Source organism: Natator depressus, chromosome 6, assembly GCF_965152275.1.
Source record: "Natator depressus isolate rNatDep1 chromosome 6, rNatDep2.hap1, whole genome shotgun sequence".
Lineage (NCBI taxonomy): Eukaryota > Metazoa > Chordata > Testudines > Cheloniidae > Natator > Natator depressus.
This window is the reverse complement of record NC_134239.1, coordinates 22,082,271-22,215,510: the sequence shown is the minus strand read 5'-3', so window position 1 is coordinate 22,215,510 and position 133,240 is coordinate 22,082,271. Positions and strand designations below refer to the sequence as shown.

Here is a 133,240-nt window from a genome sequence, read left to right as displayed (position 1 = left end):
ATGCGATACCCTCAACTCCTATTCTGTGGACACAGAGGATCTACCATGGCTGTTGAAGGGCTGATGGCACCAAGCAGAACACTTGAGAAGACCAGTTTAGTAACTGTTCTGCTTATAGGTGACTATTTTCAGGGTTCATTAAATCTCTGGTTGGAAGAAAGGGAAATGAAATACTTGGCTGGACATGAGGGACTTTTTTTTTAAGTGTTTACTGGGCAAGATTTTGAGGGCATCGGGGTATATATTACTGCACCATTGGGAAGTTTGTGTATTCTCATGCTTCGGAAGTGGCACCTCCTCAGGCTCTCATCCTGGAAACTCTTCCACACGTCCTAATCTTTAGGCCTGGTTTACATCTAAAACTTAAGTCAAACTAACTACATCTCTCAGGAGTGTGAAAATTTTTTCACACCCCTGAGCAACACAGTTAAGTTGACCTAAGCCCCCATATAGACACCGCTAGGCTGACTGAACAATTCATCTGTTGACCTAGCTACCACCTCTTGAGGGGGTAGATTTACTACAGCAACAGAAAACACCCCTTCCGTTGCTGTAGCAAGTGCATACGTACAGGGTGCAGCAGCACAGCTTGTAGACATGGCCTGAGTCCCATGAGAAGTCCCATTGATTTACATATAGTTAGAGCTTAAATAGCCGACTTTACAAAGAATGGGACATATTCCTGTCTCCATCTGTCTGGTGGGGAGAGAGTAGTTGTCAAAGTTTATATAATGAGTCAGTAGCAGAGGTGGGACTAGAACCCAGGTCTCCATACTGCAGGTAGAACTTTTCTTATGTTCCGGGAGAGGGATTCCTTTGGAAACCAAAAAGTCCCTTCAAATTTTCCAATGTTCCTCCTCTTCTTCAAAGGCCAGGGGAGACCCTTAAATGATGGTACAAGACACTCCCTTCCCATCATGGGCAGACAAAGCTTACCCTGAAACTGTGCGTCTGTTACTGGGCTATTCTGATGTATCTTTTGGCAAAATAGGAAGAGAGGACGTGTGAATTGTGCTTTGGGGTCCTTGGAGAGAAGGTGCCAACCCTGCATGCTGAGCTCTTTTTGGAAAATCTGGGCACTTATTTTGGTGTCTGAATGGGAACTGAACTCTTTGAGAAATCTGGCCCAAACCAGTTGGAGAACACTTCAATCTCTTTGCTCACTCGATTACAGACCTAAAAGTTGCAATTCTTCGACAAAAAACTTCAAAAACAGACTCCAACAAGAGACTGCTGAATTGGAATTAATTTGCAAACTGGATACAATTTACTTAGGCTTGAATAGAGACTGGGAGTGGATGGGTCATTACACAGAGTAAAACTATCTCCCCATGTTTATTCCATCCCCCACCATTCTTCAGACGTTCTTGTCAGCTGCTGGAAATGGCCAACCTTGATTATCACTACAAAAGGTCCTCCCCCCCCGGCTCCCCTCCCCCGCTCTCCTGCTGGTAATATCTCACCTTAAGTGATCACTGTCATTACAGTGTGTGTGGTAACACCCATTGTTTCATGTTCTCTATGTATATAAATCTCCCCACTGTATTTTCCACTGAATGCATCTGATGAAGTGAGCTGTAGCTCACGAAAGCTTATGCTCAAATAAATTTGTTAGTCTCTAAGGTGCCACAAGTAGTCCTTTTCTTTTTATGTGTAAACTATGATTACTTTAAAAGAAGTGTCTCTGTGCCTTTTCTACCAAGTCTTTCATTTCAGCTATGCAATAACACACTATTTTAAGATTGTGCCTCCAGCTGAAGCGTTGGTCAGTTCATACTGGCGTCTTACCCAAACCATGTATAATGAGGGCCAAGTGTTGACACAAATTCCATGATACCACACACCTTTCTTGTAGTCAGGAAATAGATGAGCAAAGAATTTGTGCCAATTCACAAGTCTGGTAGTAACAGCCTTATCTCCTGGGGGTCCAATCTTGTCTCACAGTGTTTTCCTGCCCTGCATGTTATGGAGCGGACTTGATTTTCGGCTTTCTACCTTGCATATGCGTAGTACTACCTGGAGAGGAAACGCCCCTGCTGAGTTCTCACCAGTGGAATGTTTCAGGAGGCTGGACTGATAGAGATCTATTTTACTGAGTGACAGTTTTCGTTTTAGAAGCCCAGCTTTAGCAGAAGAATATCCTCTTTCACCACCAATACAAATAGTGATACATACCTCGTGTATGTATATAAGACACAAATGATTCCTTTATTTTCCTAAAAAATGCTTCATAAACCCTGTATGTATTACAACACCATTAAAATGAAGCCACCCCTAGGGTCGAGGGCAAGAGGCAGATAATAACCACCAAATATAACAGGGAGGGGAAGGCTTAGCCAGCTCACTGGAAAGCTCCTCTACTCTTTTATGAAAAGCATGTTGGGATCTTTAATCTCGCCTAGAAAGCGAATAGGACCTCCTGGTTTACGTAAAAGAATAAATGGACACAAATCAGACGTCAAGAATTTGTGCTGGAAATGGCCCACCTTGATTATCATGCACATTGTAGGGAGGGTGGTCACTTTGGATAAGCTATTACCAGCAGGAGAGTGAGTTTGTGTGTGTGGTTTTTAGAGGGGGGTGGGGGGGTGAGAAAACCTGGATTTGTGCTGGAAATGGCCCACCTTGATTATCATACACATTGTAAAGAGAGTGGTCACTTTGGATGGGCTATTACCAGCAGGAGAGTGAGTTTGTGGGGGGGGGGGGGCGGAGGGTGAGAAAACCTGGATTTGTGCTGGAAATGGCCCAACTTGATGATCACTTTAGATAAGCTATTACCAGCAGGAGAGTGGGGTGGGAGGAGGTATTGTTTCATGGTCTCTGTGTATATAATGTCTTCTGCAGTTTCCACAGTATGCATCCGATGAAGTGAGCTGGAGCTCACGAAAGCTCATGCTCAAATAAATTGGTTAGTCTCTAAGGTGCCACAAGTCCTCCTTTTCTTTTTGCGAATACAGACTAACACGGCTGTTACTCGGAAACACGTCAAGAATTATAACATTCAAAAACCAGTTGGAGAACACTTCAATCCCTTTGGTCACTCGATTACAGACCTAAAAGTTGCAATTCTTCAACAACAAAAACTTCAAAAACAGACTCCAACGAGAGACTGCTGAATTGGAATTAATTTGCAAACTGGATACAATTAACTTAGGTTTGAATAAAGACTGGGAGTGGATGGGTCATTACACAAAGTAAAACTATTTCCCCATGTTTATTCCCCCCCTTCACCCACCACTGTTCCTTAGACATTCTTGTCAACTGCTGGAAATGGCCCACCTTGATTATCCCTGCAAAAGGTTCCCCCGCTCTCCTGCTGGTAATATCTCACCTTAAGTGATCATTCTCTTGTTACAGTGTGTATGGTAACACCCATTGTTTCATGTTCTCTATGTATATAAATCTCCCCACTGTATTTTCCACTGAATGCATCCGGTGAAGTGAACTGTAGCTCACGAAAGCTTATGCTCAAATAAATTTGTTAGTCTCTAAGGTGCCACAAGTCCTCCTTTTCTTTTTGCGCATACAGACTAACACGGCTGCTACGCTGAAACCTGGTTTAAGATTTTACACACAAGGTCCTTTCTCAGTATCCTGTATTATGTACCTTTGACGTACTTCAGAGTGATTAATGGCTCAGTTGACTTTCCCAGGATGCACACCTGTAGTTTCAGGGATTCTAGGGACAACACACCTTAAGTTTAATGCACTAAAATATCCCATTCTGGCTGCCTATGCTACACATAAATTATGGAGATAGCCACATGGTCCATTGTGAAATGCTATATCCTATGGCTGTAGTTCTCAGCCAGGGGTCTGGGGCCCCCATGAGGGCTGTGAGCAGGTTTCAGGGGGTCCGCCAAACAGGGCTGGCATTAGACTTGCTGAGGTCCAGGGCAGAAACCTGAAGCCCCACTTCATGGGGCTGAAGCCTGGAGCCCCAAGGCTTGCCACCCCGGGGCTGAAGCTGAATCCTGAGCAACTTAGCTTCATGGGGCCACCTGTGGCATGGGGCTCCAGGCAGATGTCCCACTTGCTACCCCCTAACACTGGTCCTGGCTTTTATATGAAGAAAAACAACTGCTGTGGCACAAGTGGGTCGTGGAGTTTTTATAGCATGTTGGGGGGACCTCAGAAAAAGTTTGGGAACCCCTGTCCTATGGGAAAAGGTACACGGCTTTAGGCTATCAGTATAGACTCCTGAAAGTGCCACTGCCCTGGTAAGTAATGAGTGGTTAGCCTCAAGGAAAAGGAAAGGGATAGAAAACTGGAAGGGCAAGGAGCGACTTAGAGGATTAGGAAGTAGTCAAGGGCCTGATCTAACCTCAGTTGAAGTCAGTGGGAATCTTTCCACGATTTCAGTGGGCTTTGGATTGGGCCCTAATGCCAGAGCTGGAAATAGTCAGCACATTGTGTATCAGCAAAGTCAAGACTGTGGCAGCTTTGACTGCCCACCCAATGGTATAAACCAAAAAATGATCACTAAGCATGGAGGAGAGTTTGGGGCTGGAGGGGCAGGCAGTTCATGCCTGCATGAAATGAAATGAGCTCCTGCTAAGCATGAAGGGGGAAGAGGGTAATGTGAACCCGTATCAGATAATTGTATAGAAAAGGTAGAGAGGGTGAATTGCAGTGGCCATTCTCTTATTACAAGGGGACATTCAATTAAACGAAAGGCACCAAATTTAAATTGAATAAAAGAGAGGCTTTTCCATACAATCAACAGTTAACTTGTGGAACTGACTGCCACAAACCATTGAGGCCAAGTTCTTGGTGAGACTCAAAAAGGGATTAAAGACTTATAGGGCTAACCAGAACATCCAGAGCTAGAATAGTAAATATTTAAAAAACAAACGAGTTTGGGCAGGGATAGAAATCCTCCTGCTTTATGGCAGAAGCCATCCCTGAACTATTAGCGCTTAGAAGGGAACAGTCCCACTTGGGGCAGGTTATCCCATAACTCCTGAGTACAGGGTTTCCTGCACCTTCCTCTGAAGTAACTGGTGCTGTCTACTGTCAAAGCATGTCTGCACTGGAAAGTAAAGGTGTGTTTGTAGTGTAGGTAGGCATACCCATGCTGGCTTTAATCTAGCGAGCTTGGCTACTTGATGGCAGCATGGGTTTTAGCATAGGCTAGCAACCAGGGCCCTGGCAGGCTTCTTAGGTTGCTAGCCCATGCTGTAGCCCGAGCTGCTGCATTTTCGCTACTATTGTTACCCCTGCTAGCTAGTTTAACAGGGTTTTGGACTAGATTGGCCCTGGTCTGATCTGGTATGGCAATTCCTATGTTCCTACAAATAAAGTTTACTAAATTCCCACAGGCAGATTAAACACACACACACATTCTCCCTAAACACAAATCTTGCTTTGTTGTGGATAAAGCAGCTGATGAGTTCTTGAGGAATGCGGAGCTTTGTTTGTATTTCAGTTTTCAGTTTTGTTATTGCTTGCAAATGAAGGCAGCCCATGAAACAATAAGGCCCGAAATATCTCTCCAAAATATCTCTCAGTGCTAAACCCCTGGAGGCTAACTTGCTTCTAGGTATTGGTTGTTTCATGCTGGCAGCAAACACCCCAAGATGGCTCGACAACAAAGGCCTTTTCCCTGCAGCATAAACAACACCCAACACTCGATCTAAGCGTTTTAAAATACGCGTTCCTCTTCATTTTTAGAGGCAGTTTTCACCACACTTGCTCAGCCTGTTTCAGAAGGGCTGGCCCTTATAATTATACACGCCAGCAGGTTTGTACATTTGCAAATATTATCAGTGGCTTGATTATGCCATGCCCAGGCTCCAAACAGTGAGACCAGATCTCAGAGGGTGTTACTGCTTAGAAAGATGTTCTGAGGTGAAGGGCCTGATCCTCAATAGTCATTTAGATGAGTGCAAAGAGGTTATAAAATGCCAGCATGTCAGAATGGTAGCGTTTTACACCCAGTTTGCATTGGTGTAAATGAGACAGCGCAAGGGCAGTGGAGAATCAAGGCCTAGGAGTATGTAGGAAGGCATAGACTACAGTGGCCTACACTGTAGGATACAGTCTTCTTCCTTATGCTGATTTCCTTGATGAGGCGGAATCATGGCATGTGACTGGCTGCCTGAATCAGGAAAGGAGTTTAACTACCACTGTGGACTGCTTTGTTGTAAAACAGCAAAGTAACTGGGAACGTCCTGACTCTTCAAGGGCTAAACAGAAGCAGAGCCATATCTATGAGTGCTACAGTGACACAGCTGCGGTGCTGTAGTCCTGGCACTGTAGCTCCCGTAATGTAGACGCTTCCTGTGCTGAAAGATGGTGGTTTTCCATCACTGTAGGACAGTAATCTACCTCCCTGAGTGGCTGTAATTAGGTTGGCAGATGAATTCTCCCATTGACCTACCCATGTCTACACAGGGGGTTAGCTTGGCTTAGCTACAGCACTCAGGGATTTTTCACACCCAAGAACTATAGCTATGTCGACCTAACTTTTAAATGTAGACCAAGCCTGTTACTGGGTTTTCTGCAACCAAAATAAAGGTATAAAGCAAAGCTCGTGAGCCCAGTCCAGAGAAGAGATCTAAAGTATAGCTCCCTGTAGCCGGGGGCCAGAGAATCAGAGACACCCATCTGTGCTCTCCTGGTTCTCCACTCATCTCTAGCCTTCTCCTTAGAGTTCATTCTTCCCTAATTCTCAGTCAGACTCTGGTCTCAACTCCTTACAGCATGTCCGCCATGTATTGTGCTAGAGGGGGTGTGACCCAAGGACTCATTGCCAACTGGCAGAGGGCACAGGAATACAAAGGGGCACAGGGATCCCATGGGTTCATCAAAAGGGGCCATGTAAGGTCTCTACTGAAAGCTTGTGTTACACCGGTCATCATAATCATTGCACAGAAAATATGTGAGGAGCTAAATGGGTATATACAAAAATTAAGTTCTCTAGGTCTGTAGTTAAAAGCAGGTTACTCAAATGTAGTTTGTCTTGAGACAAACTTCTCTCAGCAGGGCATGGGAGACACTTATCTCCATGATGGACCAGTGTGAATTGTATATCATACAGTAGGAGTCTATTAGAATACTAAAAATGCTAATGAAGAGCTGGTGGAGACTTCAGAAGGAAATTAAACAGGAAGAGGTAAACGGCAGGTGAAAAGACCCTAGTTTAAGGTGAACATCAAAGGTCTGTTCTGGTATATTTGGCAGTGCAGAGAGACACCCTGGCATCCTTCAGCTAGGAAGTAACCTGACAGTGGGTTTGCTTTATGAAAAAGAGATCTCAGCTAGGCTTGGCTGAAAACACTGGGAAGAAGTTTGGGAGAAGGAATCTGCTTCAGACAGGTTAGTTTTAGTCTCTAGAATGAGTGGTATGATTTTGTTTTATATGTAACCATTTGTTCCCATCTCTCACTTTGGTTTTTATTTGAATCTCTATTCTTTCTTAAACAAACTTCCTTTTGTTTTATAATTGAATTTGAGTGCTATGCATAGTGGTATAAGGTAAAGTGGTGAACTGTAGTACGCTGTTCCTTTGGGAACAGAGGATGTGGGATTTCTGAGGGTATCCCGTGATCAGGGGCTGGAGACCACACGGACACTTTGAAGGGACCTGGGGGCTGAAGTGCATCTCTTGTCAACCTCCAAAGTGAAGACAGGGTTGTGTAGTCCAAGGGAGAGTGCCTGAGTGGCTGACAGGCTGGTTGTGGAAGGGAGCTAACACCCAGCTAGCACAGGTTAGACTCCATCATGCTGGAGGCAGGTGGTAACAAGGTGACTCTCAGCCCTGGGTATCCTGAGAAGCGCCACTGGGGGGTATAAAATGAATTCCCTCAGCTGGAACAGCCCAGCTACCCTGTAAATCCCTGCACGCAGGGAAGGCAACTGTTCTTCCTCTAGGTGGAGAGGGCCAATCCCCTCCCTGCCAACATCTGAATGGGGTTTATATAACCTTTGGATCTTTTCCTCTTTCCTTAACACTGCCCTTGGTCATTGCTGCATCCTCCTCCTTTGTGGCACTGAAACATCAGAGAGAAACCAGCTAACAGATGACCTCAAGAGACTAACAGCTCTGACTAATGCCAGGCACAGTGCAGGTACAGAGTAAGCTTTCCCACCCAGCTCTGCTCGTGCACCTACTATATAACCTACACCAGTCAGTTCCTAGACTCCTCCTGAGCAGACACTGCCAATTGTATGGTGATTTTGTGACATGAAGAGAGATCCACTAGGGATTAGGGGCCTGATCCAAAGCCCCTTGGTGCCAATGGGAAGACTCCCATTGACTTCCAGGGGGCTTTGGATTAGGTCCTATTTTGAAACCACCAGCCGCATTTGAAATGTTGACCTAAACAAGAAGATGTGAACTTTGAACTCCAACATTGAACACTAGTGAATTAAACCATTGTCTCCCCCAGTCCCTAAGATCAGTCCCTTTTAAAGGTGCCTTGCAAAGGGGAAAACAGTTGGGCTTGCACACTCCTTTCTACCAAGTAGAAACCTTTTTTAAAAAACCCTTTCAGCTCCATAAAGAATATGAAAATAGCACAAGTGCCATTTCATCCTTTACAGGGCACCTTTAAATCAGCAGAAATAAAGTCAAATATAGGAACCCCACCAGCCTTTTTCCTATATTTTTCTCCACTGACTCAAAGAAAGGACTTGCAGAGTCTGAGACCTTGTCTGTCAGTATTATTTTTAACTGCAAATAAAAGATATTAATCAAAACTTGGCTCCATCTAGTGAAAGACAGTATTGACTTGTCCACCACCGTTTCTGTTTAACAGGATATTCCTGTTTTGCTGTTGCTGGGATACTAGAGGAAATCCAAAATATTCTCTCTCACAATATAACTCTACTTCGTGCTGTACAGCCAGTACAATGTACCAAATAAAGTTAACAAATTTCTGTCCCAAAGAGTTTAGTCTATGGCCCTGATCCTGAAAGAAGCTCCACACAGAGGCAGTGATCTGCTTGGACAGAGCTTGTTGCAGGATTGAGTTTAACTATAGGAACGAGCACAGTAACAATGGCAAACAGAGAGATGAGTGTGAGCATTATGGCTTGCTGGCTTCATGGAACCCATGAATTTTCTGAAGTGTGAGAGGGAGAGTGCTTGGCACACGCTAACCAGGAGATTGTTCAAAGCATAGGGGTGGCATACAAGAGGGCATAAAAGCATAACTACTTAACATTCCATGGATGGTATAAATCCTCTAGTTCAGTGGCTCTCAAAGCCGGTCCGCCGCTTGTTCAGGGAAAGCCCCTGGTGGGCCGGACTGGTTTGTTTACCTGCAGCGTCTGCATGTTTGGCCGATTGCGGCTCCCACTGGCCGTGGTTCGCCGCTCCAGGCCAATGGGGGCCGCGGGAAGCGGCGCGGGCCAAGGGACATGCTGGCCGCCCTTCCCACAGCCCCCATTGGCCTGGAGTGGCGAACCACGGCCAGTGGGAGCCGCAATTGGCTGAACCAGTGGACGCGGCAGGTAAACAAACCAGTCCGGCCCGCCAGGGGCTTTCCCTGAACAAGAGGCAGACCGGCTTTGAGAACCACTGCTCTAGTTCATATTTGTCATCCAGAAACCCTGGTAATTTCACGGTCCTCTGGTACCAAAACTTTGCCCTGCCCATATGCAATTGAGGAGAAGCCTGGCTCTCAGCACTTCTGTTTAAACATGCTCAAGCAATAACACACAATTTATGGAGAGAATGTCCCCCCCTTGCTCTAGGCATCCACGATTTCAGGGTACAAATGAGTGAATGAGATCAGGTAAAAGATGAGCTGTGACGACTGCCTAATCATGAACATGGGCAGTGGATTGAGGCTGCACTAGCAAGACAGCAGAAAAGAGGCTGTCGGACTTTTAACTCTGTGGTCACTAGCCTCCCACTTCTACAATCTCATTTCTTCTTTCTCCACCTACTGCCAGTATAATCAGTGAGATCAGCCTCTGACCCAGAGAGTTGGGTGTGCCAAGCTAATATTATTAATAGTGCAGTAGGGCTCAGATTCCTCTCTGGAACATTAGATCCTGCTCTGATTATTTGATGCTGCTTGAGAGTTTAGGGCTTGCCTACAAGGATAGTCACACTGGCTTAACTAACGGTGTGAATTTAAATCAGTTTAGTTAAACTCCCATGTAGTCACTTATTTTGATTTAAGAATGGCTTCAATTCGCCTTAAGTACATTAGGAACAAGTTGAAGCTAAGCCAAAAATGTACCCACTCTAACCAAAATATGAGTGTCGACAAGGGGATTGCTCCAGTTTAACTTCACCCGTGTGAGGGCAGGTCAACAAGGCCTTAGATGACTTCTTGGGTTATTAGTTTTCTTAAGTGTTACACTAGTTTCTTTCAGAGAGAATTTCAAAATGACTGACAGTCTGTACAGAGAATAATGCACACAGGCGACAATGTATCACAGAACATTGTGCTACAGATGTAGACCCCATCTACATCTATGGTGAAAAAGGTTGCAAAGAGCATGGAACACCAGGAGACATTGGATGGGTACTTTATCTGCACCAGAGGGCACATGACTTCAGGCATTAATTGTGGGACTCAAGACAACACTTGGAAACAAGAGAACAAGTGTATTTAAATTATTAATGAAGTTAGACATTTGTTACCTCTAGCTGGACTAGTCTAATGTGCTCTATTTGCAGCTACCCTTTCAGATCACCAGTGCCATGTAAAAGAAGGACGCGAATATAGGAACTCAGAGTTAACTATAAGGCGTGCTATCCCTGTCTGCTCTAATATAGACAATCAAGTAACTGTGGTTTTGTTTACATCGTTTTTCCTTTGGATTCTGTTAAGGGCCCCTGCATTTCTACCTTTGCCTGAGATGGGTATATCTAAATACCAGGAAATGAACTTTCATTTATTTGCACACATACAATAAATCAAGGTATAAATATGCATGGTATGCTTTCGTGATATGCTTTCATCATGCATAGGATGAGTGAAGCAGTATTATATGTTGTGCATTTTGCTTTATTAACAGAAAATGTATGTCAGGGCAGATTCCATTATGCCAGGCAAATTTAGAAGAACAAAAGGATTGCCATTTGACTTATGCAGATTAAGCATGAAAGCATTCAGTCACTCATTTTATCTGCTGCCTCTTAGGACGCACTTCCATAATTCTCTCATTGACTTTGGGGTGAAATCCTGACCCTACTGAAATCAATGGGAAATTTTGCCATTGGCTTTAACAGGGCCAGGATTTCATCCCCAGGAGATCTGCCTGCAGAAATGCAGATTTTGATGTTAGTTACACTGTAGGTATAATGTGGCTCTGAAGCAGATGTTAACTAGCTCATGGACAATTTCCCTAATTTAAGATTGATCCTTTGGTGGCACAGTGCTGCCACATGGGCTTTTACATCACTGCCCCCCTGCTGCCATCAGAGCAGGGAAAAGGGTGTGTGGCTGAGCCACTACCAGGCAACACCAGTCCCTGGCTGCATTTTCAGCCCCCTGAAGTCATTGCAGCCTGGTGTAAATTAAAGCAGACCTCAGGATAAACTGGCCTGCACACAGAAGCAGCAAAATCAAAGGAGTTCTTTCCACACACTCTGCCTAACCCCCCCAGCTTGAGCTCTGTGCGCTTAGCCATACCCCAGAATCTGGTCCAAAATATTTTGCACTTGCAAACAGAATTAGGGTATAATGAATTCTTTATTTTTTTTTAAAAAATGATACAAAAATAAAACATATGAATATGAAGACTATAATTATATACAAAAAAACCAATGATTACACTGTTACAAAAATCCATGGTCATCTGCAAATCTTAGCTTGCATTTAGTCAAACAGATTTTAAAATAGTGATTTAACAGAACAGGAAAGGAAAGTTATAAAGATAGGTACATCATATAGAGACTATAAAAACCTTACACAACATTAAAGCTGATCTTTCAAAAGGAAAAATCAAGGCCTAATTCTTATTTATAAAAAGGCCATTCAACACTACTCAGGTAGTACAAAGGGGATGTAACATTCATTCCCATTTTAAAGCCCCATCCTTTACATTGCAAAGCAGAGATGTGGCCTCAGTGGAAATGAGGAGTGGTCGGATCTGTAGTTCCCACAACAGCTATAACTCAGCTCCCTTTTGCATAGAGGAGACCTGATTCAGCTCTCTCACACACTGGTATCAATCAGAGTAACTCCACTGAAGTCAGTGGAATTACGAAGGTGTAAAAGGCACAAGTGAGATCAGAATAAGGACAACAGGACAAAATTCTGCCCTCAAATACTACCCTGTTACCTTGGTAGTGCAGAACTGAGCCCACAGTATTTTCTTTTAATGTGGATAGGGCCTGGTTGACCTTTGCATTACTCCAGTTTTATGCCAGTGTGATTGCATTAAAATCAATGGTATTGTACCAACATACAACTAGAGTAATATCTTGGTTTATATTTGTTCTGATTTGGATACAAATATCTGATTCAGAATTTTGATTAAATACACATGTACCTCGTTAGGCACAGCAGGTCAGCACATGGACCTAATGCAGGAATACACTTGAATATGTGTGTAACTTTGAGCCCAGAAGCACTCCCAGTGACTGCAGTGGAATTACTCAGACTTAAAGCGGAGCATGTACTTAAGTGTTTTCCTGAAGCAGGGACATTGCCACTAAATGAACTACTTAGTCAAACTACTTATTGGAACAGAACTACTGTACAGGATATTTTAGCTGGTCATTCATGGGGGTCTGTGCCGGAATAGGGCTATATTAAACCTTGTAATATAAGGATGAGGTTCCCCTCAATATTTTACACTGGAGAAAGTGAAACCAAATACCTTTACTGTTTAAAGATGCATGTTGTCCCTTTACTGAAGAAATGTTGGAAGCAGATGTACCTTACAACTCTGAGCAGCAGAGATTTAGCTGACAAATGCAGCAATAGCTATGATCTGTAGTAGTCCCTCAAGCCCGTACGTAAAAAGAAGAATAGCATTAATAATGACATCTGCTTTCAGCACATAAGTCTCCCACAGCAGGAAGTAGACAGACAACATTATGCTGCCAACAGTAATCATGAGACTGATGCCTAGTGGAATCTCTTCTTCTGTCAGGTTACCCTTTGTACCTTGAGGAAACAAAAGGGTTACATGAATCTTTGACTGTTTACAGGGACAATGTCTTGGGCCCCAACTCAGGAGAGCAGCCCTGTTCAGTAAGGGCACTTAAACACATGCTTAACTGTAAGTACATGCTTAAGACTCTTTTTGAAGTCTATAGGACTTAAGTACATGCTTAAAGTCAAGCACATGCTTAAGTGCTTTCCTGAATCAAGGCCTCTGTCTGTAAGTTTAAGAACAAATCCCAAGACAGATAAGCACAGTCATTTCAACACTGACCAGGATGGTAGTTTGGATAAAAGACAATCTACTGGTACTCTAAGACTTGGTCTACACTATAGACTTCTATCAGTATAACTACATTGCTGAGGGGTGTGGAAAATCCATGCAGCACATGTGCACAAGCCCTAAGCACAACTCCTACATTATTTTCCCCAGATTAATAGATTTTAAAGTTAGATGTGATCATTACGATCATCTAGTCTGGCTTGTTGCTTGAAAGGCCATCAAATTTCACATAGTTCCTGCACTGAGCCTGACAACTTGTTGACTAGAACAGAGGTTCTCAAACGGTGGTCCACAGCCACGAGCTCCTTTCAGGTGGTCCGCGGATAGTTCCCTCTAAGGTGCGTGTTTGGGCGGCCGCACATGAGAGAATGAAGGGCCACCCACTGTGTGGCTCCACTAATTAGGTGCCTGGACCCTGGAGAAGACGCACATGTAAGGTGAGGTGGAGGCCTTGGGGCGAATAGAAAGTAGGTGGGAGAGGGCAGTGGGGTGAGAAGAGGGGGTGGGGGGAATTTGGGACGTGCAGGACTGCGGTGGCCAGAGAAAGAGGCAACTTTCCCCAGCTCCAAGGCTGCGGCTGCTGGGGAGTGATGGCCCTTCTTCCCAGCCTCAGCCATGTGGCTGCTATGGTGGAGGAGACACCCCCCCTTCCCAGCCCCAGTTTTGGAGCTGCTGCGGCAGGGGAGAGAGGGCCCATCCATCGCATTAGAAAGGTAAGACTACTGATATTAAAATATGAGTTGTGTGCTTTTATTTGTAGAACAAAAAAGTGTATTATTATTAAGTTTTTTTTATAGAGAGAGCTTTTATGCAAAGCGCTTTACAATAGTTAGCTAACGGTACAAACAACACTTGGAAAGATCATTAAGTGGTCCGCCAAGACCCTCAGCAATTTTCAAGTGGTCCGCGAAAAAAAAAGTTTGAGAACCACTGGACTAGATTATATCTTTTATAAAGAGATCAAATATAATTTTAATATTTCAAGTAATGGAAAATCTACCACATCTCTTGTCATCTGTTCTAACTGTAAAGTGTCTTTGTTAAAATTTTGTACCTTATGTCCAAGCCAGTTTTAGGGTCAATAGTTTTGTGATTCATTTTTTAATTGCCTGAGACTTGGAACTTATTTTTCAATTTATAAAATGTTTTCATCAAACAGGCTCTGAGCACATATGCAGAGAATTTACTTTTAGACACATTTTAACTATAAACTGAAGACAATAGGCTAAATTCATCCCTGATGTAACCTAGCTGAATTCAGCAGAAGCCCATGGTGTATGCTGGTATAAATGTCTCAAGAACACCTGGCATATAAAAAAATTAATCCCTACCCCCAACAAACAAACCCCTTCTAACTGACTCGTAATGCCTATGGTGGGAGTTGGAACCGAGGCTTATATGGCCCTTATGCCACTCTAGCCCATTAACTCAATGCAAAGGGGCCAGAGTCAAGGTGAGCGTCCCTCCTGCCCCATACCCTGCCCTCCAAGTGTAGTGCTGGAAGAAATGAGGGCTGCAAGAAGGAGGGGTGTGGAACAATTGTGGCAGCTCAGGTTGCTCAAGGAAGTCTTCTGTACTGGATAATCCCCGTGGGCTATTTCCAGCCACTTGACCACTTTTATGCTGCTGGAGCAGTGTAAATGAGCCCTTCAGCAGAATCAGGGCTTCTGTGTTTTGAGCTTTATTCTCTCCCACAACATACATACTTATAAATAGCACAGCAATACTCCAGTGTTACATTTCCAGCAGTTCTTGTTATCTGTGAATCTGTCCCTTTTTAGTGGTACTTAAAAATTATATTTAACCAATATATAACTACAATCATTTGCCCTTCTGGCAATACAGATCAATCAATTAATGTTCAACAACATACATGTTTTAACAGTCTGTAAAATAATTAGTTACGCTGCTAAATCAGCAAGTTTTGACATCCACATTCATAACATGATTAATGTGTAAAGACTATGAGGCAAACATTCCATCTTAAAGTGCACAATGATATTTAAGATCAACATACCCAAGTATAATCGGATTGCTTCTAGAGTGGCCATAATGAACAGCAGTGCAAGATCAAGACCCAAGTAATTATCTGGATAACTGAAAACTTGACCTGTTGAATAACAAAGTGTAAACAAACCAAAACCACTAAGTACATCAAGTCATCACAATATAACACGCACACATCTGAGTTTTGTGTTTAGAATATGTATAAAGTAACTTACTTTTATAAATAATCATTAGAAGAGTTGCCAAGAAATAAAAGATGTAATAAAATCCATTTAAATAGAACAGTATCTGTAAGGGAACAGATGACAGCTGACAAATGTTATTAAGGATCTGTAACAGTAATGCAGTCAAGATATATTTTATAAATTATCAGTCACAGCATATTAACCTCAAAATGTTACTATCCCTTATTTTCCATAGCAATCTATGCATGTACATGTTTATATTGGCACTTAAGATACCAAGGTGATTGATATCTTGGAAATACCTAAAATCAAATTTTAAGATTCCAAATAGTATGAATGTAGGACAATAGCTTTTTGGTTTCTTGTCAGTTTTAATACTTAGTTGTTAACAGGGCCCTCATTAGCATAGTATCTGAGCACCTCACAATCTTTAGGGTATTATCCTCACAACACCCCGGCGAACCCTATTATTCCTAATTTTACAGATGAGGAACTGATGCACTAGGCAAATAGTGAGTTGCACAAGGTTGCGCAGGAAGTTTGTGGTAGAGCAGGATCTTGAATCCAGGTCTCTTAAATCCTTGGCTAATGCCCTAACTTCTGGATCAGCCTTTCTCACCAAATTTCCAGTTAGATCAATATTATAAGAGTGTGTATGTTGGGGAAAGAGTCTTCTAGCCAGCAGCCATTTATTTAATTTGTATTTCCTTGGTAGTCTGTTTCATGTTTATTATGCATTGTTTAAAGGGGGGGAAACGACAGGAGCCAAATGTGATACACATTTCAAATGCTGACAGCGCCTTCAGTAAAATATAGGAGCCAAAATCATGGAGCTGCACCCATTTCAACCAACAGAGAATTTGGCATGGACTTCTAGTGGCCATTTCGTTCTACTGTCCCCCAGGTTTAAGATGATATTAAGTTTACATACGGATTATTTTAGCGTTAGTGCCCACCCAGTTTGGATGAGAATACCTACAAGTCATGGGAGTAGTCCAGTTCCCAAGCATGTTAATTTTAATAAGGCAGAACTTGGTTTTCCTGTTTTTCTGGTTGAAGGAAGGTGGAGCAAAAATGCTGGAGAAATTCCAGTAGCAGAAGTCTTTGAAGAATAAGGTGTCTGTCTCTTTTCTTAGGAGGTTACCACAGGGGGCGGGGAGAGGAGGAAGGGAGGGCGGAGCACCAGGAAAGAGAGACAAAGGGTATGTCTACACTACGGAATAAGGTCGAATTTATAGAAGTCGGTTTTTTAGAAATCTGTTTTATATATTCGAGTGTGTGTGTCCCCACAGAAGTGCATTAACTCGGCGGAGTGCTTCCACAGTACCGAGGCTAGAGTCGACTTCCGGAGCATTGCACTGTGGGTAGCTATCCCACAGTTCCCGCAGTCTCCGCTGCCCATTGGAATTCTGGGTTGAGATCCCAATGCCTGATGGGGCTGAAACATTGTCGCGGGTGGTTCTGGGTACATATCGTCAGTCCCCCCCTTCCCTCCCTCCCTCCGTGAAAGCAAGGGCAGACAATCGTTTCACGCCTTTTTTCCTGAGTTACCTGTGCGGACGCCATACCACCGCAAGCATGGAGCCCGCTCAGGTAACCGTCACCGTATGTCTCCTGGGTGCTGGCAGACGCGGCACGGCATTGCTACACAGTAGCAGCAACCCATTGCCTTGTGGCAGCAGACGGTACAATACGACTGGTAGCCGTCCTCGTCATGTCCGAGGTACTCCTGGTCGCCTGTGTGAGGTCGATCAGGAGCGCCTGGGCAGACATGGGCGCAGGGACTAAATTTTTAGTGACTTGACCAGGTCATTCTCTTTAGTCCGGCAGTCAGTCCTATTGAACCGTCTTATGGTGAGCAGGCAGGCAATATGTCATTCTGCACCGTCTGCTGCCAGCCAAAGATGTAAAAGATAGATGGAGTGGATCAAAACAAGAAATAGACCAGATTTGTTTTGTACTCATTTGCCTTCTCCCCTGTCTAGGGGACTCATTCCTCTAGGTCACACTGCAGTCACGCACAGAGAAGGTGCAGCGAGGTAGATCTAGCCATGTATCAATCAGAGGCCAGGCTAACCTCCTTGTTCCAATAAGAACAATAACTTAGGTGCACCATTTCTTATTGGAACCCTCTGTGAAGTCAACCCTGTAAGCCGTGTCCTCAGTCGCCCCTCCCTGCGTCAGAGCAACGGCAAACAATCGTGCATCTGAGTTGAGAGTGCTGTCCAGAGCAGCCCAATGGAGCACTCTGATTGGGCTAAAACATTGTCGCGGGTGGTTCTGGGTACATATTGTCCGGCCCCCGTTCCCTCCCTCCCTCTGTGAAGGCAAGGGCAGACAATCATTTCGCGCCTTTTTTCCTGAGTTACCTGTGCGGACGCCATACCACCGCAAGCATGGAGCCCGCTCAGGTAACCGTCACCGTATGTCTCCTGGGTGCTGGCAGACGCGGTACGGCATTGCTACACAGTAGCAGCAACCCATTGCCTTCTGGCAGCAGACGGTGCAGTATGACTGATAGCCGTCCTCGTCATGTCCGAGGTGCTCCTGGCCACGTCGGCTGGGAGCGCCTGGGCAGACATGGGCGCAGGGACTAAATTTTTGGTGACTTGACCAGGTCATTCTCTTTAGTCCTGCAGTCAGTCGTATTGAACCGTCTAATGGTGAGCAGGCAGGCAATACGGATTGCTAGCAGTCGTATTGTACCATCTTCTGCCGGGCAGGCAAGAGATGACGATGGCTAGCAATCGTACTGTGCCATCTTCTGCCAGGCAGGCAAGAGATGAGGATGGCTAGCAGTCGTACTGTACCATCTTCTGCTGAGCAGCCATGAGATGTGGATGGCTTGCAGTCCTTCTGCACCGTCTGCTGCCAGCCAAAGATGTAAAAGATAGATGGAGTGGATCAAAACAAGAAATAGACCAGATTTGTTTTGTACTCATTTGCCTCCTCCCCTGTCTAGGGGACTCATTCCTCTAGGTCACACTGCAGTCACTCACAGAGAAGGTGCTGCGAGGTAGATCTAGCCATGTATCAATCAGAGGCCAGGCTAACCTCCTTGTTCCAATAAGAACAATAACTTAGGTGCACCATTTCTTATTGGAACCCTCCGTGAAGTCCTGCCTGAACTACTCCTTGATGTAAAGCCACCCCCTTTGTGGATTTTAGCCTCCTGAAGCCAACCCTGTAAGCCGTGTCATCAGTCGCCCCTCCCTCCGTCAGAGCAACGGCAGACAATCATTCCGCGCCTTTTTTCTGTGCGGACGCCATACCAAGGCAAGCATGGAGTCCGCTCAGCTCACTTTGGCAATTAGGAGCACATTAAACACCACACGCATTATCCAGCAGTATATGCAGCACCAGAACCTGGCAAAGCGCTACCGGACGAGGAGGCGACGTCAGCGCGGTCACGTGAGTGATCAGGACATGGACACAGATTTCTCTGAAAGCATGGGCCCTGCCAATGCATGCATCATGGTGCTAATGGGGCAGGTTCATGCTGTGGAACGCCGATTCTGGGCTCGGGAAACAAGTACAGACTGGTGGCACCGCATAGTGTTGCAGGTCTGGGACGATTCCCAGTGGCTGCGAAACTTTCGCATGCGTAAGGGCACTTTCATGGAACTTTGTGACTTGCTTTCCCCTGCCCTGAAGCGCATGAATACCAAGATGAGAGCAGCCCTCACAGTTGAGAAGCGAGTGGCGATAGCCCTGTGGAAGCTTGCAACGCCAGACAGCTACCGGTCAGTTGGGAATCAATTTGGAGTGGGCAAATCTACTGTGGGGGCTGCTGTGATGCAAGTAGCCCACGCAATCAAAGATCTGCTGATATCAAGGGTAGTGACCCTGGGAAATGTGCAGGTCATAGTGGATGGCTTTGCTGCAGTGGGATTCCCTAACTGTGGTGGGGCCATAGACGGAACCCATATCCCTATCTTGGCACCGGAGCACCAAGCCGGCGAGTACATAAACCGCAAGGGGTACTTTTCAATAGTGCTGCAAGCTCTGGTGGATCACAAGGGACGTTTCACCAACATCAACGTGGGATGGCCGGGAAAGGTACATGACGCTCGCATCTTCAGGAACTCTGGTCTGTTTCAAAAGCTTCAAGAAGGGACTTTATTCCCAGACCAGAAAATAACTGTTGGTGATGTTGAAATGCCTATATGTATCCTTGGGGACCCAGCCTACCCCTTAATGCCATGGCTCATGAAGCCGTACACAGGCAGCCTGGACAGCAGTCAGGAGCTGTTCAACTACAGGCTGAGCAAGTGCAGAATGGTGGTAGAATGTGCATTTGGACGTTTAAAGGCGCGCTGGCGCAGTTTACTGACTCGCTTAGACCTCAGCGAAACCAATATTCCCACTGTTATTACTGCTTGCTGTGTGCTCCACAATATCTGTGAGAGTAAGGGGGAGACGTTTATGGCGGGGTGGGAGGTTGAGGCAAATCGCCTGGCTGCTGGTTACGCGCAGCCAGACACCAGGGTGGTTAGAAGAGCACAGGAGGGTGCGGTACGCATCAGAGAGGCTTTGAAAACCAGTTTCAGGACTGGCCAGGCTACGGTGTGAAAGTTCTGTTTGTTTCTCCTTGATGAAACCCCCCGCCCCTTGGTTCACTCTACTTCCTTGTAAGCTAACCACCCTCCCCTCCTCCCTTTGATCACCTCTTGCAGAGGCAATAAAGTCATTGTTGCTTCACATTCATGCATTCTTTATTCATTCATCACACAAATAGGGGGATGACTACCAAGGTAGCCCAGGAGGGGTGGTGGAGGAGGGAAGGAAAATGCCACACAGCACTTTAAAAGTTTACAACTTTAAAATTTATTGAATGACAGCCTTCATTTTTTTGGGCAATCCTCTGTGGTGGAGTGGCTGGTTGGCCGGTGGCCACCCCACCGCGTTCTTGGGCGTCTGGGTGTGGAGGCTATGGAACTTGGGGAGGAGGGCGGTTGGTTACACAGGGGCTATAGTGGCAGTCTGTGCTCCAGCTGCCTTTGCTGCAGCTCAACCATACACTGGAGCATACTGGTTTGGTCCTCCAGCAGCCTCAGCATTGAATCCTGCCTCCTCTCATCACGCTGCCGCCACATTCGAGCTTTAGCCCTCTCTTCAGCCCGCCATTTACTCTCTTCAGCCCGCCACTTACTCTCTTCAGCTCGCCACCTCTCCTCCTGGTCATTTTGTGCTTTCCTGCAGTCTGACATTATTTGCCTCCACGCATTCGTCTGTGCTCTGTCAGTGTGGGAGGACAGCATGAGCTCGGAGAACATTTCATCTCGAGTGCGGTTTTTTTTCTTTCTAATCTTCACTAGCCTCTGGGAAGGAGAAGATCCCTGTGATCATTGAAACACATGCAGCTGGTGGAGAAAAGAAAAGGGACAGCGGTATTTAAAAAGACACATTTTATAAAACACTGGCTACACTCTTTCAGGGTAAACCTTGCTGTTAACATTACATACATAGCACATGTGTTTTCGTTACAAGGTCGCATTTTGCCTCCCCCCACCGCGTGGCTACCCCCTCAACCCTCCCCCCTCCCTGTGGCTAACAGCGGGGAACATTTCTGTTCAGCCGCAGGCAAACAGCCCAGCAGGAATGGGCTCCTCTGAGTGTCCCCTGAAGAAAAGCACCCTATTTCAACCAGGTGACCATGGATTATATCTCACTCTCCTGAGGATAACACACGAACGGATGTTGCTTGAACGCCAGCAAACATACACTGCAATGCTTTGTTGTACAATGATTCCCGAGTACGTGTTACTGGCCTGGAGTGGTAAAGTGTCCTACCATGAAGGACGCAATAAGTCTGCCCTCCCCAGAAACCTTTTGCAAAGGCTTTGGGAGTATATCCAGGAGAGCCGCGAATGCCAGGGCAAAGTAATCCTTTCACATGCTTGCTTTTAAACCATGTATAGTATTTTAAAAGGTACACTCACCGGAGGTCCCTTCTCCGCCTGCCGGGTCCAGGAGGCAGCCTTGGGTGGGTTCAGGGGGTACTGGCTCCAGGTCCAGGGTGAGAAACAGTTCCTGGCTACAACCTCGTCATCATCATCATCTTCTTCGTCCCCAAAACCTGCTTCCGTATTGCCTCCATCTCCATTGAAGGAGTCAAACAACACGGCTGGGGTAGTGATGGCTGAACCCCCTAAAATGGCATGCAGCTCATCATAGAAGCGGCATGTTTGGGGCTCTGACCCGGAGCGGCCGTTCGCCTCTCTGGTTTTCTGGTAGGCTTGCCTCAGCTCCTTCAGTTTCACGCGGCACTGCTTCAGGTCCCTGTTATGGCCTCTGTCCTTCATGCCCTGGGAGATCTTGACAAAGGTTTTGGCATTTCGAAAACTGGAACGGAGTTCTGATAGCACGGATTCCTCTCCCCATACAGCGATCAGATCCCGTACCTCCCGTTTGGTCCATGCTGGAGCTCTTTTGCGATTCTGAGACTCCATCATGGTCACCTCTGCTGATGAGCTCTGCATGGTCACCTGCAGCTTGCCACGCTGGCCAAACAGGAAATGAGATTCAAAAGTTCGCGGTTCTTTTCCTGTCTACCTGGCCAGTGCATCTGAGTTGAGAGTGCTGTCCAGAGCGGTCAAAATGGAGCACTCTGGGATAGCTCCCGGAGGCCAATACCGTCGAATTGTGTCCACAGTACCCCAAACTCGACCCGGCAAGGCCGATTTAAGCGCTAATCCACTTGTCAGGGGTGGAGTAAGGAAATCGATTTTAAGAGCCCTTTAAGTCGAAATAAAGGGCTTCATCGTGTGGACGGGTGCAGGTTTACATAGATTTAATGCTGCTAAATTCGACCTAAAGTCCTAGTGTAGACCAGGGCAAAGAGTGTGCTACAATGCTCTTTTGGCACCCCTTGTCAGCTATGTAATGTCAAGTCTCAGGGGTATGTGATGCATGGATTTCATGTAGCTCAGTCTACAATTTTTTAGATTGTTAGTACAGACCAACCAGTCACTCCTTCCTTCTCCTCTAATCTCCCTCATACACCTCGAAAGACCATGGATCTATGGTGACTGTTTTTTGTTTCAATTCTCTTTCAATTACTCATCTACACATCACTGACTTAGGGTATGTCTTCATTCAGGTGAACAGCCCCTGGCTTAACCTACCCTGGATGTGAGCAGCCACTTTGCAAAACCATACCTGAGTTACTGGGTCCACGCTGATTCATGTTTTGCTAGGACTTCTAGGGGCATATCCCTTGGTTCTTAGCATTGCTGTAAGCTGACCCACTCTATGATTCTTTCCCAGTGAACTGTAGGAGAATGTGTCTGTGCTTTTCAACACATGGGGGAGAGGGAATTTTGGGAAAGCATCGGAGGAGTCGGACTATTGGCATTTGACTGGTTTAGCCTGCGCTCTGATTGCGAAGTGGGTGGGTTACCAGTACGAGTGAAAGCAGAACTTGACCATCAACCTATAGCACCAGACCAGCCAGCTAGCCCAGGCTGAAAGCATAAGTATTTTCATGCAAGAGGGCTTCGTATGTGTATGGGTGCTGGGGTAGCAGCAATACCCAAGTAGGAGCCTGGGATAACTCTGCTGTGAAGACATACCTTTAGAAGCTATCACCTACCAATAGTAGCTCAAACGGATGGTGTTGATGGTTGATGCCACACAAAAAAGGATACCAGTGAAAACTACGCTAATATAAACATTGTGCAAACTTATTAGACACTGATCTTGCAGGTCATCCCCAAGTGCAAGGGATGGGATGTCCAAAAGGATACAACTGATGAAGTTCTTCCTGCCATCGGAGGGAAAAATAACGAATAATTAGGAGAAAATCAGCCTACATTTTCGCTACGAACAATGTTGCAAAATGCACACATTTTTCCACATCAGCTATTTCAGATTTAGAAAATAACTTGTTTTAGGATCCATTAACCCTAAAGTCATTCTGTGAAACCTTCATGGAGAGAACCCACCTTCTCTGGTGTGTACATCTCTTTGAAAACTCTTTGAAGCGCTATATAGATACTAAATATTATTGTGTATCCGTACCTTCAAAGCACTCATTATGAATCACCTGATGACATTTCCCTGTTTCTGAACTGTACAAGAACCAGAGAAGCATGCAGGGGAATCAGAATATGTCATTTGTTGTTAAATTACAACCAAAGGTTGATTAAGTCAAAACCATGGCCCCAACCACCACAATGTTGCCCCTTTCCCCATCTCAAATGATACTTCCTTCTAACCACGCTCCCCTTACAACCAATCATTGAAAGTCCAGATAAATCCTTAACACACTGCAATTAAAAAAAAAGAAATGTATGAGCCAAGCAATAATTTTTCTGAAAGTGTCTAATCTAACTTCCCTGTAAAACACAAATTTAAGTTTTCTTGAAGTGTGGCAGTATTGACCTAATGAAAGCTCACTTGGCCATTGTTATCCCTTTTAGCACTCCATAGGTACATACAGAATTGAGAATTTCTTGTATTAGCCCTATTTTTCAGAAGGCAAAACTAAGGCACTTTGTGACTAAGGCACTCATCCTGCAAAGATTTATGCCTCTGCTGCTTAATTTTACACATTGACTACTTACAACATGTGAAGTTAAGCTGATGTGGAAGTCTTTGCAGGATTGGGGCCTAAGGACTGGGCTACATGCAAATTTTGTATTGATATAACTATGTCAGTTAAGGGTGTGATTTCTTACCAAAATAGTTATACCAGAATAACCTCTAGTGTGGATAGCTTACTCCCCTTCCCAACAGGAAAAAGGGCTTGTCTACACTTGAAACTTGTTTCATCTTAAGGTAGAGTGCAATAACTCCATGTGTGGATACCCTTATTCTGGAATAGCGATAGCTCTTATTCTGGAATTCCATCTGAAAACAAGCCTAAGATACACCATATGACGCATGACCAGAAAGGGTTAAGCAGCTTGCAGGATAATTGACCCAGATTCAACCCTTAGGGACATACTGGTAGATAATGTTTGTGTTTTTGTGAGTTTACATATATATTGTTAGAGGTTAACAATGTAATCGAGCAGTCCCTGTCTATGCTGTATTCTGTTAATTCTTTAATTCAGATATCAAAAGGAAATATCATTTAAATGAACTGTAAATATAGTGATATCACTGTATTATTATTTATCTCTCTTTGAAATGTACAGCAAATTACCTGTGAATGGTGGAAAACAGGCAATTGTCTTATGTTAATCCACGTAGCTAATTACCAGTGATGCTTAGGAAATAGGTCTACTTCAAAGTCTCCATGATTACCTATTGTTCCCCTAAGGACTCTGAGCAGTCAAAAGAAGGCCTGGTACTATATAAAAATGTCTTGGGTCCTGATCCTTTTTATCTCAGATCTGCTTGATGCTTCATGCAGGAAAAGCTTAAGTCCTAAGACTGAGATCTCGAGAGTCCCATCTGGATCACCCTGAATATGGACATAGAACTATAGCCTTGGACTAATTCTGAAAAATTACAACTACAAAAGCTCACCATCTCTACTAGGAATCTGATCTCAGAACTGTACTCATGTCTGTATGTATATTGATCTTTTAACCAATAGTCTCTGTCTTTTCTTTTTTAATACATTTTAGTTTAGTTAATACAAATTGGCTGTAAGCATGTATTTGGGTAAGATCTGAAATATTCATTAACCTGGGAGATAATGTGTCCGATCCTTTGGGATTGGTAGAACTTTTTTATATGATGAATAAACTTTTCAGTAATCCTCATCATATTTGACTTGGGTGTCTGGGTGGAGGCCTAAGGCTGGGTTACTTTAAGGAAACTGTGTTGTTGGCTTCTGAGTAACCATAAAGTATTATAGAAGCGGTTTTGTGCTGGCTTGGTAAATCTAAGTATTGGAATACTCACTAGCTTTGGGGATTGTTTGCCCTATTTTTTGCAGTTCACCCCAATTGAGTAACCTCAGTGTGGCTCTCCTGGGACTCTGGTCACACATCTGTATAACTGACTCCATGTTACAGGGGTTATACCACTTTAATTATACTGGGCTAGATAAAGCAGTACAATTTTTGTGTATAGACAAGCCTTTAGGGAATTGCCCAAAGATCACACAGTGAGTCAGTGAAAGAGCTGGATTTAGAACCCAGAGCCCTGATTCCCAGTTCCCTGCTCTAACCACAAAACCGTATGCCACTGTCATTAGCCCACAAGTAGGCATTAACCATATTCCTACATTTGTACCAAGGACAAATTATATAATATCTAATAACCCTACTTAGCATCTATAGAATCTCAGTACATTTCACCAACATTAATTGCTTATGCCTTACAACACACATTTGTGAGATAGGTATTGTAATTATATAGTAATTAGTAATCTAGTAATAACATATCCACTCAATTATGAGAGTTGAAATCTAATTTTCAATTATTCTAAATTAGTTTAGACTGCCAAGTGCAAGATCACTTTGCTTTCAACGGCCTATAACGATGCTTAAATATGGGCCAACTCTATGTTTGGTGTAACTCCAGTGAAGACAATGGGTTTATACCAGGGATGAATCTGGCGCACTAACTCCAGTTTTCAAGAAAGGATACAAACATGGTGCAAATCTTACATTCATATATGGGAGTGGGCTCTTAGGAGCATGGTTATCTATCTGCCACATTGTCCTGAGGGCCTATCTGCACGTACATATGCTTGAGCTGCATGTGCGTCTTAAGAAAACAGTTTTGAAATTTGTGCTTTTAGTGCTGGATTGTGCAGATACTCCATGAGCAGAATCCCACTGACTTTATTGGGAGTTTGATACACTGAACAAATGCAGAACTAGGTCCATAAAGTCTGTTCCAAACAAGTGAGTTTTTTAAATGTAGCCCCTGCCAAATTTTCTTAAACACTGTGCGCATGCATATTTGAAGGCAGAATTTGGCCCGTTTTCTATAAATCTGTTTCAGGATTCAGCATTTCTGATGCCAAAAATGTGTTACAGATGGTGCAGGTAGCAATCCCTATAACTAGGTTTGCCCAATGCTTCCCATTATAAGATCCTGTTTTCACTTACTTATATCTTTGCCCAACTTAAACCATTCAGGTTGAAATTTTCCATGCCAGGCATCTACCTCAAACTGATTTTTTTTTTTTTTTTTTTGAAACTTTCAGCTAAAATGGTTCAGTCATTTTGGAGAATGAGAGCATGAAAAATTTCATGTTGCCCATGTTAATGAACGAGCTGTAAGATTATCATATTTTAAGAAGCTTTCACACCTCCTTGCTTTGGATTGGAACTGGACATTTGACCGGGGGTCACCTGCTGTCTGGAATGTGCCTTTTGTTGTTGCTGTGAAAAACACCCAAGTAGGACCAAGTTATGAGTCACTGAAAAATCTCAGTTCACATAGGCAGCTGAGATTTCTTAGACGTTGGCTACTAAATTATCCACAGATTTTGTTTGTATTGCACATGCTCCAGCCCATGGCAGCTGCTATGTATGATTGGACTGCACGCGCGCCATCCCCACAGAATGACTGAGCACACTCTGGGAAGCTGTGGCACTACCATAAGAAAAAATAGTATGTGATCATGTAATTAAATACTGTATCATAATGCATATGCACAAGGGAGCTGAATTAAGGTTGCACGACCATCCTTAAATCTGGCATTTCCCAACTTCTGAGTGCTTGACTTTGCAATCTTATTAAAAGAACATAGTTAGGCTTTTTTAATGAAGTATTTATAACAGTGAGAGAATAGCCGGATCTTAGCACACAATGGTAAAAATGCCTGAGGCCTGTCTACTAGCAGCTTAGCACTCATCCAGCTGCACCGTTGTTAGCAGCTGCTAAAATACAGATCCTACTTTGCTAGTATAGAAGTACGCCATGAGAAGAGGAGTCAGGAGTCCTGGGTTCTATTTCTAGCTAACTTATCAACTTGTTATGTGACTTTGGACAAGCCACTTACTGTCTCTGGGTCAAATTCTGCTCTCAGTTACATCAGTCTAAATCGAGGGAAACTCTACTTATTTCATAAGAGTCCTTCTGGATTTAAACTGATACACAGCAATATCTGGTCCTTTGTACTTGTTTTCACATATGTAAAATGGAGATAATTTACCTATGTCACAAAGGTATTTAGAGGTTTCATTCATTAGTGTTTGTCAAGTGCTTTGAAATACTCAGCAGGAAGGTGCTAAAATAAGTATAAAATATTGTTATTAATAATAAAATGAAGGTTGCCCTACTCAGCAAAGGTCAGTTGGGAGGCTGGGTGTTACTGTTTACATTTCTTTTATTCATATTAAATTAAAATAATGAAAAACAACATAATACTGATTAACTTACTCTAAAAGTAGCCAGGAATGCTGTAATAAGTCAAGGAGAGTTTTGCCAAATACAAAATGTATGCCATGGGACAAAATTTTACTGACCAATAGTTAATAATGCATTCATCACAGCTAGTTCACTTGTGCAGCATTTCTCTCCCTTGCTTTACCTCAATTTATGTTATAAGAGTATCCCACACGGAGAACAAATTAAACAGAATATCCATGCTGTGTTATGCATTTTGCCAGAAGAACTCATACAAAGAAAGCATGACAAGTTAGTCAGGATACGGACAATTCAGTTATGCTTAGTGGAGCAGATTCCTCACTAGAGCAGCAGACCTGAACTGAAATGGGGGGAGGGGCATAGTATGGTTCATGACAATTTTCAAGATGTTGATCCAATTTTGGGTGAGAACATTTTTCAGTGTCTCAAAAAATTTCCTGGTACAAGAAAACTATTTCCTGCCCAGCTGTGGTTATTAGCAAGAAGCAAGGCCCTCTGTGTGCAAGTGGTGAAGGGTTGTAGCTTGCACAGATTTCAACAGGTCAGAGGGGGGACACCAGGCAGTCCCTACCCTGAGGTGGGAGGCTGCACACAGCTGAAAGGCAGACATTGGAAGCGCTTGTGCCCTCCAGTCGCTCCACACATGTAGCTCTAGGGAGCAGCATGAGTCGGGGGAGGCAAAGCCAACCTATCCCCCTTCGCTGAGGATTGGGATGCAGCAGTGCAGAGCATGGAGCCTCTGGCTCCAGTGTAGCTGAGTTCAGCAAGTAAAAGTTGGAAGCAGGCAGGCAAGGGGCACAACAAAAGTTCCCTGGCTTGGGGAAGGGAGTCCACACCACTCCAGGTCTCTCCTGGAGAAAGGGGAAGAGGTCCTGGTTTCTCAGGCGGGGGGGAAAGAGGTCAGGGCAACGTGAAGGAGGGGAACCCCATACACACATGAGCCCCTCCTGGGCCCCCCCTCAAAAAAATTCTGGTTGTATCCTTGCAGCCATCTGGTGCTTGCTCACAACAGGAGTGTGCACTGGGGACGGGTGAGAATGAACCAGGGGAACCCCTGTCCCTCCATCTCTTCCAGACACCAGCTAACCCCTGCCTCTTCCAGATACTCACCACCCACTGTCTGTCCCCTTAGACACCCACCACCTCTCTCCATAGGTGGCAAGTTACATGGGCCCGTGGTGCCCATGCTCCACCAATATGTAGGAACGTGGGCCCGGCTCCACCAATGTTTGGGCTTACAACGCTTTGGGGGGGCCCATGCTTCAGGGGCATGTGGGGTCCAGGGTGGGCTAGGGGGTTCGTGGGGGGGCCTGGTGCTGGCAGCAGTGAGTGACCTGGCCCCAGCCTGCCCCCACTCCACCCCTTCCCCCAAACCCCCGCCCCGTCTCTTTCCGGCTTCCGCCCCCTCCCCCAAGCGATGGCAGGAGCTGGCGGAGCAGAGCTGGGGCTGGGTTGTTTGCTGCTGCCTTTACCAGGCCCCCCACTAACACCCCAGGCCGCCCTGGACCCCACGTCCCCCTGAAGTGTGGGGCCCCCCAAAGCACAGGCTGCCCCAGTCCATCCTACAGATGGGACAGCTCTTCCTGGACCCCATATCCCACCAAAGCATGGGGCCCCCCAAAGTGCAGGGCCCAGGGCGGTTGCCACAGTCTGTCCTATGGACGGGATGGCTCTGCTTGGACCCGTTCTGGGCAGCACCAAAATTTATACAAACCTGCCGTCCCTGCCTCTCTCCTTAGTCCCCTGAGCTCCCTAGAAACCCACCTCCCCCTAGACATACAACAGCCCTCTCCTTCCTGCCCGGCATCCTTCGCCCAGACACCCAGCTCCCTGAACCCCCCAGACACTGATCCCGCAGACACCCTTCGCCTCGGAGTCCCCTCGCCCAGCGCCCACCGGCTCCCCTCAGGCACTGACCGCCCCGGAGCCGCCCCCTTTCCCGATGGCGGGCCGTAGGCTAGGCTGGCTCGGAGGCCGAAGCGCAGAAGAGAGCGAGAGGGGGGCCTGGCGCCGGCGAGGCTGCTCCGTGAGCGTGGGAGCGAGCTGGGCGAAGGGAGGCCAGGCCTCCCTCAGGCTGTCCCGCCCCAAAGGGAGATCGGAGTGCCCTGCATCGCCCCCGCCCGACCCTGGGGCTAACTCCGGAATCGCTTCACATTCCCTTCGCGTGTGAACGCTCGCCGCGGCACTAACCCCGGCCGCCTGCGGGTGCCGCGCGCGCCGGCGGGAGTTGATTCTCGCGGCGACTTAACCAGGGCCGTGCAGTAACCATGGCAACGCGGCAACAGAGAGACTGGGCCCATCATCCCGGCAGGGGCAACCCCCCGCACCCCGTCTGGCTGGGAACCGTCACCCGGCCCCGCTCTGAGCCCACTCCCTGCCCCATCGGCCGCGGAGCTCGCGGTAACGATGGCAACGCGTCCGCTCACCTCTCCTAACAGCAGCCATGTCCGCCTCCCCCCCCCTTCGCCACCCCTCAGTCCTCCAGCATCCCGTCATCCCGTGCGCCGCTCAGGCTTCGGGCGCCTTCGGCCATTGCCGCTTATTCCGGCGTGCGGTGAGGGCGGAGAGGAGCCCGCCCCTTCCCCTTCAGCCTCGCCGCCTTCGGGCCGCCTCGGAGCCCTTCGGCGCGCTCGGCCGGGTTCGTTCTGCTTCGGGCTGACTCGGGCGCCGGCCGTTCGGCTCCCCGGCCCGCCCGGCCGTTCGGGTGAGATCGGAGGGGGCTGGGCTCGGCTCCTCGCTGCCATGGGGACGAGCTGGGAGGACTCGGGCGGGCTCGACTCTCATCGGCCCTAGTCCCCGATCGCCTCGGGCAGGTTCGGGTCCCTCCCCCCGCCCGGCTGGGCTGGCTCTTCGGGCGACGCTCCGGGGTCTCGGAGGGGTTCGGCTCCCCGGATCGGTCCGCATTCGGGTCACGCGGGAGGGGCAAGGGGATTCAGTCGAGCTCGGATCCTCGACTAATTCGCCTGGAGTGGCACTCGGGCGAGCTCGGAGGGACTCGGAGCCATTCGGGCAGGCTCGGAGCCGACTCGGGACAGTTCGGCTACTCGCTCTCGGCAGCGTTCGGCTACTTTCGGAGGGACTCGGGATCGCTCGGGGAAACTCGGAGCATTCTGGGGTAGCGCCGCGCTGCGCCCCGCCCGGGGAATCTGAGAATCGGGCTCGTGTGAGATCGGAGAGGGCTCGAGCCCGCTCGGGCCGGGCTCGGCTCCTCTCGGCCCCCGGCTACCGCCGCCTCGGATGGAGGACTCGGACTCGGCGGCGAAGCAGCTGGGCTTGGCCGAGGCGGCGGCGGTAGCTGCGGCGGCGGTGGCCGCAGCAGTGGCCGCGGAAGGATCCGAGCACCAGCGGGCGGAGGCGGCGGGCTTGGAGGCGGAGCCCGAGGAGGAGGAGGCAGCCGCGCAGGTGACGGCGGTGACCGTGATGGCGGCGGATGCCGAACACATCGCGATGGGAGCCGAGTCCCTGCCGAGCGCGGACGATGCCGCCGCCTTCGCAGGTCAGAGCGCGGCGCATGCGCAGAGAGCTCCGCCCGGGCGTGCGCTGCCCCCGGGCCGGCTCTTGTAACGGGCGAATGCGCGCGGGAGAGCCGAGCCCCGGGGTCCGCGTTGGGCACCCGGCGAGAGCCGAGCGGAGATGGGCCGCTACTCGAGGTCGGCAGCCCTGCACCCGCGTCCCCGGGCCAGCTCCCGGCAGGTCCCAGCGCTGGGGCCTGGGTTCCTCCGCAGAGAGCGAGCTCGGGGCGAACACGGCTCCGCCCGAGGGAGGGGGCCGCCTCGGTTCAGCTGCGCTGCTGGGTTTGGCTTGCTGCTGTCCGCCGCTCTCTCCCGTCCCGTCTGTCCCAGGGTGCGCGGTACCCGTGCGGTCAGCCCCCCCTCCCCCCCGTGCCTCTCCTCAGTGCCGCAAGTCCTGGGCTCGCCGCCCCCAGCTGAGATACACGGTTATCTTGGTTTTACAGCTGGGGAGGCAGAGCGGTGAAGTAACTTATCCCAGGCCACGCAGCCAATCCCTAGTACATTCAGAACGAGAAGTAAATAGTGTCTGACTCTCCCGACCTTTTGCTAAGGTTGCCAGTTTTGGTTGGATTTATACTTGGAGGTTTCATCACATGACACAGACTCCAGGATAATCCTGGAGAATTGGCAACCCTACCTTTTGCTCAGTACTTCAGCCCACACTGCCTGTCTTCACAAAACACTGAGGAGTCCAGTGGCACCTTAAAAACTTACAGATTTATTTGGGCATAAGCTTTCGTGGGTAAAAAAACACTTTTTCAGATGCGACGGCAACGTACTGCCTTCACAAGTATACCGTACGCTGTTTTCCGCCTTGAGCAAGAGGCTTCTTTCTGCACATCAGATCTTGACTTTGACCTTCTGCTCACGGTGTGTGCAAAGATCTCTCATGGGGAGTTTTGTCTCCCCCCAGATAAATGCAGAATATTGGAGACGAGATCTGTCATGCAGCCGGGAGCAGAGACTTTAGCCCATAATCAAAATTGAATTCTATCAAGCCTAATTTTTTTTAATAATTTCAATGGTTAATATCAATGTTTTATTTTTTATTTTTATCTATTCAAATTTTCATAGTTGTGGGAAATTAAGGGAGGGATCAGACAGTAACTGTTTAATGACAATAGACATTGAGATTCAAAAAGTAAAGCTTTACAACTATTAACACAAACATTGTGAACCATCACGTCAAACTGTACAAAATAAATATAATTAAACTGTAATAAGTTGTCAAGCAGCATATTTCTTACTTTGCCTATTTGTAAATTACAGTTGTTATGATGAAAATGTTTTTATCAGTTTGTGTGTGAAAAGTAAAATCTGTGTTTACCGATAAAAATCGAATACATCCAAGGTTACCCATAACTAGCTGTCCATCTTGTTGCACGTCTATCTGGGTGGGTTTTTTTCATGCCTTTCCATTCCCAGAACACAGAAATCCTTTTTTTGTGTGTATGCTATAAAATGTGGCAGCAGGATTCAACCTAAGTATTCTGTATGTGCTCTGAACAGCTGTTACTTTACAAATTTTGTATGTAGTATAGTTGTAGCAATGTTTGTCCCAGGATATTAGAGAGACAGGACCTGAAGAAGAGCTCTGTGTGGCTTGAAAGCTTGTCTTTCTCACCAACAGAAGTTGGTCCAATAAAAGACATTACCTCACCCACCTTGTGTCTCTACTTTACAAGTGTGTCAGACTCAGAGGACTTGTAGGATCTTAATTTGTGAAGCCCCACATATTTGGCATACAACACCCATCTTGGATTCCCTTAGTTACAGGAGGGAACCCTTATGCCTACTCCAAGAAGCTGAGTTTCATATACCTTGTAATTTATGCATAAACAGAAGTTGATATAAACCACGAGCATCTATTAGCTTATACCAAATTTTCTTTAAAAGCAAATTTTTATAGATAGCAGCAGGAGAGACACAATCTGGCAAACTTTCCATAACTAAATATGCTGTCAAACTTTATGCAAAATATAATTTTAAAAATTGGATACATTCTAGCTGTGCTAGCTGGCTCTGTCATGATATTATTGAAGTGGTAACAATTAATATATAGACCGAGGCAGGCAGCAATTCTGAGGTTTTCTCTTCCTTTTATCTTTAGGATTGTAAGTCAATCCCCTTTTACAGTTCTCATGCACACTGAAGCAGCTTCATTTTTCCTCCTAGTTAATCATATGCTGTTAAATACTGTCTCAGCCTCAAGAGCGTTCAAATGATAAGCCCAAGCCAGTTTTGACGATGGATAGCAATAATCAGAATGACGTTTATTTCTAGTATAGATTCTTTGAAAAGATTTCCAGATGTAACACCAGAAGTGAAGTTGGGAACGTCCTCTGTGGATGATCTTCTTCTCAAAGGGGTGGGTGGGAGGACCTGGAAAAAAAATTGGAAATAATATAGGAAAAAAAGGAATACAATTGTATTTTCCCCCCCTTTTAGCTTTAATGAGGTTCTGTGGATACAGCAGTATATTAAGTTCACTTCTGTTTTATGTTGTAGAAGTGACAACAGTAACAGTAGCCAATGTGGGTGCCTCTGCAGACAATGTCTTTACCACATCTGTGGCAAATGCTGCATCTATATCTGGACACGTGCTGGTAAGTTAAGGTTTTTTTTATTTTATTTTTTTTCCTTTAGAAAGTTGTGGGCCCTATGTTGATAATCTCAGGATATGTAATATCTGCGGATGCGTACAACTCTGATGTTTAGTCTGTGTTAAGATCAAAGGAGGATTCTTCATTTCAACATGCAGGAATTTAGCAACATAACCAGCAATAAAGTTAAGAGTTACACAACTAGCTCACTCTGAATATGTCCCCCCATGTAGCGCTGGTGACCTGAAGCATGTGGCCTTGGATTCACTGTTCTGAGGCCAGAATTTGGTTGACTTGAAAGCACACGCACACATCTAGCTACTCCCATACAGTTTAGAGTTGTAGGGGGTCCAGAGATAAGAATCTGAGAGGCATAAAAATAACCAAGGTTTTAATTATATTAATTAAAACTCTTTATTTCTTTTGTAGTCTGGCAGAACAGCCCTTCAAATTGGGGACAGCTTGAATACAGAAAAAGCCACTCTGATAGTGGTTCACACAGATGGCAGCATTGTAGAAACCACAGGGCTAAAGGGGCCCTCTGCACCTCTCACACCAGGTATAACACAATCCTGCTCTGTTTTCTAAGTGTCACTCAGCCGGGATAGCCCTATATCTCCTATTCCTATATTTGGAACTAGAAACTGTCATGTGTAACTCTTTGAAACCATGTTATAAGCATTGACTGTCACCTCTTGAAATTCTGTTGGTAGATCCAAGAGCAAAGTACTTCTTGGGAGTAGAGGAAGACTATTTTCTCCCCATTTTTTCTATAAGAAATCTATTTCTTTCACTCAATCCTTGAGTTTGCTTTCGCAAGCACACTCAGGAAAATCTTGCCTTTTTTCTTTATTATTCTCATGTTCACTTGTCTCTGCATTCCACCCAGGAAGATGAATTTTTCATTGTAACTATTGATATTGGAAAAGGATGGCAACATTGATAAGTTCCGTCTCCTAGTTCTGGACTCATTTATATTTTAAACTTTGCAAATGGTCATGATTCTACCAAGACCTTTTGTTGACATTTGAATGTCAAGATAGCACCGTTTCTTTGTTTCTAAAGATTATTTCTTAATTCAGGTGTGTGCACTGGCAGCTGCATTGCAGTCTCCTTTCTGTGCACAAGGTGGCGCAACAGCTCTTTAACATTGAAAGTCACATTTGCTAGAAACAAGATATGGAAAATACCTAATACATCCATCCTCCCATAGCCATTGCAGTTTTAAATGACTCAAATAAGAACAGTCATACTGGATCAGACCAATGGTCCATCTAGCCCATTATCCTATCTTCCAACAGTGGCCAATGCCAGGTGTTTCAGAAGGAATGGAACAGAACAGGTAATCATCAAGTGATCCATCTGCTGTTGCCCATTCCCAGCTTCTGGCAAACAGAGGCTAGGGACTCCATCCCTGCCCATCCTGGCTACTAGCCGTTGATGGACCTATTCTCCATGAATTTGTCTAGTTCTTTTTTGAACCCTGTTAGTGTCTTGGCCTTCACAACATCCTCTGGAAAGGAGTTCCTCAGGTTGACTGTGTGTTGTATGAAGTAATGGGAGTTTCATCATTTTCCCAGGAGACTATTTCACTGTCCATTTGAACTCACGGTTAAGATACATTTCCTAATGCACACATACAAAATGGGAAATGATTGCCTAGGAAATAGTACTGGTGAAAGGGATCTGGGGGTCACAGTGGATCACAAGCTAAATATGAGTCAACAGTGTAACGCTGTTCAAAAACAGCAAACGTCATTCTAGGATGTATCAGCAGGAATGTTGTAAGCAAGACACATGAAGAAATTCTTCCACTCTACTCTGTGCTGATTAGGCCTCAGCTGGAGTATTGTGTCCAGTTCTGGGTGTCACATTTCAGAAAGGAACAAACTGGGGAAAGTCCAGAGGAGAGCAACAAAATAATTAAAGGTCTAGAAAACATGATCTATGAGGGAAGATTGAAAAAATTGGGTTTGTTTAATCTGGAAAAGAAGACCAATGCGGGACATAACAGTTTTCAAACACATAAAAGGTTGTTACAAGGGGGAGAGAGAAAAATTGTTCTCCTTAACCTCTGAAGAAGAAGAAGAACAAGAAGCTTAAATTGCAGCAAGGGAAGTTTAAGTTGGACATTAGGAAAAACTTTCTAGCTGTCAGGGTACTTAAGCACTGGAACAAATTGCCTAGGGAGGTTGTGGAATCTCTGGCATTGGAGGTTTTTAAGAACAGATTAGACAAACACCTGCCAGGAATGGTTTAGTTATTAAGTAGTCCTGTCTTGAGTGCAGGAGACTGGACTAGATAACCTGGTGAGGCTCCTTCCAGTGCTACACTTCTGTGATTCTACGATTTAGTCTCCTTTATTTTCTTTTATAACATTATACCTAACCAGGGCTCCTAGAAGCACTCTAAATAATCTCATTGGTCTGAAAGATGCTGTTAACAGACTCTAAATTAAATTATATGTCATTTAGTATGTTTCTCTGCTCATTATGGACAGTCAGAGCTGTCTGAGTTAATTGCATTACAGTCTGGATATCACAGATATTAAAAATCCAAAGCTATGTTCGTGGGCATTTAGTATGTTTCGTCTTCCTTTTCTTAATCCAAAGGTTCTCAGTCTCCTCCCACTCCTTTAACACCTGGTCAAGAAAAAAATGGCACGAAGTATAACTGGGACCCATCAGTGTATGACAGCGAACTCCCTGTGCGATGCCGGAATATCAGCGGAATCCTGTATAAAAACAGGCTTGGTTCAGGTAAAAAGGCCCTTCCTGCCTTCCACAAGAGAGGGATGGCGACTCGTACATCTTTGTTCTGTGCTTGTTTTAATTGTGCTGCTCTTAAAAACCGGTTATGAAGGGAAGGGAGAATTTCCAAGCCAGTCTTCTCCTTTTGGATATTGCTCTCCTTGGGTGCTTTGGCCTCTTGCTACCCCGCTCTGTTCCTTTGAAGAGTAGGAAGCCTGACTCCCACCCGGATTCTTTGGTTGTGTCAGAAGCTCTCCTATTCTTTGTTGCGTCTGCTGAATCTTGCCACAGCCACAAGCAGCACAGAGGCACTGGAGCTATCTGCCTGCAGATTCAGGCATCCATGGTTGCCCTTTTGTTCACATATGGAAGCTTTTCTTCACAACCATAAAGGCTAGAAACTTAAAAATAAAAGTAAAGTAGAGCATTACTTCTGGAGAAGTCGATGCCATTTGCCTGGGAAAGCTTTGTACATGCCACAGAGGAGTGCGTTCCTCCAGCACGGATCTAGGTGCTAATGAGACTAGGATGTGGAGCAGTCTAAGCCAGGGGTCTCAAACACACGGCCTGTGGGGTTATTTTCTGTGGCCTGCCAGCTCCCCACAGCACCCCCGGCCCCCAGCATTTACCTAGAGCGGCTCTGCCCCGGCACGCACCGGGGGCAGGGCAGGCTCCCTGCCTGCCCGTCCTGCCCCCGCGCTGCTCCGGGAAGCGGCCAGGACCTGGGGGAGGTGGGGCACAGGAGTCTGTGTGTTGCCCTGGCTGCGCCGCCACGTACCTCCCCCGAAGCTCCCATTGGCTGCGGTTCCCTGTTCCTGGCCAATGGGAGCTTTGGGGGAGGTACCTGGAGGAGCGGCCAGGGCAACACACAGACCCCTGTGCCCCCACCTCCCACAGGTCCCGGCCGCTTCCCGGAGCGGCATGGGGGCGGGGCAGGGCGGGCAGGCAGGCAGGGAGCCTGCCCTGCCCCCGGTGCGTGTCGGGCCAGACCCGCCCCCCTGAACTCCTCTTGCAGCTGAACCCCCTGCCCTGAGGCCCCTCCTGCACCCCACGCCCCTCCTGCACCCCCTGGGGGCAGGGAGGGGGCGGAGTTGGAGTGGGGATTTCAGGGAAGGGGTTGGAATGGGGGCAGGGGCAGGGCCCCAGAGAAGGGGTGGAGTGGGGGCGGGGCCAGGGAAGCGTGGGGGGGGGTCAGTGGTGCGGCCCTCGGGCCAATGTACTCGTCCTCATGTGGCCCTCGTAGTCATTTGAGTTTGAGGCCCCTGGTCTAAGCATACACAAATGAACAGGAGGTGGTAAGCACTGGTTAATACAACCAAGGTCTTAAATGAGTACAATTATTTTAATAGGGTGGGAACTACTAGACTAGTGTGCCAGATATTTGCATGCTATGGATTAACTGCTTCATCACCTGATGGTTTCAGTGCTTACATCTTCAGAAAAGTGAAAAAGTTATTCTTAGCCACTAGATGCCTTCTCTTGCTTTGTTTTAGGAGGCCGAGGTCGATGTATTAAGCAAGGGGAGAACTGGTACAGCCCCACTGAGTTTGAAGCCATGGCAGGAAGAGCCAGTAGCAAAGATTGGAAAAGAAGCATCCGCTATGCTGGGAGGCCACTGCAGTGCCTTATTCATGTAAGATCAAGCCTGTGCTTGTCTCTGCTCCGGGGGAAGGGAGGGCAGTGTCTGACTCTCCAACGTCCTGGCTAAATGCTTGTGTTCTGTCAGAGGGATGAGGGGGAGAGAGAACACACTGACCTAGTCACAGGAGTATTAAAGAGAAATCATGTTACAACAGGGCACTTCATTAACAGTGATTTGGTTTTGCTGAGAACCAAGGGGTAGAACCCTGGCCAGGTTCTCAAGTTAAGTCAGTCCAAATGTTTGTTAAGCTCAAAAAGGGTTATAGCTTTATTCCAGTTAGAAGCTACCATGGGATAAGTTCCAGCACTGAACTCCATGTGGCAGAAATGGGGAACTGATAGCCTTAAAGGCTCCCCACCTGCATTACATCCTTCTAATTCTATAATCGGACCTCTCTTACTGTTGTTTGGCTGGGAACAAGTGGTTCCCTTGCTTCTTATTAGGTTACTCCAGATATTTTACATCCCATAGTGTTAGAAGGGAGGCCCATTCTTTATGGGGCATTACTATTAAACAGACAATTGGGCAGAGATCCTTTATACTATTCTAAACACATTCACCTGCTCTTTGTCTTTGCTTTTGGAGTTCTTCTTCCCTTGGTATATTCCCCACCATTCCCGTTGTTTCTGAAGAGTTGTCCTTTTTACTGCTACCCAGGGTCTTCAGGGAGTGGACAGATTCTCAGGAGAGGCCTGAATCATTTGCTAGAGTATGTTCATGCTTTGGGTGGTTTGTGACTCTTTTAATGCTGTCCTGGTAACTTCCCAATTTCAGGATGGGATTTTAAATCCTCATGCTGCCTCATGCACTTGTGCTGCCTGCTGTGATGACATGACCTTGGTGAGTTGCAAGTTTACAGCCACTAATTTGAAAACTTTCAGTGTTGGCTTTATGGTCTAATGATAATCAGTTAGGCTGTCACATGGCCATCAGAGTTTGTCATGAGCAACCTGAGACAGGAAGGGGTTGGGAGTGTTGTGGATGCAGTGTGCTTTGTTCATGACTAGAGTTAGAAAAGGGGTAATGAACTCCCTCTGTTTGACGTTCAGAGCTGCTCCTTAGATAATGATGGTAAGATGCCAAGTCTGGGCCCTTTTAGCTGGAGCAGACATTTTGTGTGAGTGAGTAACATAATGAGGGTAGGAAGGTAGAGATTTTGTTGGTTTGGGGATATGCTCTTTGCTGAGACTGGTGATACCTTAGCCTTCAATTTTGACCATCTTTAGTGCTGACCATGGAGTGACACCACCAGCTGTACTGAAAGGGTTGAGATCAGTAATACCTTAAATATTGTGCATCTTAACTGTTCTCTTTGGCCTGGAGAGAAGAAGCAAATATCTCTGCTGTAGTCTTAATTGGCATTTTGACAAAATGCAGCAGCAGGAGAACCCAATGGTTTGTTCGCTCTGTCTTCCTCAGGAAGAGCTGCTACATATAAAAGAAAAAAGAAAAGGAGTACTTGTGGCACCTTAGAGAAGGTGCCACAAGTACTCCTTTTCTTTTTTCTTTTTACGAATACAGACTAACACGGCTGTTACTCTGAAACCTACATATAAAAGAGTATGCTCCCAGCTGTGTCTGAAGAGTTAGAGCAAACATGATCAAGCTGAAAAAGGACAAAAAGTCTTAATAAGAAAGCTCATAATAATTGCTCATTTCTCTTTCTCTCAGAGTGGCCCAGTACGATTGTTTGTCCCTTATAAAAGGCGAAAAAAAGAAAACGAATTGCCTACAACTCCAGTGAAAAAGGATTCTCCCAAAAACATCACGCTGCTTCCTGCTACAGCTGCTACCACTTGTAAGTTCCCTTCTGGAATAAACCTGCCGGCTCTTTATTAGAGGAGCATTGTCATGATAGATCATATTTTGTCTTTTTTGCTTGATTTCCATATTAATTACATCCTAGAGAATCCAAATGGGAAGGCTTTAATAAATTTGATTGTTAGTTTAGCTTTGGTATGTCCTTTTGATTGGACAGTGAAACTAGACGGGTCTGACTAGTCCGTTTCATTTCTTAGTTCTCGTGTATGAGCACAGTGTTGCAATAGTTGAGTTGTAAACTCAATAGAAAAATGTTCAGCTCTGTTTCTAGGAAAATATTTTTTTAAGAATCTTGAAAACCTTTTGTTTGCTAAAACTTGGGTTGTATTTTTTTTCTTGCTGCTCGGGAAACCTAGATTTCCATCCCCATCCTTGTCTTTTGGTCCAGTGGGCCATCAAAAGCTTTGGAGCCCTGGCCTTGTTCTGTAGAGGTTTAGAGGTAGATTTTTCCAGAACTAGGTGCCTAACACCTGTTGTTTTGACTTTCACTTTCCGAGAGCAGGCAGGTTCTGTATATTCAGCCTCACGCTGTTTCTTGAGACATACTAAAAGAATCTAAGCTGCTGGAATGGTCTCTGATTTGGAAGTTTTTAGTGAGAGCTGCTATATGGGCTATCTTCACCTTCAAACAGGTTTCTCAGAATATATTAAGCTTGACTCCTATCTAGATACCATGTAATATTTCTGTATTTTGTTTCTCACTGTTTTTGATTACCTAGATACTTGTGTGAAAACAAAAGTTCACTTTTATAAACAGTCTGCTTCCATTTCCTGTTACCTTCAATGATGTCATAGTTCAGTGTATGCGACTTTCCAGTCTCTTCCTGGTAGTGAAGTCTCAGGATTTGGATTGCAACTATACTGAATGAATTGGGCAGGAAGGGAAATACCTGTATTGCCTGAAAGAAAATTTTTGTTAGCCAAGAAAAATATTTAACTGTCAACAATACTGAGAAAGAAAATGTAGAAAATAGAAGTATATGGCAATTAAGTTAACATTTGTTTGAAATGTAAAGCAGTTCGATTTTAAGGGAAGAGGTCCAGAATTTGGGTCGACTTGGTTTCTTGCAGAATCCTGCAGACTTCAGTCTCATGATCAAAGCCTTGTGCTCAGGGGGTTCCAAAATTGTTTTTTGTTGATCAGTTTTGTTTTAAAAACACAACTGAACACAGGTTCTCTGGCTCTCTAACATGCTCAAATCAGCTTCTGAAATAAAGATGAACCTATTTGACTGTTGCTAGGAGTAGCCACCATCTTGTAACAGGTCCTTGCAAGATTGAGTATCTGCAGCCATTTCTCAAGCTTGGTATTGGTGTTTTTTGTGAAAAGGTCTATCTGAACATATAATAGGCGCAGGAGTGAGCCCAAGATGGCAGGTGTGATTCCTTTCCTTGGGCTTGATTAGGGGAGTTAAAAAAGATAGGGTTGTTTTAAGATCTTTCTAAATACCCTAGTCCACTGTCTTTGGAATTTTGGTATGGAAGGATTTTGTGGCTTTAGCGTTGTTCATTGTCTCAGAGTGGTGTGGGTCACCTTTTAAGGGAAATAAGGCGGTAATAGTCCAAAGAACCAAACCATAGTGGAAGTATATTGAGGTGACTCTAGTTTCTCAGACCAGTAATAGCTGCTCTCACTGAAGTTTCCATGAATTAGAAATCTGCCTTGTTGGATTTCCTAGCCCTGTTGCTTTATTTTCCGTTGGCTACTGTGTTGTGGCATCACTTGTGTAGTGATTTGAAATTGTTGTAATGCAATAGGAATAAAACTGTGCAGGACTGATCTGGGTCCCACGCTTCAGAGACTAAAATGAGCCATAACTCTGGGAAGCTGATGTGTGCACAATGAATTCAGAAGCCAAAATGAGATTTTTGTTTCCATTTACCATTCTGTGCGATGGAGGTGTTATCCAAATATTGATAACACAGGTCAATTACTGATCTGTGAATTCTGTGACTTAGGATGATTCAGAACAGGGAGATCAACAGCTAAACAACCAAGGCTTCAGAGTTGAGCACTAATTATGAAAGTGCTTCTGCTATTTCCAGTCACCGTGACTCCGTCAGGACAGATCACTACTTCTGGTGCTCTGACCTTCGACCGTGCATCAACCGTGGAGGCCACAGCTATCATCTCAGAAAGTCCATCCCAGGGTGATGTATTCACTGGAGCCACTGGTAAGTCCTCAAAACACACATGCAGTTTGCAGTAGTGACGTGTGTGGGGTTCTGAACTCCCATTGCCATTGAAAGCAGCTGTGAGACTTTTCTTCAAGGGCTTAACCAAAGGGTGTGGATTATTCATTCTCTTTTCCTCAAAATGACACCATCAGTTTGAAATCTTGTCAATTTCATAAAATGAGTTAAAAATACTTTGTTACTGCACCTGCCACTGTGTCCTCCTTGGTAATTTTTGTGTTTTTTTTACAAACCCGTCTTCCACTTTTATTTTCCTCTTCCCCTTTTACTCTGAAAAAACAACCCCCCAAAAGGGAAAACTGTCTGTGCAATGAAACTGACTGGATGAAAAATGCTGTCAAATCTCCAAAGTAAACTGAAAAAATAGAAATATTTTCCTTCTACTCTTTCAATAATAATTTAAGTATTACTTCCGCACAGTGGAAGGTAAAACAGTGTAATGAATTAATAGCTCATCTGGCAATTCAAACAGTTCTGACAGAAGGAACAAATACCAATGTTAAAAACATACCCAACAATAGCATAGTGTCTCTTGCTTTAGAGTTTGGATTAAATAAAGTCCAAGTTATGTGAATCCTGTAATTTTTTTTTAAAGTCTTCTTTCTATGTTTTTTTTGTAAAACCTAAGGGGTTTTTCACCTTCTTCTGCAGCATGGGGTATGGGTCACTTGCAGTATTATCTGGGTATATCTCACTTAATCCTTTCCCTGCAATTGTACCAGTGCCCAAGGCCCCTGCAACTTGATCCCTCCTATACTCTGCCTGTGTCACATAATAGTCTAGTATCCTGTAATAGTTTTAATCTCATTTCAGTTGTTGGATTTAGTATGCGGGTGCTGCACGGTGTAGGTGGCCAGTGATATACTTGTCAGGCTAGATGATCTGGTGGTCCGTTCTGGTTTTACACTCTGTGCCTCTAAACCAGTGGCTCTCAACCTTTCCAAACTACTGTACCTGTCAGGAATCTGATTTGTCTTGCATACCCTCAAGTTTCACCTCACTTTAAAACTTCTTGCTTACAAAATCAGAGAAAAATACAAGTGTGTCAGCACACTATTACTGAAAAACTGCTGACTCTCTCATTTTACCATGGAATTCTAAAATAAATCAAATGAAATATAAATATTATACTTACATTTCAGTGTATAGCATGTAGAGTCATTGTATGAAATTTTAGTTTGTACTGACTTCGCTAGTGCTTTTTCTGTAGCCTGTTGTAAAACTAGGCAAATATCTAGATGAGTTGATGCACCCCCTGGAAGACCTCTGTGTACTTCAAGAGGTACATGTACCCCTGGTTGAGAACCACTTCTCTAATCTATGCGCACTACCAGCCTGCAAATTACATACAAAAGGAATACAGTCTGAAGGCAAGTTCAGTGGAACTAAAGTTTTATTTTTATTAACCTTGCAATGTGTAGAATAGTGGCACTGAAATGTAGTTACCATACTATGGGCAACACTTCTGAAGGGGCCTCAACCCGCACTCTGAATATCTCCTGAAGTCTTGTGGTCCACTTTTTGTGCAGACATTTTTGCATGGCCGTGTTTTGGTGGGTGCAAAACTGGTATGGGACATTTTCTTTAAGATATAGTGGTATGGTGATAGAACATAGTGTGATAATGTTTGAGGGGCAGTGTGGTATGGTGGAGAGGGCACTGGAATGGGACGCACAAGACCTGTGTCTCTCCTGCTGGCCTGCTGTGTGACCTTGGGCAAGTCATTTCACCACCCCGTGCCTCAGTTTCCCCATCTGTAAAATGGGGATATTGATATTAACCTCCTTTTGTAGAGTGCTGTGTGGTCTAATGATGACAAAAGTGCTATATGAGAGCCTGTAAGTGTATTATTTAAAGCATATTGAAAATGAAAAATGTGGCTGCTGTATAAGAGTTATTTATTCATAAGTGATTATTAGGTATTAGACTTGAGTTATGTACAGTGCAGTGTACAACAGTTCTTTTCATATAACAGCCTTCATATGAAGCCTCACCAAATATTTTTTCCAGGGAGAGGTAGGCTAATGAACTGTAATGCAGTGCAGTGGCTTTCAGATAGTTGGAGAGGAAACACTGTGCACAGAGGGAGTAGAACATAAGATAATGCAATCTACCAGGTGGGATGTGAGTTTTGAGCTAGCTTATGCATTTGGGCTTTATTAACTTTCTCTCCTATAGTTTAATACAGGCTTTTGCCTTCTATGCAACATTGAGGTGCACAACATGAAAAGAGAAGGGAACGAGGAGAATAGGGTATTCCGAATCACTCTAGTACAGTGGTTCTCAGCCCGTTGGCTGCTTGCGGCCCAGTCAGCACACAGCTGCGGCCCATGTGACATCCTCAGGGTCATATGGGTAGTATATATTTTGTTTGGATGCGGTCCACATATGCAGCTCTCTCGGTCTTATGCGTCCCACAGTGGTAAATAGGTTGAGAACCACTGCTCTAGTATAATGCAGACCAATTTAAGGTGTGGTGTGAGAGATTTCAGAACATTGCCGTTCAGCTCCATGCTTGCTTACCAGTAGTTATTTAAGGTATAGTGTCTAGAACACAGAACGGGCAGCCAGGAGACCTGGGTTCTAGTGTCAGCCCTGCTTTAGAATTACTGTGTGACCTTGGACAAGTCCTGAACATCTGTACTGTGCCATCTGTGAGAATCATAAAACCTTTATCAAGCATTTTGGAATCTTTGAATGATCTTGACAATATAGAAGTAAGTTTGGAGGGGAGGGGTGATAGTCTTTGTAGAAACCTTAAAAAGTGAAAGAGGAGACTCACATGGAGTAACAGTGGATGGACTGCCTGTCTGGCAGCAGTGTCAAATCACCATAGGCAGCGAGTTATATGGGCCCGTGGTGCCCGTGCTCCACCAATATTCAGGAACGTGGCCACAATGAATTCAGAATGTTTGGGTTTAAACTTTCAGAGCCACCCTGTCCATAGGACGGACTGGGGCAACTGCCCTGGGCCCCGTGCTTCAGGGGGACACGGGGTCCAGGGCGGCCTGGGGGACTAGCAGGGGGCCTGGCACTGGCAGCAGCAAGCGACCCAGCCGCCCTGCTCCGCTCCACCTTGCCTCTTCCCACTCTTGCTCTGCCCTGCCCCGCCCAGCCCCCATTCCACCCCTTCCCCCAAGTCCCCGTCCTGCCCCCACTCCACCCCTGCTCCACCCTGCCTCTTCTCGCACCTGCTCTGCCCCCTCCCTGCCCCCATTCCACCCCTTTCCCCAAGCCTTCACCCAGTCTCTTTCTGGCTTCCACCCTCTCCCCTAAGCGATGCCGGGAACTGGCGGGGCGGGCTGGGGCCGGATGCTCACTGCTGCCGGTGCCAGGCCCCCTGCTAACCCCCCAGGCTCCCTGGACGCCGCGTCCCCACAAAGCGCAGGGCTCAGGGTGGTTGCCCTGGTCTGTCCTATGGACAGGATGGCTCTGCTTGGACCCGTTCCGGGCACTACCAAAAATTATACAAACCTGGCACCCATGCAAATCACACCACTGTTTCCAGAAGCATTCATAATGCTTATAGTTACCACAGATTTTGGAAACTCATGTCAATCTGAATACAAAAAATGTCAAAGCAATGTATAACAAGTGCTTTATGGGTTTATAATACTGTTCCTTCTTCCAATAGTACAAGATACTACTGTCCAGCAACCTTGCCGTGTCAGTCATCCAGAACCTCACTATCCAAGTTATCAGGACAATTGTCAGATTTCACCTTTTCCAGAAGCTGCACTGCCAACTTCCCATCCCAAAATAGGTAAGTTTTGTCTCTCTAAAACAATGGTTCCCAAACTGGGGTTTGTGAAATGTTACAGGGGGTTCTTGGGGGAAAAAAAATCCCTAATGGAGGACAGAGCTGTCCCTAGGGATCCCGGGTAGCACGGGGCCAGCGGCATGGAGCCACTGGATTTCCAAGAGTTGAGCAGATCAAAGCAAGCATATCTATCACAGTGAGGAGATTTAAACTTCAAAACTCCTTATAAGAAATGGAAAGGGAGGTGGATATTTTTTGCTGTTTTTTAAAATTAAATAGGCAGCTAGTATTGTTTTTAAAATTATTATGAAGAACTTGTTATAACGTGGGTTGTTTGCCTAGACTGCTCAAGACCTGAATGCTTGTCTAGGAGGAGCTCTTTGAGTTGGCTTCTTAAATACCTTCATGCTGTTTCACATCTGATACTCCTTGATGAAACATAGGAGCCTTGTCTTATAACAGGCTTATTCAAAGTGATACAAGCTACAAAAGTGAGAACTTGGAAGAGTGTTGCTGTTTTCATAATGTAATAAAAATACTGTAATGATAAATAATAATAAATAGTGTGTAATAAGCATTTCATAAAAACAAATTTTATATTTCCAAGATCACTGCTTTTATAATTTATACTCAGGTAAAGGAGAAAATCCCTGGAAATATTCATTTTTAGGAGGGGGTTTGCGAGACTTGACACTTTAGTGAAAGGGGTTCACAGGTTGTTAAAGTATGGGAACCACTGCTCTAAAATAAGCCACAGTTTGCAGTACCTGGGTTTACCCCATAACCTCAACTTCTTCCTTAGCTAACGATTGTACAAAGAAGTAAATTTACTCCTATGTTCCTTAGCTGGACTAATGTTAAGAATGGGAGAGGGCAGAAATCTGTTCTTTGTAGAGGGTTTTCCACTTCTGCCTTGAAACCTTAAGAACCTTTTTTTTTTTTTTTTTTTGGTTTGTGTCACACAGGGTTACATTAAAATCCCACTTCCTAAATCTGATAGAGGTTTCCTTTAGCAGCTTTTCACAGAACTGTGTTTCGATGTTGTCAGCCAGGAGCTTTGGTTGATTTTGACTAATAAAGTCCTGTATTTGAGGTACCCTTTCCCCCTCTCCAAATACAAGTTCACATGCAGCTGACTCTAAAATTCCCATTCCTTTCTGTGGATCAGCAGGTTTTCGGTCACCTTCCCAGGAGGCTTTTCTTTTTTTCCCCAGGTATAATCTTATGATTCCATGATCCCCAAATCAGTTCTCCATCCCTTGAGACTATGAGATGTATCATCCCAGAATGATATTTGTGGTTTAGCAAGTTTCACAGCAGATCAGGGATCTGTTCAGCTGAGGACAAAGCTGCAGAAGGCAAATCATGTTACGTTGAGAAGACGAGAATAAAGGTGCTAGATGAAAATCAGGCATTTAGTGACTTAAAGTTCAGGATAAGGTGGTTTGCTTTCGTGTTGTCTATTTTGCTGTATATATTTTTTTTCTGTAGGATTAATACAGTCATCTCAGAAAGTTTACACATCTCCAGAAATCTTTCTGATAACTGCATTAGTCTGGCCAAAGTTGTGTGTACATACATGGTTTGGAAAGGGATGTAGCCTTTGTTGGTATCTTACTGTGTATTGTGGGAGTTTTGGGGAGAACTAGTGGAGTTCTGCAGCAAATGCTACAAAGCTCCTTCCACATGACAACTGCGTTGTGTTGAATTGTCTCCCCGAGCAGAGTTCAAAAATAGTTTTGTAAAAGCTTATTGTGCAGCTCTCTTTTACACTGTGCTAGTTTCCTTAACTGGTCTTGAAAGTTGTTGTGTGGACAGAATGTTAGAATTAAACTTTAAAAATAGAGCACAGTAGATTTTTCCCTCAAAAAAAGCACACACCTAAACTTGAGTGTTGCAGGCGTAACAGGTGCATGCCCCTGCTCTGCTTCTTCTGAAAATCTAACCTTTAATGTCAGAGACAGACAACATGGGGGAGGTAATATCTTTTATTGGACCAACTTCTATTGGTGAGAGAGAGAAGCTTTCAAGCTTACGTAGATACCTAAAGAAGAGCTCTGTGTAAACTCTAAAGCTTGTACCACACTCACCTTGTCTCTCTAATATCCTGGTACTGACAGGGCTATAACAATATTGCGCACTTTAATGTCCTCTTTCTTGAAGGAGGCACCCCAAAAAATTCTACATAACTGATAAATAGGTGTTTTTTAAAGTGATCGATTGGGACACTGCTTTCAATTCCATTGACGTTCACTGGACTGGGATTGCTTTCCATTGGGAGAAAGGAAAATAACGGTATTATTGCTTAAGAATAGGCCTTGTCCCTCCTAAATGTAGAGTAGTTCATGCTTATTGCTCAGTGAAACTATGGTGTGCCTTATGACTTCTAAGAAGAAAAACACTGGCCCAGATCATTCCCTCTACATTGAGTATGACCCCTTTTAGGATCCCCTCCCAGCTCCCTGTAATTGTGGGAGTCATGCTGCTGGGGTTTCCTTTAGCTGCAGTGGCCACACCGAAAAGTTCATACAGACTTGGGGATGTATTATTTTCACTTGATCTCTCCAAGTCTGGACAGTGGACAAAGTACATCTGCTGTCCCCTCCCATTCCTCAGGTCAGCTTGTCTCCATCCCCTTTCCCAGTATCAATCACAGAATGCACAGCGAGGCCTTTGCAGGTTCTGGAGTTGTAGGTGAGGCATATTGGAGAGGTAGCTGACCCTCTCCTTCCACATGGTGCTTGTCTGAAGGATTCCTTTTAAAGGAATGGGGAATTTCTCCTTGTTTGCCTCACAAGCTATCTTCTACACCAAAACAGCAGTTGTAAAACAGGGATTTGATTCAGTAAAACTTGACACATAGTCAACCTGTCAAGAAAACCTCAACCTGTCAAAAGCAAACTGGGAGTTACACAGGTTTATAACTGAGATGCACTTAGTGCCTTTTAACCAGTCCCTCAGGAATGGCAACTGACAGGTTTTGTGATATATCTGAAAACTGGGGAAGGTGTTTACTGGATTTGAAAGGGGACGAGCTATTTCCAAAACATTGCCACTATGCAGATTGGGAGCTGCATGCGTTTTCTAGGCATAAAGTCTAAATACTTGGCTGATAACCTTTTATTTTCCCAAAATGTGTGTTCTCTAGTGCACTCAGTGCAATATAATGCATAGGTGCTAGAGTCCTTCCATACAGCACTAATGACCTGATGCCAGCGTAGCAATGATTTTTTTAGTGGATGTAGGATAAGATCTGAATATGACTGACTTGTGCCCTTTATATATTTGTCTTCTGAAGTCAATGTGATAATAGTATTCTGAACAGAGAAAAGATTTACTTTCTACTAATTAGTTCCAAAAATTAGCACAAATCTTATGAACTGCAATGTTTTGTCTTACCAGTTCCAATAATCAGTACAGAAGAGTTCTGGTAAAGTAGATAACCAAAGTATGGATTCTTGTGCTATCTATAAAGAAACATGACAAGTTTTTGTTCAAACAGAATTATACTGTATTAGCAAAATAACTTTCCATCCGTACTGTTTAAAAGTATCAGTCTGAAAGAATGGGGGAAAAATTTTATGTGATCTAAACATATCCCTCCTTCACAATGTTTGTCTCTTGAATTCCTGTTCTTGTTGCTGGGACAGATCTTGGTTTGAAAATAATTGAATATGTAGATCCTGATTGTATTGACAAGTAAGGTGGCATCTTACAGATGCTGTGTCCTACACATCAGTGGAAGATTTTCCTAATATATTAATTTTGTGTAGCTTATCATTGGCAGGTTGTTTTGTTTGTTTTGTTTTTTTTTTGAAAAGCTGTGTACATGGTGCGATTTCAAGAAAGAGCTTAGTCACTAAATGTTGGCAAAATGCTTTATGTTCATAGAGAGTTTGCCCCTATTGAAATTAAGGGGAGATGTGCTGCTGTTATTTATATGTATTGCAGTAGCACCTAGAGGCCCCAGCTGACACCAGGCTTCAATGGGAGCGGGAGCAGGCCCATAGGGTTCCATAGAGCTATTCTGCATAAGAATTGGTAAGGAGTACATTGATCACGGGAATGCAAATTTCCATTGGCATAAGTGGTTCATATCTTTCACTATTTCAGCCCAAAGGTGAATTTAAATTTATTGTTTAAAAGTCTGACCTGTCTCGAACTTCAGCCATTTTTCCTGTGACTGGGAAACCTGTAATAGCACTTTGCACTTTTCTGTTGTGCCTTTCCTCTGATTATCTTAAAGCATTTTACAAATAAATAACCCTTACAATACCTATGTGCTCAGAAAGTGTTGTTATTCTATAGATGTGGAAAACTGTGGTTAAATGACTTGTCCAGTCACATGACAAATTAGTGGCAGAACCCAGAATGCCTGACTCCCACAACTATGCCCGTCATCCTCCTCCTAACTAGTCTATAGCCTATGGTAGGCTTGGGAGGGTGCAATTTAAAACCAAAGTTAATAAGCAATTGAAAAATCACATCCAAGCATGCTCAGTGGGGTCTGAACACTTTATATAATTATTTGATGCAAACTTAATGTTGTATTAATGTAACTTTTACATTCAGCTATAGAGTGGTCTCTAACACTGATCTCTTCCACTTAATCTTACATGTCACTTGTAACAATTACTAGGGAATAGACATTCCAGACAGAAGTGTTGGGTTGTTCTAAGTTCATGGTGTCCCTTTAAAACAGTGGTCCTCAAATTGTGGGATGGGCCCCCCCTCGGGGGCATGGAGGAACATTTGGGGGGCACAGCGGGGCCTGGGCCAGTCCCCATGGGGGACAGGGAGGGAGTGCCATCAACCCTACTCTGCCCCTGGCCTTGGCTGCAGCTCTGGCCTCCACCACAGCCTGACCGCAGCTTTGACCCCAGCCTTGGCCCCTGTCCAAGTCTCTGTTCCTGGCCCCAGCTCCGGCCCCCTTACCCATGTCAGTGTCCAGTCCTCACCACCCCCCTGGCAGCCGTGGAGTGCAGACAGGAGTAAGGGGGAGCATTACCCTGAAAAGTTCGGGGGCCACTGCTTTAAAATGAAGCTGGACAGCAAGCATACAGTAGGCAAGTACTCTGCTCTGGCTGGTTGTTGGATTAGATGACCTAATGGGCCTTTTGCTTCTCTAATTTCTGATTCTATGAAGCCATTCAGGATGGAGCCAAATGGATGTTTATTCATGTGGCAGCTAATGAAATGCTGAGGTTATTAACACTCGGGAGCTGAAGGTGAACAGTTTTTAAGCCCTTTTATTAATTCTCTTATGTTCCAAGAAATGGATATGTAAATACAGAAATGAGCCGGGCAGCTTGTAAACCAGAAGGAAAAATTAATTTCCTCTTCCCTTTTTAACCCTCATCAGGCCTTTTATTTTTTAGTGCTTTTATCAGATAAACTGAAGTCCACATTACAAAGCAAAGATTTGATAACATAATTACCAGGCCACTCATATTCTTCAATATTTGCTTTCTGTTTTGACAGAAGTTGGGTTTTGGCACAGTGTGATGGCACAGATATTTCAGGACAGGAAGCACGTCTGCAAAGCCTGTATTCACTTGTTTTGGAGTTGTGGCCTGTAATACAAGATGTTACAATAACAATATTTTTAAAGCGAGGCTAGGCCTCTGCTGATCAGTTTGTAGGCATGTGAGAATTTTTGTGAACTGCGAAATTATTCAGTTAGTTGGCTACCTTGTGTGCTTTGGGATAACTTTTAAATATATCTTTCCAGACAGATTTTGATTCTCTTTAATCCCGAAGTAGCATATGACATTTTACAGCTACACTTCGCACTACCGGGTGGAGCAATGCGATAAATTTCTGCTCGGTCAAAAATAAATTTAAATCTTTGCTTCTCTTTCAGGGCTTGAGTCTATTGCTTAAATATTGGTCTTTTCACAAAGGAAGTGAATGAAGTTTGTAAACATTGACTGGCATTTACCGAGTCGTATGCTAACACTGCGAGAGCACAAATATTTCCTATTAGATAGTGTTATCAAATGTCAAACTGTAGTCCTTATTGTGTAGAAAATCCAACATTGGAAGAAGTTGTTGGCAAACAATCTCTTATGAAAGAGGGCAGGTCTCCTTTATGTCTCTAAATACAAGTGGTACTGTGATGATAGTGTGCAAACATCTGTTTTAATTTAGTGTCTTAATAAGGGTTTTCGGGAAGAATGTCAGTCATCTGCTTCATGTTCCTGCACTTGCAGTGCTACCTGTCAGCAAAGGTCACCTGTCCAACCTACCGTATCATACAGTTGGCTACTTCTGGTTTTCAGGAAGTACTAACCTCATCTAAATTCATAACAAGATTTGTCTTTCTCTTATCGTTGGTATATCGAGTGATAAATTATGACCTGAAAATTGCTAACATGTTATTACACTTATTTCAGTCCCTGACTTACTGAATATTCCATATTTGATGCAGTGAAATCACTTTTCTTGACAAGAACTTCACTAAGCTGAGGTTCACTACAATCAAAACTGCATTGCACACATTGCTGCAGTGTATTGAAGCAATTGAGGACTTTCAGTTTACTTCAGTACAGCCCCAGTTCAGGAAAGCACATAAACCTATCCCTATTCAGGACAGCACTTAAGCTTGTGCTTACTTTGAAGTATGTACTTAGGCATAAGCCTATGCGTAAAATGGACAGGAATGATTTCCTGAATTGGGACCTATAAATGGTGTTTCATTGTATTTGAGTTTCTTATAGCTAGGTTCCACTGTGCTAAGTTCTGTTTCCCCAGTCTGAAGCAAAAGAGGACAAAGATGGTTTTCTCTGGCTTTGCTTTCACAGCCTCCTTTGGGAAATTAGTCTGACAACCTGAAGAGGGCTGTTAGTATCTAATGACAATATCCCTATGATTCCAGATACCTACGCTGAGTTTTTCAAAGTCCGGTTCCCATTAAAGTTATAGGATAGATCCTTTAGATGCTTTGAAGATTTCAGTCCTGGTGTGTTGCTTTATTTTCAAGAACCTCCCCCGTAGTAAACTTCCTATCATAACTCTAGGTTTCAGAGTAACAGCCGTGTTAGTCTGTATTCGCAAAAAGGATGAGGCTTTCTTCCGGCAACTCACGGAAGCTACTAGATCGCATGCCCTGATTCTCATGGGTGACTTTAATTTTCCTGATATCTGCTGGGAGAGCAATACAGCAGTGCATAGACAATCCAGGAAGTTTTTGGAAAGCGTAGGGGACAATTTCCTGGCGCAAGTGCTAGGGGAGCCAATTAGGGGGGGCGCTTTTCTTGACCTGCTGCTCACAAACCGGGTAGAATTAGTGGGGGAAGCAAAAGTGGATGGGAATCTGGGAGGCAGTGACCATGAGTTGGTTGAGTTCAGGATCCTGACGCAGGGAAGAAAGGTAAGCAGCAGGATACGGACCCTGGACTTCAGGAAAGCAGACTTCGACTCCCTCAGGGAACAGATGGCCAGGATCCCCTGGGGGACTAACATGAAGGGGAAGGGAGTCCAGGAGAGCTGGCTGTATTTCAAGGAATCCCTGTTGAGGTTACAGGGACAAACCATCCCGATGAGTCGAAAGAATAGTAAATATGGCAGGCGACCAGCTTGGCTTAACGGTGAAATCCTAGCGGATCTTAAACATAAAAAAGAAGCTTACAAGAAGTGGAAGGTTGGACATATGACCAGGGAAGAGTATAAAAATATTGCTCGGGCATGTAGGAAAGATATCAGGAGGGCCAAATCGCACCTGGAGCTGCAGCTAGCAAGAGATGTCAAGAGTAACAAGAAGGGTTTCTTCAGGTATGTTGGCAACAAGAAGAAAGCCAAGGAAAGTGTGGGCCCCTTACTGAATGAGGGAGGCAACCTAGTGACAGAGGATGTGGAAAAAGCTAATGTACTCAATGCTTTTTTTGCCTCTGTTTTCACTAACAAGGTCAGCTCCCAGACTGCTGCGCTGGGCATCACAGAATGGGGAAGAGATGGCCAGCCCTCTGTGGAGATAGAGGTGGTTAGGGACTATTTAGAAAAGCTGGACGTGCACAAGTCCATGGGGCCGGACGAGTTGCATCCGAGAGTGCTGAAGGAATTGGCGGCTGTGATTGCAGAGCCCTTGGCCATTATCTTTGAAAACTCGTGGCGAATGGGGGAAGTCCCGGATGACTGGAAAAAGGCTAATGTAGTGCCAATCTTTAAAAAAGGGAAGAAGGAGGATCCTGGGAACTACAGGCCAGTCAGCCTCACCTCAGTCCCTGGAAAAATCATGGAGCAGGTCCTCAAAGAATCAATCCTGAAGCACTTACATGAGAGGAAAGTGATCAGGAACAGTCAGCATGGGTTCACCAAGGGAAGGTCATGCCTGACTAATCTAATCGCCTTTTATGATGAGATTACTGGTTCTGTGGATGAAGGGAAAGCAGTGGATGTATTGTTTCTTGACTTTAGCAAAGCTTTTGACACGGTCTCCCACAGTATTCTTGTCAGCAAGTTAAGGAAGTATGGGCTGGATGAATGCACTATAAGGTGGGTAGAAAGCTGGCTAGATTGTCGGGCTCAACGGGTAGTGATCAATGGCTCCATGTCTAGTTGGCAGCCGGTGTCAAGTGGTGTGCCCCAGGGGTCGGTCCTGGGGCCGGTTTTGTTCAATATCTTCATAAATGATCTGGAGGATGGTGTGGATTGCACTCTCAGCAAATTTGCGGATGATACTAAACTGGGAGGAGTGGTAGATACGCTGGAGGGGAGGGATAGGATACAGAAGGACCTAGACAAATTGGAGGATTGGGCCAAAAGAAATCTGATGAGGTTCAATAAGGATAAGTGCAGGGTCCTGCACTTAGGATGGAAGAATCCAATGCACCGCTACAGACTAGGGACCGAATGGCTAGGCAGCAGTTCTGCAGAAAAGGACCTAGGGGTGACAGTGGACGAGAAGCTGGATATGAGTCAACAGTGTGCCCTTGTTGCCAAGAAGGCCAATGGCATTTTGGGATGTATAAGTAGGGGCATAGCGAGCAGATCGAGGGACGTGATCGTTCCCCTCTATTCGACACTGGTGAGGCCTCATCTGGAGTACTGTGTCCAGTTTTGGGCCCCACACTACAAGAAGGATGTGGATAAATTGGAGAGAGTCCAGCGAAGGGCAACAAAAATGATTAGGGGTCTAGAGCACATGACTTATGAAGAGAGGCTGAGGGAGCTGGGATTGTTTAGTCTGCAGAAGAGAAGAATGAGGGGGGATTTGATAGCTGCTTTCAACTACCTGAAAGGGGGTTCCAAAGAGGATGGCTCTAGACTGTTCTCAGTGGTAGCAGATGACAGAACGAGGAGTAATGGTCTCAAGTTGCAATGGGGGAGGTTTAGATTGGATATTAGGAAAAACTTTTTCACTAAGAGGGTGGTGAAACACTGGAATGCGTTACCTAGGGAGGTGGTAGAATCTCCTTCCTTAGAGGTTTTTAAGGTCAGGCTTGACAAAGCCCTGGCTGGGATGATTTAACTGGGAATTGGTCCTGCTTCGAGCAGGGGGTTGGACTAGATGACCTTCTGGGGTCCCTTCTAACCCTGATATTCTATGATTCTATGAAAGAAAAGGAGGACTTGTGGCACCTTAGAGACTAACCAATTTATTTGAGCATGAGCTTTCGTGAGCTACAGCTCACTTCATCGGATGCATACTGTGGAAATTGCAGAAGACATTATATACACAGACACCATGAAACAATACCTCCTCCCACCCCACTCTCCTGCTGGCGAGTGGGGTGGGAGGAGGTATTGTTTCATGGTGTCTGTGTATATAATGTCTTCTGCAATTTCCACAGTATGCATCCGATGAAGTGAGCTGTAGCTCACGAAAGCTCATGCTCAAATAAATTGGTTAGTCTCTAAGGTGCCACAAGTCCTTCTTTTCTTTTATCATAACTCTAGAGCCGGTAGCCGCCATTTTAGTGAAAACAATATTTTGTACCCTGCAGCAGCATTTACTCTGTCAAACACCTTCTTCAGAGCTGAGCTATCATTCACAGTGCTGCTGCACTAGATGAAGACTTAGCCTGAAGTTGTTACTGAAAGCACTGTTACATTCAGGTGTATTCATCATGCAGGAGACAGAGGAGGATCTGCCTATGCCAAATAGAGAGACAAACTTGGTAGGAAGAGAAATTTTATTCTAACCCTTCTCAAAGACTATCATCAGACAGTGGTGAGAATTGAAAACTTCATTATTATATCCTTAACACCATTATTTCCAGCTGTGTTGGACATTGCTCTGCGACCAATGGTATTTGTAGATATGCTTCTGTCACTAGTGTGTAAATGTGCCATCGTGTGTTTAACAATGATGGTATTTACCAGGGCTGTCAAGCAATTACAAAAAATAATCGTGATTAATCACACTGTTAAACAACAGAATACCAATTGAAATTTATTAAATATTTGTGGATGTTTTCTACCTTTTCAAATATATTGATTTCAATTACGACACAGAATACAAAGTGTACAGTGCTCACTTTATATTTATTTTTGATTACAAATATTTGCACTGTAATAAAATAAAAGAAATAGTATTTTTCATCTAATACAAGTACTGTAGTGCAATCTCTTTATCATGAAAGTTGAACTTACAAATGTAGAATTATATAAAAAAAAAAAAAGGCATTCAAAAATAAAACAATGTAAAATTTTAGCGCCTGCAGGTCCACTCAGTCCTACTTCAGCCAATCGCTCAGACAAACAAGATTGGTTACAATTTGCAGGAGATAATGCTGCCCGCTTCTTGTTCACAATGTCACCAGACTCTGAGAACAGGTGTTCACACGGCACTGTTGTAGCAGTGCCGCAAGATATTTACATGCCAGATGCGCTAAAGATTCATATGTCCCTTTATGCTTCAGTCACCATTCCAGAGGACATGTGTCCATGCTGATGACGGGTTCTGCTCGATAAGGGTCCAAAGCATAGCGGACTGAAGCATGTTCATTTTCATCATCTGAGTCAGATGCCACCAGCAGAAGGTTGATTTTCTTTTTTGGTGGTTTGGGTTCTGTAGTTTCCGTATCTGAGTGTTGCTCTTTTAAATCTTCTGAAAGCATGCGCCACACCTTGTCCCTCTCAGATTTTGAAAGGCACAATCTTAAATCTTGGATTGAGTGCTGTAGCTATTTTTAGAAATCTCACATTGGTACCTTCTGTGCATTTTATCAAATATGCTGTGAAAGTGTTCTTAAAACGAACATGTGCTGGGTCATCATCCAAGACTGTTATGACATGAAATATATGGCAGAATGCAGGTAAAACAAAACAGGAGACATACAATTCTCCCCAAGGAGTACAGTCACAAATGTAATTAACACTTTTTTTTTTTTAATAATGTGTGTCATTGGGGGGAGGGGATAGCTCAGTGGTTTGAGCATTGGCCTGCTAAACCCAGGGTTGTGAGTTCAGTCCTTGAGGGGGCCATTTAGGGATCTGGGGCAAAAATTGGGGATTGGTCCTGCTTTGAACAGGAGGTTGGACTAGATTGACCTCCTGAGGTCCCTTCCAACCCTGCTATTCTACAATTAGCATGGAAGCATGTCCTCTGGACTGGTGGCCGAAGCATAAAGGTGCATACGAATGTTTAGCATCTCTGGCATATCAATACCTTGCAACACCAGTTACAAAAGTGCCCTGCAATGCCTGTTCTCACTTTCAGGTGACACTGTAAACAAGAAGTGGGCAGCATTATCTCCTGCAAATTATAACCAAACTTGTTTGTCTGAGCAATTGGCTGAAGTAGGATTGAGTGGACTTTGTTTTATTTTTGAATGCAGTTATTTTTTTGTACATAATTCTACATTTGTAAGTTCAACTTTCATGATAAAGAGATTGCACTACAGTACTTGTATTAGGTTAATTGAAAAATACTATTTCTTTTGTTTTTTACAGTGCAAATATTTGTAATAAAAATACATATAAAGTGAGCACTGTACACTTTGTATTCTGTGTTGTAATTGAAATCAATATAATTGAAAATGTAGAAAACATCCAAAAATATTTAATAAATTTCAATTGGTATTCTATTGTTTAACAGTGCGATTACAAGGAGGGTTCCTCAAATTGAGTAAGATTTCACTGGGAGCTGAATGTGTTGAAGAACACAATTTGTGAAACTGTGCAATATAACAAAGGGGGCACTTAATCGATCCCTTCTAGGCCAGTTAGCGGCTCCAGCAAGGTTCCCTGGTGAAAGTAACTTCACCAGCGCAGTGCATTCAGGGGTGTATCCAATTGAAGAGGAAGCCAGAAATCTGTGACAGTGCTGAAAGTTACTGGATCTAAAGAGATGCGAATGAGAGGTTCCTGAGTGCAGTCAGCCACAGATGCTGTGGATTGCAGGGTATCTTATGTCATTGAATGGTTCATTCCAAGCTAACTTCAGTGAACCAGTGGAATAATGTTTTTTTTAACAGTTAATGTAAACTTATTTCAATACTGGATGCCCCCCCTCCACAGCCTGGTTAATAGCAGGAGTGACTGTTTTCCTTGTAAATCTGGGATTAATTCAGTTTTCATTTTATCACTGCAGTTCATTTGGCCATTTTTGACACTCCAAGATACTCTTCCTGTGACTAACACAATAGAAATACGTATATGGATAGCTAATGTATTTTGAAAGTTGGTGGAATTTTGTTAAATTCCTTCGTACACCTTTTTAGCAATATGGTAAATATGAAAAATTCATGGCTGGGAGCAAAGAGAAGTGATATTTTGTTCTTTCTAATGCACCGTTGCTGTAGCAAGTGTGTCTGACTTAGCCATAATTAGACTCCCAGAGAGATTTAGAATATAAATTTTGGGACGGTGCAGTTATAGTCTGTTAAATGTTCATCGTTCTGTATTAATCTCATATTTTGCTAAACATTCCATGCTACAGTGAATGCTTGTGCAGCCAGCCTCCCACATGTTACATGAGTCAGTTTGACATCGTGAACGCTTGCAAAAACAATGTGTAAGAATTTGTGGTCCCTGCTTCGCTTTGTGTTAGTTCAGATGACAGTGAGTGAAGAAGGAACATGTAGCAGTGGGGAATTGCCTGACTACCTGAACTTAGTTTCCAGATGTTCTTACATTTAGGGATATTTTTAAAAGGTGTAGAAGTGGGGTGGGTGGGTGGGTGGGTGTGTGTGTGTGTGTGTGTAAATGTTTTTAATGGGAGAAGGGATTGGCTGCGCTCCTCTGCAACACAGTCAGCCTTAACTCTCTCCTAACTAATTGCTTCATGTGAGAATATGGCAAATAAGGATAGTCCTGGCTGTTGCATTTGCTCCTGCTTATTCATGGCTCTGTGACCTGTGATTGTACTTCTCAGGTCACAGCCCTATATGCTTATAACAAATAAAGCTATTACCTACAATTCGGGCCTGCCCGTCCTTCCAGTTATCCAGTGCTGATGAGAATATGAGGATAATAATTTATCTGTGTTCTCCTGAGCTAGAAGTGCTCTTGTTGTGGTCCTGTTCCTTCTACGCTGGCTCACCTGGCTGACTCCACCTGTGAATCTAAGAACAAGAGTGTATGCAATGCGAACAGATACACTTTATCCTATGTGACTCTGCTCAACTCATTCTATGAAGGGCATAGTTACAGACTAGCATTCTCAATTCTCTGAAATTCATCACCTACTTCCATTTTAGGCAATTAAGTAAGAGGCCTGATTTTCAAAGGAGCTGAATACTCCCTCCTACTGACCTTAACTGAGCATCTCTGAAAATCAGACCTTGCTTAGGTACTTAAATATGAAAGTAGATTAACTTTTAGCATGCTCCAATTTCGAACATTTTGGCTACAGTACAAGCCTGCCCGTCTCATTGCACCTTTTATCCTCCTCCATAAGGTTTCTAGAAGAATTGCAACACTTTCCAAGAATGGGAATTTCATCCGTCAAAGAGCTTTTCAGTATATTCAGGGTCCTGTGGATTTTGTAGCCTGGGATTTTTCTCAGAATTATGCTGCAGAGTTATATTCTGGAATTTAAGCTATCATTTAAAACAACAACAAAAACAAAAATGTATCTAGCCCTCATGGATGTGAAGCAATCCTCTTAAATGTGAATCAGATGTAAACGAATGCAGTTTGTCGTCTTGAGTTTTGCAGACAGCCTGAAACAATAGCTCTGAGCGTGAACTGCCTCCACCACACACATTCATCTTAATATGTAGCTAGCTGTGAAACTCAAAGTTGACAAATGTCCACCTTAACTATTTTGTTGCTGATCATTGTAGCAGAAACAGCCAATTACTGTGCTGCTCCTAGGGCCCTAATCTGTTTTCCATGCCTACCTAGGTTCCAAAAAGCTCAGCTGTCAAGTTGACTGCGTTAGGCTTCACTAGAGTTGCACTGTAGCTAATTCCCTCCCTAATAAGTCATAGGTTTTACAGACCCCTCTGTCACCCTGAGTTAAGTTTTTCAAGGGCATATGTTCCTCAGCCCTCAAGTCTGAAAGTTCCACACGGGATCACTCCACACACCTCTGTCACTGATCTGTTGGGTGGCTTGATCATATTTGTTTAACTGGGTCTTGGTTAGATTGAACTTCTGGCTGAGATATGAAAAGAAGCATCTTGTGGAGTTGAAACACTTCAATCCTGTGTGCTTTGTTTTGTTTTCTTAATATTCAGTGTTGACGTCTCTTCCTGCCCTGGCTGTGCCACCCACTACCCCCACCAAAGCCATATCCCCCTCAGTGGTGAATGGACTAGAGATGACAGAGCAACGGAGCTGGCTGTACTTGGAGGAGATGGTCAACTCCTTACTGAACACAGCCCAGCAACTGAAGACCCTGATTGAACAGGCTAAACAGGCCAGCTCCTCCTTCCGGGAGGCCGCTGTTACTCAAGCGAAAATCCAAGCCGACGTGGAGAGGAAAGAGGTAACAATGCTGGAAGAGATGACATTGCTCGAGTCTGTATTATCTTTGTTTCCGACTACTAAGTGAGCAAAGTGCTACCTTACTCGGCTTCCCCTGTGGTTGGAATGAAAGACTGACTAATGAGGATAGTCTCAGAAACCTCGAGTCCTATTCATCACCCCTGCAGGATCCTCATAACTTCTGTTGAAGTCACTCAGTTACTCGTGTCTTGTGTTGGGGGAAGAGGGCACTCTGGGATTCTAAGAAGCTGAGGGTGCTACGGAAATAGTTTAAATTCTTGCTTCAGTGGTCACAGATTCTGAGCCCTGGCATCGAGGATCAGTTGGTTTCTGGGAAGGGGATGCTGATTTCATGCAAGACCTATATACCACACAACTAAGAAATAGCAAAAGCTCCAACTGCTTAACTAGACAGTTACTCTGCTTTCTTTATGGCAAACTAGCAAACATTTAAAAGATGCTACTCAAGCTGCTGACTTCCTGCTAGAGGAGCAAGGGATGGGGCAGTGGCATGTTACTGAGCGAAGTGTGTTTTGTTTTTGTTTTTGGGGGGAGGAGGGGAGTTTACATTGGGCAAAATGTTTATTCAGCAAATTGTCTTATTTACTGCTGAATAACAAAGTGTAGCTAGCATCTATTGCCATGGATACGAACTTCTGATACTGTCAGAGCCATTGCTGACTCCAGCCCTGTGGGCCTCCTAGATAAGGGTATAGAGAGAATCCATGAAAGACCGTATCTGGTAGGACTTCGATGCTAGAGCTGAGAGCTAGCAGGACAGTCTGAGCAGGATTTTAGTTACTTTAACAAAACTGACTTTTGTTTGTACTGAGAAACAGATTTTTTCTTGATTAACACACACACCGGGGGGGAGGGGGTTAAGTCTCCACTGCATTCCACCTGGTGTAGTCTTTTACACCTGTTCACAGTGGGTGCAAATGCTATTTTCTGATTTAGCACCCAAGTTATATAGGTGTAAGGACTACACAGGATATGAGGCATTGGAGAATCCGACCCACAGGTCTTTGAGGAGATATTTGCAGGCACAGATGCTTTTATTGTTTTATAATTTGTTGTCTGTTTGTTTGTTTTTCCCCCTCTCCAGTTTATGCCCTGTCTTCCCTCAGGGCTCCCAGATGAAGAAGGCTGGTTGGGGCTCTCATTAGAAGGCCATTGATGCTACGCACACTTTATATAAAGGCATCTCTGATGGCAGTACAGACTGCTACCCTCCCACCAGGGCTGCGTTTACTCACTTCGCTATGCTACTCCTATTCTCTGCTGGCACAGGAAGTGAGGGATCAAATCCAGCTGTTGCACAGCAGTTCAGAGCACTAATTTACAAGGGCAACTGCTGTGAGCCTGTGAGAGAGAGTGACTTTTTGTCAGTAACATACACCCCCAGCTGTACCATCTCTGCCTCTTACATTCTTATTTTGTAATATGTTGTTGATACTCGTGCTGCTGAGTGGCACTGTATTCTTTTGAGAAATTGTGTAGGTGATGTGGTCATTTATAATGACCCTTAATAACAATTGTAAAACTCTTACTTTTGTGGCTGCACAGATCCCTTTACCCAACCAGAAAAAATACTAATTTTCTTTTGGGTCTGCAAAACTTATCCAGCCAATAATAATTGGAATCGGTGCTTCCAGGTTTGTCTAAATTAACTTTTTCAGCAAATGCCTTCTGGAAAAAATCAGAGACAAGCTGGGGGAGGTAGTATCTTTTACTGGACCAACTTCTGTTAGTGAAATAGACAAGCTTTTGAGCTTACACAGAGCTCTTCTTCAGGTCTTTGGAAGGCACTTGGAGTGTCATGGCTAAGTACAATGTGGAACGGATTGTTAAGTATAAGGAGTTAATGCATGTTGCAAGAAATCATTCAAGGTGAAGTGTGCGGTTAAAACCTCTGCAGTCATAGGAGAAAGGAGGGTTACTGGGTTCTGGATTGTTGTAATGAACCATAAATCCAGTGTCTTTATTGAGTCCATGATTTTTAGTGTCTAATGGAACCAACTGCAATAATATCTGGAAAAAATGAAAACCCTGCTAAAAAGTATGTGGCGTTATTGGTAAATATATTTAAGCAAAACAAATCTGGATTATTTTTCATGTAGCTATTTCTTGATTTATATTTACTCTAGGGAATTTCACTGTAGGGAAGAGCTCAGGGTGCATGGGCAGGGATCATAACATTGGCATTTATTTTAATTACTCTCAAACAGTTGGGCTTTCCACTTTTAATTATGTTGGTCAAACACTGTCTGGATCTGACAATGTTGAAAGCCAGTTGCCCTAATCTGTAACACAAGAACCTTTTGTAGCTGAAGTAAACTTTCTGATACTTAAGATGAGCATGGGGTGGGGATCTTGCTGAGACTGCTCCATCACAAGTAACTGCTACTCTAATTGAGTTTTCAAATCTCCACAGTTCAGTGTTGGACAGGAACCTAGTTTTGTAAATATCTACTTTACTTTTTGCATGAACCAGCTAAGTGTAAGGAGAATCCATTCTGTAGCAGTACCTGGAATGAACAGAGCAAATGTGCATTTTCTATGTTCAGAGAATCCCCTCTGGTTAATGTAGAGTTGTAGACAAATCAGAAGGGGCTTTCATCAGTTTTCATTAACAGAAATGCTGAATGTAGTAGCTATCTTACCTCTGTTCAGGATCACCACCAGTTTTGTGCAATCGCTTTGCAGTGCTACGTTTTAAGTATTTTGAAATGAAAGATCTTTTCATTAGATAAGAAATGCAGAGCAAGCCCAAATAAGGGATTAAACCAGATCAGAGCTATGGAGTCAGATCTTCCTGGAATGTGAATTTAACACACATCAGGATTAAAGAAAAAAATCTGTTAGATTGAAAATCAGCCTGCTTCCACTAATAGGTTGTTCAGTAACAAGCTTTGTTGCTACAGCTGTTAATACAAGCTTCGCTCTTTGCACATCTGCAGAATTGTTGCTCAGTTCAGCGACATGACTCTTATATTGGCATTTGACACCTTATATGTAATGCTTAGCTTAGTTGAAGTGTACATTCACTGGCAGGAGAAGAAAGCAAACTGGAAAGTTTGCCCATGTATTACCTTTGATTTAGTCTTTTTGGATAGTGAGAAATAATGAAGCTATGTTGATATCACTATTAAAGACTGGCTAATCCTTAAATATTGCAAATGAACCATGCAGTTTCCAAATGACAGCAATTTAATTGGTGTTGCTGAAGTGAATCAAGCTGTGCCATGTACAGTAAAGTGGTATTTGCTTTTCTTGTGTTGAGATCTGTAGAATTCATAACCATGTGAAAGACACACTTCCACTTCCAGTCATCGTAGACTGAAAGAGAGATTTGTGCTGGGGCTAGGTCTTCATTTGTTACTTGACCATTGATTTGAAAAAACATTTGCAGTCAAATTATTGACATAGACCTTCCTTCTGATATTCTGTACTAATGTTACTGTCTGATGATGGTTCATTTGAGTCACTGGAACGTTTTTTTGTTTGTTTTTTTTAAATCTTTTTTTAAGGGGTGGAGGTTGCAGAGAGAGAATTTTTGGGAAAGGGGACTTGCTAAATGTAGCAAATAAAAATATATTCAGCGTTGTGTCATATAAATTGATGAAAGCCAGCAAAACAGGCTTTAGGCTGCAGTTCGTTCCTTAAAGTCGTCTGTTGTGTCTGAGTTGGGCAGGAGTGTTAGATCACTGGGTATACATAGGAACCTGTAGCAATCGCTAGACACTAGATAGTTCAAGTGAGTGTGTGGGTTTAAGGCTGGACTGTTTAAGGCTGGCTTCTTTCTTTTAGAAAGAAAATTCATCCAGATACAGTAACGGAATATATGAGAAGACAACAAATGTTCACATTTTTAAAAGGAATATTCGAAAATCCATTCCTCTATCACGTATCTCCCAAATCCTGTGTTCACATGTTTATTTGCCTCTGACCAATGATGGCATCACAGATCTCATGCTCGTAGCCGGAAAATGTTCCAGTTTAGATGTTTGTGAAGCCCTCAGCTGTTACAATGGAAATGTATCAGAGTAGCAGCCGTGTTAGTCTGTATTCGCAAAAAGAAAAGGAGTACTTGTGGCACCTTACAGACTAACAAATTTATTAGTGTCTAAGGTGCCACAAGTACTCCTTTTCTTAATGGAAATGTAGGATCACAAACTCCAAACTTGTAAGTTGAACATCTCAAATATTTTCTTTCAAGATATGATTGTAATTTTTAAGTCTACATATATATTCAGGGACTAATTTTGACTGTCCTTTTTTTTTAGTTGATAGAAATTGGCTTAAGGAGCATGGTTTGGTGGGTAAAGTACAGGACTGGGAGTCTATTCCGGGTTCTATTTCCAGCTCTGCCACAAATTTCTTATGTGACCTTGGGTAAGTCACTTAATGGTTCTGTGCCTCAGTTTCCTCATCAATAAAATAACAATAGTATTTACCTCACAGAGGTTTGGTGAAGTCTTAACAAGTGTTAGAAAAGTTTTGAGAGAGCCCTGGATGGAAGGCATTATTGAAGTACAAAGTATTAATCCAGGCCATTCCCAGTCATTTTGAATCACACCCCACCTTAGCACTTCTTTTTTTCTTTTTTTAACTTGAAGCATCCACCCTTTACAATAGCAAGAAGGATACTGCCACCTCCTGTTGCTAATGTGTTTGTTCTGGGCATACTGGTCAGATTACTGCTTCATCAAAATGCATGTCAAATGGTACTATAAAAACACCCCTTACCTTTTAAAATGGAGTGACGCTGCAACCCCGTACACCAGATCATAACTCCACTCACTCAGATTTGGCTCAGCCATTCCTCCGTCATGCCAGCAAGGAAAGCTCTCTGCCATCCCATGCCTCCCAGCTCTGGGTGGGGTGTCCTGGACTCCCCCTAGTTGCATCCCCGCTGAGTTCAGGTTCTCAAAAGTGGGGGGGTAATGGCTGTTTAGCCCCTTTATCTCTGACACCCATGGCTGTGCCCCCTAGAAAGTCTGACACCTCCCTCCCCCGGTTGAGAATCTATGTATTAATCAGACACGTTTTTTAAATTATCATCATAGCAGTTTTTTAAAGCTGAAAAATAAGATTCCACCATTTACTGTAGCAACCCCCTTGGCGCAGTTACTGTTACAGTAGAACTGTCTCAGTTTGCACACCGGAGTGTCTCATGCAGGTAGTACTGCCTCAGTGCTACAAATGGTTAGGATGCGTTGTCAGTCCATTAGAACCATTACAAATTCGCTGTAATTTGGTGTTACTGGTCCAGAGCATTGATACACATATGCAGTGTTGATCATGTCTGAGTTTCAAAGTTTTAAATAACTCCAGCATTTTTTAAAACTATAATGAAATCAGTGTTAAAAGCTACTTTTTATTATGCATCACCCCAAAGGTTTTCTGAACTGAGACCACTTCTACTATCTCTCTGCAATCAGAGACTTCCTAGAACTAGTCCCAGATATGAGACACTGACATCTGTTGAAATACTTTGGACGTCAGTGCCCATAAGACGCACCCAGTATATGTGAACGTTTGGTGTGCATGCAGCTGATACTTTAGTTCTGTGTATGGCTATATGTTTTCACATGGAAACGCCAGACATCATTTACATACGGTCAGCTTATTGTGAGTGACAGACAGACATCTGTGTTTTTGGCTAAAAGTGATCTCGCACGTTAAAGAAAATCCTTTTTATCAACTATTGGTATTTCATGTGTTTGTATAAAAATGAAGGTCTCAGTATTTGTGTTTTAAACAATAAAATATTTATTGGTGTCCAGGAAGTATGATTTGATATTTCATATTTGATATTCCTGTTTTCTAATCAAGTAAAATTCTCAGCCACCCTTATTGAAAGACCCTTAAAAGACTACATTTGATTGGTCACTGAATTCTGGTTTCACCGTGTCTTTTTGTTTAAAAAGAGTGGGATGATGGTGGGGGATACTCTGCATTTAAAGGTTGAGGATGCTCAGCATTTCAGAGGAGGTGCTTAGTATGTTTCAGGATAAGCCTAAAAGGAATGGATGAAAGGCACAACTTTACACAAAGCCCGAAATGCCTGCAAAATCTAACATTTATAGTGTTTGTTAAGCTGCCATTTAGTTCGAGCAGGTTTTAGAGAAAATGTAAACCCACCAAAAATCCGTTCCCATATTCTGTGCAAAATGAATACTGTTTAAGCCATTAAAAAGCCCAAGACCCTAAGCCAAAGATATGAATATAAAATATCATTCCTCTGTGAATTAATGTAGAAAAACAATAGAAAAAGTCCCATCCCTTCAATGTAACACTGTTCGAGGGGATGCTACTTTTAAGGACCAGGCTGAAGATTAGATTATTTAACAGCTGGATTGTCTGAATTCTTTTCCCAGAAAGATTGAAACAGATCAGGGCAGGAGGCATGAAATTAAATGAAAAAGGGTCCGGCATTTAAGGAATCTAGGTGTACACAGAAAGTAGTTAGTATATGGATTATGCTACATAGGACAGCAATAGGCACAGTTCAGATCAGTGGTTCTCCAAATTTTTCTGGAGACCATATAATAAGAGAGAGATTCTCTTGATTCAGTTCCACACTCAGTTTCCCTCTGCTTGGGTCTCAAGTGGCTCAGTTTCTGCAGACTGCTGATGATCTGTGGCCCGTAATTGGAGGACTCCTGGTTCAAATAAATTAAGTGGAGGTGAAAATATCTTCATCTGCGTATTCCAGGAAGGAGTGGGGGCCTGGAGTGGGTACCTGATAGCTGTGCTTTCTGGTGGCTATCCTATATCTCTTCACTGAAAATTAGGCAGGGGAAAAGTCCTCCGCTATGGAGCTCACAGCCTGTGGCAGCCCCCTAGAGCTAGAATTCATTGGCTATCAGCATAGTGCATCCGTTTGTGTGACTGTGTAGACCACTGCTGAGGGGTTTGTTGTGGCTGGTTTGGACTGCGCTCGTGTGTGCATGTATTGGAGGGGAATATTTAACATGCTGCACTTAATCTCAAAAAAAATATGCTGGAATTGTAAAAGGTTCAGAAAAGGGAAACAAAATGATTAGGATTATGGAACGGATGCCATATGAAGAGAGATGAATAAGACTGGGACTTTTCAGCTTGGAAAAGAGATGACTGAAGGGTAATATGATAGAGGTCTATAAAATCATGACTGGTGTGGAGAAAGTAAATAAGGAAGTGTTATTTATTCCTTCTCATAACACAAGAACAAGGGGTCACCAAATGAAATAAATAGGCAGCAGGTTCAGAACAAACAAAAGGAAGTATTTCTTCACACAACACACAGTCAACCTGTGGAACTGCTTGCCAGAGGATGTTGTGAAGGCCAAGGCTATACCAAGGTTCAAAAAGGAACTTGATACGTTCATGGAGGATAGTCCATCAATGGCTATTGGCCAGGATGGGCAGGGATGGTGTCCCTAGCCTCTGTTTGCCAGAAGCTGGGAATGAGTGACAGGGGATGGATCACTTGATGATTACCTACTCTGTTCATTCCCTCTGAAAACACTGGCCACTGTCGGAAGACAGGATACTGGGCTAGATGGACCTTTGATCTGACCCAGTATGGCCACTCTTATGTTCTTAATTGCTGTCATACGGACCAGAGCATTGAGTGCAAAAAAAAAAAAAAAAATTATAGAAGCAGTGTGGCATTTTCCCACACTTCACGTTAGCTAATTGGTATTATAGGTAGTTTGCCTTCCACTTGATACTACAAGGCCTGTTTTCACCTTCCTGGAAGAACATGCATTTTCTTTCCAGCATGACTCTTTGCCTCTCTTGCGCAAATAAATATCTGGTAAGGTGGCAAAAGAGCAAACACTAGCTAGAATGTGGAGGTCAGACCCAGATTCTCAGCTGGTGTAAATTGTCAGTTCCAGTCCCTCTCAAGACTTGAGGTCACTCTTTGCCCAGGAAAAGTCATTCTGATTAAAACTGACTCCAAAGTAGAAACACAATCTCTAAGTAGTGATTATTGTTGCTGTTCCACTGAGGTTGCCTTTAGTTTGGACAGCACTTTGGCATCAAATTCTAGGCAGAAAATTGTACTTATTAAATTCTGCTGCAAGTATGACTCTTCACTTGTGTCTAAGCAGGACTAGAAGTATTAAAGATTCTGTGCATGGTACTTTGCATGCTACATAGATTGAGTCTCTTCATTTAATAAAGCCAGAGCTAAACCAAGCCTCTTGCTATAAGGGGTGAGATATTTCCGTCTATTATTCTCCAACTCCCAAGAGTTTCTTAATTTGATTCCATGTCATGGTAACTTAAGGATTTCTAAGGTTGTGGTTTCACAGGAACGTAAATGCCTTGATGCCAGGTCATAAAGATGATCTGAAATTAAGCCCTTAATCTGTTTCAGTGTTGGGGACCTACTCTCAGGTAAACCTACTTTTCTTTACGGTGGTATATCAGGGTTTTTTTTTAAACTTCCCCTGAGGTTTAACTCTGGGTCAGCACTGAATCTAATCTGGTTTCACTCCTTCCTTATGTGGGCCCACGGGAGGTTGGGGGGAGAAGAGAACATCTGTTGTACTCAGAAACTGACTGGGGGGGAAAAAACTGAAAGTCCTCTGAGACACACCCAATGTGAACTGCTTTGGGACAGGTTACTTATGCCAGCAAATACGAGACAGCAGAGCAGATGGCTGTACCACTGCATCTCAGAGAAACCAAGTTACAGACCTGGTCTGATATTTAAAAAAAAAATCCAGCTTTGCCAGTCTGTCCTTGCCAAATGTGTCTACTCGGTTAGTGTGAAGATTATAATAAATCCATAGGGTTTTGCATGCATGTTCTTTGACTTGACTAGATTGGCATTTAGTTCTACTAGGGTAGCTGGACTGCAGTGGAGCCTTTACCCCCACTTTTGTTTTTGTATTTTGGGGGACAGGATTGCACAGCCCCAGTGTCGTTTCTAAAAGGTTCGAGACATTTATTTTGTCTGTTTTTTTTCCCCTGTTCTCGTTTATGGGCTATTCCATTCCTCCAGAGTCCATCTGGTCTCCCTGGGTATGTCTACACTGCAATAAAAATCCTGTGACACAGCCTCAGCTGGCCTGGGTTGGTTGACTCAGGTTTGTGGGGCTCAGCTGTGGGCTAAAAATTGCAGTGTATACATTCAGGGTGGAGCCCAGTCTCTGAGACCCTCCCCCTGCATGGGGTCAGAGCCCAGGCTCCCGCACGAGGCCAAATGTGTACACTGCAGCCCCGGCTCTGAGACTCAGTGCTGCAGTTTTCTATTGTAGTGTAGATGTGGATTTTTAGTGGTCTGAGGGAAATTTACTCAAGCGAAATTTGACTCAAGCTAGTGATCATGAAATGCCTTTAGCCGTATACCATTGTTACCTGCACTGCTGCTTCTGGTAAGTGTCATCTCATGCAAGACTCAGCCCTGGTCTACACTTACAATTTAGATTGATCTAGCTACATGTGTATAGGAGTGTTCACACCCCTGAGTGCTGTAGTTAAGCCAACCTAACCTTCAGTGTAGACATGGCTAGGTTGACAGAAGAAATCTTTCATCAACCTAGCTACCGCCGCTCGGGGAGGTCAGGTTTCAGAGTGGTAGCCGTGTTAGTCTGTATCAGCAAAAAGAACGAGGAGTACTTGTGGCACCTTAGTTAGTCTCTAAGGTGCCACAAGTACTCCTCATTTTTTTTCTGCGGAGGTCAGTTATCTAAATCAATGGAAAAACCCCTTCCATCAGTGTGGGAAGCATCTACACGATGTTGTGCACCCCTAGTGCAGACATGCCCTCAGACACCCAGTTTAACGGATGAGCTCCTGTTTGGGTGGAGTGGAGAAGTGGGATTGCTTTAACATTGCGGTTACTTGACAGTTACATGAGCAATTAACCGGGATGTCTGATCAAAGCAAAACGTCTTCATGCAGGCTCTTTTGCTTACCTCGAGTGGACCCCACAGTGTCACCTTCTTTTAAGGAACGGTAATGGCTCATTCAGATGCCCCCAATCCAGTAGTGCAAAAGAATGAGCTCAAGTAATGGTATCTTTATTATTTATATTACCACTGCGCCGAGGCACACTAATCATTTGATATAAACAGCTCCCTGTGCTGCCACACCTTACAATCATGATACATTTACCAAGTAATGGTTCCAATGTCTCTTTCATTGCAGCAATATCAAAACCAGTTATTTCAACAAACAGAAGATGTCGATGGTAAAACAGAAATCATCATCAAGGTAAGAACAAGACTGCTGTTGCAGCCTTTAAATCCCAGCTGTAAATGTCACATGCTTTAAGAGTGTTCTTTAGCAAAGACTGACTTTGCTGAGGATCAGTGGGGATGAGTTCACATGAGGTGTGGGAGCTTTAACTCTCTCCCTGGCTTTTATGCATTTATGTCTGAACGTTAGCACTATCTGAATATAGTTTTATTGAACTGGCTTTATTTCTAGGTATGCAGATAAGATGCAAACAGACAGTGTGAATGAGCTGAGTGTTAATAGGGGTCTGGATGTTAAATCAGTTGTGCCTGAAAGAGAGAAGCAGCAGCTAAACTAAATATGGCTTGTGTTAATGTTGCCGCAGTGTGACAATATATTCACAGCCAAGAACTACTTCCTGTGATGGCACTACACCATTGCTCCGACTTGCTAATGACACGTCAGTAATTTGATGAGTTGGAAACTGAATGAGCTGTAAAAAAAAATGTACCCTGACAGCCCGGGTTAAGTGATCCTCCCACTTAAATATACAGCTCTTTTCATTTTTAATTGGAGTTTTATTGAGATAGGGATAAAGCAATGGACATCAAAATATTTATGAAGCTAGGTGTTGCAGTTACAGAAACCATTCATCCTTTCTGTATGAAGAGAGATGGTGCAGTTAACCCCAGGTTCTGGGTCTGTGCTTCTAAACTAGCCTTTTTTCCCCTCTGTCTCTCTTCCCTGTTAGGAAATTGCTGTTTCGATCATATTAGCAATCATGTTCTTTTCAATCAGTGAAGCCAGGAAGGCAGAAATTCAGTCCTCATTTTGTCTTCATGTGCCTAGATGTTGCTTCACATAATGTTCCATGTATGTAGGACCCCTCCCCCTTGTGAAAATCAGAGAAAATTAAATGTGGTGTGTGAGCCAGCTATTTGAACTTCCACGCACACCTTTCTATCACAGTCAGAGCCAGTAATAAACTGATGTAAAGGAGCTAAGCACACTGGTAAAATAAAAGTTTTTGTTATGTATCTGTAATGAAAATTGGGGAGCCCAGCTGGGGGTTAGAGTATATTTGTCTGTGACGGTTCCACTAGAGCGATGCATACTTAACACTTACCTGCAGCTAATTTAGATGAAGTTCCAAGTTTTCCAAGCCTGTGTGAGTACCTGGTCCATTCTTGTTAAACCCTGAGTTTATCTGAAGGAGGCTGAAAGGTTAAACTTCTGCCTAGAGAGACATGTAAAGAGCTTGTTGGTGGATTCTGAAAGGAATCCACTGTAACGAAGAGTTGTATATGCCTCCATTGGCTGACTGCGTGTTCAGATACATCAGGTCAGCTTAAGTAAAACACTGTGGGAGGAGCCTCTGTGTGATATATTGCAAGGTTTCCCCAATGTCCCAGGGTCTGATTCATAGCTTTGGGTCGCTGTTTGCTCTTCAGAGAGGCAGATGGATGGAGTACTGGGAAATCGCTATGTTGGTTCAAAATTGTTTTGCTTTCTGAAGGGACTTAAGCTAAGATGGAAGGGAGAGTGGATTTCCAAGACTGTTCCCTGAGCCATTATGCTGCTTTTTCCTTTGCACTGCTATGAGCTTCAGCCTTCAGACTACTGTTTGAGTTGAAAGCATCTAGCTTTTTGTCATCCCTGACCCGGCCACTTTGTCCTTTTTTTGCAGCAGTCCTGTGTAAACTGTGGTCGGGAGGCAATGAATGAGTGCACCGGATGCCATAAAGTCAATTACTGCTCAACTTTCTGCCAGCGGAAGGTAATGGATTCTTTATAAGTCACAGATACCACTGTCTAAAGGCAATCAGCATAGCTGGCGAAACAGGTTCAAGCATGTACTGAATACCCCCAAATAAGCAGGGTAAAGAGGACTGGCCAGCATATTAGTATATGTGAGCTTATCTTCTAATGCGAGTCTACAGCTTGCAGACCTGACAGATCACTGGCTGCTGTTCACACTGTAACCTCAGCAGGCACTCAGCATTACACCCATGACTGAGAACATACAGGCTGCCTGTAAGAGCATGGTCATTCTTGTTCTTGGGGAGTTTTTCCCGCATTTTTTAGGTTATTCGTGTTTTTTCTGTTTACCATCCCCAGGGTCTGTCGCATCTTGTAAGTTTGTCAATCATATTTTTTTAAAAGGCAAATATACAACTGGGACGTATGTGTCCCTATAGCCAGCCTGCCTGCATGTTCCAGTGCTGAGCTGGGGTGGTTGTGACATCACCAGCAGAGAGCATGCTGGGGCAGTGTACCAAACAGACCCTGCCAATCGGAGAGAAGCCACAGTAGAGGTGAGGAAAACGAGACCATTTTCAGTGAAGTCCTTCTGTTTATGTGCATCATTTATCTGTATCGCAGAAACTAAAACTTCCTTTAAAAAGAGATTAAGGGTAGTTAAGTGTGACATCCCTCATCATGCAATCCCTAAAAAACAAGGAAATAAGTTAAATGTCCCCTAATGCTCACACGACACATTTCCACTGACTCTGACAGACTCCGCATTGTCATTAGGAATCTCCTTCAAGTGCCAACTGATAAAGGAAACACACCCACACAACACGTTAATCTCCCTCATGGTGTAACACACAACCTTCATTGTAACCTCATGCATGCCCCATGTACACACTGCACACTTAACTTGTGCCTGTGTGTCAATTACATGTTCATTGATGTTGCTACCGCCCCTCTGTTTGTAATATTTGGAGAGGGTTTTCTAAGATTGGCAACTCACCTGTTCAAGGTGAACTCCCAAGGTAAAATAAAAATCCAGGTCAGGCCTGAAACAGGTCCTGACTCCCTCACCAAGTGAATTGTCAGGCACATGAGGCTGTGACGGCTTGCATTTTTCTATTAAATAAACTTTTTGTTTATTTTTACCCCAAACAGGTCTCTGTTGTGCAAACTGTGGGGAGTGTGTCCCACAGTGACCTGCTAAAGGGGTCAGGTTTCACTCCGTCAGGGGTGATGAACTGAAGGGGAGAAGTCTGAGTGTCTGGGAGTTAACAACATAGGGTAGATGGATTTGGGGAGATTCTGGATCAGAAGGGCTGCAAGGCATAGCTAGGCTGGGGGAAGCCAGGATCAGACCTGTATGCTTATAGGCTGGCTGCTGGTGTCAGGGCTCTGACTCATAACAGCATCACACTGAGGCACTCAAGGTGACAGGGCAGGTGGTGATAGAACCCCTCACTGGCCTGAGTGATCCCCAAAATGTCAGAGGCACAGAAATAAGATTTAATGTGTACCCTGCCCTGGCTCTTCCTGCTTTAACAACTTGCCAGAATACATTGGTCTGTGGTGTTACTGATACCATAGGTAGCATGAGATCTCTGCCATTGGTGATAATACAAATTAATGGATTGTGGCATGGTTTAAGCAAACCAAGAAGTAACTCAGGGTTTCCCAGGAGGGAAAAACAAATATGGAAAGGTGTGGTGGTATTGTATGACTTTTAAACCAACCTGGGATAATTTAAGCACTATACCCAGGTGTACAGACACTCTTTTCTTAACCTGTGTATTATACAATTTTAACATTAGCTTTAATAACATTTTTAAATCTTCTGTGCTGTGTGTTCCTCACATCTTGTTTACTGGCACGTTTTGGACATGTTCTTGCCAGAACTTAAAGGTGAACCAAAAATTTAGTTTAGCCAGTTATGTTCTTGGAGCATGTCCTAATTCAGTCCGGTTGGTTGAAGCCAAATGCAGTGAGAACAAACAATTTTTTAAATACTAAACAAATTAATGCTCTTCTTGTATCCTGTTTGCCTTGTTTTGACTTGAATAGTAATTACTGCTGCATTTCCCACTTAGAATGCAATTGTCAAAATGTTCAAAAAATGAATGAATGTTTGCTGCAATATCCTCCTAAAACCTACAAGTCATTTTCCTGAGAGTCTCAGGGCAGCAGTCCCACCAGATTACCTCAATGTAACATACACAACATAACACAAGCTGTTCACTGTAAAATACTGAACAGTCACGATTTCACTTTCTTACTAGACAATGTAGGTGCCTGCTCCAAACGAACAAAACACCTCGCCCGCCGCTGATGCTGAAAAAATACAGTACAGTAGTTTAATCCAGCTATTTGTAGCTGCAACCCCAAACTCTGTCTTCTCTTGCTGGTATATATTAGACAAGTTCATTTATGATCTGCCTCCTTCCCCTCCTGGTCTGTGATCCCATCACATCTCATGAGCTAAGCAGGGTTGGATTTGATTAATATTTGAATAGGAAACCAGCAGATAAGAGAGGATATTACCAGAGGGGGGTATTGGTCAAGGTCAACTTTCCCCTGTTCGTAGTGAACCAGTGCCCCAGCACAATGCTAGAAGTGTGCTGTGTTGTTTTTCAGATGAGGGTTACAACCAAGGTCCTCCTCGTTTTGTGATGATTAAAACTCCTGCCGTGTTTTTCACAATGGTGGGGTAGCTGACTTGTGTCGTGACTAAATTCCAATTGGGAGAATTGACCTTCTGCCTATTTAAATTCCCTTTGTGATTTCAGTCGGATATGTTATTCCTTATGTCCTCTCCTAAATTGGTATTGTTTTCTATGCACTGTTAAGCAGCGGCTGAATTTCAGCCCAGTGTCAGGGGAAGCGGTTCCTTAATACGGTTTATAAAGCCTGATAAATATTTACAGATTCTTTGAGGAAACAGACATTCTATAAAAATGAGTTCTCAAGTCCATATCTGGTGCTACTGCTGTTCGCTTTCACAAGATCATACAGGGTACATCTACATAGCAGAAAAGACCAGCAGTGGTGAATCTTGGAGCCCACGTCCGCTGACTTACACTTGTGTAGCAGGGCTAAACAGAGCAGTGTAGAGGCTCTGGCTGGAGCTCAGGCTCTGAAGCCCAAGTTAGTTGATCTGGGCTCTGAGAGTAACTGCCACAGGTTTGATTTTTTTTTTTTTTTTTTTTGCTCTTTAGATATACCTACAGTCTCCTGCTGCTGTCTCTTTTCACATTCTCTCTGCGTGCTCCTTTGCAGGATTGGAAGGATCACCAGCACATGTGCGGTCAGTCAGCCACAGTCACAGTGCAAGCAGAGGAGGTGCATGTCACAGACAGTGTCATGGAGAAAGTCTCCGTCTGAAAAATCTACTTCTGAGGTCCCAGAAAAGAACAAGGGAAGGTGCTTGGCTGGATCAGCAAGCTGGATGGGAGCTCGTATTGCTGGATGTCTGGAAACTGAACTCTTCTCTTCAGGGAGCTCGTCTTATGAAGATGCTTGAGCACTGTGACATCGTTTACATTTTGGAGGTCTACACAGAATCTTAGCAAAGGAGACACTAAAGATATGTGATCTGGGAAAAATAACTAGACTTGCTGATCAGGAGGCCACCCTCACTTGAAGGAATTTTGGACTGTGAAGTTAAGCTTGCAAGACTTTGAAACCCCTCCGTTGCAGATTACAATGTTAGAGCCATCTCTCTTGAGGGCCATCTACAGTGGTTGGAGCGAAAGTTAAGATGTGCCAGTGTTCCATTCCACCCCATGCTACCCTACCTCTCATTTGAAAAAACAGATCTTCCTTCATTTGTTTAATTTAATTGTCTTTAAAAACGTACATCATAAACTATATTCTCTCATTAGAAGTCCTTTTTCTGATTCATTTTTTCTTCCAGGGCAGAGTTTTACATATTGGAAATTCTGCATGTGTATATAAACAGAAGATGTCATGTTGTTAAACAAAATACAGTGAAATCATGAAAGCACATACCTGTAACATTCCTTTTACACCAAGTGTGTTTGGCAGAGCACCGTTAAACAGACAGCGTGGACATATTTTGCTCAGCACAGTAAGGTGAAGTTTCATGACGCTGGTGTTTCTCAGCTGCCTTTTTGTAGGAGCTGTCTTGCCAAAATTGGATCTACCTGAGCCAAAGTAAGAGTATAAAATGGTTTCTTTCCTGGCATTAGTGTACTGACATCGGGACTTCACTGCAGCGATTAAAACAAAATGCTGAACCGTTAAGTAAGTCTCTACAAAAATGGCTAATTCCATTAAATCCCTTTTAGTGACTTAGACTAGCCAGGCTAAGTGTCCCAGACTCCTGTTTAAGAGTACAGTAACTCCTCACTTAACGTCGTCCCGGTTAACGTTGTTTCGTTGTTATGTTGCTGATCAATTAGGGAACATGCTCATTTAAAGTTGCGCAATGCTCCCTTATAACGTTGTTTGGCAGCCACCTGCTTTGTCCACTGCTGGCAGGCAGAGCAGCCCGTTGCAGCTAGTGGTGGGGGCTTGGAACCAGGGTGGGCCGGCAGCCCCCCTATCAGCTCCCCGCTCCCGTAAGTTCACTGTGCGGCAGCCACCCAGCAGGCCATCAATTGCCTGCAGTTTAGCTGTCTCTCCCCCCACTGCCATGTGCTGCTCCTGCCTTCTGCCTTGGAGCTGCTTGCTGTGGGGGGGGGAGAAGAGGGGGGCTAATGTCAGGGTGTCCCCCTCCCCCCTGCTCCTGCCCTCTGCTTACCCCATCACCATAGAGCCGGGGGGACATGACAGGGCTCAGGACGGAGGGAGCTTGCTGGCAGCAGCTGCTGTCTCAACATGCTGATCTACTTAAAAGGGCAATGTACTTAGAGTGGGGCAGCGTACTTAAAGGGGCAATGCGCATCTCTCTCTCTCTCTCTCCCCCACACACAGCATGTGCATCTCTGTCAGCCATGCTGTCTCCCCTCTCTCCATGTGGGCTGCCTTGTAGAGTGTGGGGCTACATTAACAACAATGTGTTAATCCTTGAGGGCTCAGGGGAGTGCTAGATCATCATCTAGCAGTAAGACATTCCCTGGGAAATATCCCACCCTCTGATTCCACCACCTCAACCAAGCTTCACAATCATCATTGCTGTGTACAGTATTAAATTGTTTGTTTAAAACTTATACTGTGTGTGGGTGTGTATATATATGTCTTTTGTCTGGTGAAAAAAGTTTCCCTGGAACCTAACCACCTCTATTTACATTAATTCTTATGGGGAAATTGGATTCACTTAATATCGTTTCGCGTAAAGTTGCATTTTTTAGGAGCATAACTACAATGTTAAGCGAGGAATTACTGTAATACACTGACCTGAGGCTTGCCATCAACCTGTGAAAAATTCTTCCTCAGTGCTTTTTTTGATACAGGCCTGGAACCTTCTACTGATGTGCCTTAGCCATTGTTTCTGTTCATTGAACATGAACTAGTGTCACTCATCATAGAGCTGATGTCCTGGCTTAAAATTTAAGCAGTCCCAGTCAGTAGACTGACACATGGGCAGAAGTGAGGGGACTGATGCAAGAACTGTTTGGTGAAACTCCATGACCTGTTATGCAGGAGGTCAGACGAGATGATCATAATGGTCCCTTCTGGTCTTATAATCTAGGGACCCTAAAGTTATTGTAATAGTAAACCGGTATTTATTTTAACAAGGTGGAAGCTGGTTTGTAGTCTCTCATGTTGGGCTCCTGTACTGCTGGTATCACATATGGTCTCTCTTGAGTAAGATTGCTTCTACCAATACCCGTCTCGTCTGGAGCTCCAGCTGCTACCAAGAAGAACTGGATGGTTTGGAAGATAGTTGTGATGGAACATGAAGCCCTTTTCCATAGGAGGAGGATTGAAATCCAACACAGGTTAGTGGTAATGATTATCAGTCGCTATCTGATGGCTGTCTGGCAGTCTGTGTGAAGAGTCATTGATCTCAATCCAGAACATATTGGGGGAAAAGGAAATATTCTGTGACTTCTCATAGGTAATTGGAGCATATTCAGGGTGGCTTGGCTTGTTCCTTTTCATGACCTAAACTATGCTTTGTTCCCATTCTTGGGTTGGTCCCCCATCTGCTTAATAAATGCTAGAAAGCAAAACTTTCTTGAGATACTTCTGAGTTCATCAGAAGCAAAGTTGTGGCTTCAAGTTCGTGTAAAGCTCTTGACAAAGACATTATCTTATTTTGGCAGAATAAACAAAGTGCAACTGTGCCTTGCCACAGCATCTCACACCAGAACACAGAAGAGAGGCCTTAGGTAATAGGAAGATTAGTTTGAAAATAGCACCTTTGAGTGTTAATATTGCAGACTTTACAGGCTCTTCACTTTTAGACTTGAAATAACTATTTTCATGGCTTTTTTTTTTTCTCCCCCAGGCCAACCCCCCCTTCCCCTCGTTTTTACCCCTGTCAGGTTCATTATATTGTAAGGGGCTTTATGCGCCACCAGAGAGAGAGAGAGAGAAAAATAGTTTCATGCTGCTACTGTTGGAGGGCGAACCATTTCCCACAGCAAGCCTCTGAGTACGACCCCCCTAATAAATTAAAAACACTTTAATCTATTTATAAATGCTGGAGGCAAGCAGGGGTTGGGGTGGATGTTGACAGCTCACAACCCGCCTCCCTCCCCCCATGTAATAACCTTGTGGCCCCCTGAGGGGTCCTGACCCCCAGTTTGAGAACCCCTGCCCTAGTTTATAGATGGGGAAACCGAGGCACAGAATGAGAGACTTGCCCAAGCTAACATTGTGTATTAGTGGTGAAGCCATAAATAGAATCCAGTGGTGAAATGGAGGCCCTGCTGCAGTCAATGACAAAACTCCCATTGACTTCAAGGGGGCCAGGATTTCACCCTTGCGTTTTCACTCACCCCCATTCCCCTGCTCTAACCTCTTGACCCTACTGTCTCCTCTCTCTTTTTATTATTAAAATATATCTCCTGATTCCAACCCCAATTTCCTGTTTTCCCCTGCCAGACTTCCCACAGCCCCGAGTTTTATTTGCAAAATCATTTGAATCAAAAGGCCGGAAACCCCAGTCAAACATCTCCTCTAAACTCAGTGGGAAATAACGCACAGGAGCTGTGAAGCATTTTCTGGAACACTTGTGTCATGGCATGAAGTCCCTCCTGCTGGGCTGTTGTAGGGCTGCACACTCGGATTATGTCAACTGCTGGAATTAGCTGCACATAAAGGCACCTGCCATGTTGGGGGAAACTGACAGGCCCATCGCTTAAATTGCAGAAGGAAAATCTTACTGCCACCCCCGGCATGCCCGGCTTCAGGAGGCGAGGGAATTAATTCTGAGGCCGGTATCGGTGTGCCAGTGCATGGCAAAGTGGGCCCAACTCACCCCTGGGAGAAGTTAATAGAATCAGAGAATAGCAGGGTTGGAAGGGACCTCAGGAGGTCATCTCGTCCAACCTCCTGCTCAAAGCAGGACCTATCCCCAATTTTTGCCCCAGATCCCTAAATGGCTCCCTCAAGGATTGAACTCACAACCCTGGGTTTAGCAGGCCAATGCTCAAACCACTGAGCTATCCCTCCCCCCAGGGATGGATTTGGCCCACTGTGGCTCAGGAAGCAAGTGTTCTTGTGGTACAGTGAAAGTCTGCAGCCAAAGAGCTGACATGGCCCTTCAGGCCACAGTCAAAGGACTTCGGGGCCCTGCCTTGGGAATGTGGATCCATCTTCCTGTTCCCAGCACGAGGGCTAAGATGGGGAGCAGGGGGGAAGAATGTCCTGGGATTCTGTCAGCAGTGAGGGGCTTGGGGGACAAGGGAGGGAGTCCGGACAGACTCTGGGACACAGTGAGGGAGGTAGCAGAAAAACATGTCACAGCCCACTCAGAATGCTAGAGCTGGCTCTGCTCAGTGAAGCATTCAGCTCTCCCAGTGCAAATGCAATAGCTGCTACAAAGGCCTCCAGCTGCTCAATGTGCATTCGGGGGGTGCACAATGCTCTCCCCCTCTGCCCCCCCCCCCCTCCGTTGGCCATGCTGGCTGCTTTAGCTGTGTGAAAGGAGAAGGAGAACTGAGGCCAAGCTGGTACAGGGAGAGGGTCTGGAGCTCTCTCCCCCCACCCAATGGCCAAAGGAGAGCTGCTTCCCTCTCCCAAGAGCTAGGTGAGCGCACCTCCGTTCCTTGTTCACTTTCCAGACCTGCCCCACAGGGGACCCACTCACAGGACAACCACCTGCCAGTGCTATGGTGAGGAAGAGGAGCTGTCTCAGGGAGGTACAGGGATGGGGGAAGCACCGTTGTCAAGGGAGGGGATGGACGAGTTGCTGGGTATGGGGAGGGAGGATTTGATGGATAGGGATGGAATTTTGGAGTGGAGAGGATCTTACCCAGGGAAGATCCTGTGTATCCCTGGTTGAGGGGGCAAATTGTTAGTGTCTAGCCATAACCTCACTACGGAAGGTGATGGCGGTAGTATCGTCAAACCCAGCAAAGACAAAGTCCCCATTCCCAGAGCTATTTTTCCATTAGCACCAGCCAGGGAAGCACAGGCCATGGGAGGGACAGGAAGGAGTGGATTTCCAGCTCTCTCTTTACATTGCAAATTTGATGTTTTCCAGTCTGCCTCTCTGGATTGTTCACGGCTTGTGTCATTTTAAGCACTGTTCTGCTCACTTTTAAAAGTGAGTTGCAAAAATAAGTAAACGGGGCCTTGTGCCCCTTTCTCGTGTGCTGCTTTCGGACGGCTAAGCAAGCCTGAAAGAGTTCAATGAGGAATAAGAAAAGTGCGTGCTTTGCACAGTAGAAAACGATTCCCCATGGCCGAGGGGACGTCTCCAACTTTCCCACTAATGGGAATTCATGCTACTGCTGCGTCAGCTGAACCAGTGCTAGCATTGGTGAAAGTGCGAGACCAGACAAGGCTTTCTGCCTAGTGAATTGCACTTGGGGAGCTCATGAATTCATAGCAGCTTGATGGGGTAGCCTTTGAGAGGGGCTGCTGCTTTTAGTGAGACTTAAAACTTTAATGTCCATTTAACTCCAATGCCTAATTAACACTAGCCCCTTCCCTTAGGGTGTGAATGTTCCAAAGACACTCCAGCAAAGGCAGAGGAGACCAGATGTGACAGTCCTGATATGTATATGGCGTAAAAACAAACTTTCCAGGGACTGACCATGTTGGGAGTAAGCCTAGGGTAATCTGTTGTAAAAATGAGAGCATTGGTTTATTGCTGAGCCTGGCTCTCCTTGCAAAGCCGCCAGCTAATTAGAAAGGAGCTTCAGCTAGCCTGCAAATTGGCTTTCTTCCACTACTTACCACCCCTGTGTGTTTGTCAGGAAGCAGCAGGGTCCCTCTCATCAGAGTTTGCTTAGTATTTCAGGAGCTCATTAGAAAGAATGGAACAGTTGAAACTCCAGCTGTGAGAGTTCAGGGGGAAATGAACATCTGGATTCTAATGAAAGTCAAAGCATTTAACAGCTTCATATGCAACAGTCTGGTGGCTGTGGTACTGTCGGAATGAAATCCTCTCTCTCTGTGGCAGGGCAATTCCCCTGTCTCACAGAAGCAGAGCACTTGTATTTTGTTTGTTTGCCCTTTTATGTCATTTTCAGTGCCCAGATCCTAACACTCAGCATTTATAATCTTCACGCGCACACACTCTCTCCTCTCCCCCTGCCTCCAGTGAGGTAATAAGGATTCTCCCCCTTTTGTAGCTAGGGAAGTCAAGGTATAGAGAGGTAACTGTGGTCCAATTTTCAGTGGTGTTGAACACCTGAAGCTCCCATCAAGTTCAAAGGAGAACTTGGGCTGCTCGACATCTCTGACAAATCAGGCCACCATAAGGGATGTGTCAGTGTAAATCAGTGACAGAGCTGGGATTAGAATTGACCTGTTTCTGGCTCCTAACCTTGAGCTCTGTTCGCTAGGTCACAGCTCCCTGCACTAAGTGGGCTGTGTTGAATCTGACCTTGCTCTTTTTCATATGTTTTAAATACATCCTTATCTCCTGTCAGAAACCTTGAGTGATGCTGGAAGACCAGGTGCCAGCTCTTGCCAAGGCTTTAGGCCTCAGCTGAGCATTGATGAATGCATTGCTGGAAACTTGTCTGTTTCACCTCTGTGTTGTATGGTTAAGATGGGGATTGGATTTGTGACAGTGTGTTTAGACTTTGATATTCTTGTAAATTGCTGCATACATTAATCTCACTCTTTATCACATGCTATAACGTAATATTTAAGTTTTTGCTTTGTAACCGTGAACCCAGTCAGGCACAATAGTCTCCTGCCCATCAAAACTAAATGGGCCATTTTGGGACATCACACTCATGAAGAGCGAGGTGCAAAAGGGCTCATCCCATCAGCTTGAATTCTGGAAGAAGGCAATACAAATAACTGACCAGAAAAATTTTCCTCTCTCTTTTTGCTGTTTGGACCCTCACAGAACTGGAGCTACAAAAGAGAAGCAGAGATCCCCACAGTCAACCTGGGTTAGCCCTAAAAGACATGCAAGGCTGACAGATTACTACAACTCTGTCACCTTTTGGAACCATAGACTAACTCATTTGTGTATATATTAGGGTTGTCGATTATCACAGTTTTAATCGCACTGTTAAACAATAGAATACCAATTGAAATTTATTAAATATTTTTTATGTATTTCTACATTTTCAAATATTGATTTCAATTACAGCACAATACAAAGTGTACAGTACTCACTTAATATAATTTTTATTACAAATATTTGAACTGTAAAAATAACAAAAGAAATAGTATTTTTCAATTCACCTCATACAAGTACTGTAGTGAAATCTCTTTATCATGAAAGTGCAACTTACAAATGTAGATTTTTTTGTTGTTGTTACATAACTGCATTCAAAAATAAAATATAAAACTTTAGAGCCTACAAATCCACTCAGTCCTACTTCTTGTTCAGACAATTGATAAGAGAAACAAGTTTGTTTACATTTACAGGAGATAACGCTGCCCCCATCTTATTTATAACGTCACCTGAAAGTGAGAACAGGCATTCGCATGGCACTTTTGTAGCCGGCTTTACAAGGAAGGTATTTACGTGCCAGATACGCTAAACATTCATATGCCCCTTCATGCTTCGGCCACCATTCCAGAGGACGTATCCATGCTGATGATGCTTGTTAAAAAAAAAAAAAAAAATGCATTCATTAATTTTGTGACTGAACTCCTTGGAGGAGAATTGTATGTCTCTTGCTCCATGGTTTTACCCGCTTTCTACTATATATTTTGTGTTACGGAAGTCTCGGATGATGACCCAACATAGGTTGTTTAAAAACACTTCCACTACAGATTTGACAACACAAAGATGGTTCCAATAGCAGATTGCTAAAAATAGCTACAGCACTCAACCCGAGGTTTAAAAATCTGAAGGGGACAAGGTGTGGAGCATGCTTTCAAAGAGCAACATTCTGATGCAGAAATTACAGAACCTGAACCACCAAAAATAAAAAAAAATCAACCTTCTGTTGGTGGCATCTGACTCAAATATTGAAAATGAACATGCATCGGTCCGCACTGCTTTGGACCGTTATGGAGCAGAATCCGTCATCAGCATGGACGCATGTCCGCTAGACTGGTGGTTGAAGCGACATATGAATCTTTAGCGCATCTGGCACATAAATAGCTTGCGATGCCGTCTACAACAGTGCCATGTGAACGCTTGTTCTCACTTTCAGGTGACATTGTAAACAAGAAGCAGGCAGTATTATCTCCTGCAAATGTAAAAATAACCTGTTTGGGCAATTGGCTGAACAAGAGGTAGGACTGAGTGGACTTGTAGGCAGTAAAGTTTTACACTGTTTTATTTTTGAATGCAGTTATTTTTTGTACATAATTCTACATTTGTAAGTTCAACTTTCATGATAAAGAGATTGCACTACAGTACTTGTATGAGGTGAATTGAAAAATACTATTGCTTTTGTTTTTTACAATGCAAATATTTGTAATCAAAAATAAATGTGAGCACTGTACACTTGTATGTGTTGTAATTGAAATCAAAATACTTGAAAATGTATAAAACATCCAAAAATAGTTAAATAAATGGTATTCTATTATTTAATCATGATTAATTTTTGTAATTGCTTGACAGCCCTAGTATATATGTTTGCTTGCTTTAACCTTGTAATAACTATCATTTATTTTGTTAGTTTATTTACAGGACTGGCTACAGGCATTGTCTTTGGTTGGAGTACAATGGAGCTGGGGTTAAGTGATTGGGACTGGGAATAACCTGACTATTTTGGTGTCTAGCAACCATCTATTACTAAGGCCAGCTCGCCTGGGTAGCAAAATAGACTGAAAAGCACCAGGGGACTGTCTGTGATGCCACAGTAGGACTGTTAAAGTGCTTTAGGAGTTCACACTTGTATCGGGGTTGGTGAAATGTAATTCTAGAACATACAACTAGTTTGGGGTCTTCGCCCTGCTTCTTGGCAGTCTGCCCTGAAATAGGTATGAGACTCTGTGATTGCATGGATAGATGCTGGCTGCAACAAAGCAGATAATGTGGCTAAGAATCTGCCTTGGAGGCCTGTCACAGTGGGGCTGGAGGGCCCCAATGTAGCAGCGAGCCAGAGGCGGCCAGGATTTCTTTAGGGGAGCAGTAGCTCCCTCTTGAGGGAGGGTAGCATGTGCTCTGCTCTGCACTTGGCCATCTTCATGCCTGGCACAGCAGGGGCACTAACTATACTCCCCAGGGAAAGCCTTGACTAGCCCAGGCCAGGGGAGCAAGGACTGCTCAGCCAGAATGGGTCCATCATCAGGGTTTAAAATATTTTCTCCTGTGCTCTTCACTTAACCTGCGCTTTCAAATATTCTCTACTATTTCCCTGATCAGTACATATTAATCCCCACTGAGTCACACTGCAGCGGTGCCAATAGGGGGCACCCATCTGTTAGTAGTTAAACTCACACCTCCTTCCCTGTACAGTAGGTCACCTGGTCAGTTTACAGTGAGCGCCCTGGGACCAGTGCCCTTTAACATCTATCCAACAGGATGCTGGGGTAGCCCTCAAAGTAAAGGGGGAGTAGGACTAAATTAGACTCCTCTCAATTGTCTTTCCACAAGGGCATGGAGAGGCACCATGTGACAGTCTCACACCTTCCTCTGAAGTATCGGGCATTGGCTAATGGAAGAACCAGAACAACAGACCATAGGTCACTTTGGCTGTTACAGTGTCTCTCTCTTTTGGCACCTTCCAGATCTTAACACTGCAAACTGATCAGAGGTCCAATTTTTATTCCTGCACATTAAGAAGTACATCAGGCCATGGGGTACTATACTCCATGGACAATTCCTCCCAGGATTGGGGCAGGCTGTTGTTGTGCTTTCAACATGAGAACCTTTCCCCATGCACGGAAAAAGTGTGAAACACAGGAATGTAGCAAGAAATCAAACTTTAATGAGCTATACAAAAAAAAAACAAACAAAAAAACCTAACACAGTGTCATCTTTACTGCTTGCTGTGCCTTGTGCTTTAGTTCCTCCCTGACTCCAGCAGGCACCAACCTTAGCAGAAGACGTGCAAAGCTTTGCGGAAGAATTTCCTGAACTCTGTGTTGAAGATGGTGTAGATGATGGGGTTAAGGGCACTGTTGATGTAGCCCAGCCACGTGACAATGCTAATGACCTGACTGGGGATCGTGCAGGATTTGCACAGGGCTCTTGTTATGTGTACTACAAAGAAGGGTGTCCAGCAGAAGAGGAATGCGCCTGTGAAAGAGAACAGATAGCAAAGTCAAACACTGCACACAAGTACCATGGGGGGGGGGGGGGGGAGAGGAGAAATGCTACAGGTAGATTGTGGGTTGACAGGTGAGGCTGTGTAACCCAGTGGGGCAAGTCACTTCCTTTCTCTGTGAAATACCCTCCTGCTATTTGTGTCTTGAGAGGAACTGTCTCTTACAACATGTCTGTACAATGTGGTCTAGGCATTACTGTCCAATACATATTACATACTGTACCCTCTAGTCTAGGTATATGCAAAAAGAAAAGGAGTACTTGTGGCACCTTAGAAACTAACCAATTTATTTGAGCATAAGCTTTCGTGAGTTACAGCTCACTTCATACCTTTTCTTTTTGCGAATACAGACTAACACAGCTGTTACTCTGAAGTCTAGGTATAGTATCAATACAGACAACAGAGCAGGTGAGCCAACAACCAAAGAGCCTGAGACTGTATTGTGATATTAGAGAATTGCCATGCAACTGTCTGGCTTAGTGGGCTAAAGAAGGGGTTACAGCGATGGACAGAGATATATACACAGAGACACAAATGGAGGAAGTGGGAACCAGGACAGGCATTAAGCAACCTCTCTAGCCATCTCTTCCTGCATCATTACAGACACAGATCAAGTGTGGTGCCAGCATCAAACTGCACATCAAAAGGAGGGGATACCAATCAATCACCTAGAACAGGGGTTCTCAATCTTTTCCATTGCAGGATGGTCAAGACCCCAAATTGAGAACCCATAGCCTAGAGAAAAACAAGTATCAGGGTATTAGGTTAAACGTTGTTGATACAGGGTGGGTATAACTGTTGCCTTTCATTCAGGATGTATGTGATTGAAATACTCTCCAACCCCAAACCACAGGCAGATGCACCAGAGCAGAAGCCCCTTCTCCAGACACACACACCCTGCTTGTCCCATCTGTTCTCAGTCACTCTAGGCTCTCTGTGCTACCATCCATTGGAGGTAGGGTAGTTTAAATTCATAACCGTGTGGCAGATGGTCAGATCCTACAGAGGCCACAAAAGCACTTAGGTCGGTTTCCCCTAGCAAAGGTCATGTGAAGTGCCAGCTTCCAAGTTTCCTACACTAAAAATCCTCATCTGACCTGCTGACCCACTGGCTTGGTTTGGATTGCAGCCATCCATGCTCTACCCCTTCCTCAAGTTGTAGATTAAGACCCATTAGCCCATCCAGCTGGCCCTCCTTCAGCTCAGGTTTTGCATAGTTGAGAAACAAAAAACTACCCTGAGTCATGCTTTGCTAATCAAAAAGCCTGTAATGTCAGGTTCGTTACAGTTAACTGGAGTCTTAAGCTGGTTTCCTTATCACTGTAAAACATTTCAGGATCCGAGGCACACAATCTGGCTCGGCTTGGGGCTCTGGCAGTTCTCAGGGGCCTGGCTTTGTTCCCTAGCTTTGCTGCTTGGAAGGCCTAAAAAGTCAACATTCTCTCCTAGTGCTCTTGAACCAGTGAGAGATTAACAACAGTGACTTCTTGAGCATGCAGAACAGAAGGGGGGTGGGGGCAACCCCACGGTCTTTGCGGCCCTTTGACACACCCATAATGAGGGTCTCAGTGCTGTTGTACATGGATCAATTATAAGAACAGCTGGCCTTCCTGGAAACTACTTCAAGAACAAACTGACCCCCCACCCTCTAGATCAGGGGTGGGCAAACTGTGGGCCACATCCGGCCCATCAGCCCATTTAATCTGGCCCTCAGGTCCAGCCGGGGAGCGGGGTCAGAAGCTTGTCCCACTCCGTGCAGCTCCCAGGAAGCAGCCAGCATGACCTCCGTAGTACGTGGAGGTGTGGCCAGGTGGTTCTGTGCGCTGTCCCGTCCACAGGCACCGCCCCCGCAGCTCCCATTGGCCATGGTTCCTGGCCAATGGCAGCTGCAGAGGTGGAACCTGCAGACGGGGCAGTGTGCAGAGCCGCCTGGCCTCGCCTTGGAGCTGGACGGGGGACATCCTTCCAGGAGCTGCTTGCGGTAAGCGCCGCCCGAAGCCTGCACCCTGAGCCCCACCCCTTGCACCCCAATCCCCTGCCACAGCCCTGATCCTCCCTCCAGCCCTCCAAACCCCTTGATCCCAGCCCAGAGTCCCCTCTTGTACACCAAGCCCCTCATCCCCAGCCCCCCCCCAAAAACCGCACCCCCAGCCAGAGCCCTCACCCCTCAGTGCCCCAGCAACCTGCCCCATCCCTGATCTCCCTCCCACCCTCTGAACCCATTGGTCCCAGCCTGGAGCCCCCTCATCCCCAGCCCCACCCCACATTCCTGCAGCCGATTTCACAACTATGGAGGTCAATCACAGCGCAGTAATGGATGGACTGAACAGAGACACGGGTTTATGGCTTATTACAACAATCTGTAACCCACTAACCCCCTCTTTTTGTCCTCTGACTGCAAAGGTGTTAATGGGCCACTCTACCCTGAATGGGCCCTTACAATATGTGCCAACTACTTATGCTAAACAATTTGTCCCACCTTGTGTTTTGCTGTGATGCTGGGAGTTCCCCTTTCTCAGACCTGAAGAAGAGCTCTGGGTAAGCTCAAAAACTTGTCTCTCTCACCAACAGAAGCTGATCCAATAAAATATAGTGTTTCTCTATGCCTTCAGCTATCAGATTAAAGAGCTGTAAAGGTTTTAGGATAAGCATCATCATTAGCCATAACAAGAGAGGACAGCATGGATTGCCATATGGGAGTATGAGTATTTTCAGACAGGGGAGATGAGATAGGATTACCCCTGGTCAGAGCAGCTTTGCTTCCCTCACTTAGTGCATTGCAGGTCACAGCAGATGAGCCAGGATGGCTAGAGAATCATTTCTAGTTCTAGGTGCTCAATTAGTCATGATGATCCATCAAACCTGCGAAACTGCAGGGCTAAATCATAGCTCTTCCCTGCATCCCACACAGGGGGCAGCACAAGAAGCTGACTTGGCCTCTTTCACCCTCACTTTGGTGGGGGTGGGGGGGAGGAGGAGTGCCCTGCACCTGGCAAAGCATACCTTCCCCTGGCATGTGCATGGGGGGGGTGGGGTGGTAATGGAGCCCTTGGCTCCACCTATTCCTCACCCAGCCCTGCCCACTCCCCCCTGCACAGGAGAGGATGTAGAAGCTCCGTAGAGACTACCTCTGTCCTGCAATGCAGGTAGCTGCGGTGGGAAAGCAAGGGGTCACCTTACACCCCTGGACCATCTGCCCACGCCAACCTAGGACCTGGTCCTCAGTTGCACTTCTAAGTGCAGATACTTAGCAAAACTAAATTATCCAAACCTCTAGGCCTTTTCCTGAGGCTTTCAGTATTGCTCACTTCCAGACAGGCTAGAAATACCTCACAGGCAGTCCATCCTACCAAGGCCAACGAGTCATCATGCATTAGAGACTAAACCTCACCAGCTGCTTCTGCCCATTGAAGCCTGCGTGCTTATTTAAATGCACGCTCACTTTTTGGAGCACAGTGCTGCAGCCAGGCTTGGGAATCGCAGGGACCCTGTCCTATCCGTAGCCAGCTGCCTGGGATGGACAATCACCTACCATGTGCTGATGATCATGGGATCCTTGCATTAAACAAAAGGATTCAAATACTCCCATCTTTGCTGCTTAGGGAAGCATTTCTGTCCATCACCCATGAACAAACAGATCTCAGCCTAGCCCTTTGGGCATGAGATCAGAGAACTGGTGACATGTTTCTTCCTCCTAGTACAGCATCCAGTATTCTCACCAGGCTGGGAGTGCTGCATTAAGGGTATATGGGGACCATGTCTTCCTTGCCAGTCTTGCACCCAAGGAGAACACTGCAGAGCTGGAAGGGAAGAGTCTGGAGGCATCCCCATTGGTATGAATCACACTGAAGTATTAAGCATGAAGGCAAGACTGAAACACCAGGCGAGATCTTAGTCCAGGGGTTCCTGAGGCAGTCAAATGCTAATCCTGGCTAGGGGGTGGGTGGGAAGAAGGCTAGCAGTGCCCTGTTATAATACAAGAGCCCACCTGGGGCCAGATTTTCGACTGCACTCAGGACCAGATTTACAGGGGCTTAAAAAAGCCCACAACGGGGGGCAGATTTTCAAGACAGCACCTGAATTAGAGGCCAATTTTTAAACACAGACAGTTCCCAATGGACCAAGCCTTTCCGAAAATCCCAGCCCCAGTGTAACCCCCACCCCCCGCACTCCACTGCTCTAGCATCCACATAATGAGGACCATCCACTCACCGACCACAACCGGGAGCACCTTCATAGCCTTCCTCTCCCGGCCATTGATCTTGGCCTGTTTGTGTCCCGGGTGGGAGTACTTGAGGTGAGGGTAGGAGACAGTCTGGATGCCACTGTTCATCATGTACCCGCTGGGGAAAGAGCACTCGGAGCGGTCATACAGACTGCGCTCCTGCAGCTTGATCTCAGCCTGCTTCCTCTCCATGACGGGAGGTGGGCAGCACAGCTTCCTGCCGCCCACATACACGCTGCTCTTCAGCTTGGCCTTCCTGGCCTCCTCCCAGCGCTTGAGTCCCTGGAACATGGCACAATAGAGGACCAGCATGACCGGACAGGGGATGAAGAAGGAGCAGATGGAGGAGTAGACAATGTAGTTGTTGTCCTCCAGCTGACACAAGGTGGGGTCCCTGTCTGGGACGTCGTTGAGGCCGAAGATGACCGGGGATGCCACGGCGAAAGCAAAGATCCAAGTGGTGGAGATGAGGATCAGCTGCCGCAGGTCGATCTGCTGCCGGCTGTAGTTCAGCGGGATGGAAACGGCGATGAACCTGTGACACAGAGAAAACAGGGTCAAGGCTGGTAGCATGGAGCTGCCCTGATCTGGGAGCGTGGTGCCAGCAGAGCGTGTCCTCTTCTCTCACCGATCACTGAGTGAGCTACCTGGGCAATGACTCTGACAGTAAATGGAGCCGTCAGTGCTCTCTCACACCTAACCGTGGATCAGGCTGAGATCCTGCTGCTGGCTGGGACCCTTTCTTCCCCTGCAGGATTAGGAGAGTGCCATCGAACCATTAGGCCACATCTACCATAAGGCCATTTCCAGCAGTATCGCTACATTGATGTACCCAAATCCTCACCACCCACACGGCACCGGCACAAAGTGGAACAGCAGCGCAGAGCCAGCTGCACCAGTGTTAGCCCCCCAGTGGCACCTGTGTTGTGTGGCACAATAGGGGTTTGTGCCGCTGTCTCTATATCCATGGTGTAACACTGGTGTGAATTCCCTTAACATAAGCAGAACTTTAGCTTCTCTTCAGGACAGGACAAATCTCATCTCATCCCTGGGTGAGATTCTATGACTTGTGCCATGCAGGAGCTCAGGCTGGTTGGTCACCCAATGGTCCCTTCTGGCCTTAACATCTATTACTCCTGCCATGTTTGGGGGCCATGTTTGGTGGCCAAAGGATGGGAGGGAAGGCGAAGTCCAGCCATTTGTTTGGGTGACATTCACTGCTTTGTTCTAGGGTAGCTGCTCCGTTGGTTCTTCTCTGACCCCGCTTCGACACCCATCTCCTTCACCACCCCCATTCTCCATCTAGGGATGCTCAGTTCCTTCCCAGGCTGTCACTCCCTCTAGCAGACTGGCCGCTGAAGCCTTATGTGGTGTCACTGCCTCTCCCCTCATCATTCCCAAGAATATGGTGCATCATACCCACAAGTGCCACTCAGTGCATGAGCTCCTGATCTCACTGCCACCTCCCACCCCCCACATGGTATTTATTTGCCACCCGGCATGGCAGAAGGAAGAGAACAGCACGGTTCCCTGACAACAGGAAAGAGGCACTTTCTCAGCTGCCTTCCCCTCACCCTAATCATTACTAACAGTTCCCACACATTGCCGCTTACTCCCCTAGAGAGAGGGTGGCCATATCATTCCCAGGTTGGGTTTCCCATATAGCAGTGTAATACACGCCCACCCACACCATCGGCTTTCTACAGAACGTCTTGCCTGTGTGCCCCACCACCACCTGGGATTTTGGCATTCACCTCACCAAGACTCACCTCCCTCAATATAAAGCCTCTGCAGCAGGGAGGGGATAGTGCATTTTACTGTAGGTCACCGAGCATGTGCCAGATGGCGGCGGCTGGGTTATTAATGTGGATCAGTCAGTTCTGAGCCAGCAAAGCTTCTCCTTTCCTCACCTCGGGTTCCAGACAGCTGCTGTCACTTGATTTCAGGAGGCAGATGATGTATGTGCAATAACCCATGGTGTTTAAGACACTGACCATGGATTAATAGCCACAGCTTGCAATGGTGATGTAGCGAATGTACCCTCTGACAGAGTTATTAATCCTCCGTAAATAGGTTCTCAACTCTTATTTTGCTGACATGCCATAGCCGGCCTATTGAAATGTAAATGAAATGAGCGCCTGGGGCTGTAATTAAATCTTTTAGGGAGCTATTCTTGTTACAGGCGCGCTCCCAGGAGGAGGTCAGGCTGGTGTTTGGCGCATTGGGACCACAGAGAAAAGAGGGAGCTGGGCTCTGCAAAGGGCGCCCTATGACCAAGCGATCACTTCCCAGCTGTTTCTTACTCATCCCTTCACTGGCCCAGCTAACGTATTTCTGTTCAGGAATCCACCGCCACCTCCGAATCCCTGGGAAGAACAGCCTCCCGAACAATAAACAGCCTTTTGTGATGCTGCTGCCACCCAAATCATCCCGACCTGCTATGCTGGGTTCTGCTCTGCTTATTTCAAAGTGATAGGAAGACCACCACCATGGAGCCTTGCCACCAAGGAACAGGTGACCTCTGCACGTGGTGTGGGCATAGCAGCTCTCCCAGCCTCGGAAACAAAGAAGGCATTCAACAGCTGTGTGAACCGTGTTTGGTCTGAATCCAGCTTCTCATGGACTGGTGTCTACACCACACCCACTGGCCATCCAAGCAGACACTTAATGCTCCGCTTGCCCCAGCTTGGTCCTCTCAGCTGAGAATTAGGGCAGAACTCTGGAATCCAAGGGGCCGAAGGCTTATTCTAGACATAATTCACTCTCTCAAGTCAAACCCAACAAGGGACAGCTCTCAGCAGCCCAGTTTCTGCCTTTGACATCACTATTAACTGCTCCCAGGCTGCTTGGAAAGATGAGGGAGCAAATCGCCACCAAAACTGGGGCTGGAGATGGAGGAAATCGATTCAGTCCAAGAGGGATTTCCCTAGGGGGAACAAGGCTAGGAATTCCCTGCATGGGAATGAGGAAAGCCCCAGCCCATCTGACCTCAGCACCGCTTCAATGCAGAAGGCAGGTGGGGAAACATCCCTTCAATGATTTCCCAGGGGAAGGGCTGTAAAGCCCAGACAACAGACAAGCTCGGATGGGCTAAGTAGCCGAGGGGGGGGTGCTTACCGATCCACGCTGATAGCACAGAGGTTGAAGATCGAGGCGGTGCACAGCATCACATCCATGGTCATCAGTGCATCACACAGACCTGTGCTCAAGGCCCACACTCCTCCCTGGAACTGAAGGCAAAGAGAGAGGGGGAGTCAGTGCATGTCAGACCCTGACGCTGCACAGGGCTTTGCAGGTCATTATGGGTAGACAGACTCGCACGCCTCACTAAAAACAGCTGTGCAGATATTGCAATGCGGGCAGCAGCGTGAGCTGGCACCCCAGCTCAGATTCAGGGGGCCGGATTGGCTCAGGCTTGTGTGATTAGTAGGGAATCTGTGCCCCCTGGAACAGTAAGGATCACTTCAACGTGTTTTAATAGGGGATCCTAGACACATTCACAAGGTCTGGCATTGTCCTAGGGGGAAAGAAAAAAAAAAAAAGGCTTAAAATCAGGTAATCCCTGCTCCGGCCTAGCTATAATCGCCCACTGAGATGAAGTCCATGCAGGTGTCTTATTCACACGTTGTCGATCACAGCTTTGTTATCCCTTAATTTTTACCTGGCTGGAGGTTCAGGCTCGGGTAAGGTTAATGTTTCCACCCAAAGCACCCCCCAGCAGAACTGGGATACAATAGAACCACTGCTGACTGGAGTGGGGGGAAACGCACCCGAAAGTCATTTTTCTATCAGGGTCCATAACCACCACCCCTGAGCCCTCGGAACAAACAGGTAACTGATTAATCCGAGATGGGTTCCCTAGTTAATTCACAGATCCTGAACCCCCAAAAGTGATTCCTCTTTCACTTGGTCTAAGTATGAATGCCCCATTTGCAAATAACTATGCAGATAATTTACTGCTCGTTACTACACAATTATTTTACCCTGCCACACTAGGTAACAAGCAAACCCTCTGGGAGTATGCTAAAGCGGTTCCAGTTTTACATGATATCTCTTGGTGTGATCACAGCCACCAGGCCTAGAGCAGGGCAGGGGAAAAGTGCCAGCAGCAATTGTCGTTCCAGAACTTCACCACATTTGTTTAGCACAGATTGGCTGGAGTATAAACTTTGCAGACTATATACCCCACAATGGACCTTCCCCAGTAGCTGAATTGATCAGGTTGTGGAAAGCATTTTTGGAAAATGAGTGCATTCTGAACCCTGCAGAAAGGGGAAAAAAACATTTTGAATTTCTTTATGAAATAATTTTCCTGGTTTTCAACCAGCTTTAAGGAGCCAGCTGACAATCACCTACATGGATGGGTGGGCTTGATAGAAAGGAGACATTCAAGGAACTTCGGCCCAGCCTTGAGCTAATAAAGATGCTTGCATGGACATGAGCAGTGCAGAAGGGACTTGGCTCTGTAATGGACTGATGAAGGTGGAGTTTCAGGGTTACAATGGATAACACATTACTAGGAATAATACCCTTCCTTTGCAATGCAAATTCTCTAGTCTCAGAGTTGGTCTACGCTAGCAACTTACAAGGGTATAACTATTTCATATCCATAACTATGTTATACCAACCTAACTCCCCACGTAGACAGCGCTATTGCAATGGGAGGGCTTCTCCCATAACATAGCTACCGCCTCTCGGGGGGTGGAGTACCTGCACGGATGGGAGCCCCATCGGTGTAGGCAGCATCTTCACTGAAGTGCTGCACAGCTGTTTAAGTGTAGACAAGCCCTCAGCTTTTGGTAAAGTTAACAGTCAGCTAACAGAAGCAATGTCCCATCACACACAAAACACTAAGAAGGTTAGCAAACAACAGTTGTGATGTCAAATAGTATGGATCATAATATGGTTTTAAATTGAAAGGTTCTGTCATTTACGAGGCTCTTTTGACCTTTCTGCAATAAAAGTATTGAGTGAGTTCTCTTTCTGTTTAAACAATAGCTTTAAATCTAATCTCAGCATCAGGGTCACTTGGCAATTCAGTCTTGTATTTCTTATCTTATCACAGGCTGTATGTTTTGCAGCGGGGAGTGGTTAAATCTTCTGAAGCCATATAAAACAGATGGCATTTTGGATGGATTTGGAAACCTCCCCCCACAAAGGTGACATGGCATGCTAGCATCGCGCCCTACAATAAACCAGATGTTTGAGGCACACACACACACACACATCTTCACACTGCATCTGCTCCTCTCTCTCAGGGGGCCAGGTTATTTTGACCAGTAATCCCTCACTTAGTTTTGCCTGGAGATATGGGGCCTGATTCTGATCTCACTGACCAGTATAAGGGTCTGATCCAATGCCACTGAAATATATTGAAAAGACTCCCATTGTTTTCAAGGGGTTTTGGATGAAGCCCTAAATCAGGAGTAACTCCACTAAGGTTGACGGCATTACACCCATCTGAGACCAGAATCAGGACTGCCTCAAGAAGTTCCCTGCTCTCCATGATTGTTATTTGCTTCCCATAGTGCACATGTGTGCTAGGTGCTGTACAAACCTAAAGCAAAGCACAGTCCCTGCTCAATTTTCATCCTCACCTGCGGACATTTATGCTTTCAGATGAAGTCAAAATCTGCAAGCTAGTCTCCACAGGCACTGAGCCTGAGTGCCGACTGAAGTCTGGAAGTCCATATTGACTGCATGGCTAACATCAGTACAGAGGCTGAATATTTGGTCCCCAATTATCTCCCCATACAACACCTAATTACCCACTCAGTAACATTTGAGTGTCCTAGTTGCACTTCCCATTGCAGGAGAGCCAACAGCATTTTGAGACCCGAGTGCAGCTGAAGAAGTGGATGATGTGAGCTGAAAACAGCACAGAGCTACACAGATCTCACAGAGCGCTGTTAATTATGACATTTGCTAGGGCACTACTGCTCGTCCACTTATTGTACTGCGGAAACATCCCATCGCCGAGCTGAAGAGTCACAGTCACTCTCTTATACAGCCCGGCGCAGTGGCTGCCCGAATATCTCATTCAGTTACTGCATTGGCAGGAAGATATTGATGGAACTAGAGGGAGCTGAGAAAATAGCAACAAAAATGATCGTGGGCGCTGAAGAGATAGAGATAGCGATAGTGTCTGGGAGAAGATAAAGAGAGCTAAATATTTTTAAGGAAAGAGCTAAACATTTAGAGTCTGGCTAAGAGGCAACACGGCTGAGACATGCTAAGAATCTGTATGTGCCTGGGAGATGAAGAGGAGTTATTTAGCAGGATACACAAGGGTAGAACTAGGGACAATGGAATGATGCTCAGAAAGGAAGTGATTTAAACTGAGTATCAGGAACAGCTTCCTGGCACCGGGATATTTTAGCCTGCGGAACGGTTTCCCAAGGCAAGTGGCAGAGACTCCATTGCTTGGGATAGGTGAACAAAATATGCAGCATCGGGAACTACGGCATAGCACCATTCTGGGGACAGTGCAGGTATCTCAAGGGAGGGAGGCTAGAGTGTGACTTGCATCAGGTTAGGCCAAGGGTGGGCAAAGTATGGCCCATGGGCCGGATCTGGCCCATCGGGGCTTTGGATCTGGCCAGCGGGATTGCCACCCCCGCACTGCCCTGGGCCCTGCGCCGCTCCCAGAAGCGGCCAGTACCACGTCCCTGTGGCCCCTGGGGCAGGGAGAGCAGAGGGCCCCGCACGCTGCCCTTGCCTGCAGGCACTGCCCCCCCCGCAGCTCCCATTGGCCGGGAACAGCGAACTGCGGCCAATGGGAGCTTCGGGTGAGGTATCCACAGGCCGCAGGGATGTGGTGCTGGCCACTTCCGGGAGCAGCGTGGGGTCAGGGCAGGCAGGGAGCCTGCCTGAGGTCCACTGCGCACTGCTGCCACCCTGGAGCCGCTCCAGGTAAGCAGCGCCAGGCTGGAGCCCGCACCCCAAACCCCTCCTGCATCCCAACCCCCTGCTCTGAGCCCCCTGCTGCACCTCTCACCCCTCCTGCACCCCAACCCCCTGCCGCACCCCTCCTGCACCCCAACCCCCTTCCCTGAGCCCCCTGCTGCACCCCACACCCCTCCTACACCCCAACCCCCTGCCCTGAGCCCCCTGCCGCACCCCAACCCCCTGCCCTGAGCCCCCTCCCACACTCCTCCCTGCACCCCTGCCCTGAGCCCGCTCCTGCACTCCGTACCCCCTCCTGCACCCCAACCCCCTTCCCTGAGCCCCCTCGTACACCTCGCACCGCTCCTCTGCCCCAACCCCTTGCCCTGAGCCCCTTCCTGCACACCGTACCCCCTCCCATGCCCCAGCCCTACATGCAATTTCTCCATCCAGATGTGGCCCTCAGGCCAGAAAGTTTGCCCACCCCTGGGTTAGATGCTCTCTCAGTAAGACCAGGCCTCATCCCTTATGTCGTTGGCGGGGTTATTAAAGAAAACCATTTCACTGAAACCTGAGGCTCCCAGGTTCCTCGGGAATATCACAGGAACAATCTGGCAGAGACACAGGTTGGGTGAGCCAATAGGCCTCTTTCAGCTCTAGCTTCAATTATTGTGACTGAGCCCTGCACGGCTGTGCAAGGAAGTAAGGGGGCATAAAGTTCCTCCTGCTGTGTGATTGTGCAGGGCTTCCCCAGATCAGGGGCCCTGGGGCAGGCAGGCAGAGCAGCTGCTTCATATCTGACACACCTTTCAGGTGAGGATGTGGGGAGCGCTGGAGGTGGAGAAGACTGGATGCAAAGTGGCAAGCAGGCTGCGGCTGGGTTGGGCCAATGCACAAGCTGGAAGGTCAAAGGGAACTGAGCCTTGGAATCGCTTTGGCTTTCTGGGGTGGCAGAACTTCATGCCTTCCCTTGCTCAGGGCTGAAAGTACACTCTGAGGGTATGTCTACACAACCCGCCAGATCAGTGGCCAGCAAACGATCCAGCGCGGATCTATTTATCGCATCTAGTCCAGGCATGATAAATCGACCCCCGAGCGCTCTCCTGTCGACTCCTATACTCCACTGGGGCGAGGGGCGCAGGCGGAGTCGATGGGGGAGCGGCAGCCGTCGACTCACCGCAGTGAAGACACCATGGTAAGTTGATCTAAGTATGTCGACTTCAGCTACGTTATTCACGTAGTTGAAGTTGCGTAACTTAGATCGATCCACCCCCCACCATCCCCGTGTAGACCAGGGCTCAATCTTGCCCGTTGTTTGCTATAGAGGGGGACTTTCGCACCAGGGAATCCTTGCCAGCACAGTAATAGGAGGCTGTCTTGGAGCCAGACTGACACATATGCCAACTGCTGTACATACTCTGTATATCTGAACAAGACTCTGCTCCTTCCCAACCCCTCTTCCCCTCTCTGTGTCCATCCTTCAGTGAAATCTCAAGGTTGATTCTGCAACATTGCAGGTCATTTACAAGATGTGTGTCCCAGACCATGGACAGGGGCTAGAAGGAGATGTTTTCTGGTAAAGCACAAACATCTTAAGTCATAGAGGGGCAGGCAAAGGGCCATCCAAATAAATACTTTTTGTAAAAATGTCCTTTAAAAATATATATATATATAAAATATAAATATAGATAAAATACATACACTAGTCTCTAATGAACCAATGCACATTGCACACTGGCCTCCACTGCACACGACAGAAGCTTGAGGGGAATTACAATTATATAATGAAAATCCTGCTCCAGAGTGAGCATCTCCCCCCGCGAGTCAGATTTTGCCACTTTTACTGATGCTTAGACGTCCCTGTCTCTGGGCTCAAAGTGTGGTTTAACCACAAGCCCTTTATAACTGGCAGCACGACCAGGAGCAAACCAGAAACCAAATTATGATTTCAGACAGTAATGCTCTGGTTCCCCCATTCTCCAGACAGATGCCCCTGATCTTGGTGAGGGCTTCAGTGCCATTATAAATACACACAACAATGGGAACTAAACTTTGAATCCCTTCATCTCTGAGTGAGTAGAGCTTTGATGTGTGAAAGTCTAAACCCTATGCTCATGCACCATCCTTTTCAACAGAAGCAACGACATTAATACCATATCCCTTTGAGTCCCCAGAATAGGAAGGGACGAAGTTTAAAAGAGAGGCAGGGAAATCCCCAGTTGGAAGCTGCTCGCTGTCATTGGACAAGTCTCATTCAGGCAATCCCGTAAGTCTCAGACCAATTAAATATGATATTGTCATTTCTCAGGTCTTCCTGCAAAGTTAAAGAGATGCTGATGCCCCATGGAAACCATCAACAAAGACCTGCTGTAGAATTTCTATTTTATTAACTCAGTTTAAGGAATTGTTTAATCCAAAATGCCTCCATCCCAAGTTCTGACAACTTTCCTTCCCTTGCTCCCGTTAGAAGGATGGTCTATGAAGTTAGGTCTAAGATTTTGCACACGTAAGAACTCTGCTCTCTTTAGAAGTGATAGGTTTCAAAGTCTAGTTCCCATCAGAGCTTTGATTTTATTAACATTGTAGGTGTCCACTGAGTTCTTTGCAAACTCAAGGTTCTACTGTATTCAGAATCCTTCCCAAACACATACTTTACAAGGGAAGGGAGCTGCATGAGGATTAATAGCACCCAGTTGTGATGTCAGAGCAAGGTTGTGATTTCTCCTGAGGAGTAGGACCAGATGGACTCCAGGGTAATGGTTATTTTTGGGCAAACACCCTGACCAGAACCTTGGAGCCAGATCAAGGTTCAGATCAGATTTAACGTTTTGAACCTCTCTCTAGAATTGGCCAAATACAAACACCTTGAGCTTTGGGAAGGCATTTTGATACAGTTCTCAACATCAAACCCTCAAGTCTTGCCACATTCAGATCCTGGGGGGGTGGGTCCGACTATTAGAAAGATAGTAAGTTTGGATCTGAGGGCCAAAATTTTCAAAAGTCCCTGTGAGTTTTGGGCACCGCATTTTTGGGATGCCCAGCTTTAAAGGGATCTGATTCTCAAAGGGCAGGTGCTCAGCACTTTCTGAAAATCAGGCCCCTTTAAGGTGCCTCAAGTTGGGGACCCAAAATCGATAGTCACTTCTGAAAGGTCTCAGCCTGGGGTTTTAGTTCCTCTCTAGTCTCCAACAGAGAAGGAGAGAGAAAATATAAAGGAGAATTACTTCTAAATAGAAAAAGTCTGTTTTCCATGTGGTATTAGCAGCTTTTAACGATGACTTGTTGCCATGCAGCATGACCCTCTGGCTGCATTAGCTAAGGCACCTAAGCCCTGGTCTACACTAGGACTTTAGGTCGAATTTAGCAGCATTAAATCGATGTAAACCTGCACCCGTCCACACGATGAAGCCCTTTATTTCGACTTAAAGGGCTCTTAAAATCGATTTCCTTACTCCACCCCTGACAAGTGGATTAGCGCTTAAATCGGCCTTGCCGGGTCGAATTTGGGGTACTGTGGACACAATTCGACGGTATTGGCCTCCGGGAGCTATCCCAGAGTGCTCCATTTTGACCGCTTTGGACAGCACTCTCAACTCAGATGCACTGGCCAGGTAGACAGGAAAAGAACCGCGAACTTTTGAATCTCATTTCCTGTTTGGCCAGCGTGGCAAGCTGCAGGTGACCATGCAGAGCTCATCAGCAGAGGTGACCATGATGGAGTCTCAGAATCGCAAAAGAGCTCCAGCATGGACCGAACGGGAGGTACGGGATCTGATCGCTGTATGGGGAGAGGAATCCGTGCTATCAGAACTCCGTTCCAGTTTTCAAAATGCCAAAACCTTTGTCAAAATCTCCCAGGGCATGAAGGACAGAGGCCATAACAGGGACCCGAAGCAGTGCCGCGTGAAACTGAAGGAGCTGAGGCAAGCCTACCAGAAAACCAGAGAGGCGAACGGCCGCTCCGGGTCAGAGCCCCAAACATGCCGCTTCTATGATGAGCTGCATGCCATTTTAGGGGGTTCAGCCACCACTACCCCAGCCGTGTTGTTTGACTCCTTCAATGGAGATGGAGGCAATACGGAAGCAGGTTTTGGGGACGAAGAAGATGATGATGACGACGACGAGGTTGTAGATAGCTCACAGCAAGCAAGCGGAGAAACCGGTTTTCCCGACAGCCAGGAACTGTTTCTCACCCTGGACCTGGAGCCAGTACCCCCTGAACCCACCCAAGGCTGCCTCCTGCACCCAGCAGGCGGAGAAGGGACCTCCGGTGAGTGTACCTTTTAAAATACTATACATGGTTTAAAAGCAAGCATGTGAAAGGATTACTTTGCCCTGGCATTCGCGGCTCTCCTGGATATACTCCCAAAGCCTTTGCAAAAGGTTTCTGGGGAGGGCAGACTTATTGCGTCCTTCATGGTAGGACACTTTACCACTCCAGGCCAGTAACACGTACTCGGGAATCATTGTACAACAAAGCATTGCAGTGTATGTTTGCTGGCGTTCAAGCAACATCCGTTCTTTATCTCTCTGTGTTATCCTCAGGAGAGTGAGATATAATCCATGGTCACCTGGTTGAAATAGGGTGCTTTTCTTCAGGGGACACTCAGAGGAGCCCATTCCTGCTGGGCTGTTTGCCTGCGGCTGAACAGAAATGTTCCCCGCTGTTAGCCACAGGGAGGGGGGAGGGTTGAGGGGGTAGCCACGCGGTGGGGGGAGGCAAAATGCGACCTTGTAACGAAAGTACATGTGCTATGTATGTAATGTTAACAGCAAGGTTTACCCTGAAAGAGTGTAGCCAGTGTTTTATAAAATGTGTCTTTTTAAATACCGCTGTCCCTTTTCTTTTCTCCACCAGCTGCATGTGTTTCAATGATCACAGGATCTTCTCCTTCCCAGAGGCTAGTGAAGATTAGAAAAAAAAAAACAACCGCACTCGAGATGAAATGTTCTCCGAGCTCATGCTGTCCTCCCACACTGACAGAGCACAGACGAATGCGTGGAGGCAAATAATGTCAGACTGCAGGAAAGCACAAAATGACCAGGAGGAGAAGTGGCGGGCTGAAGAGAGGGCTGAAGCTCGAATGTGGCAGCAGCGTGATGAGAGGAGGCAGGATTCAATGCTGAGGCTGCTGGAGGACCAAACCAGTATGCTCCAGTGTATGGTTGAGCTGCAGCAAAGGCAGCTGGAGCACAGACTGCCACTACAGCCCCTGTGTAACCAACCGCCCTCCTCCCCAAGTTCCATAGCCTCCACACCCAGACGCCCAAGACCGCGGTGGGGGGGCCTCCGGCCAACCAGCCACTCCACCACAGAGGTTTGCCCAAAAAAAAAGAAGGCTGTCATTCAATAAATTTTAAAGTTGTAAACTTTTAAAGTGCTGTGTGGCATTTTCCTTCCCTCCTCCACCACCCCTCCTGGGCTACCTTGGTAGTCATCCCCCTATTTGTGTGATGAATGAATAAAGAATGCATGAATGTGAAGCAACAATGACTTTATTGCCTCTGCAAGCGGTGATCAAAGGGATGAGGGGAGGGTGGTTAGCTTACAGGGAAGTAGAGTGAACCAAGGGGCGGGGGTTTCATCAAGGAGAAACAAACAGAACTTTCATACCGTAGCCTGGCCAGTCATGAAACTGGTTTTCAAAGCCTCTCTGATGCGTACCGCACCCTCCTGTGCTCTTCTAACCGCCCTGGCGTCTGGCTGCGCGTAACCAGCAGCCAGGCGATTTGCCTCAATCTCCCACCCCGCCATAAACGTCTCCCCCTTACTCTCACAGATATTGTGGAGCACACAGCAAGCAGTAATAACAGTGGGAATATTGGTTTCGCTGAGGTCTAAGCGAGTCAGTAAACTGCGCCAGCGCGCCTTTAAACGTCCAAATGCACATTCTACCACCATTCTGCACTTGCTCAGCCTGTAGTTGAACAGCTCCTGACTGCTGTCCAGGCTGCCTGTGTATGGCTTCATGAGCCATGGCATTAAGGGGTAGGCTGGGTCCCCAAGGATACATATAGGCATTTCAACATCACCAACAGTTATTTTCTGGTCTGGGAATAAAGTCCCTTCTTGAAGCTTTTGAAACAGACCAGAGTTCCTGAAGATGCGAGCGTCATGTACCTTTCCCGGCCATCCCACGTTGATGTTGGTGAAACGTCCCTTGTGATCCACCAGAGCTTGCAGCACGATTGAAAAGTACCCCTTGCGGTTTATGTACTCGCCGGCTTGGTGCTCCGGTGCCAAGATAGGGATATGGGTTCCGTCTATGGCCCCACCACAGTTAGGGAATCCCATTGCAGCAAAGCCATCCACTATGACCTGCACATTTCCCAGGGTCACTACCCTTGATATCAGCAGATCTTTGATTGCGTGGGCTACTTGCATCACAGCAGCCCCCACAGTAGATTTGCCCACTCCAAATTGATTCCCAACTGACCGGTAGCTGTCTGGCGTTGCAAGCTTCCACAGGGCTATCGCCACTCGCTTCTCAACTGTGAGGGCTGCTCTCATCTTGGTATTCATGCGCTTCAGGGCAGGGGAAAGCAAGTCACAAAGTTCCATGAAAGTGCCCTTACGCATGCGAAAGTTTCGCAGCCACAGGGAATCGTCCCAGACCTGCAACACTATGCGGTCCCACCAGTCTGTACTTGTTTCCCGAGCCCAGAATCGGCGTTCCACAGCATGAACCTGCCCCATTAGCACCATTATGCATGCATTGGCAGGGCCCATGCTTTCAGAGAAATCTGTGTCCATGTCCTGATCACTCACGTGACCGCGCTGACGTCGCCTCCTCGTCCGGTAGCGCTTTGCCAGGTTCTGGTGCTGCATATACTGCTGGATAATGCGTGTGGTGTTTAATGTGCTCCTAATTGCCAAAGTGAGCTGAGCGGACTCCATGCTTGCCTTGGTATGGCGTCCGCACAGAAAAAAGGCACGGAATGATTGTCTGCCGTTGCTCTGATGGAGGGAGGGGCGACTGACGACACGGCTTACAGGGTTGGCTTCAGGGGGCTAAAATCCACAAAGGGGGTGGCTTTACATCAAGGAGTAGTTCAGGCAGGACTTCACGGAGGGTTCCAATAAGAAATGGTGCACCTAAGTTATTGTTCTTATTGGAACAAGGAGGTTAGCCTGGCCTCTGATTGATACATGGCTAGATTTACCTCGCTGCACCTTCTCTGTGAGTGACTGCAGTGTGACCTAGAGGAATGAGTCCCCTAGACAGGGGAGAAGGCAAATGAGTACAAAACAAATCTGGTCTATTTCTTGTTTTGATCCACTCCATCTATCTTTTACATCTTTGGCTGGCAGCAGACGGTGCAGAAGGACATATTGCCTGCCTGCTCACCATAAGACGGTTCAATAGGACTGACTGCCGGACTTAAGAGAATGACCTGGTCTAGTCACTAAAAATTTAGTCCCTGCGCCCATGTCTGCCCAGGCGCTCCTGATCGACCTCACACAGGCGACCAGGAGTACCTCGGACATGACGAGGACGGCTACCAGTCGTATTGTACCGTCTGCTGCCACAAGGCAATGGGTTGCTGCTACTGTGTAGCAATGCCGTGCCGCGTCTGCCAGCACCCAGGAGACATACGGTGACGGTTACCTGAGCGGGCTCCATGCTTACGGTGGTATGGCGTCCGCACAGGTAACTCAGGAAAAAAGGCGTGAAACGATTGTCTGCCCTTGCTTTCACGGAGGGAGGGAGGGAAGGGGGGGACTGACGATATGTACCCAGAACCACCCGCGACAATGTTTCAGCCCCATCAGGCATTGGGATCTCAACCCAGAATTCCAATGGGCAGCGGAGACTGTGGGAACTGTGGGATAGCTACCCACAGTGCAACGCTCTGGAAGTCTACTCTAGCCTCGGTACTGTGGAAGCACTCCGCCGAGTTAATGCACTTAATGCACTTCTGTGGGGACACACACACTCGAATATATAAAACCGATTTCTAAAAAACCGACTTCTATAAATTTGACCTTATTCCGTAGTGTAGACATACCCTAACTCTCTTTGATACTTGACTGACTTGGAATTAATAGAGACAGAACTGGCTTCACTAGGTCATGTAATGAATTGCTACCTAAGTACAGTAGGTTGCAGGAGATTAGCCTGTCAAGGTACACAGTGTAAAGCTTTAAAGATTTTATATGGCTTAGGCTTCCTTAAATAGTGCTCAAAGGCAACTTAGTTTCCACCCACTTGTATTTTCTGCTTTTTAACGGGGAAAAGTACTCTGTTTTTTCCCATGGGAAACAAACATCGGCAGCATTTCTGCCAAAACTGGGTATCTGTCTAGTGAACATTCTCTTCACACAGAGCAGATAACGGAACTCAATGTAAAAGTGGGTTCCCACAGCTGCCACCCCTCCCACCCCCCAAAAAAATCCCATATACTAGGTCTTACAAAATTCTCTAGGTGTGGTTTGCACAGCTCTTGCAAGAGTTGCATCAATAACCAGCCTGCTGAAGGCTCATTCGAGGCCAGGCTAATTAACCAGTCTATTAAACTAGTCCCTATTCAAAGAGCTTTAGTTGTCTTAACATCACTTCTTAGAAGACGAACAGCCATAGGTCTGTGTTTGGCAGAGGTGACGCACACTGCCTTTAGTGGGATTCACTTTGACAGACAGTCTGGTGTATTGGAAGGCACATAAAGCTAGATGCTTCAGGGCATAAGTCAATCTCTAGTTGACTTGGGTTAGGAAGAAGCTTTCTTTATGGGCAGGGTCTTCCATAATTATCCAGTATGGGGTTTCTTGCCCCTTTTTTCAGAGTGGTTTTGAGGCCTGTGCTATAAAGGAGATCAGACTAGATGACCACAGTGGTCCCTTCTGGCCTCAGCTCGTGGGGAGCATTCATGGCTGTGAATCCAACATGGAGGGATATGATCCCCTTCAGCCTGGACTTAGGCACCTAACTCCCTTGGCGAGGAGGGGCATAGGCCACACGCCTCTCCATGGCATTTTCTCCTAGCTAGCTTAGGTGGCTCCCCGCTCAGCATGCGAGTTTTTGTGACTCCCATTCTTAGGCGCGTAACACATAGGCAGCCTGGGTGCTTAGTTCAGGGCTATGGATTTGCCACGTGGCAGGGCACCGAAATGTCAGGCATAGCAATGCTGAGTCTAAGTCCCCTTCGTGGAGCTAACCCAAGATGTCCTGCACCACGTAAGAGTGGCCCCTCTGAAGGAATAAGGAGCAGCACTGATGGATTCTGAAAGGAGCTGCCTCTAGTCCTCTTTGACTAGCACTATGGTGACTTCAGGAAGTGGTGCTGAGAGAGAGGGAGAGAGAGAGAGAGACTGACATTCTCACAGCCTAAAGGACCATTGCTAAAGTTACACCAGTAAAACGATTTTTACACGATCCTTGTGAAGGTGTAATTTACAGGATCTGAGATTCTAAGAATTTCCGGTTTACATGCCAGATGCACTGGGAGCAGCCACTGCTGGAGCTCTCTCGTTGACTAACCCAAACAAACTGTTCACTCTAAAAGACAGATATTTTGCACTGCACATCAGAAAACATCCTCTTTCCTCAGGAAAGTGTCAACCAGAACCAGCCTCTTACAGGACTGAAGGAAGAGCAAATTGGCTGGAAGAATCAAGGACCACCAGCAATTTGCCCAAAGTCCTTTCTCGTGTCTAATCTTTGCAGCCAAGGTTTTTTTTGTGGGTTTTTTTTTTTAAGTGACTAGTAATTTTTGGCTGTCCAGCTTGAGACACCTTGAAGGGGTTTGACTTTCAGAAGGTCAGTGCTCAGCACTTTCTGAATAATCAGGCCCCTTTAAGTTGTCTCAGGTTAGGGACTCAAACTGAGGCACCCAAATATAGTCACTTTTCAAAATCTAGGCTTTGGACTGTAATCACAAGTCTTCACCACCACCTCAAAACCATTCTGGCACCAGATTATAAATATCCTTATAATTCTAGGGATGAGTGAATTTGTGTGCCCTATTAAGACCGCATTATTCCAATAGAATCTTTAAGTGTTATCAGTGAAAGAATACAGGTCTCCAAAAAGCCATGGGAAATACTGGAGGGAAGTGTTCTCATTCTTCATCTAGGACTTCAGTAAAAAAGTTCTCTAAATAGGTGAACAAACTCACATGACACACATACCAAGCAAGATGCTCTTTTATACTATACAGAAACCCAGAGTATCTAACCCCAGTCTAAAGGAATAGGTAATAAATGGTTGAGAAGTACTTTGTCCCAAGTATCTGTTTGGGGCAAATAACCAGCCCAGAGACCCAGAAATGCCTTGGCTCCAACAATGATGACCTGTAATCGGAGCATGTTAAGTTTAGCAGATGCACTGAAAATCTTCTCCTTTCCTCCTTAATCAATTATAAAGAGCTAAGAGACAAAGTAGTTTACGTAACCAAGCCACACAAATCTGCTTGCCGGTAGAACTTCCTGGTTCAGTTCTGTCTCAAAGTGTGGTCACTCAGCGTGGATTAAGAAAAACGCTCACAGGGTGCACGATACTTTACACTGGTACAGCATGCTTCCAGTCCTGCTCCTGCCCTAGGCGCTGGGTAAAAGTCCCATTCCTTTCAGCTGAAGCATGGGCAGGCCCGAGATGTCGCATCCACCTTTCCCTCAGAGGAAATGCAGAAGCCCCTCCACTTCCACTTTGGGGAGTCAGGTTTTTAAGAGATCAAAGCCGGGCAGGGTGCAGATGGAGCAGGGATACAAGAGATTCTTTGCGGCCTCAACCAGACTTTATTGGGTAAGGCACTCTGAGCCTATCAATATTATGGGGAGCCCCTCATCCTTCCCCCAAAGCTTTGCGGGTCTGGGCTCTTAACTGCTACTCTGCCTCCAGAGGAACAGTGTCCCACACTGACTGTGCCACCAGCCCTCCAGAGGTGCACTGACACCTACGCCTTGCCCCCACCACCATCACCGATGGGCAGCGTGGCTCCATCTGAAGTATCTTTGGGATCCCTGGGGACACTCCACACTCTCCCCATGGCCTTCCTTCCAGTCAGCTGCTTGGAGGTTGTCACACCAGCAAGACAAGGACACTGTGTGGTTCTTTCCCCAGGATCTCACCCCCAGCCTTTACTGAGGAGCAACTCCTGGTGAAGCCATGGGAAATGGATCTGGGTGGGGACGGCAGGTTTTGGGCCCTAGGCACACTTGCAAGGAAAGTCATTTGAAAGGCAAAGCAACCCCTTCCATGTATAAAACGGTCCCTCATAGGTTGACCATGACCGGCTAACTTGCTTTTAAACATCTCTTCCTTTGCCTACACCAGGAGCTAAGTGGGGTTTAAAAATGTGTTCACTGAAGCGTGTTCGTGACCATATTTTGCCACAAAACCCCCAGAGCAGGTAAGTCCCGGGTGTGTGTACACGTGTGCAAGATGTATGCATGTACAGTACACATGTGTAACATACAGTTTCCATGTATTAGACAGTGATATACGTATGATCAACTACATTTGTCCTGCACGCCTCTGACAGTTCTCCAGCACTCTGCCCGCTAATCCACCTCTGCCTGACAGAATTAACCTGACATAGAAATGAGTCCCTCCCACCCCTAAGTTTACTGGTCTGAGGTGTCAGACGGACAGGCAATAATCTAAGATCTGCTGTCTCATGAGCCACTATGGTGAGAAATGGATGCTTTGTCCCACTGGGGAGCTGGCATTTCCCACTCCTGTCCATCAAGATAAGGTTTCTAGCCCTGGTCAGTTGCAAGATATCAAACCTTATGTCACAACATTAGGATTGATAGAGAACTTACTCTAGAAACTTCTCCACTCAGTTAGTTACAGAGTGTTGTTCTCTCTTGTAAAGCTCTCAAGAGTTGACTCATACTGCAAAGGCAGGTAAATCCAACAGGAAAAGTAGAGTATGTGGGGTGGGGATTGAAACAGCTTAAAAACAACCCCCCTCTCCCCCCCTCCAATGTTTAAACTAATTCTTTTCTGAAACAATGTGAGACAGATACAAGTGGTGGAATGAGGGTTTTATTGGCAGAGCTTTACAACAACTTGCAGAACTCTTACAAGGAGGACGATGGTTGTGCGGTTAAGGGACTGGACTGAGCCTATGGGATCTGGGTCCAATTGGCCCCTCCGCCAGTGGGAGCTGCGGGGGCCAGTGCCTGCAGGCGAAGGCAGTGCGCGGAGACCTTCCCCTCCCAGGAGCCACTGCTGGACATGCCAGCCACTTCCGGGAGCGGCGCAGGGCCAGGGCCTGCCTTAGTCCTGCTGCATCACCGGACTGTTAGTGGCCGATCTCCCGGTTTGGCTGCAGGAGGGTTGGCAACCCCATGATCGACTGGTCAACGGTGGAGCCTCTGACAGTGGATCTTAGTCTCAGTGATCTACCGGTTGGTGACCACTGCCTGACATGCTATGCTACTGTGGCTCACAGCCCTGACACCAACAGCCAGCTTTACAAGCATGCAGGTCACACCCTGGCTTCCACTGCCCAGTTACTTTTTACAGGATGACCCCAATACCCTCCCAGTTCTCAGCCTCCCTCAAATCATCTGCCCTCTAGTGTGCAGCCCTCTCCTGGAACACTCACAGAAAGAACCTTCTTCATTGCAATCCACTGCAGCTCATTACTTTAACTGGAGCTGGACCAAACACAATACTGTATTGTTTTATAATAGAAGGAAAATAAGTTTATTAAACAAAAAGCCATAGGCTTAAGTGATACCAAGTATAAGACAGAACTACTCAAGATAGTTAAGTCCAAAGCAGACTGCAAAGAGCTACAAAAGGGATCTCACAAAACTGGCTGACTGGGCAACAAAATGGCAGATGAAATTCAATGTTGATAAATGCAAAGTAATGCACATTGGAAAACATAATCCCAACTACACATATAAAATGATGGGGTCTAAATTAGCTGTTATCACTCAAGAAAGATCTTGGAGTCATTGTGGATAGTTCTCTGAAAACATCCCCTCAATGTGCAGCGGCAATCAAAAAAGCTAACAGAATGTTGGGAACCATTAAGAAAGGGACAGATAATAAGACAGAAAAAAATCATATTGCCTTTATATAAATCCATGGTATGCCCGCATCTTGAATACTGCACATGTGGTTGCCCCATCTCAAAAAAGATGTATTGGAAAAGATTCAGAAAAGGACAACAAAAATGATTAGGGGTATGGAACAGCTTCCATGGTGAGGAGAGATTAATAAGAATGGGACTTTTCAGCTTGAAAAAGAGATGACTAAGGGGGGAATAGGACCGCAGTCTATAAAATCATGACTGGTGTGGAGAAAGTAAATAAGGAAGTGTTATTTACTCCTTCTCATAACACAAGAACTAGGGGGTCACACCAAATGAAATTAATAGGCAGAATGTTTAAAAACAAACAAAAGGAAGTATTTCTTCACACAACACACAGTCAACCTGTGGAACTCCTTGCCAGAGGATGTTGAGAAGGCCAAGTCTATAATAGGGTTCAAAAAATAACTAGATAAATTTGTGGAGGATAGGTCCATCAATGCCTGTTAGCCAGGATGGGCAGGGATGGTGTCCCTAGCCTCTTTGCCAGAAGCTGGGAATGGGCTACAGGGAATGGATCACTTGATGATTACCTGTTCCGTTTGTTCCCTCTGGGGCACCTGGCATTGGCCACTGTTGGAAGACAGGATACTGGGCTAGATGGACCTTTGGTCTGACCCAGTATGGCTGTTCTTATGTTCTTAAGGAATAAAGATAGAAAGGGTTACAAGAAAACAAAAGTAAAAATATACTTCTAAGACTAAAACTTTATTTCAGCAAGTTAAAATCTTTGCCTAAGCTGGTTTCTCACCTAAACTCAGTTCTTAGAGACGTCAACCCCCTTGGTTGAAGGACACAACATTCTGTGATTTCAAGAGCTCTGGCCACTTGAGTCCCCCAAGTGATGGGCAGCTATGGAGTTCTCATCCCTACCCCTTTTTTTAATAGCTCGGTAAATCTTTGAAATCATGTATCTTTTGTCTGGAGAAACCTATTTATCAGCTCCCCCTGATGTGCATGGTTTTAAAGTCATGTATTTCCAGCATATATCTATAAAGTCCTTTATGGGTTTACCATACATACATCATGCAAGAATATTAATAATCAGTGAGTTTGTAGTTTTCCAACGATATATTACATGCCACTTTTTGGGTAAATATCATGACAACAGTGTGTTAGGTGTAGTGAGTATGTCAGGCCTCACAAGAGTTACTGACACAGAATAGTGAACCACCAATGGGCCTCTGTGTCACATGGTCTCTCAACATTACTCAAAAAACAACACATTTCACCAACCATGAATAATGCAGTCATCCCAAACTCCTGGCCATAAAACCTTTACAGCTCACCACCGTTACATCAATCTTTTCTTTTCTCAGTTATTATAAACAGCACAGGTATGAAAGCTAGACACTCTTAACATTATAAGATCCCATTTTTCAGTGTTTCTAACTCTGCTAGACAAAACTATTTGAGCTTTTATTATATATATATATATTATAGTTTCTGTTAAAATGATTAAGCTATTTCTCAGAACAAGGTTATTTTCCCTAAACTTGTTCTGAGAAACAGCTTAACTGTAACTGTAGACCTAGGTATTCTTTTTTTTTTAAATTCAGCCTAAGGCAGAGGGCTGCGCACTTCATTGCTTCTGTAGGCTGAGCTCTATGGGTTAGCCAACTTTAGGTGCAAATGGCTTTTCAGGTTTTCTGAAAAACAAAAACAGTCTATGCATAGAATCTATGTATAACCTCTAGCAATTCTAAAGAATGCTCAACTAAACCTCAATTTGATTGTGAAGTTGTCTAAGATAATCCTTTATTTTATTTTATTTTATTTTAGCATGATGCTTTTGGTCACCTCGCAGACTCCGAGTTCCAATATCGTGTAGTTTCCATAGCATGGGCAATTGCACGGCACTCATTGGTAGCTCACTAAGGAGGAGTTTCACATCAATGGCATTTGGATTGTCACTTAGTCTTAAAAGATATCAATTTTGTTTGTGGTATGATATAGGTAGCAAAGTGTAAAATTCAAGTAATGATGAAATACACCTATGTAGGGACTTACTTTAAACTCACAATTTAAAAGTAGTATTTTCCATACTTTTTACACCCACCCACCCCGGGGTCATGGATCAGCATTCCCATCAGTACTCCGCTTGTGCCAAGGAAGCTAATGATCCAATCAGCAGATCAAACACAGTGATGAATCCTGGTCACATGCCACCTGAGGCACGTTGCACATACGCTAAGTAGTATACACACCCTGCCTTATGTCAGGGGCTCCATATGTCATCCCCCCCCATTTTCTGCTCCCCCATACTAGGGTTCCCCATTCAACACCTACCCCATGCCAGATATGTCTCTCTCCTTTTTCTCCCCCTTCCAAAGTACCTTTCTACCCACCCCCAGATTAAAAGGGAAGGACGGACAGCTGGTGCCCTCTCTCTTCCTGAGTTCGCTCAGTCACATAGCTGCAACTGGCCCAGCCACTCCCACAATCCCCTGGGCAGGCTCTTACCCATGGAATGGTCTCTCCACGCTGCACACACTGACGCTGCTCCCTCTGGAGCAGCTGGGTCTCAACAAAATCCTCCACCTCACCAAGCCAACAGGCTAAGACTTGGGGATGCCCTGCCTTGTTTCTCCTGGGACTCTGCCCAAGGCCACACCCACGTGACCTCATCCCTGTGATTTCTACTAGAAATGCTTCATGATGTGGTTCCCATGGCAATGGCCGGTGTGATCTGTGATGCAGTATGGAGAGGGGTGAATTGTCCGGGGAATGTCGTCTAGTTTTACTGGGACTGTCTGCATTGGGGGTGGGATAGTAGGGGATGAGCCTGTAACCTGAGCCAGGAAGGGGGTGAGGCCAGGTGACATCTTTGCCGGGAAACTGGACAAAGGCTGGAGGAGAGAGGCTGCTGGACGGGCTTTTGGTTTCAGTTTTGTGCTGGGTGGTGGAATGTAGGGAACCCCAAGGCTGGGATCTAAGATCCCTGCCCCCCAGAAGGACTTGACTGAGGGGTCCTGGTTGTACCTACAAGCTTTCTGTTTTAGACTGTGTTCCTATTGTCCAATAAACCTTCCATTTTACTGGCTGACTGAGAGTCACGGTGAATCCCAGGAAGAGGGGTGCAGGGCACTGACTCCCCCACACTCCGTGACAGGGTCATCAAAGCAACTGGTGCAATTATGCTGCCAAGCCTGGCCACACCCCAGTGCAGTCCTGCTAAAAAATAAGTGAAAATGGCTTTTCCAGTTCTCATCAAAATCAACAGGATTCTGCGCAGGAATGCCTAGAGCATTCCCTGAAATTTTGGAATTGATCAGGTGTGGTTTTCAAAAGTTATTGTGTTAAAGACAAACAGAGAAAGGCCATCATATTGAGTATAGGGCCTAACTTTGCTCAGTCAATAATGTGCAACATCCTTAATCCTCTCTTGAGGACTAGAGTTTTAGCTGTAATAAAGAAAGTTGTGTTTGAGATACAGAGAAACAGCCCACGTCAACAACCTCAACTAGCTCTTTTGATTTATTATTATTATTATTATTATTGTTGTTGTTGTTGTAACAGCCAGATGCCTCAGCTGAGTTCAGGGCTTCATTGTGCTAGGCACTAAACAGGCACATCGCATGACAACTCCTGCTTTGAATATATCACTGACAAAAAGGTGGGAGAAAGCAAGCATTACAGCAGTCATAGGTGAAACCCACTGAAGACAATGGCAAAACTCCCATTGACTTAATGGAACCATGATTTCACCCCCAATTGTGTCTAAATCTGTTAGTCAGCTCTGTAAACCTCAATCACATTATCCATAGAACCACTAATGCCTCTAAAAATCTGAAGTAAGAGATTCCTGCATTTCAACAAGAAATCACAAGCTGCTCAGGCCTGTCCTGTTGAGGGGGGAATCCGCACTCACCTCTCTGACCTGCAGCAGTGTCTGCTCACCTTTCCTTCCCTAAGTGACATGTGAGACAAAGAAAGACCATGAGGGAATTAGTTTCTACGGCAAGTGATGTATCTGAGCTGAAAGATTCAGATCCAATTTTTGATCTCCACTCCAAAGTTTGGGATTCTTAGATCCGATGTTCTCCTCACTACACAAAACCTACTCAGCCCAAACTTGAACTGTTACACTGGTGTAAATCCAGGAGTAACACCACTGATTTCAATGGGTTACTGCCATGATTTACTCCAGCATATAACTAAGCATAACTTGGCCCACTTTAGTGGGGCAGTTTGAATTGACCTGGACTGAAACAGAGAAAAAAAAAATAAAAAAATCAAGTACTGAAAATGAAGCACCCCATATTCATTCTCACACTCTCCCCCATGTAAACTGTATCCCAGCAAGATATAATCAGAAACAAACCTCTAGATGCACTGATGTCTGGCTGTGATAATATAACATAGACTAGCCCTATTAAATTGACCCAGCTTAATGAAAGTTGTCTTTTTAAACTGGTGCAAACTTGCATGTAGACAAAGTCATATTCTGAATGAGAGACAGCATGATCACTAATTTAGAGCAAGAGGACTTGTCCTATCAGCTGTCATCAGAATTTAGGCTCCTAAGTGCCTAAATTCCTTTTGAAGATTAGATGTAGGCTCCTAAATCAGTTAGGCATTGCAACAATGAGTGCAGCAATGCCTAGATACCTTTAACAATCTGTCCTGTAGTGAGGCCGTCTGGGAAGCAGAGCATGGGGCTCTTCTAGGTGAGTGTCACGAGGGCTCACAGGTGCTGGATGGCTTTACAGCTGAGCTTACGCTTCTGTACGACCCTTGCCTCAGGAAGATCACGGAAAGTGCTCAGCAGTTCATGGACGCTGCAAGGAAGGTAAGGGCACCCCAAACCTCGCCCTCCCTGGCCTGCTGCCTCCTTTCCCTGATTTTCCTCATGATATACAACAGATCCAACATGATCAGGTGCTGGATGGCAGTCTCTCCTCAGAGCTGACCTCCTTGCCTACAATCTCCAGTTTCCCCAACACCCTCAATGTCTGCCCCTGTCCAGCTCTCCTAACCTGCACTTTAACCCTTCTCCTCCAGCCCCATGCTAATCCTATAATCCCTCAGTAAAGCCTGTGTGTCTCTCACTCATGTCTGTGCGCATGCGTGAGCACAAAAGTGTTTTCACTCCGTGTGCTGTGTCCTCAGGGATTTCAGACAATTAGGGGGAGGACACTGCTGCTTGATCACTTTAACCTGGGCTTCCTGGCTTTACTAATGTCTCCAAGCCCTGCTGGGCCTTAGAATCATAGAATATCAGGGTTGGAAGGGACCTCAGGAGGTCATCTAGTCCAACCCCCTGCTCAGGACCAATCCCCAACTAAATTCCAGGAATTCTCTCTGGTCTGCCCTCCCCCACAACGTGCACCTTTGGAGCAAAAAAACTGCTGCCTCTCAAACGATTTGGGCACATCCAAACACGAGCTTGAGTGCCCAAGCATTGTCTTTTATGGGCCGTGGGAGTCTTTCCATTGACTTTGATGAGCTTTACTGCAGGATAACTATTTCTATTCATACCTGCAAGGCAAAAGCATCCCAGCTCTACAGCTTCTCCCTCTTGCATACGCTACAACTAAGCTTCGGAAAATAAGCACTCTTTTTGATCATAACAGTTCTGCTGAGATAACGTAATAGGATCAGGCATGAGCTGTATCAGAGTTTCTAATTAACACAGGCCTGACATTCAGTCTGTTCCACATTTGCTACCTCTCGCTCCCCAGCCCCACGCAGAGCAGAAAAGTTACTCTCACAAAGCATTTCTGGCTGGGTTACCACTAGGAGATTTCTCCTACAGACCCGGATGGCAGACGTTCCGCAAAACTGGCCACCACTCATGCAACCAACATAATAACCGTCCATCCAAATATCTACAGCCAGATCCTCACTCCAATTGCTGAGATGTTTCACATCCATGCGCCTGACCTTGCATTTCAGCTGGGCAGAATGGACACATCTTGAAAGAAGCTTAGGAAACTGCCTTTTACTTTTGATTTGGAACCCGTTTGACAGACCCCTAAAGAAAGAAGCACAACCCTAGGGGTAAAACAATCCCTCGCCCCAGCCTGGTGAAACTAGCCCCAGAGGCTACGTCTACACTGCACACCAAGCCTGGGTTCGGACTCAGATTTGAGACCAAACCCCTCCGCCCCGTCCCCCCACACAAATCAATCTGACAGGGGGCAGCAAGCACTCAGGCCCCAGCTTCTGGGGGGCTCAGAGCCGCATTCCCACCGTGACTGGGGTCCAAGCCCTGTCCTTTGGCCATGTGGCTGCGGCTCAAGCCGCAGAGCTGAGTCAGAAGAGCTGCCAGGCGCCGTCTGGCCGCACTTGCAGGGCTGGCAGAGCGGGACGCAGCAGTGACAACCCCGGTACCCAGCGGGGCTCAAGGCGGCTGGGAAGCACCCAGGGGGCACCGGCCGGGGTGCCCGGGGCTCCGGGCCGCCTGCTGGAGGAGGCAGGGTCTGACTCACCTCGGAGTAGACGTAGAGGGGCAGGACGAGCAGGGCCAGCAGCAGGTCGGCCACGGCCAGGCTGACGATGAAGTAGTTGGTGGCGGTCTGGAGGGCGCGCTCGGAGCAGACGCTCAGGCAGACCAGCAGGTTCCCGCCCACGACGCAGAGGATGAGCGAGACGCCGAAGACCAAGGCGGCGAAGTTGTAGCCGGGCGCCGCTCCCCGGGGCGCGGTGGCGTTGCCCAGCTCCCCGCTGCCCGGCATGACGGCCCGCCCGTCCCGGGGCACCCCGCCGGGGCCGAGGGGCAGCTCCGGCCGGGGGCGGCTCATGGGCTTCCCCCCCAACCCCGCGGTGCTGCGTGCGGGGCTCACAGCGCCCGGCTGCTGGCGGGGCGGGGCTCCGCGCCGGGGCTGCCCCCCCGACCCATCCCGCTGGCGGTGGGAGCGAGCCGGCAAATGAGCCCGGCTCCTTCCGCCGACCCCCAGGCTAAGGAGGAGGCGGCGGCGGCAGCAGCAGCCCGGCGGCGCGGCCCCGCTTCCCCGCGCCCGGAGAAGTCCCTGCCCCGCAGACGCAACTTTTCCCGCCCGCTGCAGGCAGCGGCCCCGGCTGCACCGGAGTGAGCCGCGAAGGCGGGTCCCGCCCCGGCCGCTGATCCCGGGGGTGGGGCGCGGCCGCCGGCTCGCGACCGGGCGGGCGGCTCCTGGCGCCCGTCCTCGCTTGGGCGCGGCACCCCGCGACCCCAGCCAGCGCCCCCCGGGAGCCGCGGAGGGACCCGCTCCAGGAGCCGCTGAGCGCTGCTGGCTTGTGGAAAGGGCTGGGGCGGCAGCTCCGGCGGGAGCAGCGGGGGGTGGCCCCCAGCCACGTGGGCGGATGGGCGGACTAGCCCTCGGGAGCAGAGGGGGCGTTGTACAGCCTCATCCCACAGTAAATCCCGCTTCTCCTGCAGCCAACTCGCGGCGACCTCCCCGGTGTCAGTGTCAGGAGCCCCCCCTGCCCTGTGCCACGACTCGTCCCTTTCCCCATGGGGGAGCCAGAGGTGCCTCGGGGGGCAGCAGCTCCGCGGCGAGAGAGTCTCCCCCTCCCGACAAGTGTCCCCAACGGTGCCTGTAACAAAGCTCCAGCTCTTTCCGAGATCATAATCCCTGCTCTACGGCATCCTATCCCGACATCTCCTTAGGCAGTAACGGGGTTAGCGCGAGGAGACTTGGGGCCGGGGTTACCCACCACATTCACACACACGCAGCGAAACACTGATCACTCATTCGATTTAGTGAAAATCCATTTATATTGTCTCAATCCTACTCCGGGGCAACACTCCTCCTGCAGCCAAAGGGAGCCGTATGTAGAAAAGTGGCTTGAGAATTAACCTACTGCTAATGTCTACCTAAATTGCCTTTTTTCCTAGCCTTCCATCTGTCCTAAAAAAACAACAAGGAGTCCGGTGGCACCTTGAAGACTAACATTTATTTGGGCATAAGCTTTCGTGGGTAAAAAACTCCTTGTTGTTTTTGTGGATACAGACTAACATGTCCACCCCCGATACTTGACATCTATCCTAAGGTATTTATATAGCTCCAGTTCCCATAAAATCAGGACTCATTACACTTTTTAACCACGCAGACAAAATATCATGCCAGCGTTTTACTTCGACACTGCTGTTATTATTTATTGTTATTATGTTGTTACTTGGATTAGTTGTACTTTTCTGTGTATTGCTGGGGACTTGGGGTTTAGCGCCATTGAAATGAAGGGAGCTGAACCTATTTACATCAGCTGAGGATCAGGCCCTTTATAATCAGGGAATTCTCTACACTGTGGCGTGGTCTACAGGTTCTCTTGGCAGGAGTCTGAAAGAACTGCATTATGCAGGAGTGGCTAAACCTCAAGAGAAGCCACCCTGAACAAGACAACCTCAGCCTCCCACTGTGCCATCATGCGTATTGCATATGCAGGTGGCCCTAGACGCTCCATGACATGAGAAACCCCCTGGCTCCATCCCTGTGTGTGCCCCGGCCCTTTGCAGTGGTGGGAGGGGGCCGTCCCCTCCCAGAGAGGCAGGGGCAATGGAATGGGGCCTGGTTTCCCCTCAGCAGCAGTAGGGATCTCCTTTCTCTTAGAAAGCAGCACTGATGGTCACAGAGGCTCTCCAGTACTCACCCCACCAGTTCTGCTTTAGTGAGTGGGCTAGGCCTGCTGCTCTGTCCTCCAGCATCCTCCTTTGTGAGAGTGGTGTTTGCCAGGGCCCCAGATGCGCCACTGAGATGCATGGGACAGTTTGCGCTTGTCAGAGCTATTGGTTTGGGCTGTCAGCAGACTCAGGCAGATGTCACTGCACCAGTTACACCTGAGTCACTTTTCAAGCTTTTCTTCACAGTCATGTCATAAATATAAAGGGAAGGGTAACCACCTTTCTGTATACAGTGCTATAAAATCCCTCCTGGTCAGAGGCAAAACCCTTTCACCTGTAAAGGGTTAAGAAGCTAAGGTATCCTCACTGGTACCTGACCCAAAATGACCAATGAGGGGACAAGATACTTTCAAATCTGGAGGGGAGGGGGGACAAAGGGTTCTGTCTGTGTGATACTTTTGCCGGGAACAGATCAGAAATGCAAGCCTTCCAACTCCTCTTAAGTTAGTAAGTAATCTAGCTAGAAAATGCATTAGATTTTCTTTTGTTTAATGGCTGGTAAAATAAGCTGTGCTGGAGGGAGGGAATGTATATTCCTGTTTTTGTGTCTTTTTGTAATTTAAGGTGTTGCCTAGAGGGACAATCTGATTACCCTGTAAGGTATTGACCATCCTGATTTTAGAGAGGTGATTCTTTTACCTTTTCTTTAATTAAAATTCTTCTTTTAAGAACCTGATTGATTTTTCATTGTTCTTAAGATCCAAGGGTTTGGGTCTGTGTTCACCTGTACCAATTGGTGAGGATTATTATCAAGCCTTCCCCAGGAAAGGGGGTGTAAGGGCTTGGGGGGATATTTTGGGGGAGGACATCTCCAAGTGGTCTCTTTCCCTGTTCTTTGTTTAAAATGCTTGGTGGTGGCAGCATACTGTTCAAGGACAAGGCAAAGTTTGTACCTTGGGGAAGTTTTTCACCTAAGCTGGTAAGAATAAGCTTAGGGGGTCTTTCAGGCAGGTCCCCACATCTGTACCCTAGAGTTCAGAGTGGGGAAGGAACCTTGACAGTCATGTTTAAAAAAAAAAAAGCAAGCTGAGATTCTGACATAATCCCATGACTCTGGGAGCCTAGAGGGCCATAGTGCCTCTGGCTGGCTGGCTGGCTGTATGTCCCTCAAATTTTACCAAAAAAAAATCTGACACCTCCTGTGGAATGCAGTATTTTCGATTGGTACAAGTTTTTCATATTTTTCTGCTTCTGCAGCCAGGCAACATAGGACCATGAGGCCAACTAGGCAGGCGTTGGAGGGAGAGAGCAATGATCACCAAAAATATGGTTCGAGCTTGATAGAGATTCTCTGTAAATCCGGATTTTAAAGCCTGGTATCTCACAGCTGCTATTTCTAGCCATGATGGTTCAGGAGATACTGGACTTGAAGGGCTCAATCCACAGTCCTTTGAAATCAGTGGGAGCCTTTTCCATTGAGGTCCACTTCCATGGACCTTGGCTCAGAACCTGAATCTGTCACTGGTCCAGGTCTGAATGATGGCCATCCCATAGTTCAGACTAGTGACATCTAGGGGAATGATGGCATGTGAGAATTCTACATGAGAGGGAGAAGAAAAACACATTAGTGGCAGTTTTTTGAGGCGGCGGCGGGATGTATGTGTGTTAAATAATGGCTTCTCAATGCTGCTCACAGATTCTATATTAAATATTTATGTTGCTGCATGTGAGACTGGTGGAATAGAAATTCTTGTTAAAAAAAACACTGCAAAGTACGTAGCATGAAAAAGCAAAATTATGCAGTTATCCTCCACATTAAATCCATCAACAGTCAGTGTTTTAAGGTGAGATATTCTGAAATTCTCTTTCATCAAGTTGTCCAGGCCTTGACGCTTTCTGAACACGGGGGGTTTCAAAGATGGGGTTATTTCTGTTGAATGCTGGGCTACTGGCTGCTCAGATGTTCCAGTAATGAAACTTGACTTGTTTCGTAACCTTTCCGGCCAGAAGGGACTGTTAGATCTACTCTGACCTCTGGTCTGCCGTAAGCTATTACTGTACCTTTAACCCAGCTACCCCTATTGTGAGCCCAATGACTTTAGTTAGATTAAAGCATTTCAATCCTGAGGAGACTAAATGTATCATTTTTAAATCTTGTCTGAAGGTTTCTTTGATGATGATGATGATTGTTACTGTGTATTTAGGAGCTGCTGAATGAAAATCCACACCAAAGTTCTGTCATAATCTTGGTTGGTATTTTACTCTTTTTGAGTATAGGATGGATGGGGAAGCTATGTGAGTGTTCTTCATCCACCCATCCATCCTATTCTTTACCTACCCTTAGAAAGTGCTCCGTGGATGAAAGACACTGTGTAAATGCAAAGTAATTACCCTATTGCACTGGGTACACACTTCTTCCATCAACTGACTTTGAATAAGAACAGTCCTGTCTTCCCTAACATTTGAGCTGCACATGGCTAATGTAAGCCTTAAAATTTACCTCTTTTGTGATGTCTACAAAGCCATTTACAATGAATAGGTAGCTGATGTGCTCTGACCAGTTTATTACATTGATCAGTCAACACCTTGTTAATGTGTCCTCCCCCTTCCCTCCTGTCTGTTTGCTTTATGCACCTGTTGTCTCTTGACAAACACTTAGGGCTTGCTTGTGCTTCCCATTGGCCAGACGTTACATAAGTAGTTCCGTTGACTTTAATGGGACTGTTGTGTGAGTGACTGCTCACCAAGATGACTAATGGGTTCATAAGCTGGCCCTTCAATTGTAGGTACTGTGGGGCAGGAACCAGCTGTTCATTCTGTGTGCATACAGTACCTAGCCCCATGGGGCCTCCAGGCACTTCTACAATACAAGGACATAATAGCAACAACAGTGAAATGCATAACCTTGTCATGCTTCTGTGAGTTATATATAAAAAGATGACAACCATCTGACCGTCTTCAATATCTGGTGCTCAACATGCGTTAAGAGGCTCTCCAGAGGAAGAAGCATTTGTCTTAAAATATGAAAGAACTTTCTTCCGCTCAGTAACAGGCTGAATTCCTTTGACATTTACAGTGGCTGCCCTAAAATAATGACAAGCTATTAGTATTCCAATGTCCAAACTACTAGATGCTGACCTTTGTCCTAAGGACTGTCCCCCACAGGGACTCAGAATGGTCCCTATTTGAATGATGGAATCTGGGGCCCTGTCATCTGTTGTGTTTTTTTCTTCAAGGAAGCCGAGGAATGTTCTGTACTGGGACAGTTTGAGGGGATCAGGAAGTTTAAGTGATGATATTGCATGTTTACAAGCTCACAGGGGAAGTGTCCTGAAGCGGGCAGAGGTTTTGAACACACCTTTCTGCTTTGATACGCCTCTTGCAAAAGGATTTAAGTTTCCATTAGGCTGTGACCTGGCAGGATGGCTCAGGGCACATGTCGCTGTTTCTCTTAACAGGAGCAATGTTCATACCTGATCTGCTATTGTTGATGGCGACATGTACTGTACAGCAGAGTCTCCCCAAGCCTGGAATCAGACCCTACCGCTACCTCAGTTTCCCCATTCTTGTGTAAGGAAGCAGGCCAACTCCCCAGCCAGCTGCATCAATGAAGCTTCCACCAGTAACGATATTTCCTCCCCATTTACCAGGGATATGTGTGTGGTTCAAAAAAACAGACACATCATTATCAGCCAAAACAGGGAAACCAGGCCTGGTCCCTCCTAAGGTCTCTGGCGCTCCCTACACAGCAGATATCCTGAGCCAGGCCTTTCCTTTAGCATGCATGGCAAGGCCCTTTCCCCAGTCCAGGGTCTCCTGCAGGCTATTCCCTGCAACTCTCCTTTCACCTGAGCTGCTGCTTGGCCATTTTTCTCACCCACAGGAGGCTGGCTAGTCAAGGCCATGCCCTACTATCTTAAAGGGATTGCCCCCCTCACCCCCCCCCCCAATGATAGGCTCGTTCGGGGCCTATCTATACTCCCCTTTTCTCCATTATCACATTTCAGGAGGTCACAGTGTGTCCTAGGGACACAGAGGCCAGGATGTCTGTGTGTGTGCCAGGGCAGGTCTCCCCTCGTTGCAACCATCCATTCTTCTTCCTTGTTCACGTGGCTGAGGTGAGAACTTCAAGCCAGTGGAAATCAGCACAGTTCTACTGAACACAATAGAACTTTATTGAGTTCCACCAGCTGAGGATTTGACCCCAAGCCCATACAGACAGACGCAAACCCACCCAGAAAATCAATTTACCACGTAATGAAACCCTGAAGGCCCAAAAGACACAGGCGTCTTCCTGAGCAAGGAGAAGACTAGTTTAGGTTCAAGTGGGGAAGGAGACTAAAGATCCACAATGTATATGATTGTGATTAGTGTGATGTGGATGTCTGTCCACAAGAGCAGGATTGAAATTATCACAATTCATTCCCCTTAGGCCACCAAACAGCCAACAGATAACTTTCAGTCTCTTCCCACCTGTGCTCAATTTGAATCAGTAACCTCATTGTGAGAAGGCTCTATACGCCCATCAATATCACGTCCTATCTTTGACATCATTAATGATTAGAGCAGGAGCACAGAGACCTTACCTGGTAGATTCATCATGACAGACTCCTAAGGGCTAGGGTAGTCAATAGGCAGACTGTGGGCCAAATCCAGACAAACAGACACTTTTGAACAGCCCTTGAAATCTTTTTATTGAATTATTATTATTGTTATTTTATTTTTATTATTTTCTCTGGAGTCTGGATCTTGACTATATCTTGACCACGAAATTTGGACCTTGACAAAAAGTAATTGACTACCCCTGCCTAAGGGAAACAGCTGGGAGTGCAAAAAGTGTAACAGACTCTTAAAAGTCAACATTGTCAAATAGGATGAAATTTACTTCTGTGCACTGGGCCAGCACAAGACCTGTGCCTTCAACATAAATCTTAAGAAGGGCATAAGTGGTGCATATGTCTTCTGCTAGCCCTCTGCACAGGGATGAATTTCATCTAAGGCACTAGGGGACAAAAAATAAAGGGAGGTGGGTTCCAGGATGGATACATTTAAATCAAAGTGATTTAAATCACTGATTTTAATTAGCTTCAGTGTAGACACTACCTGCACCAATGAGAGAGGTTCTCTTGAGCTGTCAGTGCTGGGGGGGGGGGGAAGGGTGCGGGCTGTGAGCCCCATGTGGGGCTGAGGCTGTCAGCCCCAGGGCTGCCAGGCTTCAGCTGTCAGTGCTCCAAAATGCCCCGCTTCAGTCGGTGGAAGCGCTCCTGGTGAGGACGTGCACCGCTGACAGAAGGAGCAAGTGTAGACGTGAACCACCACTTTCGTTACTGCGGTGGCTATTCATTGACTTAAATCGACAACTTTTTAGTGTAGACAATCCCTCAGGAGCAAACCCTCACTTGGAGTTAGGGACCTACACCGTTTTAGCAGGAAGCTCAGGGTGGGGAAACCTCTGTCATAATGCCCAGTGGTTAGGGTACTCATCTGGGATGTGGGAGACTGCTGGTTCAAGTCCCCGCTCCAGCTGAGGGGGAGGGAGGATTTGAACAGGGGATCTCTCCCAGCTCTCAGGTAAGTGCTTTAACCACTGGGCTCTTTGGGATATTCTGACATGGAGCGCCCTCAGTCTCTCCTGTTGAAGTTCTTTCACTGTGAATAAATAATGAAAGAATCATTGGGGGGGGGGGGGGGAAGCGAGAGAGAGAGAGAGAGAGAGAGAGAGAGCAATGCATGTATGAGAACAACTTTGTAGCCAGGTGGGTAGAGCACTTACTTTGGAGGTGGATGGAACCAGGATCCAGTCCCCCTGCTCCAATGACTTTTTAAAATTATTTGTCCACAAAAGTGGCAGTTAGGCCCCTAAATCCCTTTGTGACTCTATCCCGTATGCTAGTTTTTAATCATAGACTGGAAGAGGAAAACAAGTTTTCCTACTTTTTCAACTCCCAATTGAGTTCTTAACTTTGAATGAATGAGTCATTGTACTGAACTGTCAAATAAACTGAAATGAAGAAAATATTCTCTCTGTACCTGCAGAAGGGGTTCCTGCTGTCAAAAGCTGGTTTAGCACTTCAACAATCGCTGGCTCCAAGTGCTTAGCCAGTGACTTCCACCAGTTCAGTGGGGTGACTTTCTTTAAAACTTGGCAGCAAATATGTACTGCTTAATATTATTTTTTCTTTAAATGATTTTAATAGATTGTTATCAATGTAGGCCTTAATGTAGGTTGTCAATTTCAAATTTAATTTTAAATAGGGTTTTCTAAAAAATCAACCTGTACATAATTTAAATAAAAAATCAGTTTTTTTTTTAAAAAAAAAAACACCAACTTTTACCAACCAATGGGTCCAGATTCTCTAACTTCAGATTCTCTAAATTAGACAATGTGGAAGTAGAGTGTGTTGAGAGAGTGTAGATATATAGAGGTCTAGCCTGCTACGTTTATAACCAGCAATGCAGGGTTCCATGATGTTGTGGCATGATTATTAATTATTATTATTAAATATTTGTATTGGATGAATGGATTCTCCCGTTGCTTCGACAGATGAATGTTCAACTAGTATTGGCTTGAGTTTTGGGTTTATTTGTTTTTATGGCTTCGCACATGAGATACGAACCCAATCCTTGATTTGCAAGTGCGGTTGCATGTCTTGTAAATGTAGTTGCTGTTGGCAGGAGGGTTTGAGGTATTGACCTTACGACGTGCTCTTTTCTCTTGCTGAGACCTCACATGCCACTCCACATGGCCTCATGGCACCGACCTCTCCATCTGAGTCTATGCAGTGCAACAAATTCCTGGGTTTTAATACCTATCTTGCATGCACTGAGGTTGGCCTTCAAGGTGTCTTTATATCTGAGGATGGGTCGACCCTTAGAGCGGGTTAGAGCGGGTTCCCATGCTCAGCTGGCTGCAGCGCAGTGCTTTCAGTATGCGGGACACCTCTATGTGGACCACATGTCTCCCAGCAAAGTTGAGCCTGATGAGCATGCTCTCTATGCTAGGGATTTGGCACCTCTCCAGGACTTCAGTGTTGGGGATCCTGTCCTGCCACTTGATGTCGCAGATGGACCTTAGGCAGAGAAGGTGGAAGCTCTCCAGCTGTTTGATGTGGCATCGGTAGAGCGTCCATGTCTCGCAGCTGTAGAGGAGTGAGGTGAGCACAACAGGTAGATATGTATCTTGGTTCTGAGGCAGACTCCATGCTCCCTCCAGAGCTGCTGTGGGTGAGGCTGGCCTTTGCCAGGCACTGAATGATCTCATTCTCCTACATGGCGGCGCTGGAAAGTAGGCTACGCAGGTAGCAGAATTTCCTGATGGTGTTGAGGGGTGTGTTGCCAGCTGTGATGATGGGATCATGGTGCTCATGATTCTGGTGGCTTGGTGTTGGCTGGTACACGACCTCTGTCTTTTTCAGGCTGATTGTGAAACCAAAGCATTTTGATCCCATAGGCAAAGCGGTCCAGGATAAGCCGAACTGTATGACAGTAACACATAAAGGCTTCAAGCCAGGATTGGGGCCCCCATCATGCTAGACACTGTATAAACACAGAAGAGAAGACAGGTCTTGCTCCAAAGAGTTTACAAGACAGACAAATAACTATATACAATGAGCTATTGCTTTACTAGGCACATCCCATCATAAGGGGAGGACTGTGCTAACCCGCACTGCATTAGCACCTCACATCAGTGGATCTCAAAGCCCGTCAGTTACCAGTGTCTGTTCCGCTAAGCTTCACAACACTCCTGTGAGGGACAAATTATTTCTGTTTTACAGATGGACACACTGAGGCACAATACAGTTAACATGGATTGCTCGACCTCACACAGCAAATCAGGACTGGATCCCACATCTCCTTACAGTAAGCATTGTGCTGTGACCACCATCTGATGCTTCCTCTCATAGACCCATGCTCTGGAGATTATGCAAGCCCCTTCTCTCCCAGGGGGAGCATATGCTTGAATGGATATGGCACTGCTCCTATTAGGGGCTCTCTCCATTTCTATGGTGAAGATAAATAGGAAAGAATTAGGGCTAAAGATTCACAAACCCACATGGGAGCACTGAACTGGGAAGGGGCATTGGCTAAATCAAGTCAGTGGAGGAGCCGGGACTCAGAGGCCCATCAAATGCATGGAGAAGCCATTGATAATGTGCTCTCCACTCCCCACTACAGAGAAGCATTATGCAGGTGGTCTGGGGTAGAGAAGGGGGCTGGTGCTTGCAGAGTGTGGATTCCCTGCCCAGCCCTCAGCTATCAGCATTGCAAATAGAACTGGTCCAATTTTTTTCCCCCATTGAAATTTTCAATGAAATGAAAAAAAACATTTTCATCCTCATTCTCCCTGGGAAAATTTGAGTTTTCAGCAAAAACTCGAAACTAAAAGATTTTGGCCAAAAACAAAGTTTTCCATTGGAAATGGGAGTTATAGTTCGCTCCTTATGTCCCCATTCTCCTCTATGGGCTAGGGCCCCAAGCTAGACTGTATCTCATGTAATGCACCCCAGTCTCCCCTTTCGGTGAGGGAAGCTGCGAGTCATGGAATCCCTGGGCATGGCTCATAGCAGGAGACATAGCCCAGCTGTGGATCCCACCTATAGAAGAGAATGGGTCCATGAGGCGCAAACTACAACTCCAATGAGGCACTACAACTACCATTTTTGGCCAAAATGTTCCAGATTTTGGCCGAAAACTTTCAGGTTTTGGCAGAAAAATTTTTATGAGAAAAACAAAAAGTTTTTCATGGAAAGAGATACTTTATGAACAATTTCAGTTTATCATGAACCAAATATTTCCTTGATAAAGTTTTGATGGAAAATTTTCAACCAGCCCCAGTTGCATGGTTGCTTCTTCTGCCCTGGCAAGTCTAGGCAGAAGAACTGTTTTGTGATTGGGCAGGGCAACTTCAGCAGCAGAAGAGCCAGCTGATTCTTCTTCACCCACTAGGCTTCTGCTGGGTCCTAATGACAACAGGGCTTGGTAGTTCTCTAGTGGTGGTGTGACATTGGTGGAGAAATGGCGCTGACATTTAACTTGACCACTGAAACAGATAGTCCTTTTCCAATGTGGGTGGGTTGTTTTTTTAGCACCATTATGTCTTTGCATGGCTGAATGGTTTTCCTAACTAAAGGTTCAGTCGTGCTCATCAATACCATTCCCAGGCAAAACTCCAGGTTGCCTCAAGTACACTAGGAAAGGGGAAAGCCTAGGTTCTAGGAGAGATAGAAAGCAGAATCCTTACAATTAGCAATATGGGCATAAAACTCTTATGTGAGGCCAAAGGAGGTGTCAAGAACAGCAGGGCCAGTCAGCAAACATCCATCGCAAGCAGACGGCATCCCAGGGACGGGGATCACAACGGAGATTGATGGCCCTGTGCTAGCACAATAGCGTGGGGAAGCTGCTGGAGAACAGGCAGCATGGAGAAGATGCTCATAAATCATGGGCACCTGGAGGAGTACGTTTGACTGGTTGACTCTGCCCCAACAAAGCCGTGGGTGATGTACTTTCTGACGGAAGCAGCTCAGGATCAAAGCATGGGGTTGGGAAGGGAGGGGTGGTCTCAGGAACACAGCTTCTGCTGGCACCAAAGCTTTTCAAAGACAATGATGCCAACAGAGCAGCAGTGGCAGCCAGCATATTGAAAAGCAGGCTCCCCGGGGCAGGAATGAAGGAGGAGAAAGTTAAACAGGGCTGTTGCCAGCCAAGTCCCCTCCTAATGGAAGAGTTCTCCTCGGAAAAGCTGCATTTTAAATGAACTCCCCATCTGCGGTGTGTTTTTAAATAGAACACGGCTGGGGGCCTCAGAGGCAGCCGTGGAGTGTGAAGCCAGCGATGCCGAAGGATGGGAGATGACTGATTGTGGGTTGAAAAATGAGCAGTGTGCATGGTTGTAATTTTCAGTAAATTGCAGGAATCAGACACCCACTAAATGCTACACCAGCCCAGGTTCTTTAACGATGGGGGCTTGTTTTACTCATTCCACATTCAGGCTGGCATCCTGGAAAAACTCCATTCACTTCCTTCCGTTTCTGTGTGTGTCCAAAATCTTTATTTTTTAAAATGGCTGGTGAAGGATGCCAGGCTATTTGACCTCAGCTGAAGATGTCAAGGCACTTGACAGAAATCCTCTCCCTCTATCCTCCCCCAAAAAGACACCAATTGCCTATTCGTCAGTCAGCTTGGAGGAGACAAAAAAAGAAACCAAGGTTAACTGAGGGAGCATGCCCAGAGAAAATGGAATGGACAATGCAGGGTGTGAGGGGAACTGGCTTGACAGCCCTGAAGACTGAGTCTTCTACCACAACTCACTCCAGGTGTGTCCTGAGAACACAGATGTATATACAGCTCTGCAGCTCCAACACACCCTGAGAGACTTCTCCTGTCCTGCCTGAGAAATTAGATCTGCTGTTGGCTGCCCAGAGGAAGTCTGGTGACTTCCATGACACCAGAATGGCCAAGTCGCTGCCAAGAAGTTGGCATCTGACAACATGCCAAAGTGCTGAAAGAAGGTGTGTGCAGGGTAGTTGTAGCCCTGTCGTTCCCAGACCTGAAGAAGGGCTCTGTGTAAGCCTGACAGCGTGTCTCTCTCACCAACAGAAGTTGGTCCAATAAAAGAAAGTAGGCCTGGCAGGCTCACTTGAGACAAGTAATGGAGGATTTGATCACGAGCCAGTTTGAAGGAGCAGCAAGAATGCAAAGAGAGAGGTCTGTCAGGGTTTACAGGAAAACAGAGAACTCCTTATTTATCTCGTTATTTATTCATTGCATTTAAGGTATTGAATGTTGGGAGACAGAGAGAGGAAAGAAAAAAAGGGAGACCCTCCTTCCCCCTCCCAATTTTCAATAAAACTGTGCAAATGCCTTAAGTGGGATGGTGAATGGTATTCTTACATCTGGGCAAAAGGATTGTGCTAGCTTAATCATATAGAACAATGAAAAGAGGTTGGAGCGCTCTTAAGGTCAAGCCTATGTCTTTTATCTGATACATTTAGCTAGAGAAATCCAACATCATCTCTTTGGGAAAATATCATCTGTAAAATTGCTCCTGTTTTGCAATCTGCCTACAGTTCCTTTCCATGCAAATCTACAATAAGCAGGACAGTGCATTTCAGGCTAGTCTTTGTTAGGGTTGCCAGCTCCTTGCTACCTCTTTGAAAATAAAATGCATGGACTCTTTGCTGTTTCAAGAACATCTGACTCATCCCACAATGGAACTGCAGGGTTTTCAACGTACTCTGAACAGGTCTTTCAACTTTTACAACCCTGCTAAATCATGACAAATTTAAATTAGACAGAAGGCACAAAATTAACAGTGAGAGTGATTCACCACTGGAACAAACTACCCAAAGAAGTGGTGCATTCTCCATCTCTTGATTCCTTCAAACAAAGACCAGGTGCCTTTCTGCAACATCTGCCTTAGTCAAACAGAAGTAACTTGGCTCTGTACAGGAGTAACTGCATGACATTCTATGGCATGTGCAATACAGGAGGTCAGACAAGATCTACTTGTTTCATCTGGCATTAAACCTTCAAAAGCTATGACTGTCCTGGGTTCACCCACTTACAAAATCTCCTGTGGCGAGAAGGAGCCAATCAAAATTTGTCAAATTTCAGGGAACATTTTTGAACTTAGATTAAAAATAATGGGGAATGACTTTTGATGAAATGTTCATAATTCCCCCTCCGCTCCCCCCTTGTTTTGTTGACATCTGTTGAGCTTGTCAAAATTTTCTGACTTTTGAAATTTAGGCAAAACTTTGAATTTGAACATAAAAATGGGACAAGGTTTTTGAAAAAAATGTTGATGTTTCATTCCTTGTTTTTTGACCAGCCTTATGCTCCAGAGATCCTAATGTCTTACCAACAGTCTTCAATCCAGTATGCAGGACCCACTGACTATATGCAATACACTGGCTTAGGAAGTGAGACTGTCTCCCTCTAGAGGCTGGTGTCAGTCACTACACAGTCTACTACTATCTCACAGCCAGAGGAGCTCTCCTTTAGCTGTTTTTTTTTAATGCCAAGCACTTGCCCTCTGAAAATCAGGCCCCTTTATGGTGTCACAAGTTAGGAAGCCAAAATCACTAGTCACTTAGGTAAATCCTGGCTAGCAGGGTTTGCATATTGATTATTGGAACAGTTGCTTAGACTTTAAGGCCTTTGGGGCAGGGACTGTCTTTTTGTCTTGTGTTGATACAGAGTCTAGCACAATGGGGTCCCGGTCAACGACTGGGTCTGGTAGGCACTGCCACAATACAAATAAACAACAACAATTAGGCGTGGTCACTAAGGTGACTTTAAACTGAAAATTGCAAGCTTAACTGTAGAGCCACTAGCAGACCTCAGCAACAATACAGACCTGTACCCAGTAAGCACATAAAGGGAAGCAGCTGGAGACTGGAAATGCAGCTGAATTTAAGGGGCTGCAGACTTTGAAAACACACAGATTGAGCATCTAACTATGCCTCTTTCTGCACGAAGCAATCATTTTTGCAAAGCCAATCCCTTCACTGCCAGATATTTATCTCTCTTGAGGTCACGAACGCACTTTAGACAGGGATGCAGTCATAATAAACCAATAGCAGATAGCAGCTATTTGTAGCCATTTTGGTTTTTGCTGGCGTGGCACACCTGGAACAGCTGGGGCAGGATTTCCCATCAGCCAGAAAGCAGAGCATATCCTGTTTATAATGAGAATTAAGTCTCCAAAGTGATTTCTCCTCTTCCCCATGCAGCAGACAGCTGGAGGATGATATTACAGATGCTTACACCCTCCTGCAGGGCTAGACCAGTGGGAAGCATTAATGCACAGCTCTGCCATGCAGAAACCAGAAGAGACATTACATATATGAGCTCCTATGTTATTTGTATCAGAGGGGTAGCCGTGTTAATCTGTAGCCACAAAAACAACGAGGAGTCCGGTGGCACCTTAAAGACTAACAGATTTAGTTGGGCATTAGCTTTCGTAAGTAAAAAACCCACTTCTTCAGATGCATGGAGACCTCATTGCTCATGCCATGCATCTGAAGTAGTGGGTTTTTCACCCACAAAGGCTTATGCCCGAATAAATGTTAGTCTTTAAGGTGCCACCAGAGTCTTCATTGTTTTTATGTTATTTGTATTGCACCAGCAAGGTACTAGGCACCGTACAGATGTGTAAAGAGAGACAGTCCCTGCTGTCAAGTTCTTACAGTCTAGGAGTACATCCAAATGCAAGGACAGGAAGCAGCAAATAGGACCAACAGTGACATATGTACCGATTCTGGTTAGTGCTAAGATTTGTCCCCATGGGAGTGGAAGATATCCCCTCCCTCCCAGGCTCCTTATTCCAACCTCCACTGACTCTGCCCCAGGGTCTGACTATTGTCCCCACTGCATTTGAGTCAGGCAGCTCTCTGCTCCACACTGCCTGGGTGTCAGCAAGAGGAACACTTAGAGCATAGGTTAGATAGTCTCCCTCTCTCAATACCTGTGCCCCTGGTGGACAGGAGAAGCCATTTCAGGGAAAGACTTGCTCAGCCCTGGCAGCCCCAGGCTAGAACATCCTCAGTGCAGACAGAATCTTCTGTACATTTAGCAGCCAAACTCTAACAAGTAGCTACTGAGCATGTGCAAACCGAAATTTTTATAGCTTGGCCATATTTGGGTAAATTTTCATGGAAACAGCAAAGGCATGACAGCAGGACGACCCCATTACCAAATTTCAAAGCATGGAGATGCTAGAGCTTCTTAGCAAAACAGCTGTATGAATTTTTTTGAACATGGGCAATGCATATTTTTCCCTAGCCCTATTTTTAAAAAAATGTCTGGACCATTTTTGCTGAAACTGTCTC

At 45.7% G+C, this 133,240-nt stretch overlaps 3 protein-coding genes across 5 annotated transcripts; 1 reads left to right on the top strand and 2 right to left on the bottom strand.

Moving 5' to 3' along the window:
- Positions 1-11,761: 11,761 nt before the first annotated feature.
- Positions 11,762-30,307, bottom strand: TMEM80 (transmembrane protein 80). 3 transcript variants are annotated; one of them, XM_074954764.1, is made up of 5 exons: positions 30,263-30,298; positions 23,303-23,319; positions 15,585-15,678; positions 15,380-15,472; positions 11,762-13,082 (listed from the first exon to the last, which is right to left on the bottom strand). In XM_074954764.1, exons 1-5 carry the CDS (start codon positions 30,279-30,281, stop codon positions 12,877-12,879), a joined length of 429 nt encoding a protein of 142 aa, XP_074810865.1. In that variant the 5' UTR covers positions 30,282-30,298; the 3' UTR covers positions 11,762-12,876. The 3 variants fall into 3 exon arrangements, with proteins under 3 accessions (XP_074810865.1, XP_074810864.1, XP_074810863.1); XM_074954763.1 differs by lacking the exons at positions 11,762-13,082; positions 15,380-15,472; positions 15,585-15,678 and adding exons at positions 20,401-20,917; positions 21,497-22,057 and having other exon boundaries at positions 23,149-23,319; positions 30,263-30,307; XM_074954762.1 differs by lacking the exons at positions 11,762-13,082; positions 15,380-15,472; positions 15,585-15,678 and adding an exon at positions 20,401-20,917 and having other exon boundaries at positions 21,497-23,319; positions 30,263-30,307.
- A 243-nt stretch (positions 30,308-30,550) lies between these two features.
- On the top strand, positions 30,551-76,446 carry DEAF1 (DEAF1 transcription factor). Its single transcript, XM_074954761.1, is given in 15 exon segments — positions 30,551-31,332; positions 33,857-33,954; positions 34,381-34,510; positions 36,564-36,710; positions 38,195-38,334; positions 39,118-39,183; positions 40,015-40,141; positions 42,211-42,339; positions 45,995-46,123; positions 60,748-60,998; positions 65,284-65,392; positions 71,150-71,172; positions 71,174-71,215; positions 72,867-72,956; positions 76,205-76,446. Coding segments are annotated over 15 exon segments (1,845 nt in total). The 5' UTR covers positions 30,551-31,073; the 3' UTR covers positions 76,310-76,446.
- A 7,408-nt stretch (positions 76,447-83,854) lies between these two features.
- Positions 83,855-117,540, bottom strand: DRD4 (dopamine receptor D4). Its single transcript, XM_074954759.1, has 5 exons — positions 117,295-117,540; positions 94,043-94,155; positions 90,913-91,460; positions 86,469-86,672; positions 83,855-84,077 (listed from the first exon to the last, which is right to left on the bottom strand). The coding sequence occupies exons 1-4, from the start codon at positions 117,538-117,540 to the stop codon at positions 86,470-86,472; spliced, it is 1,110 nt and encodes a 369-aa protein (XP_074810860.1). The 3' UTR covers positions 83,855-84,077; position 86,469.
- Positions 117,541-133,240: the final 15,700 nt, after the last annotated feature.

What these genes read in the sequence shown, in the direction of transcription:
- TMEM80 (XM_074954762.1), bottom strand. Translation starts at nt 22,036, where the DNA reads ATGCAGAGCTCATCAGCAGAGGTGACCATGATGGAGTCTCAGAATCGC.
- DRD4 (XM_074954759.1), bottom strand. Translation starts at nt 117,540, where the DNA reads ATGCCGGGCAGCGGGGAGCTGGGCAACGCCACCGCGCCCCGGGGAGCG. An exon ending in CCCTCTACGTCTACTCCGAG is followed by an intron (nt 94,156 to 117,294) that starts GTGAGTCAGACC and finishes CTTTGCCTTCAG; the next exon opens with TTCCAGGGAGGAGTGTGGGC. An exon ending in GGTGCTCCCGGTTGTGGTCG is followed by an intron (nt 86,673 to 90,912) that starts GTGAGTGGATGG and finishes TCTCTTTCACAG; the next exon opens with GCGCATTCCTCTTCTGCTGG.